This window comes from Spermophilus citellus (assembly GCF_964194105.1).
Source record: "Spermophilus citellus genome assembly, chromosome: 9".
NCBI classification, from domain to species: domain Eukaryota; kingdom Metazoa; phylum Chordata; class Mammalia; order Rodentia; family Sciuridae; genus Spermophilus; species Spermophilus citellus.
The window spans coordinates 121,684,178-121,825,589 of record NC_138191.1 but is presented as its reverse complement, the minus strand read 5'-3'; the positions used below and the strand labels follow the sequence as shown (position 1 = coordinate 121,825,589).

General features: G+C 53.9%; 2 protein-coding genes and 1 long non-coding RNA gene across 6 annotated transcripts; all 3 read right to left on the bottom strand.

Moving 5' to 3' along the window:
* Positions 1 to 76,590: 76,590 nt before the first annotated feature.
* LOC308657184 lies at positions 76,591 to 91,206 on the bottom strand. Of its 2 annotated transcripts, XR_014023876.1 has the most exons (5): positions 90,933 to 91,206; positions 90,471 to 90,605; positions 88,332 to 88,382; positions 78,094 to 78,201; positions 76,591 to 77,611 (listed from the first exon to the last, which is right to left on the bottom strand). It is a non-coding gene; the product is annotated as an uncharacterized lncRNA (long non-coding RNA). The 2 variants fall into 2 exon arrangements; XR_014023877.1 differs by lacking the exon at positions 88,332 to 88,382.
* Positions 91,207 to 113,346: 22,140 nt separating this feature from the next.
* On the bottom strand, positions 113,347 to 120,925 carry SYF2 (SYF2 pre-mRNA splicing factor). 2 transcript variants are annotated; one of them, XM_081306784.1, is made up of 7 exons: positions 120,840 to 120,925; positions 120,526 to 120,636; positions 117,832 to 117,957; positions 116,995 to 117,112; positions 116,570 to 116,660; positions 115,225 to 115,323; positions 113,347 to 113,807 (listed from the first exon to the last, which is right to left on the bottom strand). In XM_081306784.1, exons 1-7 carry the CDS (start codon positions 120,864 to 120,866, stop codon positions 113,642 to 113,644), a joined length of 738 nt encoding a protein of 245 aa, XP_081162910.1. In that variant the 5' UTR covers positions 120,867 to 120,925; the 3' UTR covers positions 113,347 to 113,641. The 2 variants fall into 2 exon arrangements, with proteins under 2 accessions (XP_081162910.1, XP_081162911.1); XM_081306785.1 differs by having other exon boundaries at positions 120,526 to 120,633; positions 120,840 to 120,917.
* A 5,107-nt stretch (positions 120,926 to 126,032) lies between these two features.
* RSRP1 (arginine and serine rich protein 1) lies at positions 126,033 to 130,888 on the bottom strand. Of its 2 annotated transcripts, none has more exons than XM_081308682.1 (5): positions 130,658 to 130,888; positions 129,908 to 130,493; positions 128,796 to 128,947; positions 127,348 to 127,431; positions 126,033 to 126,488 (listed from the first exon to the last, which is right to left on the bottom strand). In XM_081308682.1, the coding sequence occupies exons 2-5, from the start codon at positions 130,434 to 130,436 to the stop codon at positions 126,372 to 126,374; spliced, it is 882 nt and encodes a 293-aa protein (XP_081164808.1). In that variant the 5' UTR covers positions 130,437 to 130,493; positions 130,658 to 130,888; the 3' UTR covers positions 126,033 to 126,371. The 2 variants fall into 2 exon arrangements, 1 of the variants encoding a protein (XP_081164808.1); XR_014023875.1 differs by having other exon boundaries at positions 126,424 to 126,488; positions 127,348 to 128,486; positions 130,658 to 130,878.
* Positions 130,889 to 141,412: the final 10,524 nt, after the last annotated feature.

The window sequence follows — 141,412 nt, the reverse complement described above, 5'->3', positions numbered from 1 at the left end:
AACAGCTTTGCCTTGGACCTCACACTATCTAAAAAAGACAAACCGGAGCAAATTATATGGACCTAAACAAGCTTGATTGTAAGGGAACAAGCCCCCGTAGTCCATGATCATCTGATGCGTGAAAATCCAGAGAAGACAAAGCCGTGGGGGCAGAAAGCAGATCAGTGGCTGCTGATGTCCAGGGAGCAGGAGGAGGACACGGTCGTCTCCAAGTGTGGGGAACACGGTGTCTTTTGAGGGTGATGGAAGGGTTCTATGTCCCCGCTGTAGGCTGGCTCGCCACTGGAATCGTTTTCAAAATATCTCCAAGTGTGCGCTCGAAAGGGAGGCCTTGGTGCGTGCAGACTGTGTGCTGGTGAAGGTGATTTTGGAAGTGTCCTCTGTTCCTGGTGCAGGAGGGGAAGGGAGGGAAGGGAGGGGAGAGAGGCGTGGGGAGGAAGTGGGGAGAAGAGGGTGGAAGGGCCTAGGCTGGTGGACCCACATCCCAGGTGGCACCCGTCATCCCCGGGCCCAGCAGACACAGGCTCAGGCCGCTGGGTCCCTGGACAGGCCTCCTGGACCACTTCGGAAGGCATGTGCCGTCCGGGCCTTGTGGGCCAGAGAAGCGGTCAGAAATTGGGGGTTTCCAACCTGGGTCTCGGGCCGAGCAGCCATGTCCCCTCGGCAGGATCTTCCTCCTCCTCCAGGACTCAGTTTCTTCTGGAGCAGGAGCTTCGGTCTCCAGGGCAGCAGACCAGGGCGGAGCACACCCAGCTTGCCCGGCAGCAGGCAGAACCAGCGTCCGGCCATGTCGTCTCACCCCGAGCCCCCGCTGTGTAACCAATGCGTTAACTGCCTGGTGCCGGGCTCCAGGGGCCCCGTTGGGCCTCCACTCGCAGGGACAGGCCTCAGGGACGGATGCACACCAGCCTCGGTGGTTCTGCTTCTCCCTAGTCAAGGAGCCGCCCTGCCCGCTCCAGAACAGTCCTCAATGGGCTCTTGTCTCCGTCCAGGAGCCCAAGCAGCTTAGGCTCGGAGCCAGAGGGCCTGGAGTTCAGGGCCCACCTCGGCCATGTCCTGGCCGGGTGCCCTGGGACAGCTGGTGGCCTACTCCCGCTTCCCCACCTGCAAAGCAGGGAGAATGGTCTCACCCCCCCTCCTAGAACTGCAAACCTTAAACACTGACCCTGGGTGAAGTGCTCCCAGCACAGTGTGGCCAGAGTGCTGGCCATTGTCACCGCTGACCACGGGGCTCACTGGCCTTGTGCTTCCACAGGCCGGCCCTGGCCAGCCCAACATAGGGCTGAGTAGAGACCGGCCATTCTCCTGGAAGTCCGAGCTGGCATCCCCCGCGGGCAGCCTCAGCCTCTGTGGCTGGACACTAAGCCTTATCAGGGCCCGGGAAGATCAGGGTGGTGGAGGCCGTGGGCTGCGGGCCTGTGTGCTGTGGTCAGTCCTGGGGAAGGAGCCAGGGTCTGAAGCCACACTCCCCGGCCCTAGCCTTGACCTCTGCCCACCAGAAAACCCTGGAGAACAGGGGGACGGGCAGCAATCAAGGCCCTGGGTCCCCAGCTACCCAGCAACCGCAGGGACCAACCCTCTGCCAAAGCCCCACACTTGCTCCCACCCACCACACACAGTCCCTGGTGGCTTCCTGGCCCCTGAGTCATGGGGACAGCAGAGAGGCAGTTGCAGGTCTCCAGATGTGAAGGTCAAGCACAGAGAGTCAGCTCTGCCCCCTTCACCTTCAGCATCGCCAAGTCCCCGGGCGCCAGAGCCCTCCCCATTGCACGTGTGTCTCCATCGCCACGTGCTGCCCTCTTCCAGGGTCCCTGTGTCCTCATGGTGTCACAGCCCTGGGGGCTAAGTGACCCCTTTACCCCTCCCTGTCGTCCTACAAGTCCTGGGCCCTCCTCAGAGGTGAGCCTGGCCAGAGCTGCGAGCGGCCTCCTCCCCCCACCCGACATCGACAGGTAGGATTTGTTTACTTGAGGACCGTTCAGGGGCTGGGGACATGGCTCCGTGGTAGAGCACTTGCTCAGCTCGTGGAGGCCCTGGGCTTGTTCCTGCAGACAGAAAAGGACCATCCCATACCTGCTGCTCTCTGACTCACCATCTTCTCCTTCTTCTTTTCTTTTTAGAGCGTAGATCTTTCCACATTTGTGCACAGATCTGTCATAATTATCAGCCACTGCAGATTGTATTCGGAAAAAAAAAACATCAGAAAGGGGCAATCACCTGCACTCTCAAAGATTTTTTTTTTCTTACTTACGTAAACTAAGAAGTAAAAGCTCCAAATATGGTGTCTGTCTCTCGCATCTTTTCCTAAGATTGTGGAGAGACGCTGTGGAGAGGCCCCTGCTCACTCAAATACACGCGCTGGTCTTGCAAGGTGGCGCCCTGCTCTTCACCTTGTTTGGAGTTGACTTTTCTTTTCATCTCTTCCTCTCTCGGAGATTTCTCCAGATGAGTGAGTCTGGACTTTATTCAGCTACTGAATGATTACTCCATCCTCTGGATGTACCATGACGTACCCACCATTCCCCTTCGGATGGACACCTCAGTTAGTTCCAGGCCTTTGCTGTTATGGAAATGGGCACCTTCCCTCTGTGTCTTTGCACCCCCTTCTGAGTTCTAAAGTCCTGGGGGCTGGGCCCAGGCTTAATTGTGGGATGTAAGGTCCCACCTCCCAGCCCGAGCAGCCCACGAGCGGCCCACGGCCTCCTCCAAACTGCTGTGAAGCCTTCTGGGACCTCAGCAAGCAAGCGCCAGCGTTAAGACAAACAGTGAGCCCCCCCAACCCACCATGATCGCTCACCCTGGGCACCTGCGGGGAGGCAGGAAGCAGCTTCCCAGCTGTCCCCCAGCACCTCTGGCCCCTCCAGCAGCTACACATCAAATGGGCACGAGAGGGCTGGAGGCGCTGGAGGCCCTCACAGGTTCAGAGGCCAGCCCAGAGGAGGGGACTCGTGGATTCCTTTCCACACCGACGGGGCTGCCAGCCTGGTCTCTGGGGCCTGAACAGCCACTCGGCTGCTCCAACTGCGTCAAACCAAAGTGAACCCGCAACGCTCTGGAATCCGAGCAGGACCACGGGTCCCACTATCGATCCCCTTCTCAGGTGTGACTCCTGTGGCCCAGGCCAGCTACAAGCCAGCCACAGAGAGAAGGAATCTTGTCATTCGCAGCCACATGAATGAGCCTGGGGGGCACTATGTCCAGTGAAGTAGGTCGGACCCAGGAAGGCCAATACGGCGCGTCCTCCCATCACGTGTGGTCTCACAGAGTAGAGAACAGAACCGTGGCCACAGAGGTGGGCAGGGGAGACGGGGCGGGAGGGAGAGCAGACGCCAGGTATCGGACACCGCTGCGCAGGGGGATGAGATCCGAGGTTCTGCCGCTCCGTGATTTCTAACAATCGACTGTGTGTTTATAAAGAAGAGATGAGTTTGGAGTTTCCCAGCCCAAGAAAGTGGAACATGTTCAAGGAGACCGTCACCCTGATCTATCTTCACATACTACATACAAGCATGGAGTCATCCCGCTGTGCCCCACACAGAGGGACAGTTGTTAAGTGTCAATTAAAAGAGTCCGAGGGGCTGCGGGTGTGGCTCCGTGGCAGAGCGCTCGCCCAGCATGTGGCAGGCCCTGGGTCCATCCCCAGCACACGCACACAGACACGCACATGCACACACGCATGCACACACACAAGCACGCACACACGCACACAGACACACACATGCACACACGCATGCACACACGCACACACATGGGGACTTGGGGTCCTGCATTCGCAGCACTGCCCAACAGACTGGGCCAGCCCCCCCAACTTCTCTGCATCTCAGTTTGATCCTCTGGACAATGGGGCTAATGAGCAGCTCTTCAGGGTGTCTGAGAGACACAGGAGGTGACAGGCTTGATTGAGTGTCCAGTCAACAGCACTAGTGGCCTGGGAGGTCCTCAGCACGTGGCCTGATGCTGGTGAGTGAGCTCCATCATTATTCTTCTGCCTGGGGTCCAGGGTCCCGTCCCCAGGGCCTGCTGAACTCTCACGGACCTGGATGCCCTCATTGATCCAGTTAGGACCCCCCCAGGAACCATTTCTGCATGGACAGGTCACCCTCTGCCCTAGATGACTGCCCTTTGCCAAGTTCACGGTCTGGAGTAGCCGGCCAGCTGGGCCTCCTCCTAATGAGCCCCTGGCCCCGCCCAGAGGAGCTCCCTGCACTCTCCATTGACCTCTGACCTTCCCTGGAAAGCTCCCTCCTCCACTCCTGGGCTCTGGGCTCTCCTGGGCTCTGCTGGGCTCTGCTGGGCTCTCCTGGGCTCTGCTGGGCTCTGCTGGGCTCTCCTGGGCTCTGCTGGGCTCTGCTGGGCTCTCCTGGGCTCTGCTGGGCTCTGCTGGGCTCCATGAGCAGCCCCTGAACTCCCTCAGCCCCCCCCCCCCTGGTGTTTGGAACCCCCCAGGCTGTCGACAATCTGGGTCTAAATTTCAATTTGGCCCCTTAGTAGCTGCTAGAGACTGAATGTTTGTGTCCCCAAGTTCATATGCCCTAACTCTCAGAGTGGCCATCTGCAGAGATGTGACCTCTACAGAAGCGACATTGACTGGGGTCCCCAGAGCGGCCCTGCTCCCGCAGCTAGCTTCCTCCTAAGACGAGGTTCCTCTCTGCGTGTGCACAGGAAGAGCTCCTGTGGATGGAAGGCCACCAAGCCAAGAGCCAAACCTGGTTCAGAAGGAAACTGTCCCACACCTTGACCTTGAACTTCCAGCCTCCAGAACCGTGAGAAATCCGTGTCTGTGGTTTAAGCCGCTCAGAGGGCAGGGAGCAGACCAAACACTAACTGGGTGAGATTCCTGGGCCCCGGTTCCCTCCGGTGTAGCTGTGGGGACTCAATGCATTGAGGCGGTAGGTGGCTTCAGGGGCCGAGCTCAGCCTCATGGGTCCCCACTCGTCCCTGCCCACAGGCAGCACTGCGATGTCCTTCCCCCTCCTCCCAGCACTGAGTCCTTCCTGCTCCACCCCCGGGGCCCTCTGGATGTCCCCTCCTACATGGGTGCAAGCGTCCCCCCCACCCTCCCCCCAACACATTCTAGGCACACTCAGGGCTGTGCCCCGGGCCTCAGTCCACTCTCCCAAGGAAAGCACGGTCAGGGCAGGTGCAGGGGACCTGCTGAAGACAACAGTGGTCCCCTGTCCAAAAGCCACTCATCTCCCCTGCAGGCGTCCCTGTCACTGGAGGATGCTCATGCCACAGACATGCCCAGGCCCCTACCTGCCGGGCAGCTCTGCCCAAATCCTGGCCATGGCCCGGCTCCAGCTGCTTCTCAGTGTCACCTTCTCAGCTTTGACCCACAGGGGCCATGAGAAGCTGCCTCCCAAGACCCAGGAGTCACACAGGGAGGGATGCCCGGGTCACCACCTCCCTGTCACAGGGCACCTCCCACACAGAGCGGGACTTTGCATGAAGAACCCATTTGCAGAGCGCCTGGTTCCATCGGGGACCCGGGGACACTTTCCCACGAGTTCCGGCCGAGTGGACATCCCCAGTGGGCACAGGGAACAGAGGCTGAGGCCTGGGAGGGAAGGGGCTGAGGGGAGGAGGCCTGGGAGAGGTTCAGGAAGGGAGGTCAAGGGCACGGGCAGGACAGCCTCCAAGGGCCTCCAAGGCCACACTAAGAGGCTGGAGATTTACCTGGAGAGCAGTGGCTAAGGTGGCATCCTGCTGTGTGCAGCAAGGTGTGCCTTAGGACCCGTTAACCCCCGCTCCCCGCTATAGGAGGAGTAGGCAGGTAGAGGCTCTCTCCAGGGGCAGCGAGTCTCCCTCGGTTTCACTTTTGAGGGAGGCGACAGGTCAGCCTCCCCCTGGCCAGTCTCCTCCAGCCTCCCCCTGGCCAGTCTCCTCCAGCCTCCCCCTGGCCAGTCTCCTCCAGCTTCCTCCAGGCCTCCCCCCTTCAGCCTCCCCCTGGTCAGCCTCCCCAGGCCTGCCTTCACCAGCCTCCCCCAGGCCTGCCTCCCCCTGGGTAACAATGAAGATGGTTTCTTGGGAGGTGGCAGAAGCTGGAGAGCTGTAGGGAGCTGAAAGAAGCCAAGGCAGTCAGGAAAGTCTGGTGGTGCTTCAGCCCGTGGCCCGGTCGCCCTCTCTGTGGAACGCAGCAGTGGTGGCCAATTATTGCTTTTTGCCTCTAAAACAGAAGGTGGGGCTGATCAGATGGAGCCGCCCTCACATCTGGGCTCCTTGCCAAGTCCAGATAAGGCTCTCCGGAGCACCTCCCCCCGCCACGCCCCATGATGGAGCCCCCAGCCCTGCCCCGCCCCCCCAGAAGTGGGGCACAGAATCGTTCCTGAGCCATCAGGACCTGGCGTCCCTGCCCCAGCCCGCAGCCTCCCTCTGCCACAGCAGACAGACGATGCTCTATTGCTTTAAAAGCCAGGGCCTCCGGGCCACCTCTCTGGAGAGCATCCGTCAGACCCCAGCAGGACCCTTGATGGCAACAGGAGCCGAGTCCCCACCGTCACTGGGGGGGACTGGGGGGGCAGTCCCTGGGGAAACCTTGGCCAGAGAAGCCCCTGCTCCAAGCTCCAGGCCAGACCTCTCATGGGGGGGGGGGGCAAGGTCAGAATCCCTTCCGGGTCAGCACCTCCAGGGTCACTCTGCTCCACCTGAGGGGTCTGTCCTAGCCCCCGACCCACAACGGTCCAAGGAGGCGGAGCTGCAGGAGACAGTGGTGGAGGGTGGAAGTCTGAGTCCCGCCCTGGCTCCTGCCTGACCGGCTGAGTGACTTTGGGTGTCTCTTGCTACCAGAAGTTTCCATTTTTCTACCTACAAAATGGGTATCGATATTTGGGCCTCTGAGATGCGGGCTTCAGAGGGACTCGACCTGCGGAAGGAGGGTGGGAGGAAATGCCCGGGAAGGAGACCAGGAAAAGGGAGAGGGCTGGCTAGGCAGGGACTGGGCCAGGGTTCAGGGCAGGCTCCGCCGTGGCAGGAGCAGCCTGGGGGAAGCACAGCCTCTGTGCCCATGTGGCGGTGCGTCCAGTGGGGGGCGCCGCTGGGCCCTCGCCACCGTGCACCCTGCAGTTGCCAGGTGGGTTCTGGTCCCCATCCTGCGTGCAGCGGACCAAGGATGAGTCCCGTACACCCTGGGAACTGCCGTGCCGCCTCTGTCCCCGGGAGAATCTGAGGATTTAAGGCCAGGGGGCAGAAAGGACTGGTCCCATCAGCCCTGAAGACTCCGGGCCCAGGGAATCTTGCACAGCCCCTCAACCGTGGGGAGGCTGAGGGCAGGTTGAGGTCAGATGAGGAGGACACAGAAGGTCAAGGTGGGGAGTTGGGTCTGTGGACACTGGGAAGCCACTGAGGCCTGACCGGCAGAGTGGCCTCCGTGGGCCTGGCAGGTCCAGCTGGGGAGGCCTGGGGCTACCTGGGGTGCAGGTGGCCAGCCTGAGGCCACGCTTCCCACCTCCCGGGCCTCGCTGACCCGCGGGTTTTTCCACCCAGGCCGGGCCTGTCTGGGCCTCCCGGGAGACACTCTTACTTCTCCATTTGCGGCAGGCTAGCTAGCGTGTGGCGGGAAGGCAGCCCCCAGGCCTGGGCTGTGGGACTCACCAGAGTGGCCCTGCTCCCCCTGCCAAGCCCAGCCCTCTTCCCCTTCTCGGAGTCACAGCAGGAAGGAGGCCCACGTCCCCAAGGCCTTGACTCACAGGCATACCTCCCGCCCTGCAGGCCCTGCCAAGCCCCAGGCACCCGGGGCAGCTCCATTTATTAAGCACCTACTACATACCAGGGACCGTGTTGAATGCTTCCCTGAACGAGCTCACTGAATTTCTAGTTCAACCCTGGGTGTTACCAAGTTTGGTTTCCATTTTGCTGAAGAAAACACCAAGATCAGAGAGGCTCACAGCCTGTCCAATCAGTGGCCGAACTAGTGTTTGAATTCAGAGTGTTCTGGGTTGAAAAATCTAAAATAATTTTTATTTTATTAAAGAAAAGTGATCACTCTCCCTCGAATCACTCTCTTCTTGAACAATTCTCAAGTGCGATTCCTTTCACTCCTAAATCAAGCATGGGAGGGGTGTTATTCCCATGTTGCAGGGGAGAAAGCCGAGGCCAGAGGAAGCCAGAGGACAGCCCAGCTCACTCCAGCGGTCGGGGTTGGGGCGGGTGAGGGGAGCTGGGTCCTGCAAAGGGCGAACCACCCTTTGCCACCAAAGGCCAGCAGCCCAGCCTGGGCCAGGCAACCGCAGTGCCTTGGCCGCCCCAGGACCAAGACAAAAGGGGGACCTGTTGATGGCTCCCCTCGGCCTGAGGACAGACCCCAGACAGCCAGAGACAACCCCCCCCCAGGGAGTCTGGAAGCCAAACTTTGAGGAGGATCCTTAGGATCCTTTCTAAGGATTCTGTTTCCCGCTCCCCGGAGCAGACCACTGCGCTTCCCAAAGCTGGCTCTCTGTCCCGGCCCAGCCGATGCTGGGCTCCTCCAGCTCTGCAGTACCCAGGGAGCCCTGCGTGCCCATTTTGGTTGTTCTCTTAGCAGCATGGGCTCTGGCACAGAGTGGCAAGTTGCTTTTTTTCAGTGACTGCAGAGTGACACAGAGCGCCCTCGACTCACCCATGTGTCACGTCACGATTTTTCAACATTAAAGCGGTAAAAGCTCCTCATCCTGTAGAAGCCGTTCTCTGCCATTTGATCTTTTATCTTGTCCCCTCTCAGCAATTTGCAGTGTCTGTCTGTCTGTCTGTCTGTCTGTCTCTCCCTGTTTCTCTTTCTCTCTCATGATGCTGGGCAGCCTCCCCCGTGATGGTGAGGAGAAGCGACTGGTGCTCTACAGGGTGGGCGGGAGGAAAGACTGAGTAGAGCGTGCATTTTCCAGCTGCTCCGTGGCCGGGGTCCAGGCAGCAGGAGAACCGCGCTGGGGTTGCTTAGATGCAGCAAATACATTTTGGGCGCGCGGGGGGGGGGGGGGGGGGTACTGGGGATTGAACTCAGGAGCCCTCCACCTATTTTGTATTTTATTTAGGGACAGGGCCTCACGCTGGGCTCGTCAGGATGCGGCGCCCTGGAGGGGCATGGCAGGCGGTATCAACGGGGTGTCTGGTGACGAGCTTCAGTGGATCTCATTCTCTTGCAGAGTCAGAGGGCGATTGGAGGATTCCGAGTATGGTTCCTCCTCTGGGTGGACTGGGTGCTCCCTCCCTCCTCCATGAGCTCTGTCCAGCGCGGCCCACCCCCTCGGAAGGTGGCCGGGGAGTCAGAGGCAGGGCCCAGCTCAGCGCTTCCTGGCAGAGAAGGGATCCAAGTCTCCGACGTGTGGTTTCCTCGCCTGGACTGCGGGTGTAACAAGGGCTTACCTGCCCCGGGTCCTTGTGAGCATGCGTGGGCTATTCTGACTCTTAATAGAAATGGGAGGCTGGGCCTGTGGGTTTGTGCATTTTTCTAGTATGACCAGAATAGGCAGCTCAACCTGCTCCCACCCCTCTGAGGACATGAGCCCCCGCTGCCCTGGCATAGGGTGGTTTGTCCCCTCCTTCTGGAAGGTTAATAAGGATCACTGGAATGGCAGATCCCCCACTGGGACCCACGCCCTCTCACAAGTGAGCTGTTCCCTGGACAGACCCCTCAGACACAGATGCTCCTCAGTGGACAACGGAGTTGTGTCTCAATAACCCTAACAACCTGAAAATACGGAAGGTCAAAGACATCCTGGATCCACCTAAGCCACGGGATCACTCCGGCCTAGGACCAGCACACTCCGGGGTGTCTGGGGCTTCCTCCAGGGGTCGCAGGGCTGAGCCGCAGCTGAGCTCACCGCCGCTGTCCAGCAGCCCTCCACTCATGTGGAGTGACCTGGGGAAAGACCAAAATTCAAAGGACAGTTTCTATGGAATGCATGTGGCTTTCACACCATTCGGTTGGAAAATCATTAGGTTGAACCATCATAAGTCGGGGACTGTCCATACTTAGATCCTCTCACTGGGGAAGAGCCCCAGGCCTGGGGGCAGGGAGAGGGGTCTTGGGGACGGCTCTGCTACTCCCTCACTGAGACACCTGGGCAGGGCCTGCGGCCCCTCCAGCCTCAATTTTAGGACTGGCACACGGGGTGGGGGAGGGTGCTTGCCTCAGGCTCCTGTGAGTGCCACGTGGACACCCCAGCAAGCTTTCCCTTGGCCCCTCAGCTGCCTCACGGAGTCCCAGTCCTGCTCAGGGGACAGTGCTTGGTGTGAAGGAGACAGAGCTGACCCTGTGGAAGGCGTGGAGAGCTCTAGGGGCTGGAGCTACGGTTACCCAGTGGGACAGGGTGACGCTGGCTACAGTAACCGAGAAGTCCAAATCCAGGACAGCTCTCCCAAAAGGCAGAGCAGGACTCAGGATGCCGTGTGTGTGCAGGTGTGTGTGCAGGTGTGTGCGCGCGTGCGTGTGTGCGGGTGTGTGTGCGTGTGCATGTGTATGTGCGTGTGTGCGTGTGTGCGTGCATGTGTGTGTGTGCATGTGCGTGTGTGTGTGTGCGCGTGTGTGTGCATGTGCGTGTGTGTGCGCACGCATGCGTGTGTGCGGGTGTGTGTGCGTGTGTATGTGCGTGTGTGCATGTGCATGTGTGTGCGTGTGCGTGTGCGTGTGCATGTGTGTGTGCATGTGCGTGTGTGTGCGCGCGTGTGTGTGCATGTGCGTGTGTGTGTGCGCGCGTGCGTGTGTGCGGGTGTGTGTGCGTGTGTATGTGCATGTGTGCGTGTGTGTGTGTGCATGTGCGTGTGCGTGTGCGTGTGCGTGTGTGTGCATGTGTGTGTGTGTGCGCGTGTGTGTGCACGCTGCAGAAAGGGGAGACACCATGATGAGTGAGGGCAAGAGATGCACTGGGAACCTCGCTCCGTAATACTTTCAATGGCTCCCTGGCCCTTCTTCCCGGGGAAGCAGCACCCTTGGGACATAAAGATGGCACAGCAACACGGGCCCCGGATTTGTGGGAGGCTCGAAGCCAAAAGCAGACAAGCAGAGGAAGACGCTGGCTGTCCAGGTCCCAGGCCACGCAGGGGGGGCGGGAGGCCAGCGCCAGAGCGGGGAAGAGCAGGCGGGGCAGGCAGAGGAGCTGCCCCCCTTCATTTCACTGGCGCCCCATCAACCTCGGCAGGTCTCCACTGTGCTGAGCTCCGGTTTAGCAGTGAGGAAATGGGCTGAGGGGCAGCGCCTCGCCCAGGGCCCGGCTCGGTCTCTCCAGAGGCTGGGAAGACTGGAGACGGCGCGGGTCCTGGCCTTCCCCCCAGCCCCCAGGGCCCTCCTGTGCTGACTGGGCCACCCGGGTGCGTCTGTGGCCACTGGACACGCCAAGCTGCAGGATCCCCTCAGTCGAGCCCCTCCCGGCAGGGTCCCCACCCTCTCATGGTGACAGCTGGGCCCCATCAGCACCATTTCCACTAACAGCCCTGAGGTCTGGGGTGGTGCTGAGGGGCTCCCCTGGGGCCCAGCCCGCTTTGCAGCACGCGCTCCACCGTCCTGGCCACAGAGGCCACAGTCTCCCCACCCCTTCCACCCTGAGCCCTCAAGTCAACCCTTGAGGCCCCCCTGGGGCAGCCAGGCTCCCACATCAAACGTGCCCGATGGCCCTGGCCTTGGGATGTGGCCGTCAGTCAAGATCACAGCAACGTCCTCAACAACACAGAGGCCTCCGCCCTCGGAGGAAAGGCAGCTCCTGGGCATCTTGTGAACAAGGTGACTTGTTCTGGACACTTCTGAAGCCAGGCCTGTCTGCCCACTTGGCAGATGAATAAACTGAGGGTCTCACTGATTTTCTCCTAAGCCCAACTTAGGCAAGGGCTCCCGGTATTTAGGAAATGAGACCAGGAAACACTGGTAAGGACGTGGGGACATGAGACAGGGAACGGAGAAAGTCCTCAAAGGGCAAGTCACCAAGCAAACTGCCACTGTGGGTGGCGGGAGCCTCGGGGATGCAGTGAGATGGCACAGAATGGGCTTCAGAATCAGCCCAACCAGGGCAGCGGGAGCTGGGGTGTCTGCCCACGGACACCCCAGCTGCATTGCCTGCAGCCACCTCCGCGCTCGTGTCTCCTACAGCCAGAGAGAGCCCTGGGCAGCGTCCTGGGGACCGCAGTGAGCAGCCCCAAGTGGGAAGAGGTGAGGGCCAGGAGGCTGCGGGCCAGGCCCAGAGGGGCAGCCACTGGCTCAAGGTCACACACACAGTTTACTAATGGCAGAGCCAGGATTTGAACCCAGGTCTCTCCAATGCCAAATTTTATCCCCTGGGGTAGGAACGGGACCAGGACTAGGCTGGGGTCCGTCTGAAATGGAATCAGCTCAGCTCCACTCTTTACCATCCCAAGGAAGCCCCTGACCCTTGTCCAGGAAAAGGCCAGCAGAGGGGCCAGGAGCCCCCAGAGTTCTCCAGGAGCCCTCTCCCGCCCTAGACCGGCTGTCAGGACGTTGGGCAGCCGGACAGGTGGACTCTGCCAGGAGAAGCCAGGACTCCCCAGGACTCCCCAGGACTCCCCAGGACTCCCCAGGATTGAGGAAGCAGCAAAGCCCAAACCCAGAGTGAGAAGCAAATGAGTGGCGGAGGGTGACAGGCCACAGCGTCCCCACCAGCACCCCGGCCTTTCACCTCCTCCCACAACTCCCCCACTGAGCCCCAGAGCCACCACCTGCAGCCCACAGGGGCAAATGTGTCACTTTGCTCTGATGTCAACATGCTTTTAAATCCTCTGAGCCTTGTCAGCACTGAACAGTTGTGAAATGTCACAGAAGCCCAGGTTTTAGGCCTCACTTGAGAAAGCGGAGGTCTGACAAGGGAAAGCCACCTTCCCGCCAGCGCCCACGCACAGACGCGCCCCTGCAGCCAGCAGGGACACTGCGGCTTGCGCTCCCTTTGGCCTCCCTGACCCCCAGGCCAAAATCGGTGGCCACTGAGCGGCTTGCACGTTATGGCTGGAGGCACAGAGTCCAAGAGGAAAGACCAGAAGCCGGAAGTCCGGTTGGCTCTTGCTGTGTGACCTCAAGCCATTCGCTTCTCCTCTCTGGGCTCAGTTGCCTCCTTACCTCCTTACCTCACCCTACGAGTGTCTTAAGAGCCCTTCTCGTCCACAGTGTCACAGAACTGATGAGAGACCATGTGTCCACTAGGACACAGCTGGGAGGAGACCGCACACTGCCAGTGCCTGCTGCCCTCCACAGCTACGCCCTGACCGTTCCCCAACAGGGGTCACGTCCTTCTGATAGATGGTCCACAGTCATGCCCTGGACCACAGTCCTGCCCAGCACGTGGGCAACAGGCGAAAGAGCTGGACAAGCCTCTGCTTCACAGGCCACCAGCAAAAGACGGACATGACCAGTAGCTGCCGCGACAGCAAGCCACCAGCCACAGTGAAGTGTCAACCTTCCTGGTCAGCTCGGACACCAGGGAATTACGGAGGGGGGACTCCAGGCTGCGCTCCCACAGATAAGCCCCCAAGGTGTCACCAGGAGGGGGGGGGGACCTAGGCTGGCACAAAAGGCCCCATCCAGAGCCGAAATCCAGGTAAATTCAACCCACATGCTCCCTGGGCCTTCTCTGTACCAGGAGCTGTGCTTGGCCACCAGCCAGCAACCTCCTAAAGATGAGCCAGTATCACCACATCTCTGCCATGTCTGTCCCCAGTGACCTGGCAGGATCCCATCTGCGAGCCTCCACGGCCTTCTTCATGCAGCTACCTGCCAGGGCAGCTGGGAACAGATGGTAATGGTGACAGGCAGCCTTTCCCTGTGACACTGCGGTGGCCAGGGCTGGCTCACCAGCTCACACTTGTCCCCACTCCTCACAACCACAGGGTGCCCGTGCCCAGGTCCACGCTCCTTCACTCCCACTCGCTGGCACAGGGCGGCCCAGGCCCCGAGGCCCCGCCCCTGCTCCCCTTCCTCCCTCCCCCTCCCTCCTTCCCCCTCCTCCCTCTTCCCTCTCCCCTTCTCCCTCCTCCCTCCTCCCTCTCCCCTCCTCCTCCCCCTCCCTCTCCCTTTCTCTCCTCTCCCTCCTCCCTCCTCCTCCTCCCTCCCTCCTCCCTCCCCCTCCCCCTCTTTCTCCTCCCCCTCCCACCACCTCGGCCAGCTCCCAGCATGCCCCTCGCAGCCCCGTGGCGCTGTCGGCTCCCCAAGCCACAGCCTGCCCTGACTCCCACAGCCAAATCGAGTCAAAGACCAATTAATATTCTGATACCTGTGGCCAGCTGAAGTGATGTCGAGCTGATGATTTCTTTTTCCATTTTGCTCCAACTGTGGTTTCATTTTTCCCAGCCCTCCTTTGGTCAGTGGTTTCAGGGCCACTGAAGTTCACTTTTGTGGGTAACCTGCACTGTTAGCTGTGGATTTAATTAACTCAGCCTTTCTACTCCTTGACCAGAACCCGGCCAGCGGGCTGCTCTGCAGACACCCACTCGGACTGGCGATGGCCGGCCAAGGTGCCTGGCGGGGGGTGGTCCTGGCGGACCCTTGCCAGGCCGCCTGGGTGTCCCGCGAAGCTCGTGGGGGCCGCCAGCTCTGAGGCTCCGTGGCTTTGGTGTGTGGGGAGACTGAGACTCTGGGTCACGATGACTTAAGGTCACAGAGCCAGCATGGAGCAGAGCTGGCCGAGAGGGCCAGGCATGCCCGCGTCCACCCTCCGCTGCTTCACGGCAGAGGCGGGAGGAGCTGGCGGGCTCCCGGGCCGGGGAAGGTGCTGCTGGCCACAGTGAATCCTGGCCTCCTTCCCCAGTTCCTCGGGATGCAGCAAGCAGCCTTTCTTCCTTTGAGAAGTTTCCAGAATCCCTGCATGAGTGGTCACGGGAGGGGACTATTTGGCCTTCAACAGAGAACCAAAGGCCTCTGCCCAGTGGAAGTGTCCAACCACAGAAGACCCTCTGGCAGGAGGGGTGAGCCCAGGAGCACACCCCCGAGGTGGCTTTAGGAGGGGCGGTTACATCCTGGAAGGAGCAGGGCCCAGGGAGGTGGTGCCAGTCACAGGGAGACTTGCTGTGTGACTCGGGACAAGTCCCTTCCCCTCTCTGGGCTAGAGAACATCCGGGGAAGCTCTCCACCGGGGAAGGTGCCGTGGCTGTTCTAGACAGTGCAGCTGGTATACTGTGGGACTCCAGCTGCCAGAGTAGAAAAGCTGGGCAGAGAAGGAGGTCAGGGAGGGTTCGGGGACTGACCCTTCTCCCTTCTCCTCTGCCTATTCCGCCTCCTCCAGGAAGCTCCCCACCCCTCACCTCTGCCCGCTGCCCAGTCCTGTGTCCAGAGCTCTGGGAACTTTCTTTTCTTTTTTTTTCTTTTTGGCCACGGGGTGAATCGTCAATTGATTTGTTATTTACCCACTGACAACACAGAGAGAGTGAGAAGGTAATCATCCTGGGCCCTGGGGTAATTCAATTCCTGTAGCACCGTCAGCTACATTAACTTACTTCCTGGATCTCAATTCAATTAGAGCCACATTCCCCGGCATTAATAAATCAATACTCATGCCATTTGGATAGATTTTGAATGTCTTTCATTATACATTGCAGGTCGGGGATGGCTGTGGAGTTGGAAGTTAATGGGACGGGACAGGGCAGGTGGGGCTGCTGGGAGGGGCCCCCAGCCGTTATCTCTAATTGCCTGGGCTGCCAAAGAGACTGTCAGTGAAACAGGGCCTGGTTAACTAGCCGGCCCTGGGGACCCGCAGGTTGCCGCTCCTGTCTGGGTAGAGGAGCCACGGGCTGGAGGACCGCGCCCACCCACACTGTGCTCACCGCCTCCTCCGTGCCCAGCCCTCCCCCGTCCCTCCTCTTACTCTCCCCCAACCCTCCTGCCCCTCCTCCGTCCTCTCCTCCCTCCTCCCTCCCCTCCTCTCTCCTCCTTTCTTCTGATTTTCTGTCCCTCCATCCGTCCTATCCGGAACATTTTCCTGAGCATGCTCTAGGCGGCAGGGCCCGGGTTGGCGTCTGGGCCGACAGATCAGTGCATCAGACGTGTTCCAGCCCCAGAGGCGGCCCCCAGACGGGCAGCTGTGGCACGGGGTGTGAGTGACCGAGACTAGTGATCAACAAGGTCTCTGTGCAGGGCAAGTCCCCCCGGACCCCGAGACGGGCAGGTCTGACTCTGGGGTCTGGGGCCGGGTTTGGGGAGGAAGGGTCCCCAGAGGGGAGGGTGCCTGGTGTAGGTTTTGAAGGTGACAGGACGGTGGCCAGGAGGCTTCAGGGAGACCAGGAGCGGCAGGGGGCAGAGGACAGGGACAGGGCCGCTCGTCAAGGGTGTGGATCCAAATGGAAATGTGGTTCCTGGTCCTCCTCTGCAGAAGTCCGACCTGGGGGAAGGAGTCAGACACGGGGGTCAGCAGCCACAAGGACACCTGCTGAGTCCCAGGCTGGCCGGAGCCAGCTGCGGGGTCACTGGACTTCTCGCCGATGGTCACCTTGAGAAGGGCACAGCCTGCTGCCTTCTCCCTGAGGACCAGACAGGGGCTGAGGTGCAGGTGGACGGTCCTCTGCCTGCAGGGCCTGTGTCGGCCACTCCCTGTCCCCACCATGGGGGGCTCCCCTCCTCTTGTATGGTATCCTTTGCTGTACGACCAACCACCCCCAAATCCAGTGGCTTAAAGCAACCCACACTGGTCCCCACAGTCCCCGGGGTCGAGGATGCAGACGGCTGGTTCTGTCTCAGGGATTCTGAGAGCTGCGGGGCCAGCCCTCTGAGAGTCCCCAGGGGCAGGAAGGTCCCCTTTCCCAGAGGGCCAGTCACGATGGCCAGCAGGAGGCTCTGATCCCTGGAAGAGGCGTGAGTTCCTCCTTGTGGGACTCTCCAGGGGGCCGCTCCAGGACCTCAGGGTTCCTCGGCCGGTCTCCCTGGAGCAGTGACCCAAGGGAAAGGACGAGCCAGGACCTGCAGTGGCACCCGAGCCTACCCTCCAAGGCGCGTGCCACTGTTTCTGGCACACTCGGTTGGCCATGGAGTCCAGTCCAGCTCCTGCTCTGCTCTTTTTTCCTCAGTGGAATTGGTCACCCCTGACGTCCTAGTGTGGTCACCGACCTCGTCTGCTCTGTGAGGTCAGACACTGTCGCTGTGGTTCGCTGCCGCGTGCCTGGTGCTGGAACGGCCCCCGGCATCCAGAAGGTGCTCTGTACACCACTGTTCAGTAGGAGGAAGAAGATGGCGCTGAAGGAGGAGCTCATCGGGGCAGTCCTGGCCCCAGCTCGGACACAGGACTTGGGTGAGACGCTGAGCACTCCCTTGGCCCCAGAGAAGCCCCCGTGCTGGACCCCGTCCTCCATAACGGGTACGTCCCAAACACCCGCTAGGAGCCACAGTGTTCTGAGCCCCAGAGAGGACCCAGCACCTGCCCTTCTGGGGTGGACGCTCTAGGAAAAGTGAGTCCTCCTGGCCCCCGGAGGCTCCTGGGCTACCCTCCCTCCAGGTGCTGCTGGGGACTGGACTGTGACTCCCGAAATCCATACGTTGAAGCCCCAGTGCCCAGCGTGAGGGTACCTGAGGACCAGGGCTTTGGAGGGTAAGTAGGTCAGACGAGGTCTCAGTGTCCCTCGGGTGGCATTGGTGGCCTTATAAGGAAAGGAAGGGGAAATCGTTCCTTCTCCACCGTGGGAGGACTCGGGAGAAGGTGGCCAGTGCAAACCAGGAAGAACGTCCTCCCCAGGCACCAAGTTGGCCCAGAGCCTTGATCTTGAACTTCACAGCCTCCAGAATGGTGAGAAGTCGTCTGCTGTTCAAGGCGCCTGGCCTGTGGTAACTTTGCTGTGGCAACCCAGGGTGACTAAGAACTCGCCGGCCAGTTGCCTGAGTCCTAAGATCCACAGGCTCCACTCTCTGCTGGGATGTTTAGAAACCAGAGTTCCATGTGGGGGTGGACAGCAACCAGAGTGAAGGGGCCTTTAAGCCAGAACAAGGAGGCCAAGGAGAATAGCTCTTGCTCACCCCTGGGCCTTTGCACATGCTGCAGCTTTCTTCCCACTCCTCCTGCCCTCTGGGTCTCAGCTTCAATGCCACCTCCTCAGGGGAGCCTCCTGGGCTCTGATTAACCCCCCATCCCTACCCCACTCACCCCTCTGGCTTCCTGCATGAGTGCACCCACCCCCAGAGGCAGAAACTGTTCCCTTGCCATCGTCTCCTCTAGGCATGTCCCGTGCGCACCCGGGGACAGGGCTCCCAGCTGGCCTCCTCGGCGCTGGCCCTCTCTGCGGGCACAGCTTCACCAGGGTTAAGTTCCTTGGTGATCCATGGAGCGGTGGCGCAAACCCAGGAGCGTCAGACGCCCAGGTCTGTCCTGCTCGCCTCGGCTCCGCGGATGCTCCTCGGAGGGTCCCCAAGCGCCCCCTGAGTACCTTCATGGAAGACGAGTCTCCTCGACTCCAAGGAGGGAACCGAGCCCCAGAGCAGCCGCCCGATCAGGCCAAAGGCCCAGGACCAGGTCCCGCAGTTCCTGCCGCCTGGCCAGGGCTGGCCCTGGTGGGAAGGGCTCGGGACGCCCAGGACTTGACCACCCTCAGCCAGCGTCCCCGACCCTGAGCCCCATAACCAGGGGATGTTCCTCGGGGACCCTGGAGTGGGCCCTGGCTGTGTGCCGAGACCCTCCACGTGCTCTGTCACCTCCTCTGAGCCCTGGGTGGACGTCCTCCCCAGCCCCTTCCAGGTGGGAAGGATGATGGCTCCCTGCTCTGTGTCATCACTGAGCTCACAGGTGGCACAACAGGGATGTCACCCGGTCCGTCCCCTTAACCTTGGAGCTGAGCAGCCGCCCCCTGCAGGCCCTGGCTGGTTCTTCAGAGGGGCTCAGGGACCAGCAGGGTGAGGGGCAGGCCCCTCCTCAGCGGGGGCTTCCGTCCCGGGAGGTGACAGTTGAACTACAACCTGAGGACGAGGAGCGACCACTCGAAGGTTTGGCGAGAGATCCCAAGTGCAGCATTTTGGAAAAAGAGAGCCCACTGCAGGTGGGGGTGGGGAGAAAGCCCCGGGCTGCCTGTCCTGTGGGCCGGGGACCCCAGCAAGCCACAGCCACCTCTGGACAGCAGGCCTGGCCCGTCCAGTCAGTGCTGGGCAGATGGATGGAGGGCAGAGCCAGGAAGAGAAGGACTGGTCAGCAAGTCCCGGGGCCTACGGTACTGAGCCGAGGCTCTGCCTGGGTGGGACCGGCCGGGTTCTGTGGCCGTGCCGGGGGCCTCTGCTGCTCCACACTGACTCCCCTGACTGAGGAGGGGACGGGGGCTGCAGGCTCGTGGCTCCCACCTGGACCTTGGCAGGTGCAGACCACCAAGGGAGAAGGCTCTGGATCCAAGCGTACAGCCCAGTCGTGAGGTCTGTGGCCAGCTGCAGGGCTCAGAGGCTGGCTCTTCCCTGGCCTCCCCCACCAGGCTTGTGCTAGGCTAAGGCCTCCTGGTCCTCCACAGGCCCCGGGCAGAGAGGACTGGCCACCGAGGCCCGTGCAGAGGCAGAGCTGGGCCACCCCTCTGGCCACGTCCGCAGCCCTCTCGCTGGCTGCACCCCCACCCAGATCTCTGGATACAGACTGAGCAGTGGGTGCTCCAGGGAGAAGGACCCAGCCCCACCCTGTCACTTGACGACCCCTCATGGGGGTGGCCGGAGACCCCAGTGGGGCCAGCCCTGGGGCCCCATGGAGACCTGAGATGGGGCCGCTCTCCTGAATCTGGGTCCTCACTGCTCTCCCGGGACCCCGAGCGGACCTCCCAGGACAGCAGCAGGCAGTGGGCTTTGACATTTAAAAACCAGAAGAGAAAAACCCGTGTCCTGGGGACAGGTCCCCTCCCCTCTGGTCCTGTTTCCGCTCTTTCTCCAAGTCTGGCTAGAGACTGCGTGAGGAGATGCCCAGGCAGGTCTCCAGTCTGGTGCTCAGTGACTCTGAGCCCCTCCCCGGCCCCTGTTTCTCTTGCCTTATGTATATTTTAGGTCTCCCCTGCCCCCCACCACTGACCTCCATGTCGCTAACTGTATGAGGCTCTGGCCTTCAAGCATTTGGGACCAGGGGACACCTCAGGTCTCACGTCTTGTATACACACTTTCAGGCAAGGACAAACTAAGCCCAAGGTCAAAGCCAAAGCTGAGATTTAGACTCCGTGAGGCCCTCGTGGTGCTGCCAGAATCCCAGCCAGGGGCTCCTCCCTGGATCCTGGCTCCTGTCACCCGGCTGTGCCACCTGGAGCCAGGCCCTTTCCCAGCCTGGTGCGTGGCTGCCTTCAACCACACACGTGTTCGCCTTCACACATGACCTCGAACAGCGTTCCCTGACCGCCAGGCCCCCGTGTAGAGCCACCCCCCCTCCTTCATGCCTTTAGGCCCTGGGCACCCTCTGAGGATTAAACCTGGGGCCCCCGATCTGTACCCAAGTGTGCAGCCTGAGTCTCCTGAGGACGGTGCCTGGTCTGACCCCATCGGTGTCCAGCACGGGGCCTGGCACCCAGGGGTGAGAATCTATCCATCAGATGAATGAAACAAAGGCAAGGCCACCGTCCAAGGCAAACGGCAGCCAACGGGCGTCCCCCTGACTTGCCGAGGGCCAGTCCCCGCCGGGTCCCTCCACCCCAGCAAGCGGCCTGGGCCCACTTGGCCCCCAGCGTCACTAATGAGCATTGATCCCCACGCGCCCCATCCATCATGCCGCCGAGCGCCTTTCCTTCAGGAACGTCAGGGGCAGATGTATCATCGGTGACCAGAGGCCCAATAAAGCAGGCACCTGGCGAAATCTAGGACTCAACTCGTAAAGGCCTTAAAAGCATTTTTCAATTATGAATGGCCTGGGGGGAGCCATTCGCTCGTCACCGGGGGAGGAATAAAGATGGAAAATAATAGCATATCAATATTGTTGCAGCTCCCAGGGTTAATCTGCAAGAGTTAAAGTCCTTCTTCTCCCACCGCCCAAGCGCTCAGGTACTCTAGGAAGGACTGGGCCAAGGTGACCATCATAGGGACCCCCATGGGCAGAGCCACCTCCCAGTGGGTGGGCACCTTGGGTGCCTTGACCTTCTCCTTACTGCCCCCCTGGCCTCAGCCCAGAATGTGGCTCTGGGCCATCTCCTGACCCACAGGAGGCCTCCAGGGCCAAGATCTGCAGCATGGTTAAAAGGTCCTGATCCCAGCTGCAGTGATGGTCACTCCAACCTACACGTGCGACAGAATCTCCTAGAACTGTACCAAGAAAAAAACAGTATTATAAAAACTGGACGAGGGTACATTTCTCGACTATTCGGCAAATTATTGTGAACCTTAGGCATTTCAAAAGAGGAAATCATAACAGAAAATACAAAAAAAAATTAAATGTGAAAGCAGTTTGTGCAGGACGACAGGGGACAGGCCCCCCACGGACGTTTACATGGGCACAGAGACTGTACCCGTCTTGCACCCTCTGGTGTGACAGGCAGAATGAGGCCACCATCACCACACGCCAACCCTGAGCCCCAGGACCTGAGGGTGTGACAGGTGACACACCAACGGGAATGAAGGTTGCTAATCAGTTGACCTTGGACTGGGAGCTCATCCTGGGCTACCTGGTGGCCCATGGAGCCACAAGGTCCTTGTCAGGGGACAGTAGGCAACAGAGGCAGAGACTTAGAGGGGTTTGAAGATGGAGGAAAGGTTCACAAGCTGAGAGATATCGGAAGCTTCTAGAAGTTAGAAGGGTAAGGAGACAGATTTTCCCACCACCTTTGAAAAGAACACAGCCCTGCCCACACCTTGACTTCAGCCCAGGGAAAGCCATTTGGGGTTTTCTGTCCCTGGAATCATAAGACAAGTGTGGATTTATTTTTTTTACCATCCATAGGAAACCAACTTATCTAGTAATCACTGGTTTTGGATTCAATAGGCACTCACTCTGAGACTCAATAATTTTACTCCCAAAGAAAATCTTTGGTCTGCATTAGGACACGGCTATGGTGAGAAGATATGTACAAGAATGTTCATGGCCGTATTTTTCAAAATGCTCCACCTAGAATCATCCAAATGTCTTTCAGAGTGGAGAAGTTTACTGTGGTCTATTCTGTTGTGGAGTATTATACAGCAGTGAAAACATGAGTGGATTTCATAACAACGTTGAATGAAAGAATAAAATCACAGAAAGTCATGGAGTAGGATTTATTTATATAAAGCTCCAAAATATTTTATATTTTATTTTATTAAAGAATAAAATTATAAGGAGAAGAAAGAATGATTAATACAAAGAGATAAGAAGGATCAAGACCCATAGGAGGCTCCAAGGTCACCTGATTTCTGAAGCAGGTTGGTGCAGATACAGGCATCTGTTTTATCATTATAATTATAGATATTACATGAATAATAATATATCATTATAATTATCATTACTTAAACTGTACATGAATGGTTATAAATCCTGTAGAGTGGACAGTACAGTTTGCAATGAAATAAGCATTCTTCAGTGTCCTTGCTTTGACCTTCACCATGACATTGAGCAAAACAAAGGGGACCCTTCGCCTTCCTTTTACAACGGATGAAACTGAGACTGAGGAGTTAAGGGACTTACTCCAGGTCACCCGCCCACCCCAAGCCCCATCTTCCCCACTCTTCCCTCTCTCTGTGTTCTGGCTTCTCTGAGTTCAAGCAGAAGAGAAAATAGGAGTCTCCTCCCAGCTTCTCAAAAAGGGGAAGTCAAAGCACCTTCTCAGAAATTTCTGGAGATGAAGTAAAGAGCAAGAAAGAACTCCCCACCCCTCAGATACGTGAAGATCCCTGGTGGCGCGAGTTCCAGGGTGCGTAGCGGGGTGACAGGAGGGACCTGGGGTGCATTGGAAGTGGCAAGGAGTGGTGCAGAGATTGTGGATCCTGGGAGAGGAGGGCCTCCGGTGTAGTCCCCCAGGCCCAGCACTAGGGGAGAACAACAGGACGTCAGACGGCTTCAGGGGATGTGGAAAACATCCACCATCTCACTTCCAGACAGTACCCAGGGGGAGCAAGACCTCAGAGTATCAATGGCTGGGCAGGGTGAGGGCTGGTGGCGCCTTGGAGAGCTTCATTGAGCTTTCTAAAGCCGGTTTGGGGTGGAAGATATGAACAACCAAAGTCTGAAATGAGAAAAAAGGAGGTAACACTACAGAACCTACAAATCATTAAAATTATTTAAATAGTAATAAGATATTGTGGGGATTTTTACACTAATAAATTTGGTAATTTAGATGAACTGGAAAAAATTCTTCAAGTTCCTTACATAAACTGAAAGAAGAAAAAAATGAAAAAATCCAGATAGTTTTATATATTTTATTCTATTTTTTTATTGATATTATTATTAGGTACCATGGACAGAACCCAGGGGTGCTTCACCAATGAACAGCATCCCCAGCCCTATCATCTATCTATCTGTCTGTCTAGTCAAGGGGTCTCACTGTGTTGTTCAACACCTTGCTAAATTGCTGAGTCTGGTCTTGAACTTGTGGTCCTCCTTCCTCAGTCCCTGAGTCACTGGATGGAATCAGAGTCACACACCCTGTGCCTGGCTACATGTTTTATTCATTTATTTTTGACGGTCCTAAATTGCTTCATCATAAATTGACCGTCCTAAGTTGTTCAGCGGTAATAGTGAAGCTGAAGAGTGCTGCACCTTCTCCAAGCTACACAGCGAAGACCACCAATAGAGTGTGGAACGTGTGGAACCTTTCCAAGGTCAGGACTCTTGCTGCCTGCAGACGTCAGCCTGGGCATCTCCCCGTGCCTGTGGACTGGCTTGGGGTTTCTTCTGTCAGCTTTATGTATTGGATTCATTTGGAAATCCTCAAGAATCTGTAGGTGGAAACTCTGCCAACCCAGGAAGGATTCAGGACTCTCAGGGCCCCACAGTGACATCAGCTCATCCCTCAGTGACAAACCAAAAACAATAAGGAGCAGTTCACCCATTTGCAGATCATCCTTGAGCAGGGGCTTATCTTCTCTGCAGCCTTCCAACCTTAGTGTAGGTGCTGCTGAAGCAAACTCCATTCTATATTTTTTAAGGAAAATATTATTTTAAAATTTCCACTAAAAAAAATTTAGGTTAAACACAGATGGTTTTCATTGATGAATTCTTGCAAATTCATATAAAGGAAGAATTGATATCAATCTTACACACGCTTCCAAAGAATAGCTGGAAAATAACATTTTCTAACACATCTTTGAGGCCGATTTCAACTTGATAAGAAAACACTGCAAGAAAGAAAACCGCAAAACCATCTTAATCCAGTAACCCCTCGAGGCTCAGTTGCTCATTTGGAAAACAGAGATAAACAAGTTCTCTTTCCTGGACAGCTTGTGCCAGGGTCCGATGCAAAAATCTTTACCAAAGTACAAGCAGATCAAACCCATACGTATGAAGGTTATTCTAATCATAACCACATTGAGTCCACTCTCCCCAGGAATGAGAAGTTTGGTTTCACATTTTTAAAACAGGGATTGTATATTAAACGTACTATATGAAATAGATTGTAAAATAAAGTCATACAATCATTTCAAAAGATCAAAACAATCATTTGACAAAATCCAACGCCTGTGAAGGTGTTCCAGAGGCGCATGTGTTAAGAGCTTGACCCCAGCTCACGGTGCTGCTGGGAGCTGGGAAACCTTTTGGAAGGTGGATGGTCGTGGAAGGAAATTGGGTCATGGGACTATCAGGGACCCAACGCCTTCCCCCTCCCTTCCTGGCCACCGTCGGGTGAGCGTCTCTGCTCTATCACTCACTCCCTTCCATGATGTTGGCCTCACTGTAGGCCCAAAAGTCATGGAGCCAACTCACCGTGGACTGAAACCTCTAAACCAATAAACCTTTTCCTTCCTTGAGTTGATTTTCTCAGGTGTTTTGTCAGAGTGACAAAAGGCGGCCAACACAACCCTCAATCATGATTGAAAAACTCTTAAAAATATAAAAAGGATAGAAAAGTTCCTAACCTGATATTTTAAAAGTGTCTATACAAAACCAAAGAAAGCATTATTATAACTAAATAGTAAAATATCGAGAGTTTCTCCCTGAGATGGCTAAGGAGGCAGTTCTGTCTCCTGTCACTTCTCTTCAACATGGTACTGTGGATTCTAAACAGAGCAATAAGACAAGAAAAAGAAATGAAAGGACCAAGGTTATAAAGGAAGACGCAGGAAACAACGTGGCTGTGTCCACAGAAAGTCTAAAATAAGTCACAAATAAAATTAATGGGCAAATTTGGCAACAACTGCATTTTTATGTGTCAGTAACATCAATTAGAAAATGAAATGTACATACATATACATACAACATAGGGCTGGGGATGTGGCTCAGTGGTCGAGCACCCCTGATACCCCCTGGTACTCCCCAAAAAAGAGAACTAACATATTATTATAAAAATTCATGAAAATGCAAGGGTTAAGATGATCAAAAACGATCTTGAAGAAGGATGAAAGTCAATGACTTAAACTACTGTTCATCAAGACCTATTAAAAGCCGAAGAGATTACAACAGTGAGGTATTATATAAGGAAAGACATAGGTGAATGGAGTAGAAAGTAAGGAACATTGCATTTCTTGCACTCCTATGTTTGTTGACAGGTTTTCACCCACTGCACAACCATAAATGCCGCATCTCTAATGGGTGGGCAGAAGTGCAAGGTCTGTCTGTCCCCACGGTGCCACTGACCCAGGCCAGCTCAGCACAGGCCAGCGGCAGGAACCAAAGGCCAGCTGGCGACGGAGGGCCTGGGCTGGCCAGAGAGCACAGCCGTCCAGCACCATGAGCCCCCCACGGCCGCCCCCAGGGGGCTCCCTCCTGGTACATCCCCTACACTTGGGACCAGAAGGCGCGTCACTTCCATCTGCCTAGGGGCCACTCTGGGCCGGGAGCTGCAGCCTGCGGCCCATCCATAGGCTCCCCAGGCCCCAGGAGCCGTCCTGCTGTGCAGATGAGGCCCTGGGGCTGGTGTTCTGTGCCCCTGATGCTTTCAGAGTGGAGGATTGTGAGGACGCCCAGGCACAGGCCGTGACCTCCAAAGGTGCCCACGCAGCCATCCCTGAACCTGCCAGTGAGTGGGTTCCACGGCCAAGAGCCGGGCAGGTGAGATCACGGAAGTCTCCTGAGATGGAAGAGGCCTGGGTCAGCCGGGGCCCTGGGCCTCCTGGATGAGGGAGGCAGGCGCCTGTCGGCAAGGGGACAAAAGGTGGCTCTAAACACAGAGGAGGGAGGCCCGGAGCCCAGGAATGCGTGGCCCGTGGTGGCTAGAGAGGACAGGGAACGGATTCTCCTGGAACCCGGAGAAGCCACGCAGCCCTGCCCACACCTGGCCTCAGTGCTTGGGGACTTGGCACCCAGCGATGACAATGTGTGGCTTGAAGCCAGCTGGGAACGGTGACACACACCTGCGACCCCAGCAGCTCAGGAGGCTGAGAGAGGAGGATTGGGAGTTCAAAGCCAGCCTCACCTTAGTGAGGCCCTAAGCACCTGAGTGAGACCCTGCTACGAATAAAACCCAAAGTGGGCTGGGACGTGGCTCTGGGGTAGACCCCCGGGCTAGGTCCCTGGAACCCAAGCAAACAAACAAAACCAGTTAAGTCAGCAGCAGCCCGCAGCAGGAGGGACGCAGCCTCTGGTTGGGCTGGGCACGTGCCCCTCCCCAGGCTCCCCCTGCACCGTCCACTCCCTGACCACAGGAGCCCAGCACGTGACGGTGTGGCACAGAGCAGGTGCCCGACGATGGCTCGGGGGTGTGGCTCATGGCAGGAGTGAGAGGACTCACTGTGAATCCAACAGGAGGGTCTGGGAGGACTGGGGGGGGGGGGAGACCCGGCAGGGACGGTGAGTGGGCAGGAGAGGCCCCGGGGGCAGCCTCTGGGCTGATGCAGAAACCCAGATCCTGAAAGGGTCCCCAGCTAAGCCAGCTGCTCCATTTCACACACACAGATGTGAAGCCCAGAGAGAGCAAGTGACTTGACCCAGGTCACTCAGCAGGATGCGGTGAGAACTGTCACCACCGACTGGGGTCAGTGTTGTTCCCGCCCAGCCCCACCTGGGGTGGCAAAGACGACCCTCATCTGGGGACATGGAGTGACGGAGCCCTGACAACCTGGGTGCCCAAGGGAGTGGGTGGGGAGCGGCCCCCAGCAGCTCCTTACCCAGGTCTCTGTCCAGCTGGGACAGGGATGCCACAGGGACCTGGAGCCCCGGGCTCTGGCCCAGCTGATGTGCCAGGCCTAGTGAGCTCCCCGCGCCTCGGCAGGCACCCCAGGGATCGACCCTGAGCTGCAAGGCTTTTCCGGCTGTTGTGTGGTGTGACCTGCCTTGTCCCCAGTGCCTGTCCCCTGACCTCAGCTGGGGCCCCAGTGGCTTCTCACAAGACCTTCTCCTCTCCAGCTCCAGCTGCAGGGGACATGCAGTGGCCCAGCCCACCACCTGGGGCTTGGCAACAGGTGTCTTCTACCTGTCCTGATCTTTGTCCCCCCCCCCCCCGCCCCTGTCACCTGCCAGCACAGCTGAAGCTCTGGCCTGCCCTCCCTGGGTCCCAACAGCAGAGAAGTGACCCATCTGGAGGGAGGCTCAGATAACTCAGTGCCAGAAGCTCTCTGGCCCCATGCCGGAGTCTCTGCCATCCCCACACCGGGTCACCCCCAGGCTGGTCTCCTGCTGTGACACCTCTGGCTCTTGTGGCCTGCAGTTGGGCTAGACGGTCTCGGAAGGCCTCCGAAGACTTCAAACTCCTCCCAACCCTTCAACTACAGAGAATGGCCATCTCCCCAAACCACTCAAACCTCATCCCACAGAGGAGCCCACAGCAGAGGCAATCCTGATACCAAAACCGGTGCACAGAGAGACTCAGCAATCGCCCAGGATTTGCACAGCCAAGACCTGGCCCCCCAAAATTCAATATCTTTACCCAGCACCCCCACCACTGCCTGGCAGCTTCCTCCAACAGCCTGAAGGACAGGGAGAGCAGCCAGGCCTGCTGACCGATGCCAGACCACAGCGATGCTATTCTTTCCTCGAGTGAGCCCCACCCACCCCGGGCCAGATTTAGCCGTTTAATGCAGCCGGGCCTCCCGGGCGGGCCTCGGAGATGAGCCCTGGAGCAGGCTTTGAACGCCTGCCCAGGGACACTCAGCTTAAAACACCGGGAACCAGAAAAAAAAATCGACCACATTTAATGGAGCGGTCAGCGGGAGGGTCTGAACCGTCCATTATGCGGCCCTGCCCGCTTTGGGAGCCCAGCCGCGTGGCCCGCCTGACCGCAGCATTAAGGCGACATTAGCCCGCAGGCCAGGCTGGGGGAGGAGCGCGCGGCGGGGTGCCTCCCCCTCCTCAGGGCCCAGGGCCCCGGGGAATCCTGGTGCCACTCCACAGGCGGCAGGACCGGCAGCAGCCTTCTACGGTAAGTCTGTCCCGGTCCTGGGGACCCTGCTCAGGGACGGCCTGGCCAGGGCCTGACAGCCCACATTCTCGGTGCCTTTTGCTCTTTAAAAAGTGCCCCCCGACCCTCCAAGTTGTGCCACCACACTGTCCCCCGAAATGCATTCTGGGAAACATGAGTCTCTCCAGGTGTCCCTGGAAGCACAGAGGGGACAGGGGACAGGGGTGCCCTAGCAGCTCTGTGGTGCTGGGAGGCCCGCAACCGAGCAGGGCCCTCTGGTTCATGTCCCAGAACCCGGATTCTAGAGCCCCAGCCCTGCCTTGGCTGGACACCCAGGGCCACCTGAGGACCCGTGTCCCTGGGAGTACACTTTGGCAATGGCACTTCGGGGATCTGCTCCCGCCCCTTGCCCCAAATCCCAGCTGTGCTCCGAGGCCACAATTCTGGGGTTTCTGGAAACCTGTGAAGAATGAGGTGCCTCTGGCCTCGGGTCACAGGGGGGCCTGAGGGTGACAGTGACAGGCTCACCAGGATCAAGGGAGGGAACACGGGCCACCTCTTGCCGGGGTGCCCCCTGGTGGGTGGGCATGTGGGTGCCCTCGTCCGCTGCAGGGGTTTACACTGGAGGCCGACGTGACCTACGGCCAGAACCTGGCTCAGAACCGCAGGCGGCAACCCTTGGCCCCCAAGGTGGCCTCTGCCCACTCCCCAGGCCGCGGGTCCTGGTGTTAGCCAGGGCATGGAGGCACCAGGATCCTGATGGCCTGCTTTGTGACCAGGGAAGGCCGGTGCCCTCTCTGTGCGGGCAGCCCCGGGTCTGAGCCCCAGAGGCAACACTGTAGGGCCACACGCCTTCTGCTGCCCGCTGGGAATCTTGGGCTGGTGGTGACAAGAGCCCCAAGGCCCCTCCAGGCAGGGTGTCCTGAACACCTTCTCCGGGCCGCCCCGTGGCCGGTGACGGAGTCCATTCACCCCCACTTCTCAGGGCTGTGCCTGTCCTGCTGAAGGCCCATCTGTGGCCGCATTGCTGCAGTCTGTCACCGAGCCAGCTGGTAAACCCAGTTTGCCAGATGTGAGAGCCGAGAGCACGTGAGCCCTCGAGGCTCCTTTCATGTGGACTCTCGTGTGACAGATGGCATGCTCCAAAGATGGCCACCACAGCAGTTCCCACCCCACGTGTGACCGTGACCTCCCCGTCCCCTCCTTGATCCTGGGTGGGCTGAGACAGTGGTCGAAGTGAGACTTGGGCATGATCCCCCTGAGCCCAGGCCATGCCCAGAGCAGAGATGGCAGTTCAGTGACTGTCACGCCCAAGCCGCCGTGTTTAGGATGACACCTTCCACCGTCCTGCACAACCCGGACTCCTGGCAAGTAGCTCCTACAGCCCACCTCCCACGGGTCAGAGGTGACACCAGATCCACCCCTGCCGTCGGATGGCCTGAGCCACCAGCCCCAAGGTGAGCGGCTGCTGCACGGCCAGCCCTGGGCGAGGCGGGGTCCCTGTCCTTGCTCCCCAGGCGTCCCCTCTCCCAGGGCAGGCTGAAGCGGGAGCAGAGTGGCCCACGCGGGTGCCCAGGCCCAGGATCCAGGGTGACTCCTCCCTGTCCTGCCCTTCTCGTCCTCTGAGAAACGGGACAGAGGTGCAGGGTATTCGTGAGGGGTGGGGAAGACGCAGGGAGGGACCGGGCTTCTGCGATGACAGAGCGGATGCTGGAACCTAGAGGGAGGGCCTCGGGGACAGGGCCAGCCGCTGCCCTCGGGCTTTCTCAGGCCGGGTCGCTGGGGGGGTGTCCGTGGTCGGTCCAGGGTGAGGCCGGAGGCTGGACCTCAGGCAAGTCCAGGGACCACAGCGTGACCCAGCTTGAGTGCCCTGGGGAGCCAGCGACCACTCCAGGGCTGACCAGCCCCTCCCACCCTGCGGCTCCGAGCTGAGCCGGGTGCCCGGCGGCCCCAGGGGACTGTGTCCAGCACCTGTCCTGTCCTGCTCTCTCAGGTGCCTACAATAGGAGCATGATAGGTGACACCCGCCACCAGGGGCTGGGTGCTGGCCCTCCTGCCCCTGACAAGTCAGATATACCTGACAAGGCCAGGGTTGGGAGCCCCAGATCCTATTCCCACCCTGCCACCAAGTCACCACGTCAGCCTGTGGAGCCCTGTTCCCTCTGGGGCGCGGTTCCCTGGGAGGACACTCCCACTCTTCCGCCTCAGCCCTACCTGGCCCACTGTCTGGGGGCGGACCCGCATCGGGGTCTGACCTCTCTCCTCTCCTCCCAGAGGCTCCAGAAGCATCCACCAGATTTGGGCAGCTCCCCCCTGGGGAGACCTGAGGCCTCTTTCAAAGAGAGGTGCTTAGGAGGCCAGCCTCCCCGGAGGCCTGCAGCCCCCGGCCCTCTCCCTCCCCTCCAGGGCCCAGGAGCCTCTGGGGCTCTGTCATCCTGCGCTGTCACCAGGGGTGCATGCGCTCATTCCACCGGAGGCCCGACCCCAGCTCACTTATTTCAGACCTGACCTTTGATTTCTCGGGTAGAGTGTAAATTACATGTCGCCAGCATAAAATATTAAATCCAATTTATACTTAATTATTGATGCTATTATGTATTCCATAGTAATGGCATCAGAAGTCTCAGCCCCCAGCCGCGCCCGGTAAATAGCTTTTTTGCATTAGAGGCTCCTTGAGGTAAGAAATCTTGCTCGGCTCCTTCTTTGCCGTTTGATGGATGATGATGAGGAAGTTCGTAAATAGTCTTCCAGAAATATTTCTCTGGCCGCCCGAGGCGGGGAGGGAAGGGGCCGTGCTCATGGTCGGGGCTGCGGGGCGGATGCGGCTGGATGCGGCTGCTGCGCCCCGGGCTGCAGATGTGGCACCGCACCCTGCGCTCGGGAGGCCGGGAGGAGGCCGGGAGGAGGCCGGGAGGAGGCCGGGAGGAGGCCGGGAGGAGGCCGGGAGGAGGCCGGGAGGAGGCCGGGAGGAGGCCGGGAGGAGGCCGGGAGGAGGCCGGGAGGAGGCCGGGAGGAGGCCGGGAGGAGGCCGGGAGGCCGGGGACCGCAGCGGTTCGCAGGCGGCCTGGAGTCACATGTCATCTTCACGTGGACATCGGGGTTTGGTTTTTTTTTTTTTTTTTAATTGAAGCATTAATAATTCCGGTTTCTTGTAAAATATTCATGGTTCCTGTTGCCGCCTGCAAACCCGCTCTCGGCCGCGGCTTTTAATTTCCAACTCAGCCCGCGCCGGCCTCCGCCCTCGACCACCCGAGGCTCCCGCGCAATTTATTAAGCGGAGGTAGCGGTGGCCATCGGGTGGTCAGAGAATCGAGCTCAGGGTTTCTGTGCAGCAGCTGGGCGGGAGCCAGGAAGGCCCCGGAGCGGGCAGGGCGGCCGCTGAGCCAGCCCTGGAGGAGCGAGCCCTGGTCCGGCCCAGGGGACATCGCGGGCGCTGGCACCGCTGGGCATGGGCGGGACAGAGGCCGATGGAAGCAAAGGGGACGACCCCTGAGAAAAGTCGCTGGGATAGTGTCAAGAGAAGAGGGGTCACGCTCCAGCGAGAAAACCCAGGTCCGGCTCCGCGAGCCTCCAACTAGCTGGGCACTCCCGGGTCCGAGCCTCGGTTTCCCCACTGGGCAGGGGGCAGCCATGAGGGGCGTGGCTGGGTCAGCGCAGCTTGTGCGGACCCACGGGAGTGGGAGGGGCGGAGAGACCCTGGGGTCCCTGAAAGCCCCACCCTTCCTCCCTTGACCTGAAGAGGGACAGTGACCCCCTGGAGGTCCCACCACAAGCCTCTTTTGTTTTTTGTTTGTTTGTTTTTCTTTTTTGTCTGGGGATTGACCCCAGCCAGGGGCTCTTTACCAGCAGCCACATCCCTGGACCTTTCCATTTTGAGACAAGTTCTTGCTAAATTACTCAGGGCCTTGCTGATTTGCCGAGGTTGGCCTTGAACTTGTGATCCTCCTGCCTCAGCCTCCCAAGCAGCTGGGATTACAGGCGTGCGCCACTGCGCCCCAAACTCCTCTTGAGCGCCAGTCCACACTCCACCCCACCTGACCTCTGAAAGGTAGATCCTCTAAAACCAGAGTCAGCATCCTGGGGACACAACCCCAGGTGTCCACCCACAGACCCCCCACACACACACAGCCCAGGCCACCCCAAAGAGCTGCTGTTGGAAGGGCTGGCTGCTGCCCAGCTGTGGCCTGAACTCCCCCAGCTCCTGGCCCACTCGCCTGGGTAGATGCCATTTCACTCAGGGACATTCCCAGATCTCCCTGGGGCTCCAGCTCTGGTGTAGCCCACCAGAGGCCAAATGGAGTCCCAGAATGTCATCCCTGGATGCCAGCCCCATGGCCAGGTGACTTAGCTGGCCCCATGTCCACCTTGGGGCCTGCTGACCTAGGGCTCTACGGGCCCTGTCTGGGAGTGTCTGTTCTGTAAGTCTGAGAAGAAAGACCCCCAGCCCCGAGCCCCAGGGCCTACTTTGATCCGAGGGGACAGACCCTGGAACAGTGCGAGGCAAACTGAAGAAAAAGTTTTATGTGGCTCCGTATATGAATAGGGTGAAGGCTGGGCCCACGTGGCTCTGTGTGGGGGAGCCCAGGGCTGGCCCCTCTGCGTGGGAAGGGCCTGGGATTGAGGGCTAGAGGCTGGGGACAGGGAGAGAGAAACAGAAACACCAGTTCTTTGGTGGAGGGTCCAAGGAGACAATGCCAAGAAGTCTCTGCTTTAGGGTGTGGGAGAGACATTTCTAGGGGTGACGTCTGGCGTCCACAGGGAGACCGGACCTGCCCAGTGCCGCAGTCACCCCTGCTGGACTCCCTCAGGAGACGCCTGCGCACACAGCACAGGGTGCTAGGGAGCTGGGGGAGGATGAGGGCAGAGGGGCGGGTCTGGAGAGGTCAGCAAGAGAGGAGGCCATCTAGGGAAAAGGATGGGCAGGAGCAAGTGACTATAAGACACTGAAGCCCACAGCACAGAATGAAGGAAGAGAGAGAACAAATGGCCTTCTCCCCAAGTGTTCCAGACGAACCTCAAAAAGAGAGGAGGAAATCGCTTGGTGCATCAGGTAAGACTTGATACGATTGCACAGTGAACAAACCTCCAGAAAAGAATAAAAAAGTGATTCAAACAGAAATAAAAAGTTTATTTCTCACATGTACCAGGAAGTAGAGGCGTCCAGGTGTGGTAGTTCTACAATGCCCTTAGTACCTCCAGCTCCTTCTTTCCTTCTCCCCCCCACCATCCTTGGCTGATAACTTCCCTCCTCCTGTTGTCTCGTGTTCCAAAATGGCTGCCGGTGCTTCAGCCATCAGGTTTACATTCCCAATATGAAGAAGGAAATAGAGGAAGGGTAAAAACAGCATGTGCCAACGGTCTAAGTTGCCTTTGAGAGCTTCCCAAATAGTCTGACACAACTTCCACGGGGCTACAAATGCAGTCCTCTGGCCCCGTTAAGCTACACAGTGGACTTGAAAATGTGACTTTAACAGACACAGGGCCCCTGAGTAAAACAGGGTTCTGTTACTAAGGAAGAATAGGCCCCCCACATTCTCTGCCGGACCCGGGGTTCACTCACTGTAAGCAAAAGTCAGCTTTCCCCAACTCCTGTCTGCGGTGCTAGTCTAAGCAGTGGCCCCTCTCGGCACCTCCTCTTTGCGGGATTAGCTACCCAAGGTCCTAACCAGGTCTCGGGCCGTGGGTCAGCGCGGCTCTAGGTTCTCCTTCAGCTCATCCCACGATTGCCACAGAGCACACTGCCTCCACACCCGGAGCCCGGCAGCCGGGGACTCCCCTCTGGGTGGTCACCGAGCCAGCCTCATCCGGCAGGAGGATGACATGTGAGCAGAGCCGGAGCCACTGGAGGAGTGAGGGGTCAGCAGGCACAGGCCAGGGAAGTGTTGGCCAGGTGGAGGGGACCACAGTGACAGAGAGGACAAGGAACCAAAACAGCCTGGGGTGCAGCTGGAGGTCCTGTGTCCACGTGAGGGGTGTTCCCACCACCCCTTCACCAGCAGTGCCCACCCGCTCCTGCCCACGCCAGCCCAGGCACCGTGTCCACGGGGAAATGAGGTGACATGCCAAGACTTGGCTACCGCCTAGTGTCATCACCATCAGTCTTAGGGTCTCTTCTGGAACATTCCAGCAGCACAAGGCCATGCCTCATAAGTGGTCAATGGTTTCCCAGAATCCAACTGGTCCCCTTGCCACTCGCCAACTTCCCAGTGCCAGCCTGGCTATCAGTCCCCAGGTGACGATGGCCATGGTGAGGTCACATTGGAGGTTCTTGTGGGCCCTGAAATCTGCCGCTTCTTCTCACCCATGTTTGGTCTCTGAGGTGCCAAGAAACCATGCAGAGAAAACCAGCAGGGTGTGAGCTAAGCCCCAGCGGGTGTAGACCACGGCCCTCCGTCTCCTCCCTCCTCCACGGCTCTGCTGCTGTCCCGAGCAGGGCTGAGACGCTTCTCCCCACAGCCCCACAGAGAACGGCCCCCAGCCCTCACCCAGAACCACTCCTCCTGGTCCCCGGGAAATGGGCTCTGCCCTGGGAATCGGCCCAGCACCAGCCACAGAGACTAGAAGGAGGAGAGAGAGACAGAGGCCCCCTTGGACAGGCTGCAAAAAAATTCTAGGTGAAACATTGTAGAAAATGGGCCAGAGATGGAGGGGGGTGTGTACACGAGCCTCACAGGGGACAAGAGAGGCCCCACCACTTCCATCTCAGGAGGCTGAGCCCACCCAAAGTTGGAAATATCCAGATCGATTGCAAATATTCACATATGACTTATTTCACACTCTAAAAATCACACTGCAGTTTGCCTGCGAGGTTCCCGAGGCGTGCTCTGGTGCGGACGTTAGGCATGTAGATCTGCAGTGTCCTCCAGTCAGGGCAGTAATGGAAATGATGCCGTCAAGGGCTCCGGACGGCGTCCAGCTCACCTGAGGAGAGTATCAAAAGCTCAGGGAGGGCTGGGCCTGTAGCTCAGTGTAGGGCACTTGCCTAGCACCTGTGAGGCACTGGGTTTGATTCTCAGAACCACCTAAAAAATAAATAGATATTGTAACCATCTACAATAAAAATATTTATTTTTTAAAAAAGCTAATGGAATATTCCTCCCAGATCTTTCTAATTGAGGACCACGCCCTAGAGCGATGGTCCTTGACCAGGAGTGATCCTGTCCCCTGGGCATATTTGGCAAAGTCTGGAGACATTTTTGGTGGTCATGACCATGGGGGCTGCTCTTGGCATCCAGTGGGCAGAGGCCGGGGTGCTGGGAACATCCTGGGATGCAGTGGACAGCACCTATAACCAAGAACCATCTGCCCAGTGCACCCACAGCTCCATGGTCAAGAGACACTGCCCTTGAGGGAGGCTCCTTCAGTCCCCTCTGCCAAAGCCTACGTCCAAGCCTTGGCAAGTGGCCCAGGGAAGAGAGGATCTGGACGTTGAGTTCCAGCAAGGTAGAGGCATTTGGGGGAAGAAGTGGACTTTCCACAAGACTGAAGTGTAAAACCAACCCCAGACGTGCTCAAGGCAATTGACCAGTACTTGAAACACCTAACAGAACAAAGATCAGTGACCATCAGAGGAAGAATCCAGAGTCTCTACAATGAGTTACCTACAATATACAAGCAAAAATTAATAGACAAAGGAACAGGAAAATATAATCCAGTCCCAGCAGAGATATGGCAACTATTTTGAAAAGAACCAGATGGGGGGCTGGGGATGTGGCTCAAGCGGTAGCGCGCTTGCCTGGCATGCGTGCAGCCCGGGTTCAATCCTCAGCACCACATGCAAACAAAGATGTTGTGTCTGCGGAAAACTAAAAAATAAATATTAAAATACTCTCTCTCTCTCTCTCTCTCTCTCTCTCTCTCTCTCTCTCTTAGAAAAAGAAAAAGAAAAGATTCAGATGGAAGTTGTAGAGCTAAAAAGTACACTAACTGAAATGAAAAAACTCACTAGATGGGCTTCATAGCCGTTGGAGATGGAAGCAGGAGTCAGTGAACTTGAAGGCAGGTCAAGAGAAATTCCCAATGTGAAGAACAGAGGGACAAACAAAGGGGAGTGGGCAGAAGAGAAAAGGTAAGACGGACAGGCAGACATTTCCCTAACTTTGAGGAAATGTGATGAGGCTCCACAGAGAGAAGAGCTGGGCTGCAGTGTGGTCACACTGTGACCCAGAGGGTTGTGTCCTCTGCTGCATGCCCCACTGGGGACTCCCAAGGCCCCGTCCAAACCCAAAGCCAGGGCACCTCTGAGCCTCTGGGGAAGGAGCAGGCTCCACCACACCTTCCAGCATCTTCTTCCCAGTTTCATTCACTTCCCATCTTTGAGCCCTGAATCGTGGTTTCTGGCTTCAGCAGGTCCTTATCCTTGATAGAATCAGGGTAAGTGTGATAGATGTGCACGGCCAGGAAAGGACACTGCCTTCCAGCTCACAGGGAAGGGACCCGGGATGGACGTCCAGGAGCGGGCAGCACAGCCCTGGTCTGAGCCCTGCTCTGTGGTGGGCATGGGAACACCACCACCACCCAACCCACACAGAGCTCAGGACACAGGGGAAACAGAGCCACCCAGGCCCCAGGGAAACCAACAGAGAGACGGAAAACAGGAGGCAGGGACAGTGGAGGTGACGTCCCCCAGCATCTGATCTGGCCTTTCCCTTCGTTTGTACTTTCCCACCTTCATTTTTATCGAGCACCTACTGTACAGCAGGCCCTGAGAGACAGGCCGAGCTTGGGGAAGGGGAGGAGGAGGCCAGGAAAACATAATCTGTGATCCAGAGATAAGGAGGAGAGCGAGGAGCCTGGAGGGAAGGGGAGGAGTCCGTCTGTCCATCCTCCCCCTGCCGTCATTCTGCCAGTGTCTGTCAGGCCCAGCTCTGGGGGAGATAGCTGGAGAGCTCCAGGCTGTGGGCAGGGGTTTCAGGATCTAGTCGGCCTGGGAGCCCCAGCAAGCCACTGGGCAGTGGGACAGCAGGAGCAGCAGGGTCCAGCCAGCCTCCCCAGGCACGGGTGGGACTGCCTCAGCCTTGGCTCTGCTGGAACTGACCGGCCGGCTCCCTCCCCTCCCCTGGGGGCTGGAACCATCATGGATCCTGAGCCTGGGCAGGTGGAGCTGCCCCTCAGGCCACAGCCCCCCCCCACTCCGTCCTGCCCAACCCACGAGCAGAGCCCACAGAGAAGCAGTGACATCGGGGCCCAGAGCTCCCCAGGGCTGGGGCTGGGGCACAGCTGCTGAGAGGGAGGACCTGGGAGGACTTAGGAGACCCACTTTGACATTCAGGGCTTATCCATCCATCCGTACCAGACCTTAAAGTATACTACAGAGCTATGGTGACAAAACAGCATGGCATTGGCACCAAACAGACCTGAAGACCAGTGGAACAGAACAGAGGACACAGAGACAGACCCACATAAATACGGTTCCTCATACTAGACAAAGGCACCAAATACGTACGTTGGAGAATAGATGGTGCTGGGAGAACTGGAATCCATATTAGCAGAATGAAACTGAACCCCTATCTCTCCTCAGCAAGTCTCCTAATGCACAAGAATAAAATCAAGAACCAATAAACGGGATGGAATAAAACTAAAAAGCTTCTTCGTAGCAAAGGAAACAAATAAAAAACGTGAAGAGAGAGCCTGTAGCTGGGCAGGGTGGTGCGTGCTTGTAATCCCACCGGCTTGGGAGGCTCAGGCAGGAGGGTTGTGAGTTCAAAGCCAGCCTCAGCAACTTCACAGGCTCTAAGTGATTTAGCAAATGGGCTGGAGATGTGCCTCAGTGGTCAAGTGCCCCTGAGATCAAACCCTAGTATGAGATAGATAGATAGATAGACAGACAGACAGACAGACAGACTCTGCAGAATGGGAGAAAATGTTTGCTACCTATACCTCAGATAGAGCTTTAATCTCCAGGATATATAAATAACTCAAAAAACTAACACCTCCCCCCCAAAAAAGACACAAATCACCCAATTAATAAATGGGTAAAGGAACTGAATAGACACTTCACAGAAGAAGAAATATGAATGTCCAATAAATATATGAAAAATGTTCAACATCTCTAGCAATTAGAGAAATGCAAATTAAGACTACGCTGAGATCCCATCTCACTCCAGTCAGAATGGCAATTATCAAAAATACAAGCAACGATAAATGTTGGCGAGCATGTGGGGGGAGAGGTACATACATTGCTGGTGGGACTGCAAATTGGGACACCCACTTTGGAAAGCAGTATGGAGACTTGACCCAGAAGCTTCGGGGTGTGGCCCTGTGGCCACCACTGGGCCCAGCTATCCTCCTCCCAGTTATATACACAAAGGACTTAAAAGCAGAAAACTACGGTGATGCAGCCACATGGATGTTTATAGCAGCACAATTCACAATAGCTAAGCTAGGTGCCCAACCTAGGTGCCCTTCAACAGATGAAATGGATAATGAAAATGTTGCGCACACACACACACACACACAGAGTGAAATATTACTCAGCTATAAAAAAGAATGACTTTTGCCAGTAAATTGATAGAACTGGAGACTATCATGCTGAGTGAAATAAGCTGATCCCAAAAAACTAAAGGCTAAATGTTCTCTCTGATATGTGGATGCTAACATGGGTAGGGAGGGAAGAATAGAAGTTTATTGGATCAGACAAAGGAGAACAAAGGGAAGGGAGAGGGGATGGGATTAGGAAAGACTACAGGATGAATCAGACATAACTTTCCAACTCCACATCACACAACAGCAAGGATGGGATCCTTATTAGAATAAGTCACACTCCATGTTTATAATATGTCAAAATATACTCCACTGTCACGAATATCTCAAAAGAGCAAACAAAAAAAAATTTTTTTTAAGAAATTCAGTGCTTAAGTCAGGAAAGAGGACAAGAAGTGATATCCGAATGGTGGCATTTCAGGCTCACGGAGTTGGAGGTTCAGACTAGTGAGTTCCTCTCTGAGTCGAAGGAAAAGATTCAAAAGATTCCAATCAGGAATCAGAGCGCAGCCACAGGGCCACACCCCGAAGCGTCTCAGCTGGTCCTCCTCCCTGGTCTGCACTGGCCCAGTGTGGCTTCCTCTCTGCGACCGGCCAGGTGGGGACCATCGGCCCTGGGGGATGTGGACTCCTTTGCCCGGGTCCCTCTCTGTCCACGCTGACACCCTGGCCCCTGGCTTCCTGCTCTGCCGGAGCCGCTGCCGGGAGGGCGTTTGGGGAGAGAGCCCCAGCCCCTCCTGTCTGCACTCAGTCCCAGTCAGTGACAGCCAGTCGTGTCCCCTTCCCTCCCTGGACAGCACCGCCTGCCTCCCGGCCCTGGCCCAGCTCATGGGCCCCCTCCTGAACAGGGAGGAACGGGCACACAGACGCTGGCCACAGCATTGCTCCCGAGGGTAAATCAGATGGACCCCGGAGAGGCCACACCCGCATTCCGCACGGAACTATCACCGTCATGGAATATTCCCTGAGCTGGAGAGTGCTCTCAGCACACTGCAATGGCTCCTTTGAATCGTCAACTTGATCGGATTAAGAAATGCCAAGGACTCCGAGGCTTCTGGGTGTGTCCGTGAGGGTGTGTCTAGGATGATTGGCGTGTGGGATGGCCAACTGAAATGGAGACCCTTCCTGAGCATGGGCAGCACCGTCCAATAGGATGGTCCTTTGGATGGAATAAAAGTTGGAAGGACAAGGAAGCCCCTGCAGATGCCAGCTCCGGTCTTCCTGACCGGGTTCTGGATGGTTGCTGGGGTCCACTGAGGCTGTCGGACTCTCTTCCTCACTCTGGCCAAGTGGGTTCCCCAGAAGCCTCCGTCTGTACCTGGGCAGCCCCCTTATTCTGGGGCTTCAGCCTCTTGGACTCGCAGCTACGGGTTCCTCCAACTCTCCAGCCTGAAGATGGCCATGTGGACTGTGCAGCATCTGGTCTTGTAAGCCAATGTGATAAGTCCCCTCTTTATAATCATGTTTCCTGCTGATTCTGTTCCTCTGGAGAAGCCTGACGAGTACCCCACCCATCAGTGGCCTCAAACTCCAGCGAGCAGAGAATCACCCCCCACACCCCCACCCCCGGGCCTAAGGGGCGTGGGGCCTGGCTCCGCGGGCCTGGGGAGGGCAAGAAGGTGCGCCAGGTGACACCACGCTGCTGTCCTGAGTCACAGTTTGAGAACCACGGCACCAAGCAATTAAAAAAAAATTTTTCAAACTCAGGTACAGCATGTCGTCACTCTGACCCACTGTCCCTGTGTGGATAAGGCACGGGGAGTGGTCACTCTTGGGAACCAGGTTGATGGGGTCACGCGTGATGTTAATTTTAATGATGTTTTACTGTAATTTCCAAATCCTGAGAATTACCTGGGTCCCCGGTCTCCCCCCACCGCCCGGGCCTCTGCTTAGCTCTTCACCTCTGTGCCTGGTGTCCCCGTCAACAGGCAGTGACCACCTCACACCGGAGTCGGCTCAGGCCTGCGCCCCTCCCACAGGGCCCCCCCCACCCATCAGAAGCCCCTAAGGACCCAGGCCCAGGGCACCCAGCGTACTCGAGAGTTCCCAGTCCAGAGGCCCGAGTCAGACCAGAGTCCCTCCATGGCCAGGCTGCGGCTTGGTCCCCGTCATGGGTCCTGGATGGCCCACCCAGGAGCCACCACCTAGGCCCTCTTAGCACCCAACAGCTGCCCGACCCCCGGCCCTACTTCAGGTGCCCTCCTGTGCGGTGGAGCATTCTGGTCACCATGGTGATCACCAGGGATGGACCACTGTCCAGAGAGTCCTCGCAGGCCCTGGAGAGCACTCTTCAGACCCAAAGACACAGCGAGCTGGTGGCACAACTGTCCTCGTCCCGACACTTCCCAGCAGCAAGACCGCGTACAAGCAAACCTGGCATCTCTGCATCGCCACGTGGTCCCTTGCCCACGCAGGGGCCTGCCTTAGGGAAGAGACTGCAGCCCCTGGCCCCCTCGGGTCCCCTCCCCAACCTCACCTGGCAGACATTGCTAGTCCATCACAGCATCCTCTACCATGGAGCCAGGATGTAGCTTCAGAATTTTTCTTAACCTGATGCTCAAGGCATAGCCCTTCAATCACAGCAAACATTCAAGATAAACGCTAACATTTGCCAATTAGTTAAAATATTTTAAAAATTAAAGATAAAAGCTATTTCCCATTCCTACCTTAGACCCTTCCCTTTTTCCCAATGCCAACAGAGTGGCCATAGTGAATTTTGGTCACATGAATCCACACGAATGCTTGTTACTGTTAAAGTGAAATCTTTGGTAGCCACCAACCACAAGGTACCAACTCCAGACCAACTACTTCCACCTTCCAGGATCCCTGGCCATTCAGTTGGTGCCCTCTGCTGCCCATCATTCTGTACTGCCAGGTCTTCCATTCCCAGCCCTAAGGAGCTGTGAGATCTGACAGAGCCATGTCACTGCCGTCACAAACAGGCCCAAACTTCCACACCTGTCAACCTCCAGGGCAGCTTTGGATAGGGTCAGCTGCAAGCCCAGCAGGACAGACAGTCAGCTGTGAGCCCAGCAGGATGGACAGCATGGGGTGTCATGGGGTTACCCCAAACTTCAGCTCCTCCCTCTCCTAGGTCCTCCTGTGAGAGGAGGGAGAGGGGGAGAGGGAGGAGGGGCAAAGGGAGGAGGGGGCAGAGGGGTCTGACTCTCTAAATGCCCCCAGCCGTCCTCCACCTCCTGCGCGCAGACCCAGCTGGGAGCCTCTGCTCCACCCAAGCCCCGTCCTCCGCACCCGAGGACCCTCCGTGATGTGCAGGCAGAAGTTGATCCCAGCCCAGCTCCATCTTGTCACCTCTGGGGACATCACCTCCTGGACACCCCAGGGCGTCCCCTTCTCCCCTGAATGGTTTCAACATGGGCTTCCCCACACGCCTGCCCTGGCTCTCCAGTGTGCACGTGGGGCACAGTCCCCCTCTGGTCCCTGCATCCTGCAGCCCTGGCCTGGGTGGTGGCCCTTCCCTGCTGCCATTCCTGCAAGTGGCTGCTCCTCTGCCCCTGTGCAGGGTCACACCAGCAGGGGCTGCTCCCTTGGGGGGACTGGGACGGGGAGAGGATCCTGAGGGGCAGGTGCGGGAAGGAACAGGGCGGGAGGGCGAGTGTCTTGACCCTTAACTCCCCTCTGCCCTGGGAGAGCACAGAGCAGGTGGGGTCCAGGGTGGGGCCGGCCCAGCTGGCTCCGCTCTCCCCCACCCTCCCCTGCCTTCTGTGGGCGGCCAGCGGGTCTTCAGGGGCAGCCCCTGGGACCTGCCGCGGTGTCCCAGCCGGGCCCTCCCACCGCTCTCCCCGCTGTGCCCAGCCTCCTTCGCCCCTTCAGATGCTGCCTCTGGTGTCCCCTCCACACAGAAGCCCTCTGGGATGTCCCTGCCCAGAGCTGTGTCCCTCCTGTCAAGGGCTCACATGGCTCCACGTCCCCTCTGCCCACTGTAGCACTCGGGTGGTGACTGGACATCCGCCCGTGTGGTGAGGTGATCAGGTCTTTGTGCCCTGCTCGTCTGAGGGCTCTGCCCAGGGTCTTGCAGCCTGGCCCAGGTGGAACCGGGGGCACTCCAGGAGGGGACACTTCCCAGGCATCCCCACCGACCACCCCCAACCCCGGACACCACCAAGAAGCAGACATGGAGTCAAGAACCCGCCAGGGTCCCATCCGGAGGGGCAGGGCGGGCGCTCTCCAAGGCCTCACGGCGGGGCCACCTCCCTCAGCACCCACCCTCGGTGGCACACGCTCTGTGGGTATTTTCAAAGGGACAGGAAGACTCACATGTGCACTCACCCTCCGGAAGGACGGACACCAGAACGGGAGCCGAGGTGGCTCCTGCCTGTTGGGGTTAGGGTTCTCACCTTCGCTCACGGGTGCCCCCTTGTTCCCCACTCATCAAGTGTCACTGATGCACTCAGATTAAGAAGGGAATACTGAAGGTCTCTGTCACTTTTTAAAAGAAAATGCAACAGAACCAAGATGTCCGGAGCCTCCCCGGGGGAGGAGGGCAGAGCGTGCCCAGGACCAGTGGCCTGGTGGGCGGCAGGAGGAGCCCAGGTGCCGGCTTCCATAGCCAGCGTCCGCCTCTGTGTGACTCTGAGCCAATGGCTTCACATCTCTGAGCTCCGGGGGGAGGGGGGGCAGCTGCGAAGACTGGGGAGAGGGGCGTCAATGACCCTGCAGGGGGCTTGGCCCCGGGATAAGTAAATGGCGGCACCTGCTTTGGTCCAGACCTCAGGAATAGGCGGGGGCAGTGAGGGCCCATGCTCCCTCACGAGAAGCCACCGCCAGCCCCTCTTGAGGACCACAGTCCCACTCTGGCCCCAGCTGTATCTTGTCTCTGGGTCTCTCTGCTTACTGCCCGGCCAAGGACACTGGTGGCCTGAGATGACCCCAGGACAAGTCACGGCGGGCACCCAGGGCTGCAGACCACCCCGACGCTGTTCCCATGACTACAGGGACCTGGAGTGGAGCCTGCAGCCCTCTCTGGCCCCAGGAGGACTGGGCGGGGCTGCGGTTGGGAGATCATCCACGGGACTCTTCTTTAGAGGCCCTTTGGAGGCCCTGGGAGGAAACCTGGTGGAGGCTGAGGGAGAGGAGAGCGTGTGGGCGCCTGCGGGAGCCTGCGGCTCATCTGGCATTTACGCCCTGCACAGCCTTGAATGCCGGGGGCTCAGGGGGCACAGTAGGGCAGGAATGTGGGGAAATGGGAGTGTGATTAGTCACAGCTGCGCTAATGAGCGCCAAGTGAGGCTGGGCGCCCGCTCCCAGCCCAGCCTGTCACCCGGCCCGCGGGCAAGTAAACAACGGGGTGTTGGCGTGGGCGCCCCTTCCCTGGGTCAGCTGAGCAGGGAGGGGCAGCAGGTGAGGGCCACCGGGAAGCCAGAGGGGACAGAGCCAGGGCGGCTCCTCCCAGCTCCCTGTGCAGTCCATGGGACATCTGGCCACGTGGAGTGCCAGCAGGGGCGGGGTTTCCACACGGTCAGCCCAGGGACTGATCACTCACTGGTCTGTTCTGTACCAGTTAAGCACAGGGACGGGGCTGGGGCTCACCCTTCACTCCAATCCTGTGCCCACTGAGCCTTTTCTCTGCCCTAGGTTGGGGGCTTGAGTGTTTTGGGACATCAGAAGGGACTGTCCCCAAGAATACTGACATTGCCTTGACAGCTGGTTGGTCAGTGAGCAAAACCTGCTGACGCAGAAAGACCTCATGGACACCAACCTAGCCAGGTTCCCCTTGGGCTCACAGAGATGACCCTCTGCAGCACGAGCCCATTGCTCTGGGCATCTGCAGAGCCAGGGCCCTGGGCAGTGGAGCCTTCCTGACCTCCGTCCACATGGTGGCCACACAGCCCCTCCCCGCCCCTCCCTCCCTGGGTCAGGTTTTGGAAACTCAAAGCCAAGACGTCATTCCTTTTCTCTCCTCGTTTCCACCAGGTCATCCCTCCCCTGAGCAATGACCACGAAGCTCCGGCCACCCAAAGGGTAGGGCCCAGGGGTGAAGGAAACTGCAGACACCAAACTCCTCAGGTAACAGTTCAGAGCATCGCAGGAGACCACCAGCCCTGGGGAGTCCCACGCACAACCCCCGTGGGCAGGCAGCCATGAGGGGAGCGTTTCCCTTGAAGGACGCCTGACCCGTGCGTGCACACTCGCCCCCGTGGCAATGGTGGTTAAGGAGGGGGCACTGCCTGTCTGCAGCCAGCCTGCTACCCACAGAGGCTGGAGATGGCAGCTGGTTGTATTCCCAGCCTCCTTTGCAGCTAGAGATGGTCATGTGATGCCTTCTGGCCAATAGGACCTGAGAAGAGGTTGGCTGAGGAAGGGTGGGGGGGAGTGTTCCTATCTAATTAGAAAAAAACAAAAAATAGGAGATCTTCTGTCACAAAGGACATGTCACAAGAGGATCCAAGCTGGGGAGGGTGAGTTCAGTTACTTGCCACCAAAAGCCGCCCAACTTGCGCGGAGAAAATACAGAATCCTTTGGGGTCCACGCTAATTATTGGGGTTCTTTTAGCTGAGGAGCCAGAGGAACCCAACCAAACCTCGTTCAGCCAAACAGGGCAGACATGGCACCTTTAAACCCAGCAGAAAAAATACCAGGCCTCAGCAGAGTCGGAACCAGGTAACCACGACTTCAGGCATCTTCTCTCCGACCTTCATATTGACTCACGGTTCTGGTCTTTTTCATCACAAAAATCCTGCTTGTCTGAAGTTGATTAGCTCTTCAACTCCACCATGCCTTGAGAAAAAATGAATAGATTTCCTAGCTTTAAAATTATATCCCTATTGCAAGGGGGGCTTTTCAGTGAATTCACACGGCGGATGGTTTCTGTGCCTGCGAGACCTCCAGGACCTGGGAAGATATCTCCTCTTTGGTTGTCGCCGTCTGGTTTGGTTTGGTTTGTTTTCTGGTCCTGGGGTTGGAACCCTGGGCCTGGGCTCTACCACTGAGGGACATCCCGCCCCATTTCCATGTCACAGCCTGGATGCACTGAGTGTGCCCGGTGATGGGGGCCCTTCTCATGGTGACACACAGGGACAGAGGCCCCATCCCTTGGGGAACTGCGTCTGTAGATGAGCAGAAAGCGTCTCTCCACAGAGCCCTGCTGCTTCCCTAAAACAGCTTCAACATTAGGTTTCAAAATCTCTGTCCAATGCCAGATGCCAACGCAGGAAGAGGTCTCAACGTCCCAGATCCCCACGAACCTAGCCATATCTTTTGAGTGCCAGGTCAGTGGTGGGAAGTCATTTATGGAAATTTTAAGCCTGCTTTTTGTTGAAGAGCAAAAGATTGATTTTTTTTTTAAATGAAAATTTGGTAAGAATAGCACAATGTAAAGTGAGAGAGAAGACAAATCGTTCCAAGTGACATCCAGTGTCACTCGGGTGTGGCTTGGGAACCTCTGTGTTTCAAGAGCTTCCTTGGTGACTCTGGGGCAAGAGGAGCCTCTACACAGGGTGTGTCACTTGAGGACAGGGCTCGCGTCTTATGCTCCATTGAGTTCCTGTCCCCAACACATGGGACTAGTATCAGTGTCCCCTGAATCAATGACTGAACAGGAGGACAGATGGAGATGCAGGTCTTTTCTGTAGATCTCTGGACCAGTCAACTCGGCCTCCCTTCGGGAATGGCCCCTGCAGCTGGGGTGGGGACATGGAGGTGGGGCAGACTGGCCAGGACCTGTGGGGACCAGGGCCCTGCCCCGGGTGCTGACCTGAAGCCAGGCTGAGCCCAGACAAAGCGCTTCTGGGAACCACCCTGCCCCGGGAGGCTCGCTGTGCGGCCAGGGAGAGGCCGCGTCTGTTTACTTGACCCGCCTGCCACGCTCATTGATTTCTCTGGAGCAGTTCATTCATAAAAGGTAAATCAAGCCCCCCTCCTGGGGATGCCAGGGCCTTTTAACTACCTCCCAGAGGGGCAGCTTCTGAAAATGAGCCGCTGATGAGCCAGAAATGGAACCGGCCAGCCCCTGTCTAACCCTGCAGGCCCGGGGCTGCTGAGCAGCCAGGCAAAAGATGCTGTCTTGTGACTTGGGGACACTGGTGTGGCCTGGACCTGCCCCAGCTGCTTCCCACCCACAAGCACCTTGACAGTTAAGGCCAAGGGCTTGCTCTGACCTTCCACTATGGTTAGCACAGGAGGTGAAGGCGGTGGCGGAAACGGACGGAGGGAGTTTCTTGAACAGAGATACAGTTTTCTTTCCATTTGGTCCCAACAACTTCAGCTCTGGCCCCACATGAGGCCCGTTTGGATCAACCCTGTAAGTTTACCGTTGAGGAAACAGAGGCCCAGAGAGGGGAAGTGACCTGCCTGAGGTCACACAGCCAAGGGCCTTCCACAGGGAGATCACAAACAGACACGCCTCCAACTTCACCTCACTCAGAACTTGCCACCAGCAGGGGCCCGCGTGGGGACCTGCCATCTTATTTGATTCTGTTATAAAATGACGTTCGACTATTTTTATCCTTGTGCTTTTCCCCCTCCACATTCTATTTTAGGAATCGCTGCTCCCTTTGATCTCACCAGATGACAAGCTGCTCCTCAGATGGGCTTGGGAGCCGCTGCTCTGGGGATCCAGCATCCCCTGCTATCGTTCCTCGCTTTCTTTCTTACCCTTTTCTGTCTCCTTCACATCTGTCTTCTCTCCCTTTCCTTCTTCCCTTTTTCCCAAGGAGCCACCAGAGACAGGCCCTGGCGTGAAGACACGGGAGTTCTAGCTCCTGCGCGGCCTCCAACGCGCCGGGGTCTGGACTCAGCTCGTCCGTCTGTCCCTGAGAACCTGGGCCTCCTGTTGGAAATGGCTTCCCGCTCAGAAAGCCTGCTCCATGCGCTGGTGTCTGCGGACTCCCCGCCGAAGCCCACACACTCCCCACTTTCTGATCTGCAGACCGAGAGACTGGGGTGCACCCGCAGGAAGCCAGACCCGGGGGGCAGCCCGAGTCCATGCTCCCTGGAAGGCTACCTCCCCGTCCACTCAGGGCTTCACTGTGATGAATTACCACCCATCCCCTCGGGTGACAGGGCACCTCTGTGCACTCCCATTCAGGATGACGGGCCATCTCACTTTGTCCTCTGTTGATTGTGAGTGACACGGCTGTCACTATTGATTCAGCATTATTGAGAGAGAAGCTTCTTATTTCCTCTTAGGGACTTTGCTGGCAATTAAGATAGGGGACTCGGTAATGGTCTAAACCTTTTATACTCCATTATTCTTTTGAAAAGAAATTAAAATTATCTTAAAATTATTAAATAAATATTAAAGAATTAAATAGTCATAAAAGATCTTTAGGGGAGGCAACTCATGAACGTAACACGATACCTGCGTTGACACACTCAAGCAACTCTGCTCATTCCAACCCTGGTTTTATGTGCAGATTTGTCAAAACACTTCCAATTTCCCCTTGAGTAGGTTTTAAGAACAAAGTATTCCCAGTGAGCATTCCCAGTGAGAATCGATATTCTAGGGCCTTAGGAAGCGGGTATTTAAAAGCCCTGTCTTTAGTCTCTAAGAAAGAGATGTGATTGCCTGCTTTTGACAAATCACAAAACAAATATCATTGGTCTTGAGAAAACGGTCACATGGCTTTAAGATGTATTAGCTTCTTACAGAGGCTGTAACAAATTACCACAAACTTAGTGGCACACGTTTCTTATCTTACATATCTTATCTTACAATTCTGGAGGTCAGAGGTTTCAGTGGGCTAAAATCAAGGTGTCAACAGGTCCGTGATCCTCCTGCAGTCTGGGAAGCAACCTGTTCCTTGTCTCGTCCAGCTCCTAGAGGCCACCCACATTCCTTGGCTCAGGGCCCTGAGCCTCCACTTCCACCACCTCCTCTCCTTGACGGATTGTGATCATCAATGCTGTGACTACATTGGGTCCACCTGGATAATCCAGGATGATTTCCCACCCAAAGGTCCTTGACTTGATAATATCTGCAAAGTCCTTTTTCGCCAGGTAAGGTAAGCTTTTCCTAGATTACAGGACCAGATCATGGAACCTCTGGGCGGCCATCATCCTGCTTCTGCAGGTTGACCTCAGGAAAACCAGTGTGATGGAGGATGGATTTTGGAGGCCCCAGTCCAACCAATCCAACCCCCAGAGAAGGTGAGACTGGCCCTCGGACCCTCCCTGGCCTTCCTCAGCCCCCACCAGGGTTTTCTTGCAACCTGGCCACGGCCCAGCCATGGATACAATGAGGTACCAAGTCCAGTCTGGGCCCCATGGAAGCTCACACTTAGCCGCGCTCGGGAATCCCGCGTCCACACCCTAGGCATACTTCAGTCGGTTGTGATGGTTTGGACTTTGGGGTCACGCTGACTGGTCCACGTTCTGGCATTAGGGCTCACGCCCCTGGTGACTGGACACATGCTTGACCTCCGTTTGCTTTGGCTCCTTCCTGTAGACAATGTGGCAGGGTCACCACCAGCAGCCTCAGAGGGAGTGTGAGGACAGAAAGAACCTATCACAGGTACGCAGGTGCCAGTCACCCCCCAGCACTCGGCAAATGGAAACCGCTGTTATCATGACTCCAGAGGGCCCCTGTCTTTGAGACACTTACCCCAGAGAAAGAACCCGCAGGGTCCCGCAGGGACATGCGACTCGTTACAAGGTGGAGAGTCCCTCGGTCAGGAGAGGGGGGAAGACCACGTGCCTGTGGGGGCTTAAAGGTGCCCTGAGGTGCCAGGAGCTTTGGTCCTCTGTGAGGGAGGGACCTGGGCATCAGGGACGGGGAGACAACCCCTCCAGGTGGTGGGCACAGAAGACGTGGGCTGTGCAAAGCCAGGCCACGCAGGACTTGCTGGCCCTGCTCCCTGAGCCCTGGTGCCAGATCCTGCGTTGCTCTGTATTTACCCACCGGGCCTCCAGAGAAAGCCACGCAGGACCCCCACCTGGGGATCGGCTGGCAGGAGTTAGGGCCCAGGGACCACTGAGCACCTAGCTGACCAGCACCTGTCCCTGTCCATCCTCATGGAACCAAGGAGAATGTGTTTGGAGGCCCCAATCCAACCAGTCCAACCCCTAGAGGAGGCGAGACTGGCCTCGGACCCTCCCTGGCCTTCCTCAGCCCCCCAGGCTCTCTCACAATCTGGCCACAGTCCAGCCACCCCTCGAACCTCCTTAGCCACCTCAGCAAAGGTCAAGAAGGTATGGCCCTGAGGGAAGGGGACACCACTCCCTCCCCCCACCCCATGCCTGCTCTGTCCCTCTGAATGTAGACAGCCCAGAGCTCAGGTCCCTGCACCACCATCCTCCAGCTCCTGAACAGGAAAATAAAGGCAAAGCCCAGCACATAATAAATGTTCACTAAACACCAGGGATTGCGACCGTCAAACGGCTCCTCTCCCCCACCACTCTTCTCTGCCGCCTCCTGCTGTCGCTGGCCAGCTCATGGCCAAGGGGGCTGCTCAGCCAGAGAGCCTGCCTCTTGCCTGGCTGCCAGAGGAGCCTTGAGTGTTGAAACCCTTCCATTCCACAAGGCCAGAAACTTGATTATGTTATTAATTAAAGCAAGATGCCGGGCCTAGGAGGTTTATTTTCTTTTCCGTATCTGTGGCTGTAAATGCCACTCAGGGAGCTCAAAGGCCCATGTCAGCCCAAATCAGGCTCCTGAACAGAGGTTTTGTTCCCAGGCCGGCCTCCTGTGCCCCTCCTGCCCAGCGCCAGGGAGGAGGCCTGGCTGCCCGCGTGCACCCCCCTGACTTCCCTGCTCCCTCCACATGAGGGGGGGGGCATACCTGGGCACTGCGGGCTGGAGAGGGAATGTTCCAAGAAATTTGTTTTAAGTTTCTGCCTCATCATTAGAGGACTTTTGGTGGTGCTATTTTTAGCTGCACCCAGGAGCCAGGCCCACATCTCCCCCGCCATCTCCTGCTGCCCCAACCTCTGTTTATACAAAGCACATGCTGAAACCATGATTTAAAACCTCCAAACCCATAATTGCTCAGGTAGGTGAAGAATGTGGCCTTGATGGATGGCGTCCACAGAGCCATCACGGCTTATTCGTGTTCCTCTCCCCCTGCCCGCCCCTGGGAGGCCCCAAGGATCAAGTCCCTTAGAGTAAGAGGAGGCGTGGGCGATAATGCGGGAGGGAACTCACGGAGGGCACCGATGGGAGCCACCCAGAGGCCCGCGGGTGCCAGCGCCCTGCTGGGATTCGAACTCGACCCCAGGGTTCCCTGCTTCCGCTGTGGCGCCAGCCACCTTTCCCTGCTGTGAAAATTGTTCCCAACTTGGCCTGCCTGGGTTCCACTCGGAGGAGTTGCCAACCCCCTGGGTACCTCGGTGTCCTGTGGAGGCTCTGGAGACACCCACCTGATGAGATGGCAAGGACCCAGTAACGCCTGGGAGAAAGGCAGACCCATGTCTCGGTTCCCCGGAGCCAAGCGTTAGCCACGCCCAGGAGTCCACGCCCAGGTGTCCACCCCCGTCCACGCCCGCCCTGGCCTCGTGGAGCAGGAGTGTGTGTCTCACAGCTCTGCCCACCTGGAAGCATCCCCTCCACCCCTGAGCACACAGCTACAGCCCGTGTTTGGCCAGTACCGCGCTCCTGCCGGCTTCCACACCCACAGATTCAACCAGCCTCAGGCTGAAAATGTTTCCCCCAAAAGCTACATCTGCACTGAAAATGTACAGACTTCTTTCTTGTCGTTGAACCCTAAGCAATACAGAATAACAACTTCTTACACAGCACGGACATTGGACTAGGTTTTGGCTGTTCTGTTTTGTTTGGGTACTGGGGGTTGAACCCAGGGGCACTTAGTTACGGAGTCACATCCCCAGCCCTTTTTGATTTTTATTTTGAGACAGGTTCTCACTAAGTTGCTTAGGGCCTCACTACATTGCCAAGGCTGGACCTGAACTTTTGATCCTCCTACCTCAGCCTCCCACGTTGCTGGGATTACAGGCGTGCTCCATTGCACCAGGTCGTATTAGGTTTTATAAGTAACCCAGAGATGATTTAAAGTGTTTGGAGGATCCTGTAGGTCCTATGCAAATACTGTACTGTCTTTTAAGAGACTTGAACATCCTCAGATTTGGGTATTTCCTGGAGAAAATTCTTCATGGATTCAGAGAACTGACTACATATCACTGCAACCAACCTGGGAATCAGACCAGGGTCTTTTCTTCAGTTGGCCCCAAAGAACTCCCTGAGGCCATACTTGTGAACTGTACACGAGGTCTCAGTTTGGGAAAGGTAGTTTCCAAGAGCATGTGCCCTGCGACATGCGCATATAACTTACCTGGCCTTCCAACCTGCTCGGGTTCCCCCGGGACAAACCGTTTCCATCACATAACTAGAGCCTGATCGTCACCAGCACATCCGTGTGGAGCCTCAGAGAGCGGGCAGCTCTGCCAACCATTGGTGTTCCACAGTCAAGCTGATGGGGGGCTAGCATTCCCCAGACCATGGGATCCCTACCCAGGCCACCAACTCGGAAAGCCCTTGAGTCTCTGCAGGATTTACTTCCCACTCGACCATCTGTCTTTCCCCAGGGTGTTTAGGGTGCTTACCACTCCTGCTTACTGAACCCCTTAGCATAATATCACCATGTGGACCATGTTCTGCAGAATGTCCAGACCCTCGAGCTCCCGAAGGATCACATCACGTCAGAGAGCAGGAAGGTTCAGACAGACCTAGGCAAGAAGGTCCCTCTGGGCTGCTGTCCCTGTTGTGTGGAAGCAGATGGTTTCTGGTCCTCCCTGCTAAAGGGAGCCCCCAGGAACGCACTCGGCAGATGAGAGTCCGCACTGAGCTCCGGAGCTGCGCTGGGCTGAAGAGCAGGCAAACATCCGGCCCCTGGGGCAGCTTGGTGTGGGACGCCCCCTGCAAAAGTGCACGGCTGCCCTGGTCCATCGGGGACGAGAGGAGTGGGATGTGACAACGGTTCTGCGCCTGACTTATCGTCTCGGCCAGGAGCGGCAGCAGAGCAGGGTTCCAGGGGCTCCGCCCCGCTCCCCTTCCCATCACGGCTCCTCCACAGACCAGAGAACCCAGGCGAGTTCTCGCGGCTGCCAAGGGCATCCTTCCCAGGTGTGCAGGAGAGGACCTGGGCAGTGACTTCAGGTCCGCCTCCCGGGAGACTTCTCTGGCCCCAACTCCATTCCTCACCTGACTTCCAGAAACTCCTGCTAGAGCCAGGGACCTACATGGGGTCCCAAGTCCCTGGCATCCGTGTCACTTAGACCTTATCTAACAGGGCTCAGAAAGCCCAGGTCCCCCTCTCCTAGGCACAGAGTTACCCTCAAATGACCACAGGTTTCCTTGGAGAAGACTCAGATGACCCTCCTCGGGGGTCCTGGGAAGTCCCATGACAGCTCCTTCCGTGGTCCCCTCCTACCCATGGTGCGGCCCTCCCCAGCTCAGCTCTGACTGCCTTCTCGGGGGTCCTCTGAGTTCTTGTCAAAGTTTGGATGTGAAATGTCCCCAGAAGGCTCATGGGTAGAAGGCTTGGTCCCTGACGTATCCATGTTGAGAGGTGGGATTCGGGGGAGGTGAGTGGATCCTGGGGCTCCAACCTCACCAGTGGATTAATCCACTGAGGATTCATAGCTGAATGGATTATTAAGAAGAGATGGAGAATGCAGAGGGAGACTCCAGTTGAAGGGAGTAGGTCCTTCGGGGCTTGCCCTTGGGGACTATAAGGATCTTTTCTCTGCCATGTCCTTGCCCCATGATGTACTACCTACTGAGAAACAATGGCCCTGGCTAACAACAAACTGAAACCTCTGAAATCACAAGCCAAAATAAGACTTTCCTCCTTTAAGTTGCTTTTCTCAGGTGTTTTGTCACAGTACCTGAACACTGACTGACACAGCCCTCTTGGGAAGCATGATCAGCTGGTGGGTTCTCAGGTTTCAGTTGCTAACCTATGATAACACTCCCTCTCCCCTGAGGAAGTTCTGACATACACATCTCACTTATTTTAGTTCATCAAATCCAAGCTTCAAGGAGCCACCGTCTTCCTCTCTCTCCCCATTGTCCACTGAGAAAGTCCATCTGTTTTTCCGCTCATCTGACACCCACGATGCGGCTCTTGAGCTGTAAAGGAATGAATTACTTTAAAAACCCCTTCTCAGAGATAGCCTCTGGTTCCTGGTGGGGCTGTGCACACAGTGAGGAAAGAAAGTTGTCTGCCTCAGCCAGATGGCAGGACTCCACCCCACTCCACCCCAGCCTCAGCTGATTGGTCATAAATGCACACCTAACCCAAGGTGACCCAATCAGATTCCCTGTCCTCTGAAGCAACTTAGCAACTCAGAGCCTCTGGGGCTAGGATGCTGGAACACAGGGCACTTTGTCTAGTTCTGTCCCTGGTGCCCAGACAGTGTGCCAGGCCATAACAGATTCTCAATAAACCTTGTTGAAGAAATATTCTTGGAGCTTGAGAATAAGTTACTTAACAGGCTTCTGGGCCTGGGATATCCTGGTCCCTTCTCTTCCTTTCTAAAACTCTCTTCTTTTGAGTCTACTGGGGACCATTTAAATCATTCTCTCTTTTTTTTTTTTTTTCACTTAAAAAGTTCAGTTCTATTGGCCGGGGACCGTGACCCACACCTGTAATCCCAGAAACTGGAACGCCTGAGGCAGGAGGATCGCAAGTTTGAGGCCAGCCTTGGCAATGTAACAAGGTCTTAAGCAACTCAGCAAGACCCAGTCTCAAAATAGAAAATGTTAAAAAGGACTGGGATTGTAGCTCAGTGGTAAAGCGCCCCGTGTTCAATCCCCAGGATCAAAAAAAAAAAAAAAAAAAGATTTCAATTCTATTGATTGCAAAAAAAAAAAAATGGTTTTGTTTTTGTTTGGGGGATTTGTTTTGGTTTTTCTTTGTTTGGTTGGTTGGCTGGTTGGTTTTTAGGGAACATAATGGTAGCATTCCTGTCACTGGGTCAGCTAGTGATGCGTTCCTCATGTCACTCAAATGCTCATCAGTCCTCAACGCTGCTGACCTCCTAGTCCTTCTGGAAACTTCCCTGGGGGCACCCAGGCCACTAGCCGCCCTTGGGCTTCCCCCCTCCCCTAGTGGCTCCTTCTCAGCCGCTGGAGCTCAGGAGCCAAGCGCTCTGCTGGAAGGCGTCGAAGCCCCAACCCCAGCGCACGTGAATGCGACCTGTTTGGAGGGAGCTCTTGGCAGAGGACGGAGACCAGGAGACGGTCCTGGGCTGGGTCCTATCCCGTGGGACTGGCCGGCTTTACAAAGGACGGGGTTGAGGAAGGCGGGTGCCCAGGGAGGACAGCACCAGGGGAGAGGAGAGGGGAGAGCCGGTGCCCCAGCAGGCTGAGGAACAGATGGCCACCAAGCCCCAGAGGCGGGAGGCCTGGACACCTGTCCTCACAGCCTCAGGAGGGACCCCTGCTGCTGACGGAGCCGGCTGAGACTTCTGTCCAGCACCCTGAGACGGCGATGGCTGTGACGAAGCCAGTCCGTGGCCTCTCCCCCGTCCCATTTCCCGCACCCCCGCCGTCTGTAAACTGTGATGAATCCCACCAGGCTTCAGATCCTCCAGCAGCTTTCTGCACCCTGAGCCCTGGACCCTGGATTTCTAACAGATCTGGCCCTCCCCAGCCTCCTCGAGCTCATCTCGTAGCCCCTGGGGCTCCTTCACTCCCCCCCAGACACCTGTCCTCTTTTTTTTTTTTTTTCCTGTACCTTGGACACTTCAAGGGCCTTCCTGCTGCAGGGTCCTGGCTGTGTCTTCCTCCACCCGGGGTGTCTTCCATGTGCCACTCCTTGTGGTGGCCTCCACATCACTGCAGTTAAGCTCCCCTCAGAGGCCCTGCCAGACCCCAGAGTCTTTCTCTGTCTCTCAGCTCGCAGCCCTTTATTGCTGTCTGGTGTGAATTTGATTGATTGTTCATGTCAATCATCTACCCCGCAACACACATTCCCAAACACACCCCAACACCCCCCCAACACACACCCCCAACACACACCCCCAACACACACCCCAACACACACCCCCAACACACACCCCCAACACACACCCCCAACACACACCTCCAACACACACCCCAACACCCCCCCAACACACACCCCCAACACACACCCCCAACACCCCCCCAACACACACCCCCGCACACACCACTGAACATACCCCCAACACACACCCCGCACACACCACTGAACATACCCCCAACACACACCCCCAACACACACCCCAACACCCCCCCAACACCCCCCCAATACACACCCCCAACACACACCCCCAACACACACCCCCAACACACACCCCCAACACACACCCCAACACCCCCCCAACACCCCCCCAATACACACCCCCAACACACACCCCCAACACACACCCCCAACACACACCCCCAACACCCCCCCAACACACACCCCCAACACACACCCCCAACACCCCCCCAACACACACCCCCGCACACACCACTGAACATACCCCCAACACACACCCCCAACACACACCCCAACACCCCCCCCAACACACACCCCCAACACACACCCCCAACACACACCCCAACACCCCCCCCAACACACACCCCCAACACACACCCCCAACACACACCCCCAACACACACCCCCAACACACACCCCCACACACACCCCCAACACACACCCCCAACACACACCCCCAACACACACCCCAACACCCCCCCAACACACACCCCCAACACACACCCCCAACACACACCCCCAACACACACCCCAACACCCCCCCAACACACACCCCCAACACACACCCCCAACACACACCCCCGCACACACCCCCAACACACACCCCCACACACACCCCCGCACACACCCCTGCACACACCACTGAACATACTCCCAACACACACCCCGCACACACCACTGAACATACCCCCAACACACACCCCCAACACACACCCCCAACACACACCCCCAACACACACCCCCGCACACACCACTGAACATACCCCCAACACACACCCCCAACACACACCCCCAACACACACCCCCAACACACACCCCCAACACACACCCCAACACCCCCCCAACACACACCCCCAACACACACCCCCGCACACACCACTGAACATACTCCCAACACACACCCCCGCACACACATGAACATGAACTCCAGATGGCAGGGGCTCTGACCCTGTTCGTCCTTACTCCTCTTGGGCACGCAAATAAACACACACAAGGGAGTGAATGAAAGCGCAGGGGTCTCTACCAGCAGAACCAGTCACCACCTAATTCAGGGCCGGCACCCCACCCCACCCTGATGGTCCAGACCCCAGAACACTCGCGAGAAGCTGGAGCTCATGAGGTTGTGCGGCCCTGACTTTCGTGCATCTCAGTCTCCAATGTGGCAAATGAGGGCACTGATTTAAAAACCGACTCTTCCCTCTCCAAATCCCCGAGTCCCATCCCGTCTGCACCAAGGGACCTTGACCAGCCCCGGCAGAGGGCCAGGGAGGCCTTGGGGTCCAGTAGAACAGACCCGCGTGCAGGAGCCGTGGTGGGGAAGCCGACATGGGGCAAGTCAGGGGCCAGGAGGCCTCGCGGCATCGCCAGCACCAATAGCAAACACCACAGAAGACGGAAGCTCCCTGAGTCGGGCACCGTGAGCTGTCTCAGGGCACCTCACGTCAGGTGCTCCGGCTTCTTCGCCTTAGAACCCCTTTCCATTCTGACAGATCGTGAAAGACCCCAGAAGAACCCTGTTCACACTGGTCAGTGGTGCCCTCTGGGATGGCATGGCCATGTCTGGAGACAGCTGTCACGGCTCCCTGGGATCAGTGACACCCGCATCCAAGGGTAGAGAACAGAGATGCTGCTGAAGTCCTCCAAGGCACATGATGCCCCCCAACAAAGATCTACAGCCCCAAACGTCAATAGTGCCAAGGTGGAGAAATCTTGCTCTAGAAAATCGCTATGCTAGAAAAAAAATCTGAGAACAAGCTTAAATATTCATTAACATATTAAAAAATAACAATAAACTTGGCACAATGGCCCATGCCTGTAATCCCAGCAACTTGGGAGGCAAGACCCTGTCTCCAAATAAAACTTTTAAAAAATGGAAATTAGGGTCTGGGATTGTGGCTCAGCCGTAGAGCGCTCGCCTAGCACGTGCATGACCCTGGGTTCAATCCTCAGCGCCACATAAAAATAAAAAAATAAAATAAAGGTGTTGTGTACAACTAAAAAATAAATATTTTAAAAAAATGGAAATTAGCTCAATGGTAAAGCATCTCTGGGTTCAGTCACTAGTACAAAAAAAGTAATTATTGTTATAATGATTTCTTTATATATTAATATGAATGACTTTTTAAAAAACTAAAACATCTATGAAAAGAGTGCATTGCTTCATTTTGCAAGTCTCTTTAAAGTCTAGCTGAATAGAAGTCAGGTCAATTTCCATATCTACTTCTGCAGTCAGTATGTTTCAATAGGTCATTTTGGTTGAAATATATAAAGAAAAATCCAGCCTTCACAATATGTATTTGGAAAGGGGAGGGCCTTACATTAGCCTCTTCAGATAATTCTGCACGTCCTCGGCAACTACATCAAATCCAACAGTGGCGCTTTCTCAAAGATCAGTCACACCAGGGCACGGTGGCACATGCCTATTATCCCAGCAGGTTGGGAGGCTGAGGCAGGAGGATCGCAAGTTCCAAGCCAGCCTCAGCAAAAGTGAGGTGCTAAGCAACTCAATGAGACCCTGTCTCTAAATAAAATACAAAATAGGGCTGGGGACATGGCTCAGTGGTTCAGTGCTCCTCAGTTCAATCCCTGGTACCAAAAAAAAAAAAAGAGAGATCAATTACAGCGTGGAATCTAAAACACATCCATGAACTTTTCATACTTGGTTATATTGAGACCCATTGGTCTTTCTTGCATTTTGAAAGAGTCTTTTAGCCACTCGTGATTTGGTGACAAAGTATGTTCTGGACTGTATTGTATCCCCCACCAAAAAATTCATATATTGAAGTCCTACTCCCCGTAACCTCAGCTTGTGACCTCGTTTAGAACTAGGTCACTGTAGAGGTAACTGATTTCATTAGGACGAGGTCAGACTGCAGTAGGGTGGCCCTTAATCCAAAATGACCGGTGTCTTTACACACAGGGGGCCTGGACCCAGTCACTCCAGGGAGAATGCCTGGTAAAGACAGGGATCGGGCAGCGAGTTAGGGTTCCCTAAGCCCACCAGCCTCTGGGCACTGCCCATTTCCTCCCTGAACATGAGGAGTTTTTTCCCGGGGGGCGGAGACCGACCACCATGGTGTCTTTTGGCTTTGTCGTTCTCTGAGTGCGCGGCCAACGTGCCCACCCGCTCTTTGTCTCTGTGACCAAAACACCCAACTTAGAGCGGGGAGCATTTATTCTGAGCTCACGGTTCCAGAGACTTCACTGCTCTGGGCCCCAGGGGGGGCAGAAGGTCCTGGCAGAGGGTGAGGCAGAGGATAGCTCACCACCTCCTGGCAGCTCGGAGGCAGAGGGAGGGCTGGAGGTACCAGGACAAAACCCTGAAGCCATGCCCCCAGTGACCCACGTCCTCCAACCACAGCCCAGGTGCCTGCAGGGACCACCCAGGTGTCCATTCAAATTATTCCTCCATCAAATGAATTAATCCACCAGTCAGGTTCCACCTGTCCTCGTCTAATCTTTTTGCCTCTGAACATTGTCTCCCAAGCATTTGGGGACACCTCAGATTCCAATCATAATGGCTGTGAAGAAGTCAGCTGTCCTGGCACCACGGGGAGCCCAGCCCTGGACCAGGGTAGGCACCTGCAGTTTTACCCGCTGCTGCCTTTGCAATATCAGTGCAGATGTCACCACAGTGACGCGGTAAATCACCTCTTAGCGCTAGATCACTGAAGTACCATTGACTTCACAGATCTCCCGCAAGGGTCTTGGAGACCTCATGGGGGTCACAGGCCAGTCCACACCCCACGGTGGAAGAGCTGCACCCGTCTTTGTTGAATGAATGATCAGATGAATGAATGAAGCAAAGGAGAAGCGACAGGGCAGCCCTAGTTCAGCTGGGCTGTTTGAATCACCTGAGGGTCCCAGGGAGCAGCTGGACAGAACTTTGTAGACAGCTCTGTTCAGGGCTCTGGTCTGGCCCAGGCCCCATAGGCCACTGGGCCCGTGAGCTGGTGTGGACTGCGCCTTCGGAGGTGCCCGGGAGACGTGAGCACACCCCAGGGAACCCCAGCTCGAGGATCCCCAGGGCCCCCTGTGACATTGTTAGAACCAAAGGAAGGGAGAAAAGATTGTTTGGGTCTTCAGAATACGAGGGGAAAGGGTCACCTCCTTCACCATCTAGGACTGATGGACCACTTTTAAGTCCTCAAGTCCTTCTTTGAAAAGTTGGCAAAACTAAGAATCAAGGGAGAAGGAAGACCAGCTCTATCAGATGTTCTCGTACCAACTTTGTTAGAGTCTGTAAACAAGTCAGGATGGCGCCTGGCATTTTGCCAGGGGGAGTGGTTTGTGAAGTAAGGCCAGCGAGCCATTAAGTGTGGAGATTCCTTATTGGTTGACTGCTGTATCTAGTTTATGTTAATTAAGATAAGCTGTGTGGAATGGATATATATACCCTTCTGGTCCTACAATAAACGGCTCCTACTCCTGCTGCATCAATCTACACAAGTTGTTCGTCACCCCCCCGGGTTATTTTGCCCAGCCAGCCGGGCTGCGGCAAACTTAAACATAGAAAATGTGGATTTTTACTCCACATTTTCCTGGGTTTGAAGGTATACCTACCTGAAATGGGCACCATTCCCCAAACACCACAAAATGTTCATTGATTATCATGCATGAACTAAAACACGGGCATCTTATAAATAATGATTTCGGAATCCAAACACCTCTCTGCTCATCATCTCTGATTTCTTCTTGCACTTGCACATTCAAAACGAAGTACTTGGAGACACTTTTGAGGCCTTTATTGCTCATGATCTTGTTGAAGACAAGCCCATCATCTTCCCTCCCTCACAATTGCAGAAGAATTGTATTTTTAGATTTATAAATACCACTTAGAATGAGCAAGTCCATGATGCCTTCTTTTTAATGTTTATTTTTTAGTTGTAGTTGGACACAATACCTTAATTTTATTTATTTTTATGTGGTGCTGAGGATCGGACCCAGGGCATTGTGCGTGATAGGTGAGCACTCCACTGCTGAGCCCCAGCCCAGCCCCTCAGGATGTCTAAATTTCTTCATCAGCTACTTTCTTCCCATCACCTACACTCAGCACCTGACTTTGCGTAAGCCCGCCTGTGAAGTTCAGTGAATTTTGATGCACAAGAAATGCAAAAGATGAAAGACTCCGTAACCCATCCTTCAGGAAGACAGGACACCTAGGTTCTCACCCCCAAATCCTGCATGATGAAGCCCTTCCTGAGGAGGGGCCACTTGGACGAGAATACCACGCTCTCTTTTTCCCCCTAGAAATTCCTTGTTTACTCGTTGATTCTTGAGTCGGACAAGAGTCACCTAGGACCTGTCACCTGAAGACTCGTGGTCTGAGATTTCCCTCCTGGGATCTGTCCCACCACCCTGGTCGACGCGCCTAAAGTGCTGTGACGTCTCTACGTTTCTTCCCTGAATCCTTCAATGATTACGAACCCCCTCCTTCTGCCAATTTTCTTCTCTCTGTCATTATGGAGGGAAAAGGAAGAAAATCCCGATTTCTTGATTGTGCTTGATGAAAGCAAATGTCAGACCCAAGACGGTTCTGCCGTCTCCTTCGTCTACCTTCTGACAGTCGGTGTTTGGAACGACTGGGCTGGTTTCCTATTGCTCTGTTAAAAAAAATCGTTATCATCATTGTCACAAACTTGGTGACTTTAAACATCACAGGTGTCGCAGTTGTGGAGGTCAGAAGAGTGGCCCTCACTGGGTCAAATTCAGGCTGACGGCAGCAGCCTTCCTCCTGGGGACTCTAGGACAGAATTCTTTCCAGGCCTCTTCTGGCTTGGAAAGGCCACGCGAGCTCCTTGGCTGGTGGCCCCATGGCTCCATGTCAAAGCCAGCAGTGGCCGGCCACGTCTTCCTTGTGCTGGTCACTCTGGCTCTCTGCTCTCGTGACTCACCTCCTTCTGTGGATCCTTCAGGGACCCTGTGATTACCCTGGGTCACCTAGGGAACCTAGGACCGTCTCCCCTCCCAAAGCTCCTTCAGGAAATCTTCTCTTCAAAGCCACTTTCCCTTGAGGGATGGGGGGTGGGACCTCTCTGGGAGTCCATTATCCTGCCCCCCTCAGCAACCCAACCGGAAAACCACAGGATGAGAAAGCCTTGACGGCTGGTGTCACTACTGCAAGGTCCTCCTAGGTGAGCCCGCCTCGTCTCGTTTTCCTCTAAGTCCTTTCAGCACAGTTGGTGATAACGATGGAATCGTTCCTGGGAAGAAAAAGAGCCAACGTGCTCAGAGGATCGGAAAAGGAGATCAATCATTCCATAACATACCTTAGATCTGTGAAAGTGCCCGGGGGGACCACGTGGAAATTTCAAAATAAAGTAGCTTTTTTATTCTGTTTCGAAAAGAACTCATACAATTTCTCTTTGTTCTTTGGACAACCTCTAAGGAAAAATCAGAAGCTATGAAACTCAATTCTTACAAACCTCCCTGCTCCAGCAAGAGACGGACCAGAATGAGGCCCAGAGGGTCCTGATTCTCCCCTGAGGGTCGGGCTACGCTAAGCAAAAGCTCTGTCCACTCCCAACTAACATGAGTCTCGTGGTCTCAGGCCAAGTCTTGAATCCTGAACCTGTGGCAAAACGCACTTGGGGACAGCAAGTAGGACAGAAGGAACTGTTAGGGTAAGGCCAGCTACCGCGAAGCAAGAAGACCCTGAAAATCCATTGACTCTAAGAACAAACTCAGCACGTCTGTCCCTCATCCATATCCCAGGGAGAGTGTCCACAGATGGTGGGTATCTCAGCTCCATGGGGTGATTCAGGGGCCCAGGCTCCTTCCACTCTGCGGCTCTGCCATTCCTTGGGAACTTGTTGTCACCGGCCCGTCCAGGTCCCAGCTGGTGGGAATGGGTGGACTTGTAGAGAAGACCCAGCCACTTTGTCAAGGCCTGCCTCCGCCACACCAGTCACATGACCCTCTCGAGCCCAAGGGAGGCTGGGACTTGTGGTCCAGCTCTGTGCCCATGAAAAGGAGAATTCATCTACAGGGCCAGCAGTGTCCGCCGCAGGCAGTGACTGACCCTTCCATCAGCTCCTCAAGTGGCCCCAAGTTGAGAATCAGAGTTGCCCACAGAAGCTTTTTCTGACTCAGTCTTATGAATCGGACATTCCGAGGGGCCCCTGGGCCAGCAGGTGGCTCTGCTGTGATTAATGAAGGTCAGGCAGTCAACCCCCAGGTCTACAGAGTCACCTCTACGATTAGAGGCCGGGTGGGCATCCACCTGGGCCTCGGGAGGCTGCGCCACGGAGGCCCGACGCCCCTCCCCAGGGCCCGAGTGAGCGTTCCTGCATTTGTTATTTTCACTCACACAGCAGAAAGGGCGGCGTGGGGAATTCCTTTGCAACACCATTAAACCAACAGGCGGAAGTTCTACCTGTCCTTTGACTCAATCTGGTTTCCAAAACGAGCATAAATAAACCGTCTCTGAGCAAAGGCACTTCCAGAGGGTCCCTGCCACCCAGAGGCCCGCAGCTGGAGACCAGAGGACCAGGCAAGCTGGATGGGGTAAACTGGAACCTCCACCCTCCGTGAACCCAGCACATGACCCCCATCCCCAGGGGTCACACCCCAACAGGGTGTCTGGCCCCAGCCTGAGGCCGCAGGGTCTGATCCAGCAGGTCACAGTGGGAGCTGCCTGACGGTCCAGCGAGCAGCAGGCCAAGGCGTGCCCTCCAGGACCCAGAGCCCCTGCTGGCCGCTGAGCCACCCAGGGCTCCTGCCACTTGTTCCCCTCCCTTCCTGGTCCCAGCCTCTTGCTCTTTGGGGAGGAGACAGATTCCTCTTCCAAACTTGAGGGTCTTTGACAGCCCCAGGTAGGACGGGGATGGAGGGCCAGGGCCGCCCTGCCAGCACCCTGTGCCGACTGAGGAAGGCGTTCTCCGGAGCCGAGGCCGAGTCTGCGTGCAGGAGAAGGGGACCGAGGGCCCAGGGGCAGATCTCCCAATGGCCCGCGATGGCTCTTAGCACTCCATACCGGGACCCCACATGCTTCCAAGTCCAGGCTCACTGTCAGGGATCTATGTCCCAAGAGAGGCAGACAGGTAAGAACCAACTCACCGGGGCCACAGCGGTAATGCTGTCCCCATGTCCCTGGGCTGCCAGCCTGGGCCTGGAGGCTTCCCGAGAAGTCTCACGGCCTTCAGGAATCAAAGACAATCTGCACGCGGGGCCCAGCCACCTCCCTGCCTGGCCACCTGGCAGAAGGCACTGCTGGCGCTGAGCTACCAGACCTGACCCCAGCGGCCAGCCTCGCCCACGCCCTGCGTGTTCCATCCCCCCGCTCCTGCCTCCTATCGATCGCTGCTGACCGAGTGCGCGGCCACTCGCCCAACTCAGCTTCATCAAAAATGCAGAGGTGGGTGCTTAACTCGTCTGCGCGCTGCCCAGACGGTTTAAGTCGATGGCTGCTTAGCTCTGCAAGCCAAGGCTGGCTGCTGGCTTCTCTGAAGTGACGCTCTGTCTGCAAGGCTCTGGGGACCCCAGCGTGGAGGGGCCGGTGACTGCGGAGGTTCGGAGGCTTCGTGAACCAAGGAAGAGCCACAGATTTAGAAATGAGTTCAACAGCGCGTCACCATGCTGCCACCAAATGTTACAGATGAGACATCCAACACGGTGGAGGAGCATTTCTTCACCTGTGCACACAAGATGCATTTATTAAGCACCTACTGCATGCTACACACTAGACTACAGAGGTCACTAAGGCAAACTAAACTCTCATGGAGCTTAAATTCCATTTACAAAAGAAAATAAGAGTAAAATGGAAATAATAAGGGCTGGGAGTATAGTTCAGTGGTGAGGCACCCCCCCAAAAAAAAGGGGAAATAATAGTAGTGAAAGTTGACAATGATGAAGCACTTGCTGTGTACTTGGTATTCATTTTTTCCTTTGTAGTGTCGGGAATCCGACCCAGGGCTGTGCTAGGCAAGTGCTCGTTACTGGGGCACACCCCAGGCTTGCTTAGTTAGTTAGTTAGTTAGTTAGTTAGTTAGTTAGTTAGTTTTAGGCAGGATCTCACTGTGTGACCCAGCCTGGCTTTGAACCCCTGGGCTCCAGGGATCGTCCTGCCTCAGCCTCCCGAGCAGCTGGGATGGAGGGGGTGCTCAGCTGGCCTCCTGGGAACTGTTGGAAGCAGGTCCCACAGAGAAAGCTTCTGTTCTCAACGACATTCTGAAGACCGTGCAGCTGCTCACAGCGACAGACAGAAGGAGAAAGCCGTGAAGGACGATTCCCAGGGAGCAGGTTCACGGAGGGCTTTTCTCTTTTGTCCGATTCAACAAGGGAAAACTGGCCTGTGCTTACGTTCCAGCCTCAAAAAACCAGGCAACGAGCCTCAGAATGCCCCTCTTTGCCGGCCCTTCCCCGGGCCCTCCGGCTCCGTCCCTGCTCAGGTGTCCCTGCCTTGGCCTCCCAGAGAGCAGAAGTGTGGAGAGGCCGGAGGCCGCAGCCCAGCCGCCCGGGGCCTGTGCTCAGACCTGGGGCAGGGCAGAGGCATCTGAAGACAACACCTTGAGACGGAACCCTTTAAGGCACTGTCCCCAGATGGCCGTCGGGCGTCACGCACCTTCCTGCCAGGAGTACGGGTGACAGAACCCAGCCTCCCCACTGATGAAGCTCCAGCCTGTGCCAGCAACGGCGGCCGGAGCCCTGCCCAGAAAAAGCTATGGCCCTGAGAGTCCTCATGCTCCCGAGGCCCTGCTGGATTGGGCCACGCTCTCCATCCAAAGGCATGGAGTTGGGGTGGGGGTGCCGTGAACGGTGGCCCCAGGGTGATAATGGTAACCAGGACGATAAGTTACTTCTGGGAGGCTCCAATTCTGAGCCCTTGACACACAAGGAGGCTGAACACGAGCATTTTACAGACCTTAATTCATTTAATCTTCATTGCCATCACCACCATCATCATTTTACCCACAAGAAAACAGAGGCCCAGAGAGGTCAGGTCACCTGCCCAAAGTCACACAGTCAGGGAGTGTCAGGCTGACTCCAGATCCCACAGCCTAACCACTGCCTTCCATTCTCTGGCTGGGATCTCTGGGACAGTCTTAGAAGGCCTGCCCTCCAGGACTGGCCACTGAGGAGGCAGCAGAACAGAGTAAAGGGGACAGGTGTGGATGTCAGCTGGCCCTGGCTTTGTAAACTGGCCTAGCCAGCTGCTCACTGCGTGGCTGTAGACAGGTCCTCTCTCCTCCCTGGGTTCCGATCTCATCTCTGTAGAGGACAACGCCAGGTGGGCTGTTTTTAACCCAGTGACCGGTGTTGATCAAGCACGTCCCACATGTGGTTTGGTCTCCGTGACCCTCTGGGACATCCTCACGATCATCTGCCCCTCAGATGGACAAAATGGGCAGATGTGGTTTAAGTGACTTCCTGAGGTTGCATGATCCGAATCCTCGTCCTCCTGGGGACAAGTCCTGGTCCTAACCCACCTGCCTCCTGTGCACCAAATGAGGTGACGCCTGTCAGGGCTTGGTGTGGCGCCTGCTCCGTGTGGCCCTGGTGACCAAAGCCGCTGGGTGCCTTCAGTGTGGTGCAGGGCCTGGCGTCCCAGAGGCCTCGGGCAGCCCTGCGTGCTGTGGCCACCTGCGGCCCAGGACCTGCTGGCAGGGAGGGGCCACGCCCAGCAGGAGAAGGTGCATCCACAGCCCTGCGGAGCGGCTGCCTCTGCTAGGGGGTGAGTGGACAGGGCCGGCACAGGGGACCTGCCAAACAATCTGGCGCCATCCCAGTCCTCCCAGGGCCCCCAGCTGCCCCCAGAGTGGCTTCTCCCTCCCAGGCACTCCCAGGGACAGGAGGACACGCTCAGGAGTCCCTAGATCCAGCACACCCGCTTGTTGGAAGTGTGGGTCTTTGCTCTCCATTCGTCCTTCAAGGACCCAATTCTGAAAGCCAGTTGCTCCCTGGTGTCCCCAAGGGCCTTGCCGGCTCTTGTCTGCTTCTAAATGATGAGAGCTGTTGTCAAGTCCTCCTGGCCCCCGGCTGCATGAAAGGCACGTAGGTCTTTATTTTATTGGAAGGGACTCTGCGCCCCCTGCCCATTGTGGTCCACTCACTTTATGGTTGATCAGAGGCTCAGAGAGGTTAAGTGACACGTTAAGGACACACAGCTAGGGACTTTCGGGGTGGCCGGGCCTCTCCTGCTGGGGACAGGGTCTGTGCTGTCAGTCCTGAGGCAGAGGGATGTCCTCCCGGCAGGGCCTGGCTGCCTGTTCCTCCACTCTGGACCCAAACACAGCACAATCGGGGGCCTGGCCCCTCTTCAGAAGCAGACTCAAGACGCAGGGGAGTGGAAAGAACCCTAATTAGGTTCCCTGGGAGCCCCGGCTCTTCCTCTTATTAAATTAAACCCCTTTGAAGTGGAGCTCAGCTCCTCAGAGTCATCTGAATGCTGAGGAATTGTCTTGTGGCTCCCGAGCTGAGAAAAATTGCTCTTGTCCACGCCCCGGTCTCTCCCTGCTGTTACGGAGGATGGAGGACGTGTCACTGCCAAATTCTGCTTCATTGAGGGGCCTGCTTCCCTCCGAGATGTGGGGACGCGGCGCTGGGGACCCCACACGAGTGTGGGGAGAGGGGACGCTCAGGGCTCCGATCGCAGCCCAGGCGAGACCCCCCAGATGCAGACGTGGGTGGGAATCCAGCAGATCCAGGCCACCTCCTACGCGTGGGTCAAATGGCCCACAACGGGGTCCCCCAGACGCAGAGCCTTGCGCCCACCTCCGAATGACCTGGCTGCAGAGCCCAGGGTCCAGCCCAGAGATCCCGACTCCCCGCCTGTGGAGGGTCCCTGTCTCCTTTAAGGCTGCCCAGGGTCCTTCTGAGGCACGGGCAGGTTTGGGTCCCTCTTGTCCAGAGTGGCTGGGACTCTACTGGGGACCGGGGTCTCCTGCCCACCCAGAACCCAGAATCCCTGCAGCGGGGCACTGGGCAGAAGAGCGCTCCGTTCTGTCTCAGGAGGGACCAAGTCACTCTACCCCCAGGCTGCAAATGCTGCAGAAGAGCAGGTGACTGCGTCCCTGGGGTCCAGGAGCTGGGGGCCTGGTGGCCGGCCCCGGGGCCCCTGGGGTCTCTGGCTGACACCGAGCTGCTCCCACACACTCTGGTTCAGGGAGAGTCATTCTGGGCCCTTTCCCGGGGCCTGAGGGAGGGGGCCTTAGGCACTGAAGCCTGAAGAGGAAGGTGGCCGGGGACACGGCGTGGCCATCCTTCCTGGCCGAGTTCAAGTCTCACCCCCATTAAAAAAAAGAGAGAGAGCCTTCGTTAAGGACTCCGGTGCCCTGGTCCCCTCAGCCCCCGGCCCCCGGCCCCGCACTTCTCACTCTCTCTGATGGCCACACGGGGCTGGTGTCCCCAGGATTCGGAGCCAGAAATTCAATTTTGTCCCAAGCACTCAGTCCAGTGAATGGAGCCGCAAATGGACCTTCTCAAAGCCCAGCCCAGCCAGGTTCTGGTCACAGTCCTCTCTGTCCTCCGGGCCATGCCCTCCTCTTCAGACCCAGCAAGACCACAAGGCCCATGTCCTTGGGCTGTCCCCAGGCCCCTCCACCAGAAGGCTGGCTCCTGGTCCCCCTGAATAGACAGTCCCCCACAGGGTGACCCTTCCTCCTGGGCAACTCAACATCTGACCCTCCCCCTGTGGAGGAAGGAGCGGGGGACCAGAGTGGCCCCCAGCCACCCGCGCCGAGAGCAGCTGGAAGAGGCTCCACGTGTTGGGGAGTCTTAGGAAGGAGCCGCAGAGTTCTCGGGAAGAGTGTGGTCAGAAGACGACTCGGTCTCAACAGTCTCTTATTCAATAGAGCCCTTGTCGGGTGTCCCCAGTCACTTCCGCTTGCCTTCCTGGCCCGAGGGTCTCCACAGCTTTGAGGTTCTTCCAGAGACTCACCTCCCCCTTCCAGATATCCTAAGAAGAAAAACAAATCCAAAAATCCGATTCCCAGAAAACATTCACCCACGGCCATTAGTCTAACCCCGAAATGGAACAGAAGAATCCTCCCTCCGAGACGGTCCAGATGGTGTCAAAGGCTGGCCCAGCCAACATAACAACCACAGGGTAGAGCCTTCCAGACTGCTCTGCTTCCTTCTTCTGGTCCTCATTCATGCTCAGTATCTATCCACACAGCACTGTGCTGTGGAACCCAGGGACAGCAACGCTGGAGACTTGGGACCGCATTTTCCAGTCTTCTCAATCCCTTCCGTTGGTCTGTCACTACCTGGCCGCCAAAGCACTTTATCTGTGCCGGACATGGTGGCGCACACCTGTAATCCCAGCTGCTCAGGAGGCTGAGGCAGGAGGCTCACAAATTCTTTTTTTTTTTTTTTTTAAGAGAGAGTGAGAGACAGAGACAGAGAGAGAGAGAGAGAGAGAGAGAGAGAGAATTTTTTAATCTTTATTTTTTTTTTTTTTTTAGTTTTCGGCGGACACAACATCTTTGTTTGTATGTGGTGCTGAGGATCGAACCCAGGCCGCACGCATGCCAGGCGAGCGCGCTACCGCTTGAGCCACATCCCCAGCCCATGGAGGCTCACAAATTCAAAGTCAGCCTCAGCAATGCAGCGAGGCCCTAAGCAACTCAGTGAGTCCCTGTCTCTAAATAGAATGCCAAATAGGGCTGGAATGTGGCTCAATGGTCGGGGCCCCTGAGTTCAATCCCCCCCCCCCGTACCACCCCCCAAAAACAGTACTTATCCTTACAAAGCTCAACAACAGGCACCGCAGGGCCGGGCCCTGGCTCTGCCACCCTGTGACTCTGGATAAATCATGTCATCTCTCAGCCTCGGTTGCTGAGTCCTACAATGGAAGCGATAATGCTCATCACAGCCTGGCAGGGCCGGTCACCGTCACCGTCACCATCACCATCACCATTACCACCTTCCATTTTACAGATGGGAAAACTGAGGCTTGGAGGGACAGTGGTTTCCCAGGAGACACCGAGGTCCCCAAGAGGTCCCCAAGAGGTCCCCAAGAGGTCTCAGAGCCAAAAGCATCCCTTGGACTTGACCTTTGGGTCCCTTCTCTTCAGCGATGGTGTGGAGTTGGCCCTTTGGGATGAATTTGGGAATGAAGGCTCAGAGAAGATCAAATAGGGTCATCGCGGCAAGAGGACCCACAGGAGCCAGAGAGGAGATGCCCCTGTGTCCACCTCCTCGTGGACTCTAGAAAGGACAGCGGACAGAGAGTTAGGGACACAGGTCCTCTGACCCCATTACGGCTCCCTGAGCCAAGCGGGCACCCAGGGCTGCCCCGTCCCCGGGGAGGGACGGCTGGCCACACACAGGACTCCGTCCCACAGCCCCAGAGACACAGAGGCTCCCAGATTCCTGGTCCCGACTCCTCCTCGGAACGTTCTCAGGCCAAAGTAAACGTGGGAAGCCCACAGTGGAGTGCTGGCCGGGAGGGAAACCCGCGAACCCGCGGGTCACCCGGCGCGGCCAGTCCTTCCAGGCAAAGCCACAGCAGAGCCTTCCCGACAGACGCTAATTAGATGAACGGCTCTAAATTAAATAACGGGATGGGCAGGCGGGGTGCCAAGGGGACTGGGAACACTGTCCAGAGGAAATACGCGGGGCTGGTTGTTCCCAGGGCTGGTGAAGCGGCAGCTCTGGGTCACCCGAGCTGCGGCCTGGGTCCCTCCATGTCCCACCTCTGGGCTGCTGGCCCTGGAACAGGCAGGAGCAAGCCAGTCCTGCAGGGGTCTCACCCCCTCTCAGGAAGTGCTCCCTTCCTCCCACCAGGCAGCCCCCTTGCCTTCCACTCCAGTTCTGCTGCTGATCTGACCTCCATCCGGGAGATCCTGGCTCAATCCCAGATGCCCTTCACCACCCCTCCCCCACCAAGCACAGGCTTCGGGGGCAAGTGCCCCACCCAGCCCAGAGCCTGTCACCACTCTGCCCCCCTTGGCCACCTGATCACAGCTCCATTTCCCCGACTGACCACGGAGCAGCGACATTCCATAAACGTCTGCAGATTAAAGAAGAGACGCGCGCCGAGTTCCCCAGTGTGGCTCCTGCCTCAGTGTTTGAGGCTGAAAATAATAAGAAGTGGGCATCTAATGAGCCCTGAAGACCTTTAAATAGTAATGAAGTAGACATTTATCACACAGCATCTAATGCGCTGTGTGCACTGCTCCAAGTACAGGGCCACTGCCATTATCTCCTTTTCAAGGAGGGGGAAGGAAGACCAGAGAGGTTGAGTAACTCCCCTGAGATCACACAGTCTTTTTTCTAAGTGTAATAATACTTTAAAAATATAAAAAAGTAAATAAATCTTTGTGGCCATGTAAAACAAATATAGTAAATTTTATGTCATGATTGTGACTGTTGAAACTGTGTATCTGTAAAAGGTAAAAAAAATACAGCTTTCAGAGAACAGTGAGCAACTTTGGCAATCAAGAATTTTGGAAAATTTTTTATGTTGCTGTTTCTTTATTGGAAAGTAAAGATTAAAGTCTGATCTACTCTGCAAAGTTCCCAATATGCCAAAGTCAAATGCATTTTCCTGCCTTTTCCACACTTGTGTTGGTGCGCTGAAGTGGTGCGTGAGGTGGGGTTTGTCCTCAGACGCGTAACCTGCACGCGATATGAAACGGGTTCAGCCACCACCCTCCCGGCACCCCTCCCCCCTCCTCCTCCCCCCTCCTCCTCTCCCTCCCTCCAGGTCCCTCTCCCCCTGCTGTGCAGCCTGGCTCCTGGGGACCATCAGGGAGCCCCCAAGGGCCCCTGGAGACCTGCCTGCCACTGGCGCCCTTCCCAGGTGGGTCTGGGTGACACTTCCCTGACCTGTCACAGCCCTGGAGCTGCGAGCCCTGGGGAAGGAGGGTCCCCTTGGACAGAGGGTGGGGAAATGACTGCAGCCCGAAGGGCTTGGCCCCTGGTCGGAAAGCACCACTTGGTCTTGGTTGTCACCCGCCTCACGTCAACAAGGCACAAGTCCCAGGTACAGGGAAGGGACAGTGGCAAGCAGACTGCCCTGAGTCACCAGAGGCTGTGTCCCCCCCATGCAAGGACCAGGAGCCTCCTCCCCTCTACGCTGAGGCCACGCTGTGAACTCATGTTTCAGAGTCCCCAGAGCCCCTGCTGACCCGCGCTGAGGTCCTCGGTCCCCAGAGCCCCTGCTGACCCGCGCTGAGGTCCCCGGTCCCCAGAGCAGCCGCTCCCCTCCCCAGGGGTCTGGCCCCCAGGCCTCTGAGCCAGCTCCAGCTGGTGCGCCTGGTGACACAACCACTGTTTCCCAGGTGGCCGTCACCCAAAAGCAGAGCCTCCGCCCCAGCATCAAGTTGACCTAAGCTGGAGATGTCCAGCCCTGGCGGTGGAGAGGGCTTGGGCAGAGCACTGACCAGTGGGGTGAGCAGGCCTGGCATGGGACCAGCCCCACCTGGGGTGTCACCAAAGGGGACATACAGGTGGCAATCAGCACATGGAGAGTTTCCAGGACAACTGAACACCCCACCAAAGTCAACCGCCCACCCAGCAGAAGGGCTCAGAGCAAAAAATAGCAAAGAGAAACCCTGGTGAAGATGGAGGAACGGGATGGCTCAGCCATGGCTGTGGGACACGGCGTGGCTGCTGTGGAAAAGAGCCTGTGGGTTTCTTGAAGACCTAACAGCACTCCCGGGCAGCTCTCCCCTAGAAAGGAAAATGCACCTTCACTCACAAAAATGTTGAAAAGAAAGACGACAGCAATTTTATGTGTAACAGCCAAAGTCTGGAAACTCTCCCGATGTCCTTCAGCAGACGGATGGTTAAACCAACTGTGGTATATCCATACAATGGAATACAACTCGGCAATGAAAAGGAACACACCGCTGATGCAAAGAACAACCTGAACTGCTCTCCAGAGGCTTAGGCCCAATGAAACAAGTCAATCTCAAAAGATCAAATACCCTGGGTGCTTCAGGACCAGGTGAGGCTCAGCGGTGAGTCCTTGCCTAGCATCCCCGAGGCCCTGGGCCACACCCCCAGCACCACACAATAATAATAACTGATAATGATAATCCTGCATGCTTCCACTTACATAATACTCTTGCAGTGACAATAATAGATATAGAAAGGGACAGCAGACCAGTGGTCACCTGGGCTAAGGAGGGGCAGGGGCAGGAGTGAAGCAGATACGGGCTTTGAGGGCAGTAGACATGATGTTGTGTGTCGACTGTCGTTCGGTATCCGGGATGCGATTCTGCACTATGGTCCTGTAAGATGTCACCTCAGGGGGACATACAATCCCCCCATTGTTTTTTTATAACTGCATGTGACTCTATAATTATCCCAATTTTTTTTTTTTTTTTTTAAAGAGAGAGTGAGAGAGGGGGAGAGAGAGAGGGAGAGAATTTTTAATATTTATTTATTTTTTTTAGTTCTCGGCGGACACAACATCTTTGTTGGTATGTGGTGCTGAGGATCGAACCCGGGCCGCACGCATGCCAGGCGAGCGCGCTACCGCTTGAGCCACATCCCCAGCCCCCCAAATTTTTTTTAAAAGGGAGAAAGAAAAGCCCCCGAGATCCCTTTTCAAAAGACCCACAGGTTGAGAGTCGGGCTCCCTGGGCCTAGGGAGCCCGGCTGCGCCGGGGAGGCCCCTCCAGGAGGTGGAGACCACACAGGTGGCTTCTCAAGTCCCCTTGGCCATCACAGTTCAGGCCCCTCGTGGTTTGGCTAGAGCAGCCCTCATGGTTCCCGGCAGAAGGAAGATCAGGACACCTGGCTGAGGGAGGGGGACGTCCGGCCACGGTCCAGGGACTCCAGCCCCAGGACAGAGCCACCAGGCCGGCCAGCCCTGCTCCCCGCCCCTCGGCCCCCTGCGAGCGCCAGAGCCGCTGGAAACGGTTCCAATTACCAGCAGGAAGCTCTGAGGCCGAGGGTGGAAAGCCGCCTGTACCCCCCACCGAGTGTCCTTGGCCGTTGCTGAGGGTGACAAATGGCAGGAGAGGAGCCTTTACCACACAGGGGAGTCTCTGGAGCAAGGGTTTTGGGGAGGACAAGTCCCAGTTCCCTGGTGCCAAGCTCTCCAAGAACTGAATTGATGCCACCAGATAGCTCCGGCCCCGCCCCCTCCCCTCTTCATAATTAGCCACTAATTGTCCCCTTGGCCGCTAATGAACCACTGAAGACTCGTTAAGACAAGGCGCTGGCGGGTGCGTTCCTGTCTGGCTCCCTCCCACGCCCCCCCCTGGGTTCTGGCCACCAGACGGTTCCTCTGCCACCCTGGAAGGGAGCCGTGAAGCTGTGATCCGGAGCCAGTTAACTTCACAGCTAATGTGCTGAGCCGCATTCCAGGCGGCTTCTGGAGCCCGAGCAGGCAGAGCAGGCGGGAGGATGGCCCAGGAGCTGGGGTCCTGGAAGCCAAAGCCCTGAACTGAAGGAGGTTCCAATTCCCCCTCTCAGGGGGGTGCTGGCCGCATCACAGCCACAGCTCAACCACAGGGTACTGCCTCAGATGTTCCTGTTTCCTTCTTCCTGGTGTGTCTGCCAACATAACAGCAGGAGACCTGGCGATGGGCATCTTCATCATCGTTTGCTGACCATCCACCTCTAAAAAGCCACTTCCCCCCTCCGAGCCGCCCAGAGTTTCTGTCTCTAGAGAACCTTCCCCCATAGAGCTACGAGAACTGGAAGAGGCACCACACGTCACCGGGTACAGAGGGGTGACAGGCCACCACAGAGTAGATGGACACAGTCCACGCCCAACCCCAAGAGCCCCACAAGCCTCTCCACAGGAAAAGGTCCCTGGGCTGCTCTGCTCTTCCCAGCTCAGAGCCCAGTCATTTTGAAGTACACCTCACAACCAGGATTCATGTCCTCTAAGGATATTAAAATATGAGGCCAGGTGCAGTGGCGCACGCCTGTAATCCCAGTGACTCAGGAGGCTGAGGCAGGAGGATCACGTCTTTGAGGCCAGCCTCAGCCTCTCAATGAGACCCTACTTCAAAATACAAAATAAAAATGGCCAGGGACGTAGCTCAGTGGAGAAGTGTCCGTGGGCCCAATCCCCCCCTCCAGTACTGCAATAAATAATAAATAAATAAATAGGGAAAACCTCCCAAAGACCCCTGAGGGCTCAGCACAGAGAGGCTAACCACATGCATAGCAGGAGCCAGGGTTGCCACACACTGGGGGGAAAAGACTGGAATGAAATCCACCAAAACCCAGCAATGGCTTTCCCTGAGCACTGAGATGGAGGGGACAGGGTGTGGGGAGAGCCCTATCATCACCACTGCATTCATGAGATTCCTACCGTGAACATCTAAGACCACAGAGATGCCTTCCACATGTGCGTGTTACATACTATAAAGTGTTTCTGTGAACATGTAACGTAGGAAACCACTAATCTTTAAATCTGGACCTTTCAACAGAAGTGTTCAGGACATGTTAGGATCGCGAGTTCAAAGCCAGCCTCAGCAACTTAGGGAGGCCCTAAGCATCCATCAAGACCCTGTCTCTAAATGAAATATTAAAAAGGGCTGGGGATGTGGCTCCGAGGTGGAGCAGCCTGGGTTCAATCCCCAGGGCAAAGATAAAAAAGTTGCCCAAGCACGGAACTCGCAATCCTCCTGCCTCAGCCTCCCGACCAGCTGGGACTAGAGGCCCGTTCTCCTGCTGCAGACTCCAGAACTAGGACATGAGTTGGGGACGGGAAAAGCCAAGTCTCCACGCCCTGACTTCCTACCACCTGCTCCTCTCGCACAGCACATTAGATGGTCCCACTCTGCGTCTCAGAGCATCACAGGACCTTATAGCAGGAGAGGTAGAAATGTTCCTTGGAGACCATGGTGTCAAAAGTCTTCACTATACAAAAAAAAGGAAACTGAGGCCCAGTGAGGAGAAAGGTCTTGCCTGCAAGGTCCCCTGACTTTCCTTCCAGGGAACCTGCTAGCCTACACTCCCAGGCAGACTTGGCTTCTGGTACTAGTGTTCTGCACAGTATATTTCCTAGAAGCAGCCCAACAGCAGCACTACAACCCCATGGTACTGCTCTGGACGCTCCTACTCCCTTCTTCCTGGTTACCTTCCACGTGTCTGAGACAGTGCTATGGTGTCCCACAAACACCTACTGAGATCTGAAAAATGGGCCTTGTCTTCCTCAGTCATGTACCTGGGAACTCAGAACTGACCACACATTGGCCTTCCAGATCACCCTGAGAAGACTCACGTTGGCTCCTCCTGGCACACCCTCCACCTATGCAAGAAAGAAAGGCCTGCCCTTCCTGGCATATCCAAAGCGCCCTCTTGTTGCACAACCACTGCATACGGAGAAGGACAGAGCCTTCAGCCGGCCAGACCTGGGTTCCAGTCTCTGCCGAGCTCCTACAAGGAGCCTCTTGGGGACTTACGTAATCGCTCGGCGCCTTCTCTTCCTAACGCACAAGCCCAGGTGCCTAAGCCACCCTCTCGTCCATCCTGAATCCCAGGACAGGACAAAGCCTGGCCCTCCCCAGAGGCACCATCGAAGTCGGTGACTGATGAATGAAGGGGGGGGGGGATCAGAGCTGGGATCCTGAGCCCACAGGGTCGTCGACCAACCGCAGGGAGCAGGGAGGGGGAGACGGGAAGGGAGCTGCGGGGACGGTACTGGTCAGATCATCTTTTTTTTAAAAAAACATTTTTTTTTAAAGAGAGAGAGAGAGAGAATTTTAACATTTATTTTTTAGTTTTCAGTGGACACAACATCTTTGTTGGTATGTGGTGCTGAGGATCCAACCCGGCCGCACGCATGCCAGGCGAGCGCGCTACCGCTTGAGCCACATCCCCAGCCCCTGGTCAGATCATCTTCTCACACCGTGTGCAGGCGCGAGGCACGACAGCAAACCCGCCATTGTGACCGACTCTTGAGCACTTACAAAAAAATATAGGGAGGGGAAAAAGAAGAGATAAACACAGAAGTCTGTGGCCAGGCTTTCAGTAAGATCTGCCAGCAGGGGATCTTACTTGGGCAGCTGGTGCCCGGGCAGGACACTGCACCAACTACTCCTAGACCCTCAGCCAAAAGCCACCAATGCACCAGCTGTGAAAAAACAGGCTTTAACTGCAGCCGGACATTCTCAAAAACAGAAAGCACATTCAGACCCAAATGGGGAGCGAGGAGGGAAGCTCAGAGATGCTCCTGCTACTAAAGCCACACAGAGGGGGGACTGGGGAGGAAGCCCAGAGCCCACCCAGGGAGAGGACTCGGACGCCCCCTCTGCCTACGGCCAGGGCCCCAGGGAGCTGCGCTGGTGTCGAGGTGAGCAGAACAAAGCCGCCCTGCTCCCCGCACTCCCTGGAGACTCCCAGGAAAATGGCTTCCACTGAACTTGGCGAGGATGGAGGCGGGACCCTCGCTTCCAATGTGCAGCTGAAGCCAACCTTAATAAGAGGTTTGCAGCCCCAATCCACTCAACTTGGGTGGTCCCCAAACACCAAGCCAAGAATTTAGTCTAAAGTGGTCCCAAGTTGGTAATGACCACAGGCTCCTGGCTGAAGCCCTGGGAAATCCCCTGCGCAGGAACCCACCTTCACCGAGGTCGCAGAGACGCGGCACCGAGGCGAAGTTCTGATTTATGAGCCCAGGGCCACAACTCCCGAGGGCACAAGGGAGCCGGGCATGGCGAGCAGGACTCAGCAGAACAACAGGCGGTAGGATCAGACCCACGATGACCTCCAGCTCATCAGGCACAGACGCAGGTGACTTCAACACATTCAGTGACATTTCCAAGGGGGTATTACAGATGTCAGCAAAGAGAAGCACCTACTAAAGTGACCGTGCAGGTTAAAGGAGAGAACTTCTAGAAATGAAAAACATCGCAACGAGCATTTAAAACTCAGTCGGTGTAAGACCAGGGGGGACCTCAGGGCTGGGCCCAGCCTGCTCCAAGTCCTGGGTCCAATGGCAAAAAAAAGGAAATTAAAACTCAGTAAATGTGGGGCTGGGGATGTGGCTCAAGCGGTAGCGCGCTCACCTGGCATGCGTGCGGCCCGGGTTCGATCCTCAGCACCACATACCAACAAAGATGCTGTGTCCGCCCAGAACTAAAAAATAAATATTAAAAATTCTCTCTCTCTCTCTCTATCTCTCTCTCTCACTCTCTCTTTAAAAAAAAAAAACTCAGTAAATGAGGTTTACAATACATTAGGCACAGTTGAAATAAAATGAAACACAGAAAACTAGAGACGGAAAATTAAAAGGAGATTAAGACCCAGGGAGAAGAGTATTTAATGTGATAACAGATATACCTAATCCTGGGGTCAGACGGAGACAGGGGACACACAGGACAGTGGCACTTTCTGATGATCGAATCAGCTGACACCTCTGAGAATTATCCATGACTTCGTAAATAATCCCTGAATAATAAAAGGAAATAGTCATAAGTTTAAGAACCTAAAAAAAAAAAAAAAACCCAATCAGGATAAATTACAAGAAATGAACTTGTATACTTTAGTATAAGTGTACCCCGTGCAATGTTTGGAACATACTTATACTAAGGATATATATTCGTCATTTATCTGAAATTCAAATTTAACAGGGCGTCTCGTTTGGGGGTTCTGTTGATCCCGGCACCTCCAGCACCTAGACATCTCCAAGCGAAGCTGCCAAACACCCAAGAGAGAAGAGACCTTGGTAAAAGCAGCCAAGGGGAAGACAGGTGGCCTCCCGATGACCACGCGGCCAAGCACTGACTTCCCAAGAGCAGCCGAGGTCAGGTGAGTAATGGCTTCAATGTGTTGGAAGAAAACAGCTCAAATGCCATAACAAGAGGATATCTGTTGAAATGAGCCTCGAGTGGAGACTTGTTCAAACAAATAGCAACGGAACGAGTTTGCCATAAGCACATTCTCGTTTTTAAAAGAAATTGCTGCCCGCAGCCGGAGAAAAGCGTGCCGGATGGGAGTCAGAGAAGTGAGAGGACTGGAAACCAGGGGAGCTGAAGACTGAGGCTGAATCTGAGCACTGCAGGCCAAGCAAACCCTGAACCCCAGCGGGATTGAAACGCCAAGGTGGGGCTGGGGCTGGCGCTCAGCGGGGCAGTGCTCACTGGGCGTGTGTGAGGCCCTGAGTTCCCTCCTCAGCGCCACATAAAAATAAATACATAAAATAAAGGTATTGTGTCCATCTACAACTAGAAAAAATTCTTTAAAATAAAATATGTGCAACAATAAAATGGAAGAGGGATGATGGGATTTTATATGATTCTTACATCTGGGAGAAAATGATGATTATTGGGAGTTGCCCGGCTCCAAAGACTAATTTCCCCATCTCCCCAGAAGAGCCGTCCAATGGTAAGCCCTGCTGGCTCACATGATCCTTACCCACCAATCAGACTAGCCCTGCTGGCTCACCTGATCCTTACCCACCAATCAGAAAGCACCCCATGCCAACTGTCAAACCCTTCAACCGTTAAACTGTCATAACTGTCAAACCGCCCCCGGCTCTATAAATATGCAGAGCTGTTCCTCAATAAACGGGCATTTGCTCCATCTACGAGCCTTGTTCGTTCTTTCATTGGTGCCGAGACCCGGGAGGGCGACTGCCTCGCTACTCGAGGGCCCCCTCTCTCAAGGCTTGCCGTCCTGGTCCACTCTTTCGAGTGCTGTTTACAACACCAGATCTTCAGTAGTTGAGTCCCCCTATCGGGTATCCAACTTCAGATGGGCTACACAGGGGCTTTGACCGTGATCGTCCGGCAAACCTCTGACGCCCAATCTGGAGGAGAGAACGCACCCCACCACGACCTTCATGGTCACGGTGGACTCTCTGGAGCCTGGTTCATGAGCGGGAGGTCCTGAGGGGGTGGAAGAACAGGCACCCCTCTCTCTCTCTCTCTCTCTCTCTCTCTCTCAACCACCCTTGTCCCTCCCCTGACCTATGGGGGCCTCTTCTTTCCTCCCTGCAGACTCCCCCTTATTAAATTCTGCACACAAGATTGGCCTTACTATCAATTAGACAATCAAAGTCAATGGCCCCAGGAGGATTCCTAGACCCCGCAATTCTCAGAGATCTGTTTAACTTCTGCGAGTGCTCGAAAAAGTGGACGGAGCTCCCCTATGTTGAGGCTTTTTCTCTTCTTCATTCTCACCCCGACCTATCCGGTAGATGAACCCCCTCCCTACCGACCTCCCCCGTCGGCTCCGTCCAGCCCCTCAGGTGCTCCCCCTGACTAGGCCGACACCTTTAGTTTCCCCCAAACTAGGTCCCTCCTTGAGTCCCACAAACCATGGCCCCTTTAAGAGAGGTTGCTGGACCTGAGGGCATTATCCGGGTACATATCCCGTTCTCTATGAATGACCTCATGCAACTCGAGAGAAGGTTGGGCTCATTGACCACAGAAGAGAGTTTCAGTGGGTCCTCCAGGCTTATAGCCTCACTCATATGTTATTGGCTAACACTCTCCTTCTTGAGGAACGTACCAGAGTCTGGGAACTTGCCAGAGCCCATGCGGACGAAACTCACCGAGTTAATCCCAATCACCCTCCAGGGCCACTTGCTGCCCCAGATCAAACTCCCGACTGGGATTATAATACACAAGCTGGCACACAGAGTAGGGACCGATTCTCCGCATGTATTATTGCTGGGCTCAAAAAAGCGGCACATAAGGCCGTCAATTTCCAAAAATTTCAAGAGACCCCATTGGAATTTCTGGATCAGCTTACGAAAGCCCTTCAGCAGTAACCTAGATCCCGAAACCCCAGACGGCCGTCATGTCCTTATGACATATTTCCTCTCGCAGAGCTACCCCGACATCTGGTTTGAACATGGCCATGCCACCCCCCAGACTGAGAAATTTCAGATGCTCTCCCAGGCCCTGCAGGGTGCTTCCTCGGGTCGCTGCCCATCACCGAAAACCCCCCCCGGGTGCCTGCTTCAAGTGTAGCAAGGAGGGACACTGGCGGGGTATGCTGCCGTTTCCCTCTCATCCATCACAGAGGCAAAACCTCTCCCACCCAATACCACCAACCAACAAGCTAACTCATAGCTGCCACAAGGGCACGTGAGCTAGCGGAGGGAAAAACCCTCTCCCTATATACAGATCCCAAATACGTCTTCCTATCCTGATCTCCCACGCAGACATTTGGAAAGAAAGGGGGCTACCACCAGAGGGACGGAAGTCATTAATTCCACACTTATTTCTGGCCTATTATGAGCCTCCAGGCTGCCTTCCCAACTGGGAATAATGTTGAGAGCCACAGCCGAAGAGGGCCCCAGCAAACTTCCAGCTGATTGGCTCACAGCAGCCCCAGCAAACTTCCAGCTGCCAGCTGAGTGGCTCCTCTGCGGTGATGCTCATTGGGCTGTTTCCCTGCCCTTTCAGACCACGGAGCTGCTCATTGGGGGACTCTTTTGGCTCCTCCCATGCGACCCAGCCAATCAGCCTCAAGAGCGGGAGGAGTGGGGGGTTGAGAGGCTCCCCGAAGCGGTGGTGGCAGTTGGGCTCTGAGGGAATTCCTGAAGAGCTGGGGTGGTGCCTTGTGTGTTCTAAAAATAAAGTTCGTTTCTGCTTGACAAGCTCCCGAGGTCAGTCCAGCTTCCAATGGGGCTGAAGCTGCAGATGTCAGGATGGAGCTTGGAGGCTCAGGCCTCAGGAGGACCAGCACAAAGGCCCAGAAGGACGTTCTGACCCACGAGCCCCCCCACCGAGACCCTGAGAAGGGTCTTGCTCCTGCCCAACCACGGGCAGCCCGAGGTCACCTCTTGGAGCATCTTGGCTCAGTGCCGCGTCTGGACCCGAATCTGCTGGAAGCCCCCGGTGAGCACAGCCAGGCCCCAGGGAGAAGCAGGGCCTAGGGAGCGGCCCTCTCTCTGACCAGCCCAGGAGACCACTGAGACCCTGTGCCACTCCAGGGAGCTGGGGGCCCACGGACTCCAAGGGGCAAAGTCGCGTCTTGGTCACTCGAATCCCAGCACTGACCACCCGCTGGCCCGGTGCCTCCTGCTGGCCCTCCATCCACCCAGGAACCAGCGGCCGTCCCCAGCTTGCAGAGGCCCACCTCCACGGCCGCCCTCCGCAGCCGGGGCAGCTGGGTTCTGGCAGATGTTAGGACCAAGACCCTGGACCCCCTGGGCCCCCTGGACCCTCCGGCTTCTATCACGTCCTGTCAGCAGGCACCACGGCTCCAAAACTCCTGTTGGGACTTCAGTGCAGCCGCACTCAGAGGCAGAAGCTTTAGGGGGTGATGGGGTCACAAGGGCTCAGTCCTCCTGAACGAGTGGACGCTGTTGCCATGGGAGTAGGTTCTGCTAAAAAGGATGATTCCCCCCAGTTTTCAGACTCTCTGTAGGCTCTCCCCACGTGGTGCTGCAGCAAAATCACGAGATGCAGTGATCACCTCAGCCTTGGATTTCAACCTCCAGAACTGTGAGCTGAATAAACCTCTGTTGTTTATAAACCACCCAGTCTCAGGTCTCCTGTTATAATATCAGCAAGCGGACTAAGACAGCAAGACCTGCACTCGCCCCTCTGCCAAAACTGCTCAAGGTGCTGGGTGCCAGGTGCCCTGCTGAGCACTTGCCATGTGAAGTCACTCAATCTTTGCAGCGACTCTTTGAAATAAGTACTCCTCTCCTGGTTCTGCAAGTGAGGGGACTAAGGTTCAGAGAGGGGAAGTGGCTGTGACGTGACAGAACAGAACTGAAGTCAGGCCAGGCAGCTCCAGGGCCAGGAGCCTCCTGGATCCACCACCACGGCTCAGCCCTGGCTCCCACCTCTCACCCATCTCTTGACCGGACACCCTGCTGCCCCTCCTTTCTCAACAGAGCAGCAGGAGATCTGTTGACAGGGCAGTCGGCCGAGGTCACAGCGCGGCTCCCACCTCGCTCAGCATCCGGGCCAAAGCCTGACCCCTAGGCCCTCTGTGGTCTGAGCACCTCCCGCTCTGCTCCCTGTGCTCCGTCCCTCCAGCCTAAAATACCCGACCCCACATCTTAGTACCTTCTCTGACGCTAAAACAGAATACCTGAGGCCAGGTAATTTATCAAACTAGAAGTTCTTCTGGCCTATGGCTCTGGAAGCCAGGAAGCCCAGGAGCCCGGCAGAGGCCTCTGGGAGGTCCCCTCTCTGCACCCTCACAGGGGACGGCCTCCCACCCCGCAGAACCAGCAGGCCAGCTCCAGGCCTGCTTCTCACAAAGCCACCCATGCCGCCCGGGACCCACCCTCCTGGCCCCAGCCAACCCTGAGGCCTCCAAAGGCCACCAGCATGAACCTGAGCTCTGGAGGGACACAGCACCCCGAGTCCCCCCAGGCTCACACCACTGCTGCCAGGGACCCCCTCCCAGCCACCCCCTCTCCTCAGCCCCTTGGGGGATTCTCCCCACAGCAGGCCCATCGTCTGACCAGTGACCCTCCATGCTCCAGCCGCCCACGAAGCAGAGACCACCCTGAGAGCGGGGCCTGAATGGTCCACCAGAGGAGGCGCTGAGGGACACGTGACCAAACGATGTCCCTCCAAGTGCAACCGCAGTCCCTGGGGGAGCTTGGTGGGGCAGGTGAGTCACAGCCACACTTGGGCACCCCGGGGGGGGGGAACACCTGGCTTCCTGGAGGAGTGAGGGTCCGAACTGGCCGCCTGGCCTTGTGGAGAGCGGTGAGCACACTTTCACACGGAGCCTGCACCCTCAGAAAGGGGGCAGAGTCAAGGTGCTTAACTAAGTCCCCATGAAACAGGGGTGGCCACACCCATGTCGGGAAGGACAATCTCAACTCTATCAGCCAGAACCTTTGCCTTCCAGCAACGGAAAACCTGAGTGAAAGTGGCTGAAGCCATGAAGAGATTTGTGTTGACTTAGCAACAAGTGAAGTGGAAAAGGCAGTTCCAGAGGTCATTTGGTGGCTCCAAGAGGACTTACACCCCTTCCCCCTTCTTCTCTGCCATCCTCAGCTAATAAGCAATTAGCCGTGACGTGCATATTTTTATGGCTTCACAGTAACAATGTGGCTGCCACAGCTCCAGGCATTACATCCTCTCCCAACAACACAGTCCAAGGCATAATGTCTTCACCTGATTGAACGAGGCCCAGCCACCTTATGGACAGTAATCTTGTCTTAAAGACAGCCAACTGCAGATGTGACCCACACCCACCATATAGCTTCCCAGCAACACCAAGACTGTGATGGTTAAACAACAGGGTCCTTCAGCCTCGCCAAGCTAAAAAGTTAACCATCAGGGCTGGGGGGCAGCTCAGTGGTAGGGGGCAGGCCCTGGGTTTGATTCCCAACACCATTAAAAAAAAAAAAAAAACTGACCCTGGAGCCCGCTGAGCCTGGCTCAGCGCTTCTTTTGTGATCTCCCCGTTTCCCCAGCTGTACCTGTACCCCCCAAGCTCCCCATCCTTATCCAGCCGGACCCCAGGGGGTGGCATTCCCACCAGCAACCCTTGGGGGGGGGGGCCCTCCCCCAGCAGGCTCTGGGAGCTCAATGGCCAGAAAGTCCTTCCATCAGGAACCCGGAACAAGAGAGACCCGGCCCCGGCCCAAGGAGCCACAAAAACCCCCCAAAAGAACCGCCTGCTCCGCCATCAGCTGCTCTCTCTCTGGGTGCTTCTCTGCACCCTGGGTTCCTGGGCATCTGCCTCTCCTCAGCGACTCCTGTGATCTATACTGTAAATCTGCTTCATTTGAAATTCACAGTTAATGACCTATCCCTCGGATTCAGGAAACAGAGTGAGGTTCCGGCTCTTAAAGGCCAGGAGTTTACTAGCCAGAATTTGACAAGTATTACAAAGTATAGGCCTGCTCTAAAAGCACTTAAGGAGCAGTCTCCATCAGAAATTTCAAGAATACCTTCAAATAACATCATTTATCTGCCAAGAGGCCGCAGGGACTGGGACGGCTGGGCAGGACTAAATGAGCGTTTGCTCAGACCCCTGCTTTCAACTCCCGGGGGAGGGGCGCTGACCAACCCTTCTCGCCCTGGGAGGGATTGTTTGCACACTCAAGTGGGCGAGGGGGAGTGTGAATGGGCACCCAGGCCTGCAGACACTTGTGTGCACAAAGCCCAGCTCCCGCGCACCGGCCCCCGGCTGAGCTCCAGGATCCAGAGGGTAATGTAATAAAGCGGGGGTCCTTGGTTTCGGGCTCGGCCCACTTAACTGAAACCCAAAGCCGGCCTCGAGCAAATTGGGCTGCGGCTGCATTGATTAGGCCCCTCGGCACTTTCTCATCTTCAACAGAGCGAGCGCCTAACCGCGTTAACTTGGGCTAAACGCATTACCCAGGTATCTCCTCTCACCAGCCAGTGATTTTGCGTCGGGCCTGAAGGATCGTAATTGCAATCCGGCCGGACACCTGTGATTTACGGAGGGTGCTGGGCCCGGGCAGGCTGGGGCCTTCTCCCTGCCCAGAGTCGAGATTCACGCCCAAGGACCCGGAGCAAGGCGCCTGGCGAGAGCCCACCCCGGGGAGAAGGGGGTGCCACTCTGTGACTCGTCCACCCTGTGGCTCTCTCCCAGCCCAGGGAGGATGGCCTCCGTCCCATGGGACAGAAACTCCAGAGCCTGCTGCCCTGGCCTGGGGCATGGCTGGTCAGTCCCAGACAAGCTCGTGCCCTGGGCGAGGGTGGCCCTCCTGACGGTGCGCAGAGGTCGCTCCCCGCCCAGCCTTCCTGCCAGTGTCCTCCTGACCCCAGGATGCGCACAGTGTCCCCGCCTCCCTGCCCCTGCTCCCACAGGCTCAGGTCCCCACCCTGCTCCAAAGTCCCTTCAGCTCTTGGGTGGCCGTGACGAGGACACCTCTTCCTAGAATTGTGCCAAGCCCAGAGAACAGCCACCCAGGTCTGGCCCAGGGTAAGTGTGAGGGTTTACGTGGGTCCCTGGAATTCACATGCCAAAGTCACCTGTTAAGGCATTTGGAGGTGGGGCCTTTGGGGAGGGATGGAGCCCAGGGCGCATGGCTTCATGGGTCCCGGAGGGTGCTCCGTCCTGCCGTGTGAAGCCCTCCGCCATGTTCCACGTAGCAACAGGAAACAGATGAAGGCCAGAAGTCTTTAAATAGCAACTGTCATCGTCTACCTTACCAAGAGCAGCTGGCAGGGACACTCAGTAACCAGGGCTAGTGAAGAGGGGGAGAAGCTGCAGCCCTCATGCCTCGCTGGTGGGGGTGGAGAATGGTGCAGGTACTTTGAAAACAGTTTGGCAATTTTGAAAAACTTAAATAGGCATTTACTAAAAACCCAGCACTTTCACTTGTAGGTATTTACCCAGGAGAAATGAAGTCCTGTGTCCACATAAAGACCCTTACATAAATGTCCATAGCAACTTTAACCTAGAAACTAGATACAACCCAGATAATTTTCCGGAGGTGAAAGGATAAAGTGTGGTACATCCATACAATGGAATAGTATGTAGCCATCAAAAGGAATGGAGTACTAATACCTGCCATAACATGACCAGGGTTCAAAACCATGATGCTGGGTGGGAGAAGCCAGACGGGAAGGCCACATGTTATCTGGTCCTATGTGTATGAAACATCCAAAAAGACATCTATGGAGATAGCAAGGAGATTGCTGGTTGCCTGGGGCTGAGAATAGGAACCAGGATTAAAGGGCACAATCGATCTCACTGATGATAAAAATGTTCCAAAACTAGACAGTGTTCATGGTGGCAGGACTGGGTGATTTGGCCAAAAAGCACTGAACTGCACTTAAAATGGGCAAATTTCATGAAATGCCAATTAGGACTTAATAAAGCTGTCCCGAGACAGTGAGAGATGCAGGAACCTGCCGCCTGTCGAGCGGGGCTGCCTTAGCTGGATTAGGGTCTGTTTCTTTGTTTTGCCAAGGTCAGGTCACAAGTGTCGATCGGGACTGAAAAAGGTCACGTCCCTATGGTGGGATGAGACGCCCTTTCTGGGCCCAGCAGGATGCGGTGGACAGACCCGGGCGTGGTTTAGTGTCCACAGGTTCTTGTTCATTGGGAGAAGTTCTAGGAAGAGGAAAGACTGGGGGGGCCTGAAGGACCTTCTACACCCCCCGCCCTGGGGGTCAGCGAGTGAAATACACATAAAATCCACTGTCCCCAAGACCCTGTGGAAATCAGGGAACCTGAGGAGGAGTGGAGAGTCCTCCGTGTGCCTTGGCCAGGGTGTGAGGGGACAGGGAGGCTGGGGAGGCCGGGAGGACGGTGCCTCTGCTTGGAGGCCTCCTGGAATCCTCCAGGGTTAACCCTCTCTGCGCTGCCACCCTTGGTAACTCGAGTTGTCATGGTGGGGTTTCCTGCCCAGGAGCCTGACCTGCCCACCACCCGCCACCCGACCTGTGAAGTCTCTGGTCAGGAGGTGGGTGGAGCAGTGACCACAGCGCTGACCGGGGTCCCTCGGACTCCTGTGTTTGCCCCGTGCTGTGTGTGAGCTCGCACAGCGGCTGTGTCTGGGCCATGGGGGAGGTCCGCGCCCTCAGAAGCTGGACGGAAGGGCAGCACACGTCACCCAGGACACTGTTTCTGGCAGGGGTTGGCCTTGACCTTGCTTTGGAGACCAGGGCCTTCTCCCCAGAAAAGCATCCAGCATGGTCTCGGGCCTCGGCCGAGCACCTGGCCCCGGGGTGAGCCGAAATGGGCCGCAGACCATCCAGGCAGCCCCGCCTGCTCTGTCCACCTCGCCACAGGGTGGACTGGAGCAGCGGCCCTGCCCACCACAGTATCCCCAGCAGCCCACCTGGGGCCCACGGAGCCCTCAACCACCAGGTATGGAAGGAAGACAAAGAGGAAAGAGAAAGAAGGGGGGCCTCAAGCATCGATCACAGGAGCCCCCCAAGGCCGACGTCCTCGTTGCCAGGCCACGCTCTGGTCCCAAAGCCAGAGTCCCAGCTGGCAAGCGCCAGGGACCACCGACCCACCCCACGGCTCTGCATCTCAGTTGCACGCTGACGCGAGTCACTCTCAATACCATCAGGCCCCGCTCTGGGCCCCTGACGCCTGTGGTCTCCTCCTCAGAGGACCCCTCCAGGGCAGGGACTGCCGGGGCCCCATTTCACAGATGCGAGGACGGAGGCCCTGCGGGCTCAGGTTTGGACCCACACGGTGTGACTGCAGGAACCGCGTCTCAACCCAGGACTCCTGGGAAAGAAGGCCACGCCGGGGAGCCCCTGGTCGGTTGGTCTGTTCCGACGCCGCGGAGCCTGGGCACCTGCCCTGAGGAAGAGGGCTCCCTGGCTACCTCCCGGGTCAGCTGGCCAGGGGGACACTGCTGGCCCCAGCCTCCGTGAGAGGCTCCTGGGGAAGGGACTGGGCGAAGGCGCCCGAGACCCCAGAGCGACTCCCAACCCGCCACGTGAATGTCTGGGAACCTCAAAAGTAAATTTTTAAAAAAAGAAAAGAAAAGAAACCTCTGCGGCCGGGTGTGGAGGCTCTCGGCTGTACTCCCAGCTCTCTGGGGCTGAGGCAGGGGGTTGGCGAGCAGGCAGCCGGCCTCCGAGGCTCAGCGAGACCCTGCCTCAAACTAAACAATAAACCGCTGGGCTAAGGCTCTGGGGCCGGCCCTGTACCTCAGAGGAGGAGGAACGGAGCCTCTTCAGTCTGGAACATCCGCACTGAGCCTAGAACGAGAATTTACCCCTTTTAGAAACATGGAAAATAAATTTTAGAAATATTCAGAAACTATGATTTGACCAATTATATTCAGCATATAATACCAAACAGGGTGGCTTAGAGTCTTGGTCCAAAAAAATCATTTTGGAAGAGAAAGACTCCCTGTGTCACACCTGCCTCTTGGTGACCTGCAGGATGGAGGCCAGGGACTGCCCCTGATATCCACAGGGGACAGCAGCTCCTAGAGTCAGAGTCCTGCCTGGCAGAGGGACAGCAGTGCTGGGAGCCAAGCCGCCCACAGGACATAGGTTGGGCTGTTGGCTCGGACCCACTCACAGAGCTGATGGTGGGGGGATCCTGGGGAAGACGGCTGACCCCCCCCCCCAGCCCAGTGCACCGGCAGGAGGACACAGGACCTCAGGCCCTCACCACTTTTCCGGAAGGTGGTAGAATATGCCAATTAATGACAAGGGCCAGGAGGAGATCTCTGGGCACCTGCTCAGGCCACCGAGCCCCCAGCTGACTCTCCAGCTCCTGATGAGGGAGCAGAGGCACAGCCTGGCCCAGGTGACCTTGGACAGGTTGCCCGGGCCTCAGTTTCCTCAAGTGCAAACACAGACCGTGATCACCCTGCCTTCTCCAACACCCAGTTTTGGGACTCTTCAAGAGGCTCCCGCCCACAGCAGGCTCCTCCCTTCGGAGGGAGTTAGCTGCACCCTTGCTGTTCCAGGGACCACACTGGGCCTCGGCCTGCACCGCTCACTAAGCCCTCACAACGCTGTGAGGTGGGTGTCTTGTCTTCCTGTTTTATAGAGGGAAACTGAGGCCTGGCAAGGTGCAGTGACTTGGACCCCATGGCCTCAAAGCCCAATGGGTCTCTACAGGCCACTCTGTTCCACTGACCTCAGAACGCCATGGCAGGCACAGGCCCTCCTGGACCCCACTCTCCTCTTCCCCTCTCTCCTGCCCAGGCCTGCTGGTCCTCCTGAGACCGGCTTCCATGGATCTCAACGCAGAAGCTACTACTGGAGGCAGCTTGGAGGCCAGGACACACCACGAGAGGTCTCTGCAGGGCAAGGCTCCCAGGGGCCCCTGGCAGCCAGGCCCAGCCCTGCCCTGCTGCCCTGCACCCTGGACAGCAGCCTGCATCTGCAATTACTGCCCTGGTTCCAGAACCAACCAGAAGTAAAGAGCTTCTCGATCTCGGGCAGCCTGTCTGGGCCTCCCAGTCACGGGCAAGCCCAGCCCTGAGCCGCCCAGGTCACTTATGGTGAAGAGCCCTTCACCCACAGCTGGCCAGCCGCTGCAGCTGTGCCCCACAGGGACCCGGGAGGAGAAGTGGGGTGTTGTGTGTGCATGTGTAGTGCTCATGTGTGTGCATGTGTGTGAAACACGTGTGCGTGTGTGTCCCTGGGGCCTCCTGGGGCTCGCCTAGAGGAGTCTGAGGTGGAGGGATGCGGTGGGGACAGGCAGGGGCTCCCACTAGTACTGCTTTCAGAAGGGTCCCGGGCCACCTGCAGAGACCCTCCACCTGAAAACGTGGGCTTCCCTGAGCCAGCAAAGATACTGCAGACCATGGTCTTCATCTGGCAAAGGGAGACCAGGAAGAGAGGTGGGCAGGCCCCAAGCCTCCAGGGCCAGGGCACCTGCACCCTGGACCCAGTCACGGGGCTGCTGTGCTGTGTGGCCTGGGGCGAGGCCTCAACCTCTCTGGACTCAGTTGGCCCTTAGTCTTGCTAACAGCTGAGGCTGACTGAGTGCTGGCCAGCTGCTGAGCACAGAGATCCCCCTGACATGGGGGGAGGGGGCCAGAGGTCAGTGGATGAAGGAGCACCCCACTTTGCAACATCGGAACTGGGGCTGGGGAGACCCAGTCAGGGCTCATGCCCCCCACTTGGGATTAGACCATGCAGCTGGATCTCTGGGCCCAGCCATGAGGCACGTCCTCAGCCGCCCTCCAGAAGGCCCCTGGCATCTGCCCAGACTGGCCAACCTCCCATCTATTTGAAAGTCTCAATCCCACCACCCTGAGGGCCTCAGGCTAGTCAGTCCTTACCCATCTGCCCAAGGTCTGGGGATCCCAGACACCCACTGACCTGACTCCCCAGGTGGTGGGGCGGGTTCGCCCTCCGGTCCACCTGCCTGGAGCCCCCCATGCACACGGCAGGCGGTGGATGAAGGAGTTTCTGTTGAGACTGTGCAGCAGGCCAGGCGAGGAGCACCTCCACCTCCTAAGGAAACCCAGAGGGTTCAGACCTCAAAACTTCCCTGAGATCCTGGGGGATGCGCAGACCCCCAGGGGAGTGGGTGGGCGGGGTTCCCATCAGCCAGGGGAGGTTTCCCAGCTTTGCCAGTTTTTAAAGAAAAGCCCTGCCAGGGGACAGTTCAAAGGCCCCCTCCGGCCCCAGCCCAGCTGTCCAGCCGCATCCCAGCACCTCCCAGAGCGCCTCTGGCCTGCAGCGGTCAGGGGAGACGGCTGCCAACGGCGTCCTGCTGCAGACTTCCCGGGCCTACGACCTCCCTGCCTCTCCTCCCAGGCACCCCCAGGTCTCACCAACCTCGGCCCACTCCACCTGGCAGGAGAAGTCCCAGCCTTACTGCCTGCAGCTAGGACCTTGGACTTGAACTCGGGCCTGGTGTGAGGGGAAGTCAAAAGCAGCCCCCGGGTTGGACCGCGGCCCTGCGGGCGGGCGGCCCGGCTGATCCTCACTGGCCAGCCCCGTTGGCCTGCAGGCCCTGACCTGGTGCCAGGAGGTGGTGGCGGGCCTGGCCCCGAGTCCCAGCCTCCCCAGCCTGTCCCCAGCAGCCGCCTTGATCCACAGTCAACGTGAGCTCTGCACACCCTACTGGATCTCTCCAGGAACACAGGAAAACCTCGGCCTCTGCGTTTTGCTGACACCATCTTTTCCTTTCCTTTCCGCCTTCCTCCTCCGCGGCCCGCAGCGCCCTCGGGCTGCCCCTGCGCCCCGCCCAGGACCCGCAGGAACCGCTGCGCCCTGGAGGCAGGCAGAGGGGACCAACCCCGCGGAAGGTCCCCTCTGCCACGCAGTGGGGACCGGAGGCTGCGGGCACCCGCCCCCCGCTGGTCGGTGCTGGGCACCAGCAAGGCCAGTCCCTCCCGAGGTCCCCTGATCCGCCTGCCGCCTGAGGTCCCAACCCCATCGTTGGCCACACCCCCTCCCCACGGCGACAGGGGGACCCCTCACGGTGCCCCGCACACCCTCACTGATAGCCCCCACCATCTTCCAGAAATGCCAAGAGCAGCCAGCCCCCAGTGAAGCCGGACACCCCCCCCCCCCCGTGGCCCCGGCCAGGAAGCCCCGCCCTCCGCCCCAGCCCTCCCCAAGGACTGCAGCCGCTAAGCTGTTTGGACGTGGGAGGGGTTTAGGGGGGCGGGGAGCAGATTTTTAATGTTGCCTGTAGCCTTTGATTCCGAAGGTAAGGGTCACCCGCTGACTTGGGGGGTATGGAACCCGATTACTTATCACAGGAGGGCTCCTTACCTTAAATAAGTGCCCACGGGTGTATGCCTGCGCTCTGGGGGTCTCCTCTCTTCCAAAGAACTGTGCCCCGAGGCTGTCCCGTTACAGTTCTACCAGGGTAGAATTTGATGAGAGCTGCATCACCGAGTTCTATAACAAGAGTGAGGCCCAGAGAGCTTAAATCATTTCTCCAGGGTCACACAGCACAATAAACAAATAAAATATACTAAAATTGGCAGTTTCTTAAAATTTAAAACACTTCTGATATGCCACCCAGTCATTCCTCTCCTAGGTATTTACCAAAAGAAAAAAATATATATATATGTCAAGACTTGTACTTAGGGATTCCACCTCATGGGTCCCCTTCTTCCTCTGGGAGAAGTCTTCTGCTGTCCTTTAATAAAGCCTCTACTTTCCACTCTAAAAAAAAAAAAAAAAAAGACTTGTACTTATAGCAGTTTTATTCATAATAGCCCAAACCTGGAAATAACTCAAATGTCCATAAACAGGCAAAGGAAAAAACAAATTGTTATGCATCCCTACTGACATGTGAACAGGGCAGTTTTTCAATTGTAAATAGGAGAGGGGGACAGGAAAAAGAGGAAGGCCCAGCAGGAAAACGGGGAGCTCAGAAAGAGGTTAGGGTGCAGAATGGGAGTCCCACCGTGTTTCCTAACAATGAGGCAAAGAGGATAAAATGGCTTTAATACAATTCATGGATCCAGGACCCAGAAATGAAATCAGCTGATGCTTAGGGACACCGTGGGCTCCATTCCCGGTGCTGGAGGCCGTGGGTCGGGTCGCAGGGCTCCTCTGGAACCTCACATAGGCTCCCTGCCAGGGAGGCTCCCCAAACCCGCCCCCCCCCCCCCAGGCAGAGGCTTCGTGGTGCGGGGAGAGGAGCCGGGACCGGCTCTGCCAATCTCTGTGGTGTAAACGCTTCCACCGCCGCCAATCTGAGCTCCTGGTGTGGAGTCACTAGCCAGAGTCCCCCCCACACAGACACAGTCACCGCCAGTACCCTCCAGAGCATAAGTAACAGCAACATGGGGGGAAATAATTAGGAAGTGGGAGTTTTGAACGGCCATTGTCTTCTTCCATCTAATCTAATTGTGAGCTCCTGTAATTTGATTGTTAATGACGATGGTTCATAAAATTCCCCAAGATTTAACAATTGGAAACAGCCGAGCTGGCCTGCTCCATCGCACACTGGGCGGAGATGGGAGGGGGTGGCCAGCCAAGTCCCCAAGTGTCCCGGTGGCCTGGGGTTGGCAGTGGCTACCAGAGCTGGGTGTCAGAGGAGGGTGACAGAAGCCACCTTCAGGCCCTGATGGAGTTGGGGCTCCGAGTGGGGTGAAGGTGGGGGCGCTGGCTTTACACCGAAAAGGAACTGGTCAGCTCCTCCCTGGGGACCTCAGGGAGGAACCGGAGCCACCTCTGAGCCCTAGGTCTGGGGTGGGGGGCCTGGCTCGCTGCAAGTGTTCATGGGGTCCTTGCTCTGCCCTTCCAAGCCACACAAAGTGTGACTCATTTGCTCTTGAAAGTTCTCCAGAAAAGCAGAAGCCATCTTCTTAATAATCATAATGACAATCACTAACACAGATCCAATTCTGTGTGTCGCTGGGGACTGCTCCCAAGGCCCCCCGTATTAATCCATGTAATTTAATAACCCTGGAAGAGGGTACCGTCTGTATGCGAGTGAAAACTGAAAACCCAGAGAGGTTGAGTAACTTCTCCAAGTAACACAGCTCGTCACCAAGCCGTGGCCCCAGGACCTACGCGGAGGCACACTCCGGCCCACGAGTCCCCTCCTGCGGCGGTTTCGGGTACTGCACCCGGTTCCCCTCCACTTGCATAACCCGGAAGCAGGAGGCCTGGAAGGAGCAGAGCTCAGGGCTGTCCCCGCATCCTGGGCTGTCACCTTGGTGATTCCCAGCTCTGGGTCCCAGCACGTTGCTCCGCGCTCCCGAGGACATTTTCACTGGTCTGAGGCAAAAAGTAAAAGACCCTAGTGAGGTTGCCAACCGTCCTTTCTTGGAAATAATGGCCTTTAGCGGGAGAGATGCCACTTCCTTTTTAAAAACGTCCTTTTTTCATGCCGCCCGGTGGGGGGCCTATTTCTGGCCGTGTTTTAACATCCTCAACTGGTAACGGAAGGTTGTCACCCCAAGTTGTCCCGAGGTGGAACAAGATACTGGGTTTGATCCATGAAAGCCCAAAGGTGGGGGACACCCAGTGCCACCCTTGGCTGGGGACACACCCTGCAGATCCCCTGGTGCCACCTGGGGGCCTCAGCTGCTCACCAGAGACAGCCCTGTTGGGGAGGGGGCCCTCTGGCCAGGCAGGGGGCAGATGCAGCCTCAGCCTAAAGGAGGTCAGGATGGGCCTGGCACCTCTGTCTGAAAACCGTGCACCCCAGCTCAGGGCAAGGCCGGGGACACAGCCCTCCCCCCCACTCTGCACGGGCACATGGTGCCAGTCACACTCGGGCCCAGGCTCACACGCCCCCTCTCCAGGCAGTCGGGGTCCCTAGGCCAGGGCGCCACCCCCCATTCTCCCCTGTCCCAGCCTCATCTGGGTCAGGGAGCCATTCCTGTCACACGTGGCCCTGCGAGGGCAGCACTGAGCTGACGTTTTTAGTCACTTGCCATGCATCAGACCTGGCAGGGGAAAAGGGACATTGACAGGGGACAGAGCCCAGACAATGTATTCATTTTCAATTTTGAAAGGCACACCAGTGCGTTGTTGTCAACGGTGGTCACGCGCAGCGCGATGCACCTCTAAAAACGCACCCCTGCGGTTTGACGGGAACTTTGTGCCCCTTGACCCACGTCTTCCTTTGCTCCATCCCTCCTCCTCCTTTCCAGCCCCGTTCTGCTCTGTTCCTTGAGATCAACTATCTTAGATCCTCAGATGGGGAAGAGCGTGCAGCACCTGTCTTCCTGGGCCTGGCTTATAACCTTCTCCAATTCCATCCACCCTGTCACAAATGACAGGATTCCTTCTTTTGGGGGGCTGTACCACATTTTCTTTATCTGTTCATCAGCTGATGGACACTTAGGTCCGTTCTTATGTTGGCTACGATGAATTGTTCTGCCCAGAGAGTCCAGTCTCTTGAACAGGCCAATTTCATTTCCTTGGCATATTGCTATAATCTGAATGTCCTCTGCAGGGCTCACATAGAAATCAAATGGTGGCTGGGATGGTGATTAGGCCAGGCTGGGGTGCAGCTGAGTGGTAGAGCACGTGCAGGGCCCCAGGTTCCATCCCCAGCACCAAAAATGTCACCAGAGCCCTGGATGAGTCAGTCACCTAGTAACCCATTCATCGGAATGAATAAGGCCACCGTGGTGGGCGAGGCAAGCCAGCCCAGCCCGAGCTGCTGGCCACCTGTGAACCCAGCGGGAGACGGTTAAGATTTGTGGGGTGAAACGTGCTGGAGGTCCCTGGGTCGCTGGGAAGAACAGCCACGCCTGGAGCTCTGCATCTGGGCAGCAAATGTTCTCCCAAACTCCAGCAGAGGCTGATCCACTGGCGAACACACATGGGGAGCTGACCGCGGGCCAGGAACGGCTCCGGCGTGGGATGGAAGGATGCGCCCCTCCTCCCCAGCAGCCCTGGGGTGTAGGGACAGTTATTCCCACCTGGGCGCACACCTGGAACCCCAGCTACTGGAGAGGCTGAGGCAGGAGGATCGCAAGTTCAAGGCCAGCCTCAGCAACTTAGCAAGTTCAATAAAACTGAACGGACTGGGGTGTAGCTCAGTGGTAGAGTGGCCCTGGGTTCAGTCCCCAGACCACACACACACACACACACACACACACACACACACACACGGACAGCTGTCATTATTCCCATTTGGCAGCTGAGCAAACTGAGGCAGAGAGTGTGTTGGCAGCTCAGCCACAAGAGGCCAGTCTGGGGTCTCTACCTGGGCCACCCCCTGGGCCCTGTCCCCTGGCACCTCTCTGAGGCTGTGTGATTTTTATCTTGACAAGTGGCCCTTTCACAGTCGCTATTTCCCCTCCGTGGTCCACAGCGGAAATGAGAAGGGAGAAGGGAAGGAGTGGGACAGGCCTGAGGGTGGGGGGCCGCGTCACACCTTAGACTGGCTCCTTTCAACGTCCAGGGCAGGGGCCGGCAGCAAGGTCCCCAAGCCACCACAGAGCGCTGGCCAGCCTCCAGGAGGGGCGGCTCCCTCCCCGGGACAGAGGGGGGTGGACAGGGCACACAGACTGGCCCAGGGAGGACTCCAAGGTGCCCCAGAAGGACAGGCAGCAGGGACCCTCAGGTGCCACCTGCAAGCCACCCTGACAGTATGAGGCAGAGCTTTTCCCGTGTGGCCTCAAGTCCCAGGAGACCTGGGGGCCAACAGGTGGGCAATGTGATCTTGAAGTCGTACCTGTGCCTACCTGCACTGCCTGTCTAGGGACCTCAGGCCTCAGTGTCTCAGAGCTCCCAGGAAGGAGCTGGACTCACACAAAGTGAGACCCAGGCTGGCTGGGTGGCCACAGGACGGGCAGGCGGTGTGGGATGGGTCAGTGGGACCGTGAAAATCCTATTAAAATCCTCCATCAGCTGTTTCCTGAGGCCAGCCTCAGACCCCGGGCATGTCACTTGGTTTTCCCCACCATCCATGATGCAGGCTTGCTCTAAGAACCTGTTTTACAGAGGAGCAACGTAGGCCCAGAGAGGTTAAGTAATGTGTCCAAAATCACACAGCTGGTCAAAGTGACAGAGCAAGGGTTTGAAGGGAACAGCCTGGCCCCAGAACATGAACGGACACTAGCAAGGACAGGGATTGGGAGGGCTCAGATGAGGCCAGCCAGGGGCCTGGGGAAGGCTGTACAGAGCAGGTGGAATCTGGGTAGAGAGGCAGGGCCCCCAGCTCCGCCCGTTGGGAGTCATGAGAATCCATCTCTCTGCTACTACCAACAGCCAGGGGTAGTTCCAAGTGGGCAAAGCCAATCCAAGAGGGAGCAGAGGCCACCAGGGAGTGGACCCTCCGGCAGCTGAGGACTCCAGGCTGAGGTGCTGACCCGACCGGACATGCCGAGGGCAGGAAGACTAGGGAGCGGGCAGCCAGAGCCTGGTAAGAAGCCACCCGTCCCACGGAAGCCTCACCCTCCTGCCCTCGAGCTGATGGAGCTCCGGCCACCCCTGGGAACACCTGTGGCTGAATGCCACCTGTAACCTGTGGCTCAGTCCAAAAAGCCTCCCCGGAGCCTCCAAGACACCGGCCGGCCCCCGGGAAGCCCACTGGACCCACAAGCTCCAAAGTCCAGGTCACTGCGAGCAGAGAAGAGAGGGACAGTGGGGCCATCAGGGACCCGGCACACAGAGCCATAAAGCACTCTGGGACAGCCCATGACAGGTCGAGGGTCCTTGGTGGGCAGTTTGCACTCTTGTTAATGGCCATGCCGATGGACACTGGCTGTGGAGGCCCCCGGTGACCACTCATGAAGCTGGAATCTGTCACAGGAGGGGGCAGGGGCTGCTGCTCATCTGCTCCTCGGGGTGCCTGAGCCTCTCCTGATCCCTGATGTGTCCCCTGGAGGTCGGCCTCCGCCCTCTGACGAATTCTCACTAACTGGGGCACCCGGGAGTGACCGCAGCCACATTTCCCAATCTCCTTTATTGTCTTTAGAACAATGGTCTCCCAAGCTCCTGCTCATCTCAGGGCCAGGCAGAAGGAAAGGGGACGTCCCCGAGCCTGGGTGGCAGTGAGGCTGGGCAGGGAAGGCCGCGCAGGGCCAGTGCCCCGCTGGGACCGTGGGAGGTCTGGATCATTCCTGCCCCTGCCACCCCTGCCAGCCACAGTGGGGCCGAAGCCACCAGCCCCCTCTCTCCGCACCCCAGCCTCAAGCCACAAAATGGCCACTGAAGGGAAGACCGGGGACTCACCCTCTGGACTCGGGCTTAGCCCAAACTCCAAGTCCTGACCAAGAAATCATCCTGGCGCCCCCAAAGCTGGGGCTCTCGGTTCACCTTAGGCTGTGTGTGCGCAAGAGAAGACAGAGACAGAGGGGAACGGAGAGAGACGAGACAGAGACAGAACTGAGGGTAAAAGGCGACACTGGCCGCGTGCAGGGTACATGCCTGTCATCCCAGCAGCTGGAGAGGCTGAGGCAGGAGGATGGCGCGTTCAAAGCCAGCCTCAGCAATGGCGAGGCGCTAAGCACCTCAGTGAGACCCTGTCTCTAAATAAAATATAAAATAGGGCTGGGGATGGGGCTCAGTGGTTGATGCCCCTGACCTGAATCCCCAGTCTCCCCCCCCCTCAAAAAAAAATAGGCAACAACGTTTGGCCCCCACTGGCCCTCCCCTTGGCCCAGGAAGAAAGCTCCGGCACCCCCTGGCCTGGGGGGCTGTGAACGTCCTTAAATTAAGTAATGAATGTGGAAACCAGAAAATGAGCAGCGGCGATCCCCCGCTCACGCCTGGCTCTGCCCAGGCTCACTGCCCCCCGTTGCCAGGGCTCGGCGGCGTGTGGGCACCAGGGCGGAGGGCAGCAAGCCACATTCCAGCTCGGTTCCAGCTCCTTCCACATCCAGGGAGATGGGGGTAGGGAGACAGCCAGGGCCCCGAGCAGCAGCCATAATTCCGTCAAAGGGCTCTGATGACACGGAAAACCACGAGACACGGCCAGAGTGGTTTGTCACCAGGGCCCCAGTGGAATTGGCTCAGAAGGGATCGTTGCACATTTTTCCAATATGAGGCTGAAATAAAGAGTCCGGACGTGTTGGAGAGGCGGCCCTGGGCGTCTGGAGCCCCTGAATGTGCAGGAGCGAGCCCCTCTGTGACGATCCCAGCTCTGACACGGAGCCCCGCGGGGTGCAGACCAGCCAAGGGCGCCCTGTCTGCCCTTCTAGCGGGGATCCGGAGCCCTGCATGTCCAGGGGCAGCTGGAGACCAGGAGCCAGAGCCTCTGAGATCCCATTTCTGCATCCTCAGCAGAGCTGAGGGCCGGGGCTCTGGACCTAGTTACAGAGCTGGGAGCTCTGGGTCAGCTCCACAGCGAGACCCTCCCGAGATTGGGGAGCTGGGGGCGAGGAGAGACCCCGATCGACCTTGAAGCCCAGGCTCTCTGCCCACCGCATTATTGGCCTCCAGGAGTCTATGGCTTTGGGATCTGGAGCATTTCTAGAATCCAAGAGAAGAACAAAATGAGGAGGCTCAGGGGGACAAGGGCTGGGATCCCAGACCTCAGCCTCGAGTTTCCCCCTCTGCACAGACACTGGGCAGTGGCCTGTGGGAAGGGCCCGTTGCTCCTGCTTCAGTCCCCCTCCTGAAACCTGCTCATCTAAACAACCCAGCCGCCCTGGGACCTCGAGAGCAGATGGATCCAAAGCAGCCAAGGATCTTCGAAGCCAGCTTGAGCTTAAAAGTGAAGGCAAAGAAAGCCTCTGGCAAAGACCGTGTCCCGTTTGGCCCAATCCAGGGCTTTGGGAAAATATCTTGAGACATTTCGCCAAAATCAGAGCGAAGCCGGCAGGGCCCCCCTCCCATCATCACGAGTCCTCCGCAGATTGTTTCTTTCGAAAGCAATTTGCCTCTGTGTGCTGAGCCCTTCTGACGGAGCCTGGTTTCTGCAGCTGTTGGGCACAACTTTCTTCCCCCACCACCTGGCAGGCAGCAGGCGCCGGGCCCAGCTCCAGCCCCAGCCCAAGGACCCCGGCCTGCTCTCCACGGGCTCCAGTCTCCAGGGCGGGGCCAAGGGCAGCAGGCACACAGGACACCGCGGGCCAGTGGGCACTTCAGGGCCCAGCGAGGCTGGCAAAGGCTGCCTGTCTGGGGGGGCCTGTCGCAGTCAAGCCTCTTAGAGGGGAAATCCCAAGTGGCTCAGGCACAAGGAGAGCATATGGCAGCCCCGGAACCCAGGGAGAACCTCAGCAGAAACAAGGGGAGGCCTGAGCCTTCCCACACCAGCCCTCTGCTCCCAGTGGCACCACGTGGCCAGGAACACACACCTCCAGGCTGTGCTTCTTGTCTGGAGGGCACAGGGACCCCCAGGGTCCCCTCCCTCAGGGCTCCGTGTGCACCTGGGCTCCTCCTGAGCAACTCTCTGCAGGGCGAGGGGTGGGCAGAGCTAGAGCCTCTCCCTCGCTCCCCCCCTTCCCATTCCCCCCCCCCCCCCCCCCCCCGCAGCTGTGTCCCTTCCGCTGTCAGAATTGTTGCTCGGGGCTGGGGATGTGGCTCAAGCGGTAGCGCGCTCGCCTCGCATGCGTGTGGCCCGGGTTCGATCCTCAGCACCACATACCAACAAAGATGTTGTGTCCGCCGAGAACTAAAAAATAAATATTAAAAATTCTCTCTCTCTCTCTCTCTCTCTCTCTCTCTCTCTCTCCTCTCTCACTCTCTCTTTAAAAAAAAAAAAAAAAAAAGAATTGTTGCTCATTCCCATCACTGTCCTGTGCGTGGCCCCAGGCCCCACGGACCTGCCCGTCCCATGGACACCTCTGCCACCGCAGACGTGCCAGCTTCCGCATCACCGTCACCCAGGCAGCTGGCTCTCGGGACCCTTCCAGTTCAACAGGTAAAGAGCCCTTGCACCTTGGTCCTTCGGCCCCGCGTCTCCCAGGTGCTCCTCAGAGCTCACAGTCCGGGACCACCACAGCCTGACCACAGCTTCTGGCACTTCTGGCGAAACCCCTCAATTTAACCTAATGGACTAAATGGGGAACCATTTATATATGATTAATTAATCAGGGTCCTACGAGGAAGGATAATAATATAACTACTTAAGTCCGTCTGCGAGGCCCCGCTGCCAGGCTATAAAAAGAGCACCCAGAATAGCACCAGGAAGACCAGCAGGGTGGGGGCGCTCTGACCAGCCCCAGGCTTCACTGGGGGGGGGGTCCAAGCCCAAGGTCCAACTGGTCGACCTGCGCCCCGGAACCGTTTCCCCCTTGCGTTGGTGGAAGTATTGACTGGTGTTTGTCCGGGACGTGGTGGAAACTCAACAGATGCAATATCTGAAAATTGCCCGGGACAAAAGAGACTCAGAATACATGGAAAATGTTGCTCAAGAAATTCCGGCACAGGGGCTGGGGATGTGGCTCCAGTGGTAGCGCGCTCGCCTGGCATGCGTGCGGCCCGGGTTCGATCCTCAGCACCACATACCAACAAAGATGTTGTGTCTGCCGAAAACTGAAAAATAAATATTAAAAATTCTCTCTCTCTCTCTCTCTCTCTCTCTAAAAAGAAAAAAGGAAAAAGAAGAAAAAAAAAAAGAAATTCCAGCACAGACGCTCATGCTAAGGGTGGAAACAATGTTGTTGTTATAGAATGGAGCCCCTTCTGTTTTATTAGCAAATGTGTTCTCATTGTCTGCACGTTTTTCTTTTTTCTTTTCTTTTTTCTTTTTTTTTTTTTCTTTTTTTTTTTTTTTTTTTTTTTTTGGTGGTGCTATGGATCAAACCCAGGGGTGCTTTACCACTGAGCTACATCTTCAGCCCTTTTTGTTTTTTTCTGACGTAGGTTCTTACCAAGTTGCCCAGGCTGACCTTGAACTTGAGCTCCTCCTGCCTCAGCCTCCACAGTTGCTGGGACCCTCTGCACTTTTCCTCTGCACCCCACTTCCAGTCTTCTGAAAGCAAGTGCTCAAAATTTTAAGCAAATGTACATTAAAACCCCAACAAGCACAGTCTTGGTTCATTATAAGTAAAGAGTTGGGGTTGGCAGATGAGTAAATGACAAATGCATAAAGGTGACTCTAGTCAGTAGAGCTGCTGGTGCTTATTTGCATTTATAGACACTGGCATCTTAAATCACGGTTGCAAACCATCCCCCTGCCCCAGCAAGCCAAGCCTCTCCCCATACCCCTCCCTTTCCCTTCCCTCTCCCCAGAATCTCCTGGCCATTTCCCTACTCTGGGTCTCTCACCTGGGTCCCTCGGGTGTCCTGGGCCTGGTGCTCAATCCCTCAAGGCCTTGCTAGATAATCCCTTCATCTATGGCCACACCTTCTTCTGCAAAGGACCAGACAGGAACTATCTGAGGTTTTATAGGCCACATCATCTCCGTGGAACCTCTAGACTCTGCCGTTGTATCATGAAAGCAGCCACAGGTAGCATGGGATGAGTGTGGCCGTGTATCAATAAAACTTTATTTACAAACACATTGATGAGTCGGATTTGGGCCGAGAGTCTGTTAGCTCTCAGGACTTTGTGCACCATCACGGTGAATCTCCTGCATCTGGAGGCTCACTGCTGTTCTGGCCAGGGCTTTCCCTACTTTACCCCCAGACATGATTAATGAGGGACATGTTAGACACTGGGGACATTCCAGAGTAAAAGCTACCTGAGACGTGGTGTCTTCTGATGTCTCTCTGTCACCACACATGCCCACCACACCGGGCCACCTACAATGCTGGCAGATTGTGGAAAGTCCTCTCGCTTTGACTGGATCAGGATCCCTCAAGCCTGAGAGTGCAGCAGAAATCTCCCAGAGACCTTGTTAATACAGGGTGCTGGGGCCCGCTCCCAGGGATTCTGAATCAGGGGTTATGGAGTGGAGCCAAAGAGTTCCCATTTCTAACAAATCCCCCCAGATGGTGCTGAAGCTGCAGCCCCAGGACCACCCTTTGAGAACCCCTGGGCTGCACGTTTAAAAAAAAAAAAAATCTAAAGGTGTACTGCCACCTAGTGGGCAGTTCCTGGTACTGCCCTACGTCTACAATCCCTTCAATTCTAAAGCGTACAAAGATGACACATCCTTTGTCACGGAGAAGAATCAAATTCACAAAGCCAATTTGTCATTTGTGTACTTGGGATTCCATAACCGTAGTCCAAGCTTCTTTAAAGAAATGAGGTGTCACATTATTTACAATAACATGGCAGTGATTTTTAAATCAACCTAAACTAGAAACAGATTATTTTCCACCAGGGGAAAAACACTTTAAATATCTAAATAGAATAGAACTGCTGCTGGCTCTGTTCTCTGGCCACTCTCCCACTGCCAGATGCACATACCTCTTCTGAAAAGCGAATCCACGCCCCGGCCCTCCAACCCGCTTTGGCCGACCACCCTGACCTGGTGTGTGGCCGATGAAATCCAGCAGGAGACCAGTGGAAACGAGCTGCAGCTTTTGATCTTGGCACACACAGAACCGTAACGGTGACAGCGGTCCCTGCTCATAGGCAGCCTTATAAACACTTGCCACGTGGCAGGGAAAGCAAAAGGCTCCTCTAGAAATCGAGATCTCTCTCTGGATTTCACTTCTTGTGCCTTATTTATATTTACCCAAATTTGTCGCCAATTTCCACTGCTCAGTATTTCCACATACGCACTTTTTTTAAATTTTTTCATTTTAGTTGTTGACGGACCTTTCTTTTATACATTTATTTCTATGCGGTGCTGAGGATGGAACCCAGGGCCTCCCACAGGTCAGGCAAGCACTCTGCCACTGAGCCCCAGCCCCAGCCCCATGCACCCTGATGTGCCCCAAGCGCCATCGCCCACTCCCACCTACCCATCCCAGGGCACCTGACAAAATAAAAGGGACCGTGGTCCCCGGTTGCAGATGACTCGCATTCCACGCTTGGCGGGCAGCTGGATTTCTGTCCGCGTGGAGAAACGTATGAGGACCCTGCTACGAGGATGTACCAGGAGAACGGAAATGACAGGGACCGGAATGGTTTTTGGTGCCAGCAGTTTCTTTTTGATCTCCAGATGTGAGGCAGCTGACGGCTAATTAGTCTGACTTAGATCTTTACAGACCCCTGCCCTCCACACGTGCCTCGGCCACGCTGGTGTGACAACGCGTCTGTCTGATTGAGGACTCTGGAATGAACACACCGGTGACCCCTGAGGACTCTGGAGCCCCCGCACGTGGACCAGAGACGGTCTTTTTCCTTCCTGCCTGACAGGTCGTGAAGTGACCTTCTTTAGTGGAGTGGCTGATGGCATCCCGACGGGGCTGGAGAAAGTTGATCAGCTTCAGGTTTCAGAATCCGAGGCCACCATTAAGGCCGACCTCCGTGGTCAGAGCTACTGGATGTGGATTCGGTGGCTGCTAGTGAAACAGCGGATCGCGGTGCCTTCACTGGAGGGCTGTTTGCAAGGAATGAAGGTCGGGAGCCTGGGGCTGAGAGGGGACCCACAGGCAGGCAGACGGGTGGCCTCCTCCCATCTCCCTGTCCCCTCTCCCTCCTTCCTTAATGGCTCCAGTGTCCCAGCTCTCAGGGACTGCAGGAGCATGGAGACCCACGGAGGACTGAGCTAACAGGCCGTGGCACCCTGCTGCGTGGCTGTGATCTTCACAAGCACCCTGTGAGGTGCCACTGCCCTGCTCCTTCTTTCACAGGTGACACGTCTGAGGCTCGGGGACATGAAGTGATCCGAGAAGACCCACTCTGGAGTCCCTGCTTTAACTGCCACACCCAAGTTCTGGGCTGTGCTTGTCCTCCGCCGTCCATGGCCACCAAGAATGTGGTCTAGGGAAGAGTGGCTCATGTGACCTTCAGTTCCCTGGAGGGTGACTGGAATTACAATCCACTCCCCCTGAACCCGGAGCGTGACTTCATGGTGGACTCACGTGGAGTCCTGGCCCCTTGACTTTGGGCTTGGCCGGGGGACTAGCTTTGGCCAATGGTTCACGGTGACTCAAGTAGAGGTTTGAACCGTGCCTGTGTTATTGGTGGCCCCTAGTGCTGGCGGGCCCCAGGACGTGGGTTGACCCAAGCTGGACTTGAGGCCTAGATCCACCGCCCTGCCTTCAGAGCAGATCCCGCCCGTGACACAGTTCCAGGCCTTGGGACACCAGAAAACCTTCCAGAATCAATGGAGCCTCAGAGGAGAGGTGTCCCTGCCCTGCCCCCTCCTGTTCCATGGACACTGGTGTGGGGACACTGTAGCTGGTGCTGGCACCACCTGGTGACCACAGGGTACAAGCACAAAGACAAAGGTCAGTCCACTCAGGATGCCCAACGAGAAACAGTCCCTGATGGTCACTGAGTCAGCCACCTGCACACTTTTCTATTTAAAAAAAGAAATAGGAAAAAAAAAAAAAAGGCAATCTCTCTCTGTTCCCGCTGCAGCCCGGGGATCCTGTGGGTCACAGTCAAAGCCATCGCCAGTGGCTGTGACTTTCTTAAAAAAAAAAAAAAAAAAAAAAAAAACTTTCTAAATGCCACAGCCACCCCTGCTCCTCTCTCTTTTTATTTAAATTGGCCACCACCACCAATGGCAGAAGGCCGTGGTCCTTGCTCATACCTGTCATGGCACTGTGGCCCTCTCCCTGGACGGGGCAGGGCAGAGCTGCCCATGTGGGAAGCAGCTTCACTGGAATCAGCTCCTGGACGGGAGCCGCGTCTCCTTGAGGCTCAGGTTCAAGGTGCTGTGCTCCCTGCCGGCTCGGCCCCTGGCCTCCAGCTGCTCCTGGCTCCCCCCCCCACCTCTGGGCTCTGGCTGCCCCCCCTCCCTCCTCCCGTGCTCCCCACATGCTGTCCTGGTGGGAATATGGGCAGTGTCCCTGGGGTGGCGCTCTGGGAGGGACTGTGGGCCTTCAGGAAGCAGAGCCTTGGAGGAGGCCCCTGGGTCATGGGAGGCGTTCCTAGGGGGGCTGTGGGACCCAGTCTGTCTCCTCTCTCCCTCCTTCCTTCTCCCCGGCTTCTTGGCTCCAGACGTGAGCACTTGCCCCAACGCACGTTCTCTCCCTCCCCGAAGCCCCAGCCCACGGAGCTGCCCAGCCTCGGACTCAGCTTCCAGAACCGCGAGCCAAAATGAACCCCTCTTGGCTTCCCAGGCAGCCCGCGGCGTGTTTGTTATAGTGACGGGAGCTAACTGATACGGCCAGCTCCCGGCCCCAGGGATGCCCCCCTCCGGGAGATGGCCCCCTCTGGGAGATGCCCACCCTGACCACTTTATTTAAAGCCATAAAGCCATACCCCCCCCCCACAAACCTGCAGTGCCTCATTCTTGGTCTACTTTTTTGTTTTATCTAGTATCTAGAAGCTCCTGCCATGGTCTATAATTGGGTTGTTTATTGTGCTCATCTCTTGTTTGCTTCTGCCTGGTCCAATGTCCCTGAAGACAAGGGGCGGGTTTCACAGACAGAACCAGGTCTCTCACACTTTCTGCCATGGAATGGGTGCAGCTTGCCAGGTGAGAATGGAGGTGATCACTGTTCCCCCAGGGGATTAATTGCCTGTGTCTATGGGGAATCTGTTTTATCTGCTTTGCTTTTTCCAGGGGCCTCCTGGAACTCACACCAGCCTGGGGTGTCTGTTTTGTTACTAAAGATTGAACCCAGAGGCACTTAACCACTGGGCCACACCCCAGCTCTTTTTCTTATTTTGAGACCCGGTCTCTCTAAGTAGTTTAGGGCCTCACCAAGTTGCTGAGGCCGGCTCTGAACTTGCAACCCTCCTGCCTCAGCCTCTCTGGCTGGGGGTTTTTGTGAAGGCCACACAGCCTGCACACCAAACAGACCTTCCACACCCCACGGAAGTCTTTTTGTGTTTTAGTTACAAACAGAAACCACAGCAGCTCTGTTGAGATATAATTCACTGACCATGAAATCGAAACTTCTAAAGCACGCGGTTCAGTGGTTTTTAGTGTTCACAGGGTTGTGCAACTGTCATCACAGCATAATTCTAGAATGTTTTCATCACCCCAAAAGGAAACTCCATGCCCCCTCACAGTCAGGCCCCACCCTCCCTCACCCACCTCACCCAGCCCCTGGCAACCTCTAATCTACTGTCTGTCTTTCTGGTTTTACCTGTTCTGGACATTTCCTATCCATGGAATCATGCAGTATGTGTGGTCTTCTGTGCCTGAATTCTCTCACTTACCAAAATGGTTTCCATGTTCATCCATGTCATAGCTGCATTCCTTTTTATGGCTGAATAATATTCCACAGAATGGATATACCACATTTTATTTATCCGTTCATCAACTGACGATGGGCATCTTACACTTTTTGGTGTGATACCTTGTGTTGCCATGAACCCTCACTTTCTAGTTTTTAATGAAATCACATCTTCAGTGTTCTTGGGTGCACATGGAGGAATAGAATTTGGGTGGGGGGTGCAGCCGAGTGGTAGCGCACTTGCCTAGTGTGCATGAGGCCCTGGATTCAATCCCCAGCACTGGGGGGAAAAAAGTGTTTTTCTAGGAGTAGAATTGTCGGGTCACATGGTCACTCTCTGTGTAACCTCTGAGGAGTGGCCAGGCTGCTTCCCAGAGCAGCCACACCTCCCACGTTCCTGCCCGGCAGTCCCGGTTCTTCACACCCTCCCTACCCTGAGCCTCCATCTTTTTTATTACAGCCAGAATCTCATAGTTTTACTCTGCATTTCCCAAAGGGCTAATGCTGTTGAGCATCTTCTCATGGTTCATTGGCCAAATATCTTCTTTAAAAAAAGATACAGACATCAGTTTAATCTTACTTTATAGTTTAATTTAGTGTAAATTTTTGCATTGCAAAAAAAAAAAATCCCTGACTAAGCCCTAGGCCACTGTTGTAGGACACCTGCATCCATTACAAGGGAAAGGTGCCCCCCTGTTCTGTATTCCTGGTACATCTGGCAGAAAAAAGAACCAGTCCAGGTTGAGCAAAAGTGTATCCAGAATTAGTGAAAAGCTTAAATTCTAAATGTTTTTTTTAATATTTCTTTTTCTTATATTAATTACGTAGAGTAAGGGAAACTAATTTCTTCTGTGCAGTCATGAGCCACCATGGGGTACCGGAGCCACCCACCCGCAGAAGATGGCAGAAACTGTGAGAATATGTGGCCTGGTGCCGGGCTCCGTGGCTCCTGCCTGTCATCCCAGCAACTCAGGAGGCTGAGGCCGGAGGATGGCAGGTTTGAGGCCAGCAGGGGCCACTTAGCAAGACCCTGTCTTGAAATAAAAATTAAAAGGGACTGGGGGAGGTGGCTCAGGGATTGAGCGCCTCTGGTTTCCATCCCCAATACCACACACAAAAATATCCCGGACTTCCCACCCCTTACCACCACCAAATCGGAGGATGCAATTTCTACAATAACTGTGGATTCATAATACAACTAAGAAAAATAATAATAATAATTATTATTATTATTATTATTTCTCCATAACAAAGCCCCTGGCTTGTAAGAAGACTGACTTTGAAATCACGCTCCTGGGATGACACAAGGGGGCGCTGAAGACCTGCCCTGGCCTCTGTCAATGGCTCCTGGTTTCCCTCCCACCCTGTTCCGAGCTGCCCTCCCTGAGCACACTGGCTCTCAACAACAGGTGAGGACAGGCTGGTCTTATCTGAGGGCTTTTATTATATCAATAAGACGAAGTGCCAAGGCAGGATTCTTCTTAAAATGTGGTTCTTTTACATTTCAATGTGTAGAATGAACACCTTCCATACATTCTAGGGTGCATTTCTGAGATTGCTGAGTATTTTTGCATCTGTGCTCAATGGTCTGCTCCCAACCTAGAAATCCATACCTTTCCTGGGCACAGTGGTGCACACCTGTAATCCCAGGACTCAGGAGGCTGAGGCAGGAGGATCTCAAGTTCAAGGCCAGCCTCAGCAACTTAGGTCTTTGGCAACTTAGGGAGACCCTGTCTCAAAATAGAAAGTCAAAGTGGCCTGGGGTGTGGCTCAGTGAAATTCAGTTTGGCCGTGACCTTGGTCTGGAGGGGAGGGGGACGCAGGCCCAGGATAGGAAGGGTTCATGGGGCTGATATGGACATCTGACCAGTTGTAATTCTCCCCGTGCCCATGATGGCCAGGCACGGGTCTAAGCACCGGACGCTCGGGGGAAACTGAGGCACCGAGCAGCTGAGTGATGGTGGGGACTGATCTGTGTCCTCCTCAAAGTCCTGTGCCACCTTAACCCCCCATGTGACCGCACCAGGAAACAGAGCCTTCCCGTAAGGGTGGAGGCTCAGAGAGGGTGAGGGAGGTCCTGGGTGGGGCCCTGACCAGCAGAGCCGGTGTCCTTACAGGAGGACCAAGAGTCACCAGGGGCGTAAAAGCACTGAGAAAGGCCACACGAGGACCCGGGACACGGAGAGGAGGCAGCCACCTTCTGGATGGACAGGGAGGCCAGCACCTTGACCTTGACTTGCAGCTGGACCTGTGGCCGCTCTGGGGTGTGGTGCGAGCCCCTCCCCAGGCAACAGAAGCTCGGTTGGCATCCTGGCCGCGGAGCACCTGCGTCTGTGCTTTCACTAGCTGTCACCCAGCGGAAGGACGGGGTAGGACGGAGTCCTCCTGGGGACACGGCGGTGACCACAGGAACTTCCTACACGCACGGCTCCCGGTGCTGGCCATGGAGTGACCCGGGCACCACCAGCGGCCCGTGAGGTCAGCAGGATCAGCACGTCTCACCCGGGCCCTGGGAGAGTCCCCCAGAGCCCCAGCCTCTGGGCTCCCCGGCCAGCTCCACAGCTGGGGGACAGAGGCCCTTCCACCTGGCCAGACGCCATGGACTGTCCCTCCACAGAGACGCCAAGGTCGAGCCAAGAAAGAGCGAAGCCCCACTTCTGTGTGGAGCCCCACCGCCCCCGACTGGGTTTCCATTCTGCCTCCTGTGTAGTTTTGGGTGGTTCCTGTCTCTGTGTCTCCACGGCCTCGCCCTCCCACCAGCCTTGCCCTGTGGCGTGTGTGTCACCTGCTTGGGTCCGTCCAGCAGGCAGTGGGTTTTCCATCTCACACGCTGGGACTGCCTCCTCTAGAAGTTCAATGTGGGTCTTTTATATATATATATTTTAACTGGGGATTGAACTAAGAGGCATTTTGACTACATCCCCGACTTTTACTTTGACAACAGGGTCTTGCTAAGTTACTTGGGACCTTGTTAAGTTGCTGAGGCTGGCCTTCAATCTGTGATCCTCCTGCCTCGTCCTCCCAAGTCACTGGGATTGCAGGCGTGACCCACTGTGCCCGACTCCTCAACCCCTCGATCTCGTCGGGTACAGTCATAATTTTGGATTCCTGTCAATGGGTTCTAACGCCTGTGTCAGTTCTGGTTAGTTTAAATTGAGGGGTTATTTATGCTTCCTCTTTCCCGTTTGAGCGTGGAGGATTTCGTGCTATCACATACTGACCGTCTCTGGGTTTCTCAGTGTCATCTGATCCTTGTTCTGGAGTGCACTGACTTGCATGGGAACGGTTTGATTCCTCCCCGTGTGTCTGTTAAGATTTGTCTTTGGCAAGACCCAAGCAGAGTTCACCGCGTTCATTATTCTCCAGACTGAGGCAGGAACCTCTCACTAGTCACTCAATGCCACGTTGCTACGGATTGGATACGTGTCCCCCCTAAGCCCACAGGTGAAAGGCCTGTCTGCTGCCCCTGGCGGGACTGGGTGGAACCACCAAGAGGTAGGACCTAGAAGGACCCTAGGTCATGGGGGATGTGCCCTAGAAGATGTTTGTGGAACCCTGGTGTCTTCCTCTTCCTCTCCTGCACTGTCCAGCCACCATGAGCCCAAAAGCAATGGGTCCACAACCATGTACTGAAACCTCCAAACTGTGAACCAAAATAAACCTCTCCTCTTCATAAGCGGATTGTCTCAGGTATCTTGTTACAGTAATGGAATTGGCCTCACACCCATTGAATATGAAATTTTCTATTTCGCCGGATGGAAAAAAAACTATTCCTGGCCCCTCACAAATGCCAAGTTCTAATCCCTCTGACCCTTTCAGGTGGTTCTGTCTCAGGAGAGAAAACTCCTTTTATACACAGCAGACCCATACTCTACCTACACGTAGGGGCCTTCTGTGAGTTCTCTGTGTTGCCTCCCTGTGCAGCTGGCCTGCACTTAGCTCTCACCACCCTGGTCTTCCTAGACTTTCTAGCTCTATCTCAACTAAGGGACTCCACCAGCTTCTGTGTGCCACAGCCTAGAAGCTCTCCAAACAAAAGAAGCTGCGGCTCTCCTCGGGAATCACTGTCATTCTGTCTCATTTCCGGCATTTTGAAAACTCTTGTTTCACGTAAGCTATCTTTTGTTGTTGCAGGAAAGGAAATCTGTTTCTCCATTTGGGTTAGAAGCAGAAGTCTCCTGTTTATTCTTCAACTAGATTGTTATTTTTTTTTTCCTTGGGTACTGGGGATTGAACTCAGGGGCACTCAACCACTGAGCCACGCCCCCAGCCCTATTTTGCATTTTGTTTAGACACAGGGTCTCACTGTTACTTAGTGCCTTGCTTTTGCTGGCTTTAAACTTGCGATCCTCCTGCCTCAGCCTCCCGAGCCAGTGGGATTACAGGTATGCGCCACCGTGCCTGGCTTCAATTAGATTTTATAATTTTCTTCACATAAATCCTATGTTTTTCTCATTAAGTTTATACTAAATATGATTTTTGTTAATAGCATAACTAGACTATTTCCTTGGTCTCTTTTGTAGTCATTTATTTCTAGAGAAAAAAACTATGGGTATCGCATTTAATCATTTAATCTGCTGACATCAATCCTGAAATTAAACCATGCAGAGGTCATAAATTTATTCAACAGTAACAGTAATTTCTCTCTGAGCCGCCAGGAAGGGCACCCAGGGTCTGCAGGCCTCCACAAGCGCTCCGCCCTGGGCGCCGCTCCCCTTTCTAAACTCTGAAGTGTCCGCTACTAACAGAAGTGGCCAGCATTTGTGGGAGGGAGTGCACGTGTCTGTTACCACAAACCGAAGTGTACATAGGAAAGTGACAGGTAGATGTTTAAGGCTAGAGCAGAAGCTGAGCAATGCAAACATGGACCATCTCATCCTCCTCTGCACATTCTTGTCTTTATGCTTATTACTTCATGGCACAAAATGGCTGCCACAACTCCAGGCCTCATATATGTGATCCAAGCAGGAAGAAGAAATGGGAAAGAAGGAAGAGGAAAGCAGGAACCAGCTTTCCCAAATCAAGAAAATTTAAAAAAAAAAAAAATCAGGAAAGCAAAAGATTTCTCAAAATAAAATTTCATTTATTAGCCAGAACTAATGACATATGAACACCTACCACAAGAAGTCAGTCTGGGAAAGCAAGTGTTTAACTGGAAATATTACCACAAATTCACAAAGTTTCAGGGCTCTGTTGGTGATAAAGGAGAAATAACACTGGGCAGGATACTGACGTGCTCTATGAGCTAGTCTTGTGTTCTTGGAATGAACCTGAGTCATGGTGAACTGGTTGTTTTTCTGGTACTGCAGATGGAACCTGGGGTACTCTGTGACTGAGCCACATCCCCAGGCCTTTTATTATTATTATTATTATTTTTAATAAAAGCTGCCCTCAAACTTTGGATCCTCCTGCCTTGGCCTCCTGAGTAGCTGGGATTTCCAGCTCGCACCACCACACCCGTCTTTGAACTGTTCTTTTAAATACATACCACGTTCTATTTGACAATATTTTGAAATCTTTTTTTTAAATACCTGTATTTATTTTATTTATTTTTATGTGGTGCTCAGGATTGAACCCAGCACCTCGAACACACTAGGTGAGCACTCTATCGCTGAGCCCACACCCCAGCCCCTCTTGAAAGCTTTTTAGGGCTTCTCTAATATTCAGGATCTAAGGACTTGAACTAAGGTAGTAGAAATAGGAACAGAAAGATTGAGATGTAATCAATACATTTTCAGAAGCATCAAAGCCCGACAGACCTGCCATCAGAGAAAGAAGACCCCAGGCAGCAAATGCACAAGCAGGGAGGGGCTCGCGGGCCTTGAGTGTGAAACTGACTTCAAACTCTTAAAGCCGAAGAATGGGTAAAGATTTGTTTGGCCTGAATTCAGAATATCCTCATTAGCAATTCAGTGCTGTGATCAACATACAAACAACTCTGCCTGACCTGGGTGAAGATGGACCTGCGCTGCCGGCCTTTCAGGGACATCAGCTCCCTCTGATGCATCTGGGACCACTTTAAAACGACAGGGGAGCTCGAGGGCACAGAAGGCACGATGGGCAAGACTGGCCCAGAGCGGGTGCTGGCCCAGCCCAGGCGTTTGGATGCACAGCTCCCCTTTCCCTCTGAGCTGCTGGGCCCTGCAGGCCTCCACAAGCGCTCTGCCGCTCTGGCCCAAGTGCACTTAGGCAGGTATTTGTTTTACATGATAAAGGAGGAATCCTATTCCACAGCAGTTAGTTGCTCTTTTTTTTTTTTTTTTTTTTAAGAGAGAGTGAGAGAGGGGGAGAGAGAGAGAATTTTTAATATTTATTTTTTAGTTATCGGCAGACACAACATCTTTGTATGTGGTGCTGAGGATCGAACCCGGGCCGCACGCATGCCAGGCGAGCGTGCTACCGCTTGAGCCACATCCCCAGCCCCTAGTTAAAAGGGAACTAACTACACATGTTGACAGCGCTGTCCCTGCACTTGGTCCTGGGCAGCCCTGGGTGGGCCGCACCAGCCCTCCCAAGCCGACTGCCACCTGCACTGTCCTCGGCTTCAGAGTTCTCAGCCCCAGCAGCCCCACAGCCCAGCTCTAGATCCTGTCAAATCCACCATGATATTCACACCACGGACTGCACCTGTGCGCTGCCAGCACCGAGCTCAAAATCCTTCAAAGATTAGACCATCATACACATTTAAGATACGTAGAAAAATAATATAATTAGGATTTATACAAAGTAGATCTTTACAAAACAACTTCACTACAAGAAATACATCTCATATCCAAGCACAAAAACGTGAAGTCTACGTGGAAGTGCACGGGGAAGAAAGACGTTTATTGTGGAATGCTGAGCGGGGAGGCGGAGGCTGAGTGGGGAGGTGGAGGCTGAGCTCTGGTTTACTGGGACAGCTGGGAAGAGACTTTCCATTTGCCAGTGGAAATTCTCACTCCGTCCTCCATCGTCCAACGCAGTTCCTGAAGGGATCAGACAGCCGTCCCTCTTTCCAGGTTCTGCTTGGTCTCGGCCGTGTACTTCCCGTAGAACCGCTCGGCCTTCTTGTTGAACTTGGCGTTCCTCTCGTTGATGTAGTCGATGTCGGCGTCATCGTTGTAGGGACGTCTCCGGCTATATTTGTCTCGTTTTTCAATTCTGGGGAAAGAAAAACATTTTTAAAGTTCAAAACCGCCTTCTGTTTTGATCTGAGTAACGACAGGCAGGCACATTCACGGAAGGGGCTCTGATGCCCGCCCCCACAGGCAGACAGTGAAGAGCAGAACCAGCGCTCAGTGCCCAGGATGCTCAGTGCCCAGGGCGCCGGTCAGGAGCGGGTCAGTCTCCACCAACTTCAAGCTGAAATTGCTAACCAGCAGCACAACCTCAGGTAAGAACCATGAAATTCATTAATACAAACTCCTCCTTAGACTCCATCTAAATGAGCAATGACCCAGGGTTAGGAACTGAACAAATACCTTATGACTTAAAATAAGGTAATTATTATAATATTATTTATGTTAGTAACAATGACCGCGGTTAACCCGGTGCATTGCTATGTGCCAGACACGACAATAACACTTTACATATACAGTTCCTAAAGTTAAAACGCACTCTGCTCTACCTGGTATTCATTTCCATCAGTGTTAAGAAACACAGGTAAGTGGCTACGCGCCGCTGGATTCAATCCCCCATATTAAAAAAAGAAACAAAACCAGGAAATTGGGCCGGGCTGGGCTCCATGGTAGAGCACTTGCCTCACACGTACGAGGCCCTGGGTTTGATCCTCAGCAGCACACAGAAATAAATAAATAAAGGTACTGTGTCCAACTACAGCTAAAAATATTCAAAAACAAAGTAAAAGAAACAAATAGAACTGCGGCACATTCACAGGACGCTCTTGTTTCTTCCAACATATAGTGCAGCGGGTGTTACAGTGAAATCTCTTGAAATCATTTTCTTTAGCTCTTCCTCCTCTGACTCTTAACTGCTGAAGGGTGGGCCTGGAACGCCCCCCGAAGCCCCTTGTGGGGAAAGCCTGGCACTTGCTTACAGTGCTTCTGGGAGGAGGTGGAATCTCTCACAAGGGGGGGTTAGCTGGAAAAGTCAGGTCACTTGGTGTGCCCTTGAAGGGACACCAAGATCCCAGCCCTTTCCTTCTCACTCGCACCTCGCTGCCTCCCCCATGAGGTGAAGAGGCTCCTGCATCATGTGGGCCTCCATCATCACCAGCTGCCACAACCCAGAGCAACAGGCCAGCAACCGTGGACTAAAACCTCGGAAACGTGAGCCAAAATAAACCTTTCCTCCTTGTAACTTGTCTCAACTTTTTGTCCCAGTGATGGAGAGCCGACACATGATGGTCCCATTCCATCAACGTGCGCATCTCTATTCTGGATCGTGGGGACTGAATCCACATGGCTGCCCATCCTCAAAACCACTTCGGACCCGAGGCCAGACAAGAGCAAGTGTCATTTCTGTCTATTTAACTCTCTCAAAGCACAACGGCCTGAGACACACGCCAAGCCCACCCTGTCACTCAGCAGCTAACAGGCAGGCTGCTCTGAGGACTCACTGTTTCTCCAGGTCCATGACCATTCTGTCAATCTCCTCTGTGGAAGGCACGTGTGTCCCATGAAGGAGGCTGTTGGACGTCGGAAAAAACTCTTCTCCACTGAAAAGACAGCAAAATGGACTTAAAACAACACCACAGATTTTCACTTTCAAATTCGAACTAAATTACCACTCACGAGCTATGGTGTGACAAGATATATACATACACTTACTGTGACATTCTACTTTTAAATTAAAAAAAAAAAAAAAAGATATAGAATTAGAAAGGACCTACGAAATCACCTACTCCAACACCTTCATCCTTTAGATGCACAAGGCAATGGCCCCGCGTGAAAGGGCTCATCAAAGGCTGCAGAGTTGGGATTAGAGCTCTGAGCTCTGGATCTCTTTCCACTAAAGCAGCAGCCTTCAAGCTACAGTCACCACGTTTTTGAAAACAGTTCTACTGGGACACATTCAGTCATTCACGGATCTCTATGGCTGCTTTCACATTGCACTTGCACAGGTGAGCAGCTATAACGAGACCACATGGCCCGAAAAGCTCCAAACATCTACTATCTGGTCCTTTATTTAAAAAAACAAAAACAACAACAAAAAAACACCCCACCTGGGGTATGGTAACTCATACTTGTAACTCCAAAGACTTAGGAGGCTGAAGCAGGAGGATCGCAAATTTGAGGCTAGCCTCAGAAACTTACTGAGACCCTGAGCAACTTAGTGAAATCCTGACTCAAAATAAAAATGGTTGAGGATATAGCTCAGTAGTACAGAGCCCCTGGGTTTAATCCTTCAAACAAACAACCAAAAAAAATTCACCCATCGCAGCACTAAAGCTTTCTGCCTCATAAATAATATCTACCTGTGCTAATCTGGGTCTTAGCTATCAACACTCAGAATGCCAGCTTGAAAGAGAAACAAGTGGTTAGTTTAACTGCAACAAAGTGAACAGCCAGGCCGTGTGGGTGTGGGTGGCACACACCACAATTTCAGAGACGGGGAAGGCAGAGGAAGGATTGCAAGTTCAAGGCCAGCCTCGGCAACTTAGTGAAATCCTGTCTCCAAAAAAAAAGAATAGGGATACAGCTTAGTGGTACGGCACGCCTGGGTTCTAGCCACAGTGTGTGTGTTGGGGGGAGGGATGACGAGGCTTAACTGCTATCAACTGAATCATAAATAGTGCTGAAAAAACAGAGACCATTCCTAGGAACTGCTAATAACCCACAGCTCAGCATAAAGTGTGCCAGTATTTACACCCTTGTATGTGTAGGTGTGTGCACATACACCCACATAAATACACACAGACCCCCAAGATGAGAAAACAACATACATAAAACCTATGGACTTACTGTTTTTCCCTCAGTCGTTCATAGGTTTCCATGTCAGGTTTGATCTGCTTTGTCAACCGATGATACTGGCGTAACTGGGCAGCAGCATAATCTAAAAATGAAATGAGAATCAGAGATGACATGTGTCCTTGTTTGGCCGTTACTATTCAGAAAAAAATCAAATTGTTATTAAGTAACATGTGCACAGACACTAATCCATGGTCTCTTATCCAGAATATGCCAGTACAGACACCACAAAGAAGAACTGGGCTGATGGCGCAGAGCCTTTTTCAGCTCCATCCTCTAAGACGCATGTGCATTTCCCTGGGGTTTAGGCCTCTCAGCAAACATTCCAAGGAGGGAGGAAGTTCGAGCCTCTGCTCAGAAAAGCAGAAAGCTGAAGCCAATGCTGTCTGACTGGCTTATTCAGGAAAGGTCAATTTTACCTGAAAATCCCAGGTCAGGATTTTTCCTTTTCTTTTTCCTCTCCCACCTTTCTGCATCTTCTGCACTGATCTCCAGCAACTTCACCTTCTCATAGTCTTCCCCTCTTGCTGCACACTCCTAAAAAGAACAACAAACTGGTTCCCTCAATTATAATTCAAGCAATTACTTAATCTAAATCAGCAAAGTTTGAATAAAGACATTAAGTAAAGCTAGGAAGGAAGTTCCTGTCCCTCAGTGTTGAAAGGTGTCCACAAGATAGACACAGTGGCATGTGCCTGAATCCCAGCAGGATGGGAGGCTGAGGTAGGAAGATCATGAGCTCAAAGCCAGCCTCAGCAGTTAGTGAGGCCCTAAGCAACTCAGCAAGGCCCTCTCTCTAAATACGATATAAAAAAAGGGCTGGGGATGTGGCTCAGTGGCTAAAGGCTCCTGGGTTCAATTCCCAGTACCCCAAAAAAAGAAGAAGAAAAAAAAAAGGGCGTCCACAGATGACCAACAGAAAAAAGACATTAAGCAATACTTTTTAAAAAAATGATTGCTATATGAAAGAAATCTAGGACTTTGATGTGGTATACAAGGGAGCATATGATACCTCTTAGTATTTAAACAGGTATCAGACCCTATTTTGAACGTTTTGCATACGTTAACTCATTTAATTTATAATTAACTCAAGGTTAAATAACTCGCCCAAAGTGTGGCAGCCACTGAAGAGCGGAGCTAAGCTTTCAATTCCAAAATTTGGCTGTGGAGCCAGACTATCAATGACCATGTTCCTGTCTCAATGCAAGAGGATGATGGAAGACGTAGCTCATGAAGACAGTGGAGTAGTTCCTGACCTTTTTCTTTTCTTCTTCCTGCAGTTCCCATTCTAAACGAGCCTTTTTGGCTTCCCAGTTTGCAGGCAACTTAAGTCTTTTATCTTCTTCCACAACTTCCTGGTGATTCAATTTACGAGCTTCATTCTAAAAACCATAAAAAAAGTTTATCAGAAATACGAAAAGAAGGCACTAAAGTTGTAGCTCAGCGGTAGAGGCACTGGGTTCAATCCTCAGCACCACAAAAATATAAATAAAATAAAGGTATTTTGTCCATCTACGACTAATCTTAAAAAATATATATGAAAAGAAATCCAAATAGATCTTGCCTTTTTTGAGGAAATTCAGGAAAGACACGTTGACACTCCCTTTCTACCCCAGGCGCAACAGATAGCCATTACCCGTTAGTCAGCTTTTTGTTGCTGTGACCAAAAGACCTGACAAGAACGACTCAGAGAGGAAGTTTACTTGGGGCTCAATTTCTGAGGGTCAGTCCATGACAGTCACTCCAGGGCTCTGGGCCCAAGGAAAGGGGCAGAAGAGTGAGGAGGAGGAAATCTGCTCAGTTCATGGCACTCAGGAAGGCGAGAGAAAGAAGCTAGAGGCAAGACAAATCCTCTAAGGGTACACCCGCCCCCTACACTTACCACTCAGCAGTCCATTCAAATGATTAATCCATCAAATGATTAATCCACTGATGAGGTCACAGCTTTTATAATCCAATCTTCTTACCTCAGAGTATTGCTATATTGCCTAACAAATGAGCTCTTTGGGTGACATTTTCAAATCCAAACCACAACAGCCACCAAATGATCTTAAGCAAGGGAACAGCAGCCTAGTGAGGCATATCATCAAGAAAAATGCATCGGGCTGCACTGGTTTTCCATTCCAGAGCCTAGAGGTTAATATCAGATTTGCCCCTGTTTAGCCCTGTGGTCCCTTAAGTTGGATCAGAACAAGGTTTTACAAAGTGGGAGACCTATACCACAGGAGCACTGGAAAATATTCTACTTTTAAACCTTGAAATTCTGATTAGTTCAAAGAAAAAGACTTAATTTGGGGCTTAAGAACTTTAATACCTCTCTTAATATCCTAATCATTTCTAAGACTCCCCTACTTTTGAAACATTTAAAAAGTTTATTTACATTGAAAGCAATAAAAGGAACTTCCCATTTGAAGTACTAGTGAAGAATCGATTTTTAAAACAAAAATAAATGCATAAAACAAAATAAGTACATTTTCTTATATAAAACTGAAGTTGGATGTTTCTTAGGTCACAGGATGGTGGCAGGTAGTCCAGAAAGCCATATTTCCTACAGATTCCAGATAAGCTTTCATTAATCAATCCAAGTAAATACTTAAGCATGTTTATATGTTTATCAAATCAACTTTTTCTGGACACAGAGAGATACTCCTGGGGCTGGCAGCGCAGTTGAGTAGTAGGACACTTGCCTAGTGTACACGAGGCCCTGGGTTCAATCCCCAACACCACCAAAATAGAACAAGTGCCAAGAGAGACACTGGTCTCAATTTCCACCCCTCATACACTCTTAGCTCTGGCAATGCCCTCTGGTTTGCCATCAAACAAAGTTGCATTTGTTGCTTTGAAGGAGAGCACAAACCACGGGGAACGTTCAGTAAGAAGATGTTAAAAGACCTAGTTACAAAATATGAGTTTGTATCAGATGACTACAGTTCAAATTCAAGGCTTTGATTTGGGCATTGTCAAAGGCAGGGGCATTCTAGGATGAAGTAGCTTCAATTTTTAGATAGGAGACAGGAGGAACAGAGTAAGACTATAGTGTGTGTGTGTGTATATATATATATATATATATATATGTATGTATGGTAATGTATGTATATATAGTATATATATGTATGGTAATACAGTGAGTGGTGTTTGGTCACTTTTATGACCTAAACAGTCTTCTTGATTTTGTCTCACTACAATATTTGGAGTGATGCCGAAGTTTTATGGAAACATGGCCTAGCTGTCAGGCAGGCCACTCCAAGATCAAAGTCAGGGGATTTTTTCCTTTCCCAGTTCCAACTGTAGCCGGTTGTTTGCTGGACTCTTATCCCTAATATGAATTCTCCTCCTCTGCATGTGCTCCCTCCACTGAGTGTCTCTTCCTCCATCCCCTTTACTTTTCCAATGTCCTATTCTTTCAAACAGTGGTTTAGTGTCACCTCACTGGAGCCCCTAAAGCTACACTAATCTCTCCTCTGCACTCCCAAGGCACTTTATTCCTACCTCAAAACTGCATTTACTGCAGTATAATTTTTGGTTATAAGGTTTTGTCCTTAAATAAATAAATAAGGTTGGTCCTCTACTTCAGAAGAGGCCTTCATCTAGCTGAACCACCACACTGTAGAGTTTCAGCGGTTTGTTGATTGTTAGTCAAATTAAAAAGCTCTTAATGACACGACACAGGTTTCTTCCAATTTCTAACTCTACATATTTCCTTAAGTAAAATGCAGCGCTTGTTAGAGCCACAGAGCAGGGAGGCCGAGAGTACCAGGCTCCCCAACTCAGCCCAGGCAAGTTAAATCCAGTGGGCGGGACGGGGAGCGAGCGAGCGATCTCGACAAGCTTTAGGGTCAGGAGCCGCGGGGACCGGCCTCTTGTTTCGGGGGAAGATCCAGCTCCGCGGTCTGACTAACGAGTGCGGGGCCGGACAGGGGCAGGTCGGAGCCGGGCCCCGGGCTACTCACGCGCTTCAGGTGCAGCTCCCGGAATTTGCGCAGCCTCTGTTCGCGCTTCTGGGCGGCCAGCTCCTCCGCCGCTGTGCGGAGCCCCTCCTCAGCGCGGTCCACCGGCATCTGCTGTGAGGAATCCGGCTTCAGGCCGGGCTCGGTTCCAGGCCAAGTCCCGGAATCGTCAGCCCGGCCACGACCCCACTGCCGACAGACCCTGCGGAGTCTGCGCTTTCCTCACCCGACGTCCAGGCTCCGCCTCCACCACTCACCCCTACCTCTCACCGAAACTCACCAACAAAACCCTCCCAAGTAAGGCCGACAGCACTTACCTGTTCGACTTCAGCCGCAGCCGCCATTACGGCCTTACTTTTCCTATTTCCGGCAACAACACTGAGCACTTCCGTCAGCCTCTGGACAGCCCTCTACAGGCCACGCCCCTTCTGGGCGGCCTCAGGAACTTGGGACCAATCCCTGCCCCTTTTAACAGCGAGTTGTTAAAATTGGTCAAGGTTCTGCGCAGCCGCAGAAGGCTGCAGAGACGAGGGCAGGAAGTGATGCAGGGGAAAAAAGGATTGGAAAGTCCTCAGAAGAGGAAGGCTAGAAAGGAAGGGCTCAGAGGTCTTGGTAGGAAGTCTCCTAACCTACGTGCTGTTCCCTAGAACATCAAGTTCTTCCCGACTGCCTTGTCTCAGTAGAGACATGATTGATACTTGTTTTAAAGTCCCTTCCATAGTCTTAAGTTTTGGAGAGAGAAAAAGAACTTTTTTGGGTGGTTTTTTTTTTTTTATTTTTTTATTTTTTTTTTTTAGTTATCGGTAGACACAACATCTTTTTTTATTTTTTTAATATGGTGCTGAGGATCGAACCCAGCGCCCCGCGCATGCCAGGCGACCGCATTACCGCTTGAGCCACATCCCCAGCCCAAGTCTTTTAAGTTTTTTTTTTTTTAATACTTATTTTTTTAGTTCTCAGGGGACATAACATCTTTGTTGGTATGTGGTGCTGAGGATCCAACCCGGGCCGCACACATGCCAGGCGAGCGCGCTACTGCTTGAGCCACATCCCCAGCCCCCTTTTAAGTTTTTTTTTGACTGTTGGGGCCCGTCCAATCTTGTTCTCTTAACATGTCCAATGGAGACACAGTACAATTAATATCAGTGCTAAAGTTAAGATGAAGCAATAAGGTGCCGAGTGTACAAGAGAAAAGTATGAAAATTATTGTTTCCTGACAACTGCTAATTGTAGAAATGAAAATGTGATCTCCCAAATGAAAAAAATATCTAATAACATAAAAAAATTCTAAGTAGGCAAAGTTAAATCTCAATAAATGAAGGATAATTTTTTCGAGTTAGAAGACTATCACAAAAAAAATCGCCAAAGTGAGTTTATAAATATGTTACTCCCATCAGAATCTTGAGAGATGTATTTAAATTTTGGTTCTGGAAAATGATGTGGCAAAATGTGTAGCTCTTTGGAGGGCACTTGCCTTGCATGTGTGAAGTCCTGGATTGGATTCCCAACACAGTAGGGGAAAACAAAAACCTAGAAGTTCAAAACCACTGAGTTTGTAAGACTGAGAAATATGAATACGTTGGTGGTAACACTGAAAATTGGTCCAACCCCTTGAGAGTTAGAAGACAATATCACAAAATATCAATTTGGCAATAAGTAACAAAAACAATTACTCTTGGATTCAGCTATGGCTCTTCTGGGAATTCATCCTGCAGATACAATTGCATAGGTATTCGATGACTTACCTATGACTTTATTCATTTCAGGTTTTGGGGTTTTGGCAATAGCAAAAAAATTGAAAACAAAGGACTGTCAGATTATGCTACAATGAAACACCATGTGGCAAATGGAGTAGTTCTCCATATATTTAGAAAGATCTCAAAAATATACTGAGAAATAAGAAGTGTGGAACTGTGTACCTGGTATGCTACATTTAGAGAGGTGACAGATAGGATTAGGGTTACTAGGAATACATTTTATTTTGCATAAAGAACTAAGGGGAGGGGCAGAGAATTACGGCGATAAAAAAGAAGGTAACAGAAGTAACAATCTAGGGAGGGTTACTTTAGAACCCATTAAATTTTCCCTATACTAAAGACATTTTTGAAATGTAGGATGTGACTTCCTTTGTTTCGTGTAATTGATAGCGCCTGGGGTAAAGCTGGAGGGGAAGAAATAGAAAGGCTAAGAGTTAAATAGGCCCCAAGGGATGTTTGCTGGGCTCAAGGATATTTAGAAGTACAGAATGTCTTTTTTCTTTTGTGGTGCTAGGGATCAAACTAGGGCTGTTAGCCACTGAGCTGTATGACACCTTCTTCCTGAAAAGACTTCATTGTATTTTATCATATGAAACACAATAATCACTCTTTCCTTATGAGGAAATTTTGGATCCAAATTGGTAGAAAAGACATCAAATAGAAGTTGTCCACCTACCCTCAAAGATATTAGTATCTATTTGTGCTGTACAGTCTCTGGTTTTGGTTTTTGTTTGTTTTTGGTGCACTATAATTGTTCTGCCTTATATTTCATGTGAATCTGGGTTATTCCCAAACTTCATATCATCTGACAGTACTGTTAACTTATAAATTAAAATTAAATTCAAGAAAAATCAATGAACATTTTGTATTTTTCTAGTAAGAGATATTGCTTTTTCAGACCAAAAAAATATTTTAAAATGTGTTTTAGTGTCTATTACAGAATTGAAAAACAAGACCAATATGACTGGAAATAGCTGAGGCTGGCTTTGAACTCGGGTGATTCTCCTGTCTCAGCCTCCGAAGCCACTGGGATTAAAATGCATGCACACATGCTTATGTATTTCTTTTTCTTTTTTTTTTTTCAACTTTTTTTTTTTTAAAGAGAGAGAAAGAATTTTATTTTTTAGTTTTCAGCAGACACAACATCTTTGTATGTGGTGCTGAGGATCGAACCCAGGCCGCACGCACGCCAGGTGAGCACGCTACCGCTTGAGCCACATCCCCAGCCCCGCTTATGTATTTCTTATATTCACTTGTATTAGAAGTTTTGGGACTTAATTTTGGCAGGGTACTGGGGATTGAACCTAAGAGCACTTAACCACTGAGTGACATCCCCAAGCCCTTTATATTTTTTGAGACAGGGTCTTGCTAAGTTGCTTGGGGTCTCACTAAGTTGCTGAAGCAGACCTTGAACTTGCAATGCTTCTGCCTCAGCTGCCAGTCACTTGGATTACAGATGTGCACCATTACACCAGACAGAAAAGTCGTCTGTGCTTAATGTGATACATGCTGGGCTTAAAAATTATATTATAAATAGGCAAGTCATTGTTGTGCTCAATTTGCCATATATCTGGACAAAAGCTTAAGGTAGGATGCTAAATTGATAGTAATTTGTCTTACCCAACTGTAGTAGATAATGCAAGAAAGCCAACAATGGCTTCTGGAAATTCACCTATGTCCTCTTCTCTCTTGGAAGCAATCACAATTACAGGTGCTGCCTATCCCACAGTACACATGCGAAGCAAACAGGGAAAAGAAGACATCCTCTAATGGCCCTATAAAAAAATTACCATCTTCCAAAAAGCAAATATCCTTGGAAGAAAGGAAGTTAAAACATTTGGTCAAAATATTGTGGATCGGGGCTGGGGATGTGGCTCAAGCGGTGCGCTTGCCTGGCATGCATGCGGCCCGGGTTCAATCCTCAGCACCACAAAGATGTTGTGTCTGCCGAAAAACTAAAAAATAAATATTAGGAAAAAAAATATTGTGGATTGAAACCAGGGGCACTACCACTATCACCAGCTTTTTTTGATGGTAGCTCCTTAAATTGCCCCAACTGGCTTTGCAGCTACCTCAGGCCCTGGGGTTACCGGGATTACAGGTGTGTGTCACCACACCAAACTGATAAATATTCTACTACCTGCACTTTTCCTGGCCACTGATTCAGAATTGGCTAGTATAATAAAGTAACTGAATTTTTAAATACATAATTTATTGGAAAGTGCAAATAATGGACAGCACAGCCTGAGTGTGATACTAGAAACGTTTGATCTTCATCCCATTCTTGGCAGTTCCTAAAACCTTTCCTGATAAAGGTTAAGTGATGTTAATTTACAGTAAGTCCCCTTTAACTATACCATGCTTATGCTAATTAGTAGCTTGGAGGATTGGTTGTCAAATGAACCAAATAATTACAGGGTTCAGCCTCACCTCCCCACCTCTGGGAAGGGATGGGGTCAGTTAATTACCCCATGGCTAATGATTCAATCACTAATTGGTAATAAAACCTCCATAAAACCTCTACCATATTCAGAGACTGGGGTTTGGGGTAAACATCCCTGTGCCAGGAAGGTGACACATCCCAAAGCACTAGAGATGCTCCCTTCTGGACTCCACTCCCTGAATCTCATCATTTGTACCCTTTGTAAGTCACCAAGTTTCCAGCCACACAACCCCACCCCACACTAGGTGAACCTTTGTAGGTGAATAATCAAACCAGGATTAATGAACAAGAGGAACACTTGCAATTAGCACCCGAAGGGAGCAGGTAGTCTTGCAGGACTGAACCCCTAATTTACAAAGTCTATACTACCTTTATGTAGCATCAGAGTTGCATTAAAACCCAAAAATTAGAAAACTTTCTTGGCATGAGAAATCCACGTCAAAGTATTCCCTTTTTGAACACATCTTTTTTGCACAGCCTGCACCATCTACTGTCACTCTTGGTGTTGTCATTCTCTCTTATGCCTGTTCCTACGCTAAAAATTAAGGGAAAACACCAAGACATAGTATGGTCCAGGGAACAAGTGTTTACATTTTTTCAATTGACACCCAATTCTAAAAAGGATTTCTACTTTTTGCCTAGGTTCCAGCACAACATGCTTCCTTGCACTTGCTTAAGCAGTTTGAACCTGGCATCTTAAACTCAATTCAAATGTTATGCCACTATTGCAAAGGTCACATAAGATCAGCTTGTCCAGAACAGCACATGACTACAATCCCATTAACTATGGAGGCTGAGGCAGGAGTTAAAGACAGACTCCCACAACTTGGACCTTCTCAAAATTGGGGGACAGATTGGGGGGAAGGCATGTCGCTGTTAGTAAAGTGCCCTTCGGTTCAATCTCCAGCACCAAAAAGGTGGGGGAATTCCAAAATGACTTGGCCTCTTAAATGCACAAATAATGCCAACTGACAGATTTCACACCTTAGTGAGGCACTCCATTTCACCACCTCCTGGCTTAGTTTCCTGCCCTGAAACTCAACAGTATACTACACATTTCATAAAATTTATATAAGCTTCTCAAACCTTAATGAATGTATTCACATGAATAGGGAATACTGTTAAAATTCAGAGGCTTTGAGGGAGACTTGAGGTTCCTTCCACTTTTCCTCAAACTCAACAAGAGGCCTATATGAACCCAATATATTGTCAATTTATGGACTTGATGAGCAAGGCTGATTTTAAAGATACCCCCCCTTTCCATTTAAGACTTGTTAAGGAATTAATACATAATAAAGACAATAAAAATAAGTAATTTATTAACAAATATACAAAAACACAAACACAGTTCAATCACTGTGTTTGTCTTACAAATTTCAAATTTCTGTATAACCAACTGATATTATACAATATTTACAGGTATTTACAAAGACTCCCACCTGTATGTAAACTCTGGTCCATTTGTGCTTTCATATCTTAAAGAGAAACATAAAACGTTAATGTTTTTAACTAGAAAGTATATGTACCTTTTCCTATTAATTTTTAATTAACAAATACCACTATTAAATGACTCAAAGGGTGGAGTAATGCTAAAAACAAACTTGGAATAAAGTGCAACTTAGGCAACCTTAGTCATTAGTTTTCTTCTTTTAGACAGGTACCCATAGTCCATAGGGACTTTTTTTCTTATCTATTTTTGGTGATCCTGAAGAGGTCTCTTCAGCAGCAGCTTTAGCTGTCTTCTGTACTGGCTTTGCTACAGAATTCTGTAAGACAATAAATTAAGTCAGCTTCTACCCACATTTTGTGGGTGTGGTGCTGGGGATCAAATCCAGGGCTTTATGTATGCAAGGCAAGTACCAACTGAGCTATATATCCCCAGTCCAGCTTCCACATTTTATACATTAAATAATTCTATTAGACATTATTAACCAAATGCAAAGCATGGACCTAATTTGTAACTTTGTTTAAACTGTAAAGACAAGAAACTATGGGGGTTGGGGAGACAGGCCTACACAAGCATCAGTTTATTTGAGATTTGCTTTTTTTTTTTTTTAAAGAGAGAGATAATTTTTTAATATTTATTTTCTAGTTTTCGGCGGACACAACATCTTTGTTGGTATGTGGTGCTGAGGATCGAACCCAGGCCGCACACATGCCAGGCGAGCGCGCTACTGCTTGAACCACATCCCCAGCCAGAGATTTGCTTTTAAAGCCTTTAAAAAAATAAAATCAGGCTGGGATTGTGGCTCAGTGGTAGAGTGCTTGCCCAGCATGTGAGGCACTGGGTTGGATTCTTTATTAATAAAGTTAAGAAATAATAAAGTTTATAAAGATTCTTTATTAATAAAGTTAATAAAGGTCCATCAACTTAATATTTTAAAAATAAAATTATTTCAAAAATTAAAGGAGAGAAATATTCAAAGAAAATTACTGAAACCAAGTACATGTAAAGATATTGGTAGGTGCCCATATAATGCCCACTTGTAAAGTGGTATAGATTCTGTTTACAAAGAGGCTTAAGCTTAGCAGGGCTTAAGTCAAAGATTAAAAGATAAATGTCTACATATTTCAAATAATATTCTAAACCAAATTTTTGGATAGCTAATGCATTAATATACTTACATTAGAGCTAAAAGCTATGTTTTTCTGCTGGGAAGATTTTTCACTGGGATTTTTAGTTCCATCTTCTGTTAACCTTTCCGACAGCTAGACAGGTAAGAGAAAGACATTTCAAAAAAACCCATCCTTGGTTTTTTAAATAACTGTATAAAAAGCCTAGTTGTATATATTACAAATTTTGTTGTAGACACACAAATCAAGTTGAATCTAACACCTTATAGTTAACAGCCTAAACAAGATAAAACTTTCCACTTAGCAAATATACAGCAGTAGATTAAAAGGCACATTTTGCCAACAATATTTTCTTTCCCTGCCACAAATCCAAGTAACTTTTAAATGTCAAGACATACCAGAAATAACTAGTTTCAAGGAACTAATAAGACATTTGCCAGTTGGGTACCTAATCAATACATGACTCAACTAAGACCTTACTTGTATACTAACACTGAACAAAACAACACCTGGATCCTAATGATAGATTTATTCTATCAATTTCTACCTTATATCATTTATCAATTTTAAGCTTTAGATTTTCACATTTAACTTAGAAGTACAGTGTAATTTGCCAACACACTTCCTGCATATTTCTGGAGAATTATAATAAACTTATCTGCAAGTGAAGCAGGACTCCTCTTCTGCAATCTCTCAAAACATCTGGAATATATTGCATATATTATGAACGGGACATCTATACCACAGATGCCCCACCATTATAAAGTGTACCTTTGCTTAACTTAAAAACTGTCTTTAATACCTTATGCAAATGGAACCTGTCACAAATTCTAGCATGCACATGGAACTACCAACACAAAACTAAGCTTTTAGTGTGTGAACAAACTTTAGTTAAACCTCTGATGTTTTAGCCCATGTATCAATTACCAACAGATTTTCTTCATCATTGTCTGGAGACCACATTCATGATTTCTATAAGACAGAAATAAAGCAGATAAACTATACTGTATGCTGAGCACAGATATGTGGGAACATAATCCTGCAAATGAAAGCTACAGGAGAAAAATAAAGACACTCGTCTATAAAGACTGAGTAGGGAAAACTTGATACAGAAATCAGTAACAATATATTCAGAATAAAATTCATTATCTCCCAATTCATGAGTGTTGATACTGTCTAGCATCATGGATCTATTTTTTTTTTTAAAGAGAGAGAGAGAGAGAATTTTTAATATTTATTTTTTAGTTCTCGGCGGACACAACATCTTTGTTGGTATGTGGTGCTGAGGATCGAACCTGGGCCGCACGCATGCGAGGCGAGCGCCCTACTGCTTGAGCCACATCCCCAGCCCCATGGATCTATTTTGTTATTGGCAAATTTTACATAGCTAGACTTCCCAAGAAGTGTAGCCCAGAATAAATAAATGAAATGGCTTTTCCGATCTTTCTGGCAGTAAGTAGCTTTAGGAGGAAAGATCTTCTGGTACTTAGAATACTTACCTCAGACTTTACACCACTACGTGGTACATCTGCTCCATGGCTTGTTTCTTTAGCTGAGAGAACAGTTCTCAGACTAGCTGGCAGGTCAAAGTTGGTTGTTCCTAAAGCTTTTGCTGCATTGGCTTTTGCTATTTCTAACAGCTCCATTCGATCTATTTTTAAATAAATAAATAAATAGCAAGACATTTGTTAATCCTGTAGCAATCTCCCCCAAAAAACTAAGACCCACAAAACAAGCTTGTTTTCCTTAAGAAGCAAAATTCTTTACCTCATTTGGTATCAAAAGCATTCCTGGATTACCCAAGAATTCATTTTTCCAGATCAAAAACCATAATTTGTATTTTATTTCTGAACATTAGCAGTCTTTTACTATTTACCAATAATTGATGTTACAATGTCACAACAGTTCCAACTTAAGTATTTTTACCTAATTTTGTAGTTCTATCTAGGATACCAAGTCACTCATTAAGACAAGTTCAATACTATTTTCTTCATCAATACAATTCAACAACTAAGTAGTTAACATTTAAAAAACCGTATAGATGCCAGGCCCACACTTGTAACACTGAAGAAATCCCAGCGGCTGGGGAGGCTGAAGTAAGATCTCAAGTTCAAAGCCAGCCTCAGCAACAGTAGGGCGCTAAGCAACTCAGTGGGACCCTGTCTCTAAATAAAATACAAAATAGGACTGGGGATGTGGCTCAGGGGTCCAGTGCCCCCGAACTCAATTCCTAGTACGGGAAGAAAAAAAACTGTACTAAGAACAATCAACCACAAGGGAAAGGGTTTCCTCGCTTTGAACCATTAACGTCACAGTTCAAAGAGAAAAAACTTAGTCAATTTAAATGCTAGATACCATTATAGTATAACTTTAACTACTAACCAGCTACAGTTTTCCCTCTAACAAAGAATTTAAACGACACAACGTTGGCTCCCTAGGGGCTGGGGACATTGCTCAGTTGGTAGAGTGCTTGCCTCGCGTGCCCAGGGCCCTGGGGCCAATCCGCAGCAGCACCACCACACAAACACCCTTTTTTTGGCTGCCTAGCCTACTCTGTCTCCACCCATGCAAAAAGGGGAAGTTCGCTGTGCTCTGAACCCAAATGCCCCACCTTTTTCGGTTAAACGAAACGGGGTCCTGCTGCGCGACCGGGTCCGGGATCTCTCCCGCCACCTGCTGTGCTCCTCAGGGTACACGGTGCGGCCGAAGCCGTAGTAGCGCCGACCCCGCGTGATGGCGTAGTACGACCTTCTGTAACATGACCTTCCACGGGAGCGCGACCTGCTCCGCGACTGGTAGGGCGAAGGCGAGCGGTGAGACCTCCGCGGCGGCCCGTAGCGCCTCTCCCGGTACCGGCGGCCGCGGGAGCGCGAGCGGCTGCGCGAGTAGGACCGGGAGTAGCGCCGGTACTTGTGCTGGTGGCGCCTCCGGGAGCGAGAGCGCGACCTGCTGCGCCTGCGGGGCCGGCTGCGGCTCCTGGAGGAAGCGGGGCTGGAGCGGCGCGTGTCGGACCGGGAGCTCCCGGACAAGGAGCGGCTCCGCGACCGCGACGACAGGCGGCTGGAGCGGCCCGACCGCGAGGTCGCGGGGGAGTCCTTCTGCGGCGAGCCGGGCCACATGTCGTTCACGTAGTTGGACATGGCGCCTGCGGCCAGGGTTCCTTCAGTGGAGCGCGCGCCTCCGCAAGCTCACGGCCTCTGCGACACAGGGGGCGAAGAACCAAAGGTCAGGTCCCCGGCGGCGAACACAATGCTCCAAAGGTACCGCGGCCTTCCCGCCGCCGCCCGGTCGCCCGACCCGTCCGGTCCCCAGGCGCCCGCGCCCAGAAGCGCAGCCTCCGTCTCGTTGGCAGGAAACTCACCGCTGGCCGTCAACACCTAGCAGGACGGAGAGAAAGGCCCAACGGACGGCTCCCTCTCCAAGCTCGGGACGCTGAAGGTGGTTTTCGTAAGTCTTCTGGAATTCCTAAGACTGCAACCTTCACCTCCGACGTCCGGACGCCAACTGTGGGAGGAAGTTCCCAGACGCAGCGAAAGTACTAGAAGCTGGCGCCCGGAGCATGCGCAAAAACGTTGGCGCGATGGGCGTGGCTCTCCTGCGTCCCAACCGACACCCGGCCGCCTCGCTCCGCCCACCGCCTCGCGCTCTTGCCACCTGGATGCGCATGCGCGGGCGCCTACATCCGGGCATCCTGCTGCGGCTTTGTTTTTTTTTCGTTAAGTGAGAACTCGGAGCCGCGAGCTGGGAGGGGCATGGGGGCGGCGGCTGGCGTGACCCGGTCGCAGTGTAGGGAATCCTCCCATCTAAAAACGTCCCTGTTACTGTGACGTGCAAACTAATGGCCCTTAAAGATACCCTGCCCTAATTTCCGGGAACCCGTGAATATGCCATCTGAACATGGCGAAAGGAATTTTGCAGACGGGAACAGGGTTGTGGACCGGGCGGTGAGACGACTCCGAAGCCCACGGCTAGGCCGTTTGGTCGCCGGTCGGCCCTCCCCGGAGGTCACGGAGAAGGCTCCCTCCGGCTCGGGCCGGTGACCGGAGTCAAGCTGGAGACTGGGCTGGCGGCCGCAGCGCTGCCCTCCACGGCGAGGCGGCCTGGGACCTGTCCCAAGGGCGGCGCCGCGTGAACCGGCGACGGCCCTTTTATTTCCAGGGACTTACGAATGGGTGCAACCCAGCGTTTTGTGGGAATAGAGCACAACGGTTAGCTTGAAAAGTGAGGGTTGATTGCTTTTCCCGTCCACAGGCTTGACCAGGAGCCCTCCAGCACCGGGCTACCCCCAAGACTTGTTCGTCTTTTTTTTTTTTTTTTTTAATTTCGAGACACGGTCTCACCTAGTCGCCCAGGTTGGCCTCCCATTTCAATCTCAGTTTACCCAGTAGCTGGAATTGCAGGCGTGCACCACCGCGCTCAGCATTAATTGATTTTTTTTAGTTAAATGAATTAACCACTTAAGTAAGGAGCGTCCGACATCTGTATTCCTTTGCAAGTGCATTGTCTAAGAACCACTTGTTTTGGAGGGACGTACGAATGCTCTCAACTCTTTTTTTTATTGGATGTTCACAACATTACAAAGCTCTTGACAAATCATATTTCATACATTAGAATCAAGTGGGTTATGAACTCCCATTTTTACCCCAAATACAGATTGCAGAATCACATCGGTTACACATCACATTTTTACATACTGCCATATTAGTGACTGTTGTATTCTGCTACCTTTTCTATCCTCTACTATCCCCCCTCCCCTCCCCTCCCATCTTCTCTCTCTACCCCATCTACTGTAATTCATTTCCCTCCATGTTTGTTATCCCATTCCCCTCATAACCTCTTATATGTAATTTTGTATAACAATGAGGGTCTCCCTCCATTTCCATGTGATTTCCCTTTTTTTCTCCCTTTCCCTCCCGCCTCATGTCTCTGTTTAATGTTAATCTTTTCTTCCTGCTCTTCCTCCCTGTTCTGTTCTTAGTTGCTCTCATTATATCAAAGAAGACATTTGGTATTTGTTTTTTAGGGATTGGCTAGCTTCACTAAGCATAATCTGCTCTAGTGCCATCCATTTCCCTGCAAATTCCATGATTTTGTCATCCGTGGGTGTTCAGGTGTTTACCCATCCACCTGGGTGCCTGTGTGGGGACGTGGGGTGAAGATGATCAAGAGTTGAGAGCAATACTCCATGGTGTATAAATGCACACCCACGGACTTCATCTGCCTTGCTTTCAGTGTGCAGAGTGTCATCCACATCTTTGAGGATTATCTTGATGAAAACAATTATTAAAAATTGTTTTTTTCTAAAATCTTATCTCAAGCAAGATACAGTGCTTACTGTAACTTTCAGCAAACGTTCTTATGAAGCCTTGTGAGTGAACAGAAACATGACATAAATTTCACTATTTTTTCTAACTGTAGAAGGACACAGTGCCTTTATTTATTTTTATGTAGGGTTGAGGATTGTGCCCAGTGCCTCACTCGTGCTAAAGAAGTCAGAATTAGACAGGCAGGGGTACAGATAGCTAAATGAAGTCAGCTCAGATGAAGGAGGCCAATTACAGGAAGTCCGGAAGTTGGAGACTGCCCCCTGAGGGATTGGAATGCCCCAATCAAGATAACCTGCTCCCTGCAACCTGTTGCTAAGGTAACCTGTCCCAGGAATTGCCCCTCCCTACAGGGAGCTATAAAGTTAATTAATGTGCTCCATCCGCCCCTTCCCCCTTCAGCCCACCTGGCTCCCACCTTTTGGCCCTCACACAGAGCATTCCTGGGCCTAGTTACATACACAGGAAGGAAAAAGATAAGGGGGAGAGGCCAGAGAACAAAGGAAACCTAGGACAAACACCTCGATTCTGGGGATACCAGAATACCAGCTATGGCCCCCTTCTCCTCCTGGGAGAAGTCTATTGATACCACCAGTAATTGGTGAGGAGTCCTGCTTCCTCACATGTTGAAGTTTGAACATTAGAGAAGCACGCTGGGGCAAGCATATGAAGCAGGGTTTATGTAAAAAGGGGTAACAGACTTATAGTCCTAGCCTTCCTTTGCTCTCCTGAGCTCCTTATCTTTCTCCTTACTGCAAACGTGACTAGAACCCAGGAATGCCCAGTGGGACTGCCAAAAGCTGGGAACCAGGTGGGCTGAAGGGGGAAGGGCAGAATGGTGCAGCCCGGGTAACATTAATTAACAACTTCATAGCTCCTTGGGGGAGGGGGACAATTCCAAGGACAGGTTTACCTTCATCACAGGTTGGAGCTGGGGCAGGTTCTTGGTAAGGGTGGAGAAAGGGCTCTGAAGGAATTAACAATTCAATTCCTCAGGACACAGTCTCCTCCTTCCCCAGACTCACTCAGATTGGCTTGACTCATCTGACCTGACTGGATTTATCTATGTATATTGACTGCTGTTAGGTGCGGGGCAGGCAGAACAAACTTTAGCTGCAGAATAAACCCACGCACTCAAAGCCACCTCTGTCTGGTACTTTATCACCTCTTTGCATCAAGTCTGAACACTCCAACTCACTCAAGGCTGAACACTCGAACCCCACCCGTCTAGGGCAATGGAAACCCAAATCTAGCCCCTCCCCGTCTGCCTGAAGGCAGAAGATGACGCTATTGTATGATCCAATCACTGTATGCCAACAAGGCAGCTTGCAGACCCAGAGACCCCATTAGATTTGGGCTATAAGCTGGCCAGCTCGAGCTATTGTGTCGTGTCGTGTCTATGTCTGTGGTGTAGCTCAGCGACTGTACGATTACGCGTGATCGCTCTGTATTCTGAGGCAGCTTGAGAAGGAGTTGACGAGCTTGGACTTCTCCCCTGCCACCCTGGGAGACGTCCCAGGGGTCAGAGGGGTCCATTTTTTTGGGACCCCCGGTGTTTCCGAAGGATGCACTGTTCTTGTAAGTAAAGGAGGAGTGCCTGCTCCCCTTAAGCCATCAGATACTTTCGGTTTGTGCCGAAAACGGGCAGCGCTCATTCTGTACAGTCTTCTTTTTGTGTCTGTCTTCTTGGCTCTTTATTTCCTCCTTCCGACTGAAACTAATAAGGCTCAATCTATAACAACTCCCTTGAGCCTCACCCTTGACCATTGGCACGATGTCCGAAATCGGGCAAACAACCAGTCGGTGGAAATTAAAAAGAAGAAATGGGTAACGCTCTGTACCACTGAATGGCCAACATTCGACCTTGGCTGGCCTAAAGAAGGGACTTTTAACCTTGATCTTATTTCACAGGTGAAGTCTCAAGTCTTTATCCAAGGTCCTCGAGGACACCCCGACCAAATACCCTATATTGTTACTTGGGAAGACTTAGCCTTCGATCCACCTCCTTGGGTTGCCCCTTTCTCTCTGCCTAAACTTCCCCTCCGCTCTCTCCCTGAAGCTTCACCTTCACCTTCCGCCCCACTCACTCCGGTACCCGTTCCCCCTCTCGAGACCTCCAAACTCTACCCCATCCTAAATAAATCTGAGACTTCAGTTTCATTAGGAACAAAACCGAAGAAGGTCCTGCCTCCAGGAGATTCACCCCTAATAGACCTGCTGGCTGAAGAACCTCCACCCTATCAGCCCCAGCCTTTGCCAGCCCCTGATCCCATCCAGGAGTCTTCAGAGGAAGAAAAAGAAGATCCTGAAGACCCAACTACCAAAGCCCCTTCAGGTCCTTCCCCCATGGTGGGAAGGCTCCGAGGACGCCGGGAACTCCCCACCCCAAGAGATTCCTCTAACATTTTTCCCTTACGGCAGACAGGGGGCCCCCACGGCCAATATCAGTACTGGTCTTTTTCTGCTTCTGATCTTTACAACTGGAAAATTCACAACCCCTCCTTTTCTGATGACCCTGTTGCCCTAACTTCTCTGATTGAATCTATCCTAGTGACCCATCAGCCAACCTGGTATGATTGTCAGCAGCTTTTGCAGATTCTTCTCACTTCCAAGGAGAAACAAAAAGTTCTCTTAGAGGCTCGTAAAAATGTGATGGGCGTCCAACCCAACTTCCAAATTTGATTAATGAAGCCTTTCCCTTAACCTGACCAGACTGGGATTATGCCACTGATGCAGGTAGGAACCACCTACGTCTCTATCGCCAGTTACTCATAGCGGGTCTCCACGGAGCAGGGCGACGGCCCACCAATTTGGCTCAGGTAAGACAGACTATTCAGGGGTCGGGAGAAACTCCAACTGCATTCTTAGAGAGACTAAAGGAAGCCTATAGGAGATATACGCCCTTTGATCCCGATAATGAGGATCAAAAAGGAAATGTTTCTATGGCTTTCATTTGGCAGTCTGCTCCAGATATTAGAACTAAGTTGCAGAGATTAGATAACTTACAGGATTACACCCTAGCAGATTTACTAAAGGAAGCTGAAAAGATTTTTAATAAGAGAGAAACCCCTGAAGAACGAGAGGAAAGATATAGAAAAATGCAGGAAGAGAGAGATCTTAAGCTTAGAGAGGAATTAGATAAGAAGGAAAGAGAAAAAGACCGGAGGCGTAACAGAGAGTTGAGTAAAATCTTGGCCACCGTAGTTCAGACAGGACAACAAAAGGATAGAGCAGGCAAGGAAAGGGAATGAGGCAGGCCCCATGTAGACCGAGATCAATGTGCTTATTGCAAGGAGAAAGGGCATTGGGTCAAAGACTGTCCAAAAAGACCCCCAAGAAGAAATGCAAACCAAGCTCCTCAACTGCTGGCTTTAGATGAGGACTAGGGAAGTCAGGGCCAGGAGCTCCCCCCTGAGCCCCGGGTAACCTTACAAGTAGGGGGGCAACCTGTGACCTTCCTAGTAGACGCTGGAGCCCAACACTCGGTGCTGACCAGATCATCAGGGCCCATGAGCCAAAAGACGACATGGGTCCAAGGAGCAACCGGGAGCAAGCCGTACCAATGGACCACCAGAAGTACATCTGGCCACAGGTAAAGTCTCTCACTCGTTTTTATACGTACCTGATTGCCCTTATCCACTACTAGGAAGAGACCTATTGACCAAATTAAAAGCCCAAATTTATTTCGAGGATGGGAATGCCTCCGTTACCGGGCCAAATCGGACTCCTTTACATGTGCTAACTATTAAATTAGAAGATGAATACAGACTCTTTGATAAATCTCCTGAGTCCAACATAAAAATGGACCATTGGCTCAAATCCTACCCGGAGGCCTGGGCTGAAACTGGAGGAATGGGAATGGCTAAACAACAACCTCCCATAGTCATCCACCTAAAGACAACAGCTACTCCAATAAATATCAAGCAGTATCCAATGTCCAGGGAAGCTTACTTGGGCATTAAGCCTCACATCAAGCGCCTGATAGACCAAGGCATTTTGACCCCTTGCCGGTCACCCTGGAATACTCCACTATTACCAGTTAAGAAGCCAGGGACAAATGACTACCGACCGATTCAGGACCTACGAGAAATTAACAAAAGGGTAGAAGATATTCACCCCACAGTGCCTAACCCCTACAACCTCCTCAGTACACTGCCCCCGACCCATATTTGGTATACTGTTTTGGATTTGAAAGATGCTTTCTTCTGTCTGAGACTAAGTCCCCAGAGCCAGGCACTTTTTGCTTTCGAATGGAGGGACCCAGAAGAAGGAATCTCTGGACAGCTAACTTGGACTCGGTTGCCGCAAGGCTTTAAGAACAGCCCGACGCTCTTCGATGAGGCTTTACATCAGGATTTAGCTGATTTCCGGATAAGACACCCTTCCTTGATTATGCTTCAGTATGTAGATGACCTCCTACTGGCTGCCACTACAAAAGAAGACTGCTATACAGGTACCAGGGCACTATTACAAACTTTGGGACAATTAGGATATAGAGCATCAGCTAAGAAAGCACAAATTTGTCAGACATGGGTCACTTACCTTGGCTATGAACTCCATGATGGGCAAAGATGGCTAACAGCTGCTAGGAAGGAGACAATCTCGAGCATACCAACCCCCCAGAACCCCAAACAACTACGAGAATTTCTGGGTACCGTGGGGTTCTGTAGACTTTGGATCCCAGGGTTTGCTGAGATAGCAGCTCCTTTGTACCCACTGACTAAGCAGAATAATCCATTCACCTGGGCTGAAAAGCAACAAGAGGCATTCGACCATATTAAGTTAGCCCTTCTATCTGCTCCTGCCTTGGGCTTACCAGATGTCACTAAGCCTTTTGACTTATTCGTAGATGAAAAGCAAGGCTATGCCAAAGGGGTTTTAACCCAAAAGCTGGGAGCCTGGAGACGTCCTATAGCTTACCTATCAAAGAAATTAGACCCTGTGACATCCGGATGGCCACCATGCCTTCGGATGATAGCAGCAGTGGCCACCCTAATCAAGGACGCCACCAAATTGACTTTGGGACAGCCTCTGACTCTATTAACCCCTCACGCCATTGAGACAGTAATTCGCCAGCCACCGGATCGCTGGATGTCAAACGCACGGCTTACACATTACCAGTCTCTACTATTGGATACAGACCGAATCCAGTTTGGCCCCATGGTCACTCTCAACCCTGCAACCCTCCTGCCGCTCCCAGGGGAAACAAATCCCCACAACTGTCAGCAGATCCTTGCAGAAACACATGGAACCCGACCAGACCTCACGGATCAACCACTGAAAGATGCAGATATGGTCTGGTATACGGATGGAAGTAGTTATCTGCTCAACGGAGAACGGGGAGCAGGAGCGGCCATCACCACCGAGACAGAGGTAATATGGGCAAGTGCATTACCTGGTGGGACATCAGCTCAGCGGGCAGAACTAATTGCTCTAACACAGGCACTGAAAATGGCGGAAGGAAAGAAACTAAATGTGTACACTGATAGTAGGTATGCATTCACCACTGCTCACATCCACGGGGAAATATACAGGCGTCGAGGGCTGTTAACTTCAGATGGAAAAGAAATTAAAAACAAGGCTGAAATACTGGCCTTGCTGAAGGCCCTATTTCTGCCAAAGAAACTAAGCATCATGCGTTGTCCTGGCCACCAAAAAGGAGACACTCCGGAGGCAAAAGGGAGCAGACTGGCAGATGAATCCACCAGGAAAGCGGCTTTAGGGCCACAACTTCTGGTAATGACCTTATCGCATCACCAGGAGGACCCATCACAAGAAAAAGATGACTGGGTCTATGAGGACAAAGATTTAGACATTATAAAACAACTAGACGCCACTTATAACCCTATTGACAACACCTGGGAATACCGGGGAAAGACTATAATGCCCCATAAGAATGCCAAAGAACTGATAAAATCATTACATGGATTAACACATCTTGGGGCCAAAAAGATGAAAGAACTCTTAAATCGGGGAGAAGGAACTCTATATCTCCCGAATAGGGACCGACTCTTACAGCAAGTGGCAGAAAATTGTCAGGCATGCGACCAAGTAAATACTGGTAAGATTAAAGTTGGGACAGGAATCCGAGTCAAAGGGCACAAACCTGGAACTCATTAGGAAATAGATTTTACTGAAATTAAACCTGGTATGTATGGGTACAAATATCTTCTAGTCTTTGTTGATACTTTTTCCGGATGGGTAGAAGCCTTCCCCACCCAGCATGAAACCGCCAAGGTTGTCGCTAAGAAGTTACTAGAAGAAATTTTCCCAAGGTATGGAGTACCTGGAACAATAGGGTCGGACAATGGGCCTGCCTTCGTCTCCCAGGTAAGTCAGTTGGTGGCCAGATCATTGGGGATTAATTGGAAATTACATTGTGCATATAGACCCCAAAGCTCAGGACAGGTAGAAAGAATGAATAGAACCATCAAGGAGACTTTAACTAAATTAACGCTTGAAACTGGCACTAGAGACTGGGTACAGCTCCTACCCTTAGCCTTATATAGGGCCCGAAATACCCCAGGCCCCCAAGGGCTAACCCCCTTTGAGATCTTATATGGGGCCCCACCACCTGCTGTAAACTTTTATGAGACTGAAATTTCTGCTTTACTTACCCCGTCCGTGCAGACTCACTTACGCGCACTGCAACTGGTCCAGAACGAGGTCTGGAAGCCTTTGGCAGCAGCATATAAGGAGGAACTCAAAACTCCCTCGTTGCCACATCCCTTCAAAATTGGAGACATCGTCTGGGTACGAAGACACCAGAGCAGAAACCTTGAACCACAGTGGAAAGGACCTTATACCATCCTGCTGACCACCCCCACTGCAATCAAAGTAGACGGCATCGCTGCCTGGATCCATGCATCTCATGTAAAGAGAGCGCACCCACAAGACCCGACGACCACACCTCAGGATTCAGGATGGAAGCTGCAACGTACTCCAAATCCACTAAAGATAAGTTTTACCCGCTGCTAATTTTTCTTGCTCTTTGTTTTGCTTCCCCTGCCTTAGGTAACAGCCCCCATGTTCCACAGACTTTAACGTGGACTATCCAGAATGTAGAAACCGGGGTAACCACGATTTTAGCTCAAAGCATTGGACATTTCCCCATACCCGGATGGTGGCCAAATGTAACCTTTGATCTATGCCACCTAGCTGAAAAATCATGGCCAAACACAGAGAAAACTCCAAAAGATTCTTATCCCCCTTGCCGGTTCCGATCATGGTATATATGCCCAGGACGACAACGTACCTGGAAATGTGGAGGACCTGAGGCCTATTACTGTGGCTCATGGGGATGTGAAACCTCTAGTAACGGGTATTGGCTTCGAGGATCACCCAGGGAAGATTATACCCATTATTGGCAGACAACCGAGGGAGGATCAAATATAACCATCCAATTCACCCCCCTAGGAAAACAGCAAATAGACTGGACTCAAGGACATCTCTGGGGGATACGTCTTTACACCCCAGGGCAATATAATCCAGGCCTGCTTTTTCGGCTTAAACTAACCGTAGAAAGGCTCCCTATAAGTTCAATAGGACCCAATTCCGTGCTCGGAGAGCAAAGGGCCCCATCACTGCCCGAACGGCCCAAAGTCCCTACTATCAAACCTCCAGCTACTCCCCTGAGACCGTCTTCTAAACCTGATTCAAGGAGCTTTTCACGCCCTTAATGCTACTAACCCTAACCGTACTCAAGATTGTTGGCTATGTTTAACCTCCAGCCCACCCTATTATGAAGGGATAGCAATACTGTCTAATTGGTACAACAACAGCATCCCTGACCCTAAATGTGTATCTTTACCCAGTTATAAGCTTACTATCACTGAAGTTACAGGAGAAGGGGTCTGCATAGGAAATGTACCCCCTCTATACCAACATCTCTGCAACATCACCCTCCAAGTGACTAGCTCCCATAATGGATATTGGTGAGGCCCCAATGGAACCTATTGGGCTTGTAATACTGGATTAACCCCCTGTGTTTCTATATCAGTCCTGAATGCATCTACTGATTTTTTGCGTGCTGATACAATTGTGGCCAAGGATATCTTATTTAGAGTCAGAATATGTTCTAGGACATCTTGAGGAACGAATGCGATTTCACAGAGAGCCCATAACCATGACCATCGCCCTCCTCCTAGGCATAGGCGGAATAGCAGCTGGAATAGGAACTGGGACAGCCGCTTACATCCAAGGGGGTCAACTGCTGCACCTCCAGATGGCAATGAATGAGGATTTAACTGCCATGGCCAAGTCTATCACTGCCTTAGAGAAATCTCTCTCTTCCCTCTCAGAAGTCGTGTTACAAAATAGGAGGGGATTAGATCTGTTATTCCTTAGAGAAGGTGGTCTCTGTGTTTTTATGCTGACCATACGGGGGTGGTCCGGGAAACTATGGAGAAAGTCACTGAAAGGTTGGCAAAAAGACAAAAAGAATTTGAAGCACAACAAGGATGGTTCGAACAATGGTTTAACAAATCCCCATGGCTGACTACTTTGCTATCCACCTTAGCGGGTCCTTTAGTTATTTTACTGTTAATTCTGACATTTGGGCCCTGCATACTTAACAGGTTAGTGCAGTTCATGAAAGAAAGACTTTCTGTAATTCAAACTATGGTTCTCACTCAACAATATCAGCTACTCCAACAGCAGGCAGGGTCACAAACAAACTTAGTCCAAGAATCTGAACAGGCGGAACAATGGATATAAGATTCTATCCATGATATAGAAAAAGGGGGGGATGAAAGACCCCAGCCCCATAACCTAAGGCCCGATTGTGAAAGCAA

What these genes read in the sequence shown, in the direction of transcription:
- SYF2 (XM_081306784.1), bottom strand. Translation starts at nt 120,866, where the DNA reads ATGGCGGCTGCGGCTGAAGTCGAACAG. An exon ending in GGGAGCTGCACCTGAAGCGC is followed by an intron (nt 117,958 to 120,525) that starts GTGAGTAGCCCG and finishes TATGGTTTTTAG; the next exon opens with AATGAAGCTCGTAAATTGAA. An exon ending in TCCTGACCTGGGATTTTCAG is followed by an intron (nt 116,661 to 116,994) that starts GTAAAATTGACC and finishes TTTCATTTTTAG; the next exon opens with ATTATGCTGCTGCCCAGTTA.
- RSRP1 (XM_081308682.1), bottom strand. Translation starts at nt 130,436, where the DNA reads ATGTCCAACTACGTGAACGACATGTGGCCCGGCTCGCCGCAGAAGGAC. An exon ending in GTAGTGGTGTAAAGTCTGAG is followed by an intron (nt 127,432 to 128,795) that starts GTAAGTATTCTA and finishes TTACCTGTCTAG; the next exon opens with CTGTCGGAAAGGTTAACAGA. An exon ending in ACATAGCTTTTAGCTCTAAT is followed by an intron (nt 126,489 to 127,347) that starts GTAAGTATATTA and finishes ATTGTCTTACAG; the next exon opens with AATTCTGTAGCAAAGCCAGT.